The following is a 143,631-nucleotide window of genomic DNA, read 5'->3' as shown; positions in this document are numbered from 1 at the left end:
CGGCTGAAAAAGGTTGCTGACCACTGCTGTAAGAGACTTGGTTCGCCTCCACCCGATGCATTTAAAATGCACAGCTTGCCCCAATGAATCCCGGGAACTGTAGTTCACCTCTCATAAAACTGCAATTCCCAGCACCTTCCCCCTACCTGATCCAGTGCCACAGCAGCTGCTTTGTCTCCGCCATAAAGAAGAGGTGGCCGAGGAGGCCTTGCCAGCACCATCCCTCCGCCTGGAAGAGACGCGAGATGAAGGGGATTTCACAAAATATGAATATGCATGGTATATATATATTTATGTTGTATGAAAACAGATCTCTCGGCGCTTGGGCTCTAGACTGCCAATTGCAGCACTTGCTTCCAGTGTGGAAAACTACCGGTAGCACATTTTTGGATTGTTGAGAAGGAACACAGGTACTGGGGGCCCTCACCCCCCCCAAAAGACACTGGGGTTATGTAAAGTTGGCTGGTTGGCATACACCTCTCTCAGGAGACAATGGAAGAGCATGCATTTGCAGGTGAAGTCAAACTGAGCAACAATTAGAGAGCAATTTAAAGAATCCCACGAATTGTCTGCCATGCTCTAGAGTTTGAGACCAAGTTGTGATTCTCATATCACAGGGGGTTGGACTGGATGACCCTTGGGGGCACCATCCAGTTCTGCAATCCCACGCACACACACACACACACACACACACACACACACACTTGTCTTTACCCTGCAAGGTAAATTGTGCAAATTCACAGAATATAAGGCTCAGTCTATATTCTGACCCTTCCTTTTTTTGAGCCCTGCTCCCACATGCATCTGTGCCATTGGTGGTGTCAGACGGGAGGGGGCAGTGGGGCAAGCACCCCCCCCCCCAAGAAAAACAAGCACACACACACACCAATTTGCTGGAGTCCTGTCCTCAACATATATTGCTGTTTTCCTTTCAGGGATCTGGGAGACAGGACTAGAAATCTACTCTGCTCCAAACCCCCCTTTTTCTGGTGTGTCCCCCCTCTGTTCCTCTTTGCTCAGAGTGTGTGGGGGGGCATCTCTCCAGATTCCAGAAAGGGGGAGACCCCATGCACCTACCTGGAAGGACCAATGGCACTTTACCCATAAAGGGGGCAGAGCCAAAAATGACTTTGCAAGGTGGTGCATCTTTTGCAAACGTTCCCCCCCCCAACACACACACCAAAAAAGAATGATAATCCCCTTTGCCTCTAGAAATGTAGTTCAGTTCTTCCCAATGCGTGGCTTATATTTGATGCAGCTTGGCCTCGTAAGGGTTAAAAAGAGCTGAGCTCAATTCATAGAGGAGAAGGGAATTTGTGGGGGGGGGGGATGTCCTCCAGAGTAAACTGATACCTGCTGCAGCCTGAGATCCTCAGTCTGGGGGGGGGGGAGGGCCTTAGCCAGGTCTTGCATTGTGCTTGGAGAGAAGGGTTGGGTGGATTTGCAGGTGAGGAGAGGGAGGAAGAGAACCCTTTTGAACCAGTCCAGTTTAGGTTCATAGAATCGTACAGTTGGGAGGGGCCCTGAGGGTCATTTAGTCCAACCCCCTGAAATGCAGGAATCTTTTGCCCAATGTGCAGCTCGAACCCGCCACCCTGAGATTAAGAGTCTCATGCTCTACCAACTGAGTTATCCCAGAACACACACGAAAGCTCATACCAAGAACAAACTTAGTTGGTCTCTAAGAAGCTACTGGAAGGAATTTTTTTGTTTGTTTGTTTCGACTACAGCAGACCAACAAGGCTACCTACCTGTGAAGAAAACTTATCCTCGCTCATACGTTTCCACCGCAGTAAGACAGGATCTGGCAAAAGAGGAGACAGATCTTCTAGCCAAGGCTAAAGGTAGAAGCAGAAAACTTCCAAGATGGCTTGGAAAGGGCAAAATTCCCCGAGACCCTCTGGCCTGGGAGGAGGGAAGGATTCTGGGAAAGAACCAAGCATCTTTGGGGACCCCATGCTGCTGCCTTAGAAGACCCAAAAAGCAGAAATTCTTCTAGTTGCATTCCTCACTTCAGGCAGAAGGGCCTTCTCTGTAGTGGTGCCTGCCCTGTGGAACACTCTCCCATCAGATGTCAAAGAAAGAAACAACTATCTTGACTTTTAGAAGACATCTGAAGGCAGCCCTGTTTAGGGAAGTTTTTAATGTTTGATGTTTTATTGTGTTTTTAATATTCTGTTGGGAGCCGCCCAGAGTAAGTAATAAGTTGTTGTTGTTGTTGTTGTTGTTGTTGTTGTTGTTGTTGTTGTTGTTGTTGTTGTTGTTGTGTTTGTTGTTGTTGTTGTTAAGAATCACAGCTTTGCAGAGTTGGAAGGGATGCCAAGGGTCATCTAGCCCAGTGTTTTTCAACCACTGTTCCGCGGCACACTAGTGTGCCGCGAGATGTTGCCTGGTGTGCCGTGGGAAAAATTGAAAAATTACTTTATATATAGTCAATATAGGCACAGAGTTAAAAAAATTTAACATTTTCTAATGGTGGTGTGCCTCGTGATTTTTTTCATGAAACAAGTGTGCCTTTGCCCAAAAAAGGTTGAAAAACACTGATCTAGCCCAACCCCCTTTGATGCAGGAAGAAGATGAGATGAAACTGTTTCTTCCTCCTTTTTTAAAGGTTTGCATTGTATGGATGGCTTTGTTTATTGAAACACTTATAAATAATAATAATAATAATAATAATAATAATAATAATAATAATAATAATAATAATAATAATAATAATAATTGCCACCCATCTGACTACGTTGCCCCGGCCACTCTTGGCAGCTCACAACAAAAAATAAAAGCACAATACAACATTCTTGTGTTTGTCTGTTTTATTGATCTGTCCCGTCCCCCCCACCCCGCCCATGCTGGCTGTTTGCTATAATAAACATGGTTGGTTGATATTGTGTACGCTAGCACTTCATTGCTGGGAAATGACCTATGTATGTATTTTTAATTAAAGTACACAAATAGGAAAGGAGAAAGGAGAAATCGAATCGGGTGGAAGAGGATGACAGTTCTGCGTGTCCCTCTTTTGATGCTGCTTTGAGAGATGCGGGGGGGGGGGGAGAGAGATGGGGAGATGACGCGCCTCTGTCTGGCCTCCCAGGGGTTAAAACGAAGTGAATCTGAATCCTAGACAGGACAGGGATTTGAAGCGGGAGGACCGGAAGTGGAGGAGGCGGGGGTCCTCCCTCAGTTGTCCTCCAGCCTTGGTCGAAGCGAGAGGTTAAGTGGACTACAGCTCCCGTCATCCTCAGCCCGCTGAGCCAGTTGCAGGGCATGATGGGAGTTGTAGTCTACCAGCCTCTCCGGAGCCGATGCGCCCCCCTTCCTCCTCCCTAAAGTCTTTATTCCCCTGCCTGGCGGAGGAGAAAAGCGACCTTCTGCCTCTCCCCGGAGCGCTGCATCGGCGCCCCCCCCCCTTGGAGCTGGTGAGCCCCCGAACCTCTTGCTTGCCTCTGCAGGAAGGGGATCCCCGGGGTGCAAAGCTGAGGGGCCAGGACTCCTCTGGCTGGGGAAGATGTCCAGATTCCTCCACCGGCCGCAGGCTGGAGGGGAAAAGCCACCACAACGGGTGCAGGATCCTATATCTGCCCCTTCCCTCATTGCACCCCATGGGGAAATGGAAGGCAGCCCCCCTGTATCAGAAAGCTTTTAACGATCTGTGTGTCTTTCTTTCTTTCTTTCTTTCTTTCCCTCTATATTTTCGTTGGAAGCCGCCCAGATCAGCTGGGGTCAACTCAGTCAGTTGGGCGGGGTATAAGAAATAAGAAGAAGAAGAGGAAGAAGACTGAGCTCAACCAGGACACACACAGCCAGGTAAATTGGTACGGGGGGGGGGATTTTGTCACCCCACCCCCAGAGGCGTAGGAAGGTCAGGTGAAAATTTCTTGTCAACCCCCCTCATTGATTTCACACACACCCCTGCAAAAAATGGTTGTACGTTATTTCATATTTTCTTACAAAGGAATGATAACAACAACTATAATAAAAAACTTTTATTTATATCCCGCCCTCCCCGGCCGAAGTCGGGCTCCGGGTGGCTAACGTCAGATACATAACATTGGTATAAAATCAAACAGTAATTAAATTACCTCCTGAAAACATCTCAAAATCAAATTAAAGTCTAATTAGATGGCTTTCCACAGGGTTAGGGTTGGGAACAGTAAGTGCTCCACTGGACTGAAATTTCAGCCTTCCCGACATAGGAAAACAGCCAGGTAAACAGCTATTTTGGTGGAGGAGGGTCAAGATATTAACCGATATGAATGAAATTTCACATATAGCTACCATATTTTCCGGCGTATAAGACGACCCCCAACTTTTCCAGTTAAAATATAGAGTTTGATATATACTCGACCGCAGATTCTCCACCCGGCATATAAGACGACCCCCGACTTTTGAGAAGATTTTCCTGGATTAAAAAGTAGTCTTATATGCCAGAATATACAGTATATACTCCCTAGTATAGTAAGATAAGACCTTTGGAGCAGGCATTTTTTTAAAAAAAAATAGAAGTTTTTTTTTTTTAATGAACTGCCCTAGTAGGGCAGCAATTGTTCCTTGATAATTTGTCACCCCCTCCATTATGGAACCTGGGGTGGACCGCCCCCTATGCCCCTGCACACAGCATCCACACAATCACCCAAGAGGAATTTTTTAATCCTCCTTAGGCATCTCTGATAGGATGGCATCCAGCTGAGAGTAATTTTTTCCCTTTAATGTCTTCATGGGCATCCTACGCCCATGTTGTCTGTTCTGGGGTGCATAGGGAGGAATGGGAGGGGAAACACCACAAGGAATCGAAACAAGGAAGAAAAAGAGCGGCCCTGGTGCTTACTGATGCAAGGCTAGTCTAAGTCCATCTGCCAGGAGATTCGTGGAGAGGGTAAAAGCTCCCATTGCACCATTTCCTGGCACTCCGGAAGCCCATCTGCAGCATAGCAGGGTTATTTTAAGGAGGGGAAGGTTAACCTAATTACATGCTGTGACCTCCCCCCGCCCCACCTCAAAAAAAGAAGAAAAGGAAAAATCATTCCTGCACTATGCCATCAGACAGCTAGATATTCCACCTTTTCTCCAAGGAGCTACAAAGTTCTCTCCCTCCTGATTTAATCCCCACAACAGCCCTGTGAAGCAGGTTAGGCTGAGAGGCAGCGACAGGCCCAAGGTTGCACACACTTATCAGCCTATCACCCATTCCCACCACCCTTCTGAGTAATACCCCTCCCCACTCCCCCACTATATTTAAGGATCTGGTGACTTCTGTTTCAGTGTATCTGAAGAAGTGTGCATGCACACGAAAGCTCATACCAGGAACAAACTCAGTTGGTCTCTAAGGTGCTACTAGAAAGAATTTTCGATTTTGTTTTGACCCAGTGAGTGAGTGAGTGAGTGGCAAAGGAATTGTATGGGAGAAATAGGATGTGGGAGGCGGGGCCTGTTCTTGCCCCGCCCACATTGGGCTCTGGCCCCTCCCACCACGTGTTCCGGCCCCTCCCACTTCCACAAGGCGTTCCCCCAACAGATTCGCCACCCATTTGCTAACGGGAGAATGTCACACTTGGCAGGATTTGGTGGTCTGTTCCAATTGCTCCCCTCTCTGCCTCGAGACGGAAATCGGTAGGAGGTTTCCCCGATGGATGAGCAAAGCCCAGCTGGCCTTGAAGGAGGAAGAGACCCCGAGCCTGGGGGCAGTGGGGAATTCTGGAAAAGAACAGTGGAGAACATCCTGGGAGAAGGGGAGGCCCTCAGCTTGGATGTCCAGCGCTGGCATTTCAGGCAGTTCCGCTACCAGGAAGCTGAGGAGCCTCAAGAGGTTTGCAGCCGACTCCACCGCCTTTGCCGTCAGTGGCTGAAGCCGGAGAGACACACCAAGGCTCAGATCCTGGACCTGGTGGTCCTGGAGCAGTTCCTGGCTGTCCTCCCTCCGGAGATGGAGAACTGGGTGAGGGAATGTGGAGCAGAGACCAGCTCCCAGGCGGTAGCCCTGGTCAAAGGTTTCCTCCTGAGCCGGGCAGAGGACAAGAAGCAGGAGCAGGTGAGAACATTCTTATTCTTATATGCTGCCCTTCATCTATAGATCTCAGCGCGGTTCACAACATAAAATTATGATATAAGAAATACAATGTTTTGTTGGCCCAAAAATTGAAAACGGGTGAGGTCCAAGCTAAAGAAGAATGGAAACTTAAATCGATGGAATATGCACAGTTTGCAGATTTAACACAGAATAAGAGAGCAAGAAGAACGTACGTTTAGAGAAGATTGGAAAATGTTTATTGAATATGTGGGGGGGAACTGTGTACACTTGAAAACGTTGGCCGCATTAATATAAATTCAATAGTGTAAATGAATATTGATGGATGTAATAATGGAATGGTTTAGTTTGTGTGAAATAGGCAGGGATTTATGATATGAAAAATGAACCATGGAAGAGAAGAAGGGAAGTCATTGATATTTTAAGGTTGTCTAAATGAATACTGTATTCTAAAACGTAAAGCAGAAAATTTAATGAAAATTATACTGACGATATAAGAAACACAAAATACATAGAATTAGAACCAAAACAAACCAAAGGCAGTGAAGGTGAAGGAGGATTTCCTAAAACTATCTAAGAGGAGTAAAGAGATCATAGAATCCTAGAGTTGGAAGAGACCACAAGGGCCATCCAGTCCAACCCCCTGCCAAGCAGGAAACACCATCAAAGCATTCCTGACAGATGGCTGTCAAGCCTCCGCTTAAAGACCTCCAAAGAAGGAGACTCCACCACACTCCTTGGCAGCAAATTCCTCTGTCAAACAGCTCTTACTGTCAGGAAGTTCTTCCTAATGTTTAGGTGAAATCTTCTTTCTTGTAGTTTGAATCCATTGCTCCGTGTCCGCTTCTCTGGAGCAGCAGAAAACAACCTTTCTCCCTCCTCTATATGACATCCTTTTATATATTTGAACATGGTTAGATAGAAGTTTGTAAAATGAGGCATAGTTTGAGAAAGTGAATAGACAGTTTCCCCCCTCCCTCTCTCACTTAGAGATATCCAAGCTGAATTCAGAACAGAAAGTAATTCTTCGTGCAGCACATACTTTAAACTATGAAACTCCTTGCCACCAGAAGCAGTGATGGCCGCCATCTTGGATGGCGTCAAAAGAGGACTGGACAAGTTCATGGAGGAAAAGCCTATCCACAGCAACTAGCCAGGATGGCTGTCTGTGCTCTGCCTCCGTGGTAGGAGGTGGTAACGCTTCTGAATGCCAGGCGCTGGAAACCGCAGGAGCACAGAGACCTCTTGTGCTCGGATCCTGCATTCTGGTTTCCCACGGGCATCTGGTTGGCTGCTGTGAGAACAGGATGCTGGACTAGATGGGCCCTTAGCCTGATTTGGCAAGCTTATGTTCCTAGAGGCTTCTAGCTTGCCAACCTGGAGAACCCAATGCTGGAACTAGATAGGCTATTTTGGTCTGATTCTCCTGATGCATCTTTGCCTCTGCCATCTTTTTTCCTAATGCTTTCCACTCCCATCTCTGCTCCAGGAGAAAAGCCAGCTTGCAGAAGCGAGCGGCAGGTTTTCTGACTTGGAGGAAGCTCTTTCGGGGACGAGGCAGAGCCCCCCACAAAGCAGGATCACCCCAGAGCGTGACAGAGGGGCCACCTTGCTTGGTAAGGATCTCTGCATTGGTGGGAAAACTCTGGCCCCCCAAATGTCTGGACCCCACCTCCCATCAGCCTCTGCCTGCCAGGTGTCAGGGACTGGGCAGAGGAGGAATGGTGGAGACTGCCTCACCAGCCTGACCCTTCCAGAGAAGAAGGAAACAGTTCAGAATTACAACAGGGATTTGAGGGAGGTCACAGCTCAGAGGCAGATGAGGGGGAAAGTTGGGAAATAATGGGAGAGGAGGAGGAGGAGGAGGAAGAAGAAGAAGAAGAAGAAGAAGAAGAAGAAGAAGAAGAAGAAGAAGAAGAAGAAGAAGAAGAAGAAGAAGAAGAAGAAGAAGAAGAAGAAGTAGAAGACACACCGGGGGGAGGCAGCTGACGGACTCAGTGTCTTTAGAAAGCATTCCAGACCCCCCTCCCAGAACCCGGCAGGCCTTGAAAGTAGGAGAGCAAAGAGTTCAAAGGCAGAGGGCACTTTGCAGCACCCATAGCTATGACTCATAAGGAAATGGGAGAGACAGAGGGGGTGGAGATTCACTTGGGACAACACTATTATTCCGCAAGGCTCCATTCCCAAGCCTCTCTCTGTGAATGTTGAATAAAAAGCAGATGGCAAGGACTTTTCCTCCTCTTATCCATTCCTGGCAACCTGCCGTAAGGGTTGGTTCCTCTGCCACCTGACGCCAGGCCAGGCCACTGCTGAGAGATGCTGGGAGTTGGAGTCCAGCAGCAGCAGCTGAGCCAGGGATTCCCCATTCCTGGGTTGCTTCACCCTTGGGTATGCTCATGTTTTTTGCTTACTCTACATCCATTGCGCTTGGATAGCTCAGTTGGTTAGAGCGCGGTGCTGTCAACGCCAAGGTTGCAGGTTCGATCCCTGTATGAACTTCCTGCAACGACAGGATGTGGGGGCAAAACCGTTAAGTGGTTCATGGCGCAACCTGGGAGGCAAGGCAACGCTAAACAGCCTTCTTGCCCCTTTTGTCTCTTGCAGGAGATGGAATGATGCCAGCAGCATGTACCGGGTCATCTCTCCCTGGTGGTGGAAGGGAAGGAGCTGTGATGGAAAAGGACCGGGTAAGGAGAAGGATCGCTGGGGAGATGGAGAGGGGCTCACCTCTCTGGATGATAATAATAATAATAATAATAATAATAATAATAATAATAATAATAATAATAATAATTTATTTGTACCCCGCCCATCTGGCTGGGTCTCCCCAGCCACTCTGGGCGGCTTCCACCAAACATTAAAATACATTTAAAATATCACAGTTTAAAAACTTCCCTAAACAGGGCTGCCTTCAGGTGTTTTCTGAATGTCAGGTAGTTGTTTATTCCCTTGACTTCTGATGGGAGGGCGTTCCACAGGGCGGGCGCCACTACCAAGAAGGCCCTCTGCCTGGTTCCCTGTAGTTTTGCTTCTCGCAGAGAGGGAACCGACAGAAGGCCCTCGGCGCTGGATCTCAGTGTCCGGGCTGATTGATGGGGGTGGAGACGCTCCTTCAGGTATACAGGACCGAGGCCGTTTAGGGCTTTAAAGGTCAGCACCAACACTTTGAATTGTGCTCGGAAACGTACTGGGAGCCAATGTAGATCTCTCAGGACCGGTGTTATGTGGTCCCAGCGGCCACTCCCAGTCACCAGTCTAGCTGCCGCATTCTGGATTAATTGTAGTTTTCAGGTCACCTTCAAAGGTAGCCCCACATAGAGCGCATTGCAGTAGTCCAAGCGGGAGATAACCAGAGCATGTACCACTCTGGCGAGACAGTCTGCGGGCAGGTAGGGTCTCAGCCTGCGTACCAGATGGAGCTGGTAGACAGCCGCCCTGGACACAGAATTAACCTGTGCCTCCATGGACAGCTGTGAGTCCAAAATGACTCCCAGGCTGCACACCTGGTCCTTCAGGGGCACAGTTACCCCATTCAGGACCAGGGAGTCCCCCACACCCACCCGCCCCCTATCCCCCAAAAACAGTACTTCTGTCTTGTCAGGATTCAACCTCAATCCCTTAGCTGCCATCCATCCTCCAACCGCCTCCAGGCACTCACACAGGACCTTCACCGCCTTCACTGGTTCTGATTTGAAAGAGAGGTAGAGCTGGGTATCATCCGCATACTGATGAACACCCAGCCCAAACCCCCTGATGATCTCTCCCAGCGGCTTCATATAGATATTAAAAAGCATGGGGGAGAGGACGGAACCCTGAGGCACCCCACAAGTGAGAGCCCAGGGGTCTGAACACTCATCCCCCATCACCACTTTCTGAACACGGCCCAGGAGGAAGGAGCGGAACCACTGTATAACAGTGCCCCCAGCTCCCAACCCCTCTAGCCGGTCCAGAAGGATGTTATGGTCGATGGTGTCAAAGGCCGCTGAGAGATCCAGCAGAACTAGGAAACAGCTCTCACCTTTGTCCCTAGCCCGCCGGAGATCATCAACCAGTGCGACCAAGGCAGTTTCAGTCCCATGATGAGGCCTGAATCCCGATTGGAAGGGATCCAAATGGTCCGCATCCTCCAGGCGTGCCTGGAGTTGTTCCGCAACCACCCGCTCAATCACCTTGCCCAAGAATGGTAGATTTGAGACTGGGCGATAGTTGGCCATATTGGCCAGGTCTAAAGATGTTTTTTTAAGAAGCGGTTTAATGACCGCCTCTTTCAGCGAGTATGGGAAGACTCCCTCGCAGAGGGAAGCGTTCACCACCCCGCGGAGCCCATCGCCCAGTCCTTCCCGGCTCACTTTTATTAGCCAGGATGGGCAGGGATCAAGGAGACAGGTGGTCGGTTTCACTCGTCCAAGCAGCCTGTCAACATCCTCGGAGGTAACAGATTGAAATTGATCCCATGCAACATGACTAGACAGAGCTCTAGCACTCTCCCGCCCCGGCCCTGCTCCCACGGTGGAATCTACCTCCTTCCGAATCTGAGCGACTTTATCTGCAAAAAACTTTGCAAAAGCATTGCAGGAGATCTTGGGGTCCCTACCAGGCCCCGATGACGAAGGTGGTTCTGCTAGATTGCGAACCACCTGGAAGAGTCTCCTGCTGCTGTTTTCTGCAGATGCAATAGAAACAGCGAAGAAGGTCCTCTTCGCCATTGCCATTGCCACTTGGTAGGCTCGAAGTTGAGCTCTAGCCTGTGTCCGGTCTGATTCAGAATGAGTTTTCCGCCACCGGCGCTCTAGCCGTCTCAGCGACTGTTTCATCGCCCTCAGCTCCGGGGAAAACCACGGAGCTGTCCGGGCTCCATGCAATCGTTCCCCCTCTTTCTTCCCAATGTCTCAGCAAATGAAACTGATTTGTAAAAATGATACATGTAAAAATATGAGAGAGAGACATTGCACATACATTTGTAAATCAAGAAATCTTTAATAAAAATACTTCAAAACACACACACACATACACACACACACTCTGAAATGCAATTTAATAGAATGAAAATGTTTAAATGGATTTTAAACCACATGCACGGGGATTAACCCAAACCATCCTCGGCGCCGAGGGTGAAACCCACCCACTTCATCTGCGCTTGCTGCTTGGGATTTTGCTGGTAAGTAAATGTTCTGTTATCTGTGAGCAGGAAATGTTTGCTTCTCTTCCAGGATTTGGTGACCTTTGAGGAGGTGGCTGTGCATTTCTCTGAGGAAGAGTGGGCCCTGCTGGATCCGAATCAAAGGTCCCTGCACAGGGAAGTCATGGAGGAGAACTCGGAGATCCTGGCCTCTCTGGGTAAGACACAGGTTTTTTTTTCTTTGGCTGAATATATCTGCAGCACATAGATTTGTAAGAGCTCGAAGTTGACCCCAGGGATCATGTACTCCAACTCCCTGCAAGGGAAGCCTGCTAGAGGGTATTACTCATTTATCCACAACCATTTTTAGCATTGTTGATTTAAAATCCTTTTGAGTGTCTAAAATAGTTGTTTTTAACTGGTCTTTGTTGATAAGTTCATTGTTTTACAATACTTACTTATCAAACCTTTATTAGGCATTTTACAAGTAAAACCGCAAGAGAATTAATCACACACAAGAATTAAAGAAACAACAATTAAACTCGTAGACTGATTGTATGTGTATATATGTAAAATCTAGAATTTCTTCCCGTTAAAGTACTCCTTGAAGCACTGCTGCCAAAAACTCGTCTACCCCCGCAGTCACCCCTTGGTCAATGTCAGAGAGACAGAATCCAGCACTTCCACCATGCTGCGGTTTCAAATCACCCAAAAGGGGGGACAGCACGCGTTCACGCAGCGTACTGTGTAGTGGACAATAAAAGAGAATATGCTCCACAGTGTCCGGGACATTCAGGGAACATCTGCAGTATCTCTTGTTTCTGGGAATATTCTGATATCTACCCCTGACAAATGCCGAGGGAAAGATATTCAGTCCGGCCAGCATAAATGCCCTACGTTGGGCTGGTATTATTAGTTTAGGGACATAGTTGACCCTGCTATCTGAAATATTTAAATCATAGAATACAACACAACACCTTTATCGGCATAAAGTTCATTGTTTTATTCTTTTTTTTAAAAAAAAATCCTTTTTATTAATTTTCCAAATTTTTTACAAACCAAATTATAATACGATTTCTTGAAATCAGGTTTCCCGCCCCTGTTGATCATTTCTTCCCATAGCTGCATCATTTCTTATTTAATGTTCAGTTGTCACCCATCATTCTTGCTGCTGACCTCATTTCCCCATTGTTTTATTCTTTTTGTAAAATGCTTTGAGGTTTTTTCTCTCATACAGTCAAGGGGTATATAAATCTCATTAAATAAATGTACGTCTCTAGGGGACATACAGAATTATATATATATTTTTAAGAAAAAAGAACCCAGCTTAAAAAGAAAGGACAGAATAGAATCACAGATAAATTTAGAAACACACACACACAATGGAGAGACTAGGTCACCCAGCAGGGAAACCTTGTCTGGACAAAAATGAGTGCTAGTGGTTAAGAGCGGTAGACTCGTAATCTGGGGAACTGGGTTTGTGTCTCCACTCCTCCACATGCAGCTGCTGGGTGACCTTGGGCTAGTCACACTTCTTTGAAGTCTCTCAGCCCCACTCACCTCACAGAGTGTTTGTTGTGGGGGAGGAAGGGAAAGGAGAATGTTAGCCGCTTTGAGACTCCTTAAGGGGAGTGAAAAGCGGGATATCAAATCCAAACTCTTCTTCTTCTTCTTCTTCTTCTAGCAGTTGTCAGGAGAGACCCCTGTTCCCTTCACAGTGCTACAGTTCCTAGAGTGATTTAGCAGTCAATCCTTCTTCCCAGACGACTCTGGGAATTGTAGCTCTGTGAGTGGGATAGTCATTTTGGACTCACAGCCGTCCATAGGGCAGAAGGCAGGTGTCATGCAATGGTTGGGGAACCCGAAAGAGAAGAAGGCTCTATGCCCAGGGAACCGTAGTGGGACAACAATGAGCGGGCAGAGGGAGAAGAGGGGGGAGGAGGAGGCATGGGAAGGTGAAGAGGTAACAGGGCGTAGTGAGCAGGGAGAGTCTGTGTCAGAAAGAAATGCAGGAGCAGGCGAGAAGCAGGGCTGGAAGACCACATAAAGCCCCTGAGGTTCCCACGCCCTGCTCTTGAAGCTTGTCCTATACAGCAATTGGAGTATGGAGGGCGGCTAACAGATTGAGGTTGAATCCTGACAAGACAGAAGTACTGTTTTTTTGGGGGGGGACAGGAGGCGGGCAGGTGTGGAGGACTCCCTGGTCCTGAATGGGGTAACTGCCCCTGAAGGACCAGGAGCGCAGCCTGGGAGTCATTTGGGACTCACAGCTGTCCATAGAGGTGCAGGTCAATTTTGTGTCCAGGGCAGCTGTCTACCAACTCCATCTGGTATGCAGGCTGAGACCCTACCTGCGTGCGCACTCTCTCGCCGGAGTGGTGCATGCTCTGGTTCTCTCCCGCTTGGACTACTGCAATGCGCTGTACGTGGGGCTACCTTTGAAGGTGACCCGGAAACTGCAACTAATCCAGAATGCGGCAGCTAGACTGGTGACTGGGAGCCGCCACCAAGACCATATTGCACCAGTCCTGAAAGGCTCCCAGTATGTTTCCATGCACAATTCAAAGTGTTGGTGCTGCCCTTTAAAGCCCTAAATGGCCTCGGTCCAGTATACCTGCAGGAACATCTCCACCCCCATGGTTCAGCCCGAACACTGAGGTCCAGCTCCGAGGACCTTTTGGTGGTTCCCTCCCTGTGAGAAGAGAGGTTACAGGGAACCAGGCACAGGCCCTTCTCGGTAGTGGCACCCGCCCTGTGGAACGCCCTCCCATCAGGTGTCAAGGAAATAAACAACTATCTGACTTTTAGAAGACATCTGAAGGCATCCCTGTATCGGGAAGTTTTTCATGTTTGATGTTTTATCGTGTTTCTAATATTATGTTGGGTGCTGCCCAGCCAGATGGGTGGGGTATAAATATTACAATTATTATCATCATCATCGTTATTATCATCATCATCATTATTATTAAATTGGGGGGGTCACCTAACCACTCAGAGCCCTTAAGAAACTACAGCTCCCAGGATGCTTTGAGGAAAGGTGTAGGCAACCTGCTGTGGTCTACTAAACGTTCCTAGATTACAACTCCCTCCTCCCTTCACGTTTGGCCATGGTGCTGCCCAGTCCACAGTTATTTCTGTCAGGAGCTTCTCGGTGCTGGCTCCCCCTCTGTGGAATGCCCTCCTGAGTAAGGCACAGCTGTCTCCATTACTGATCTTCAGGAGAAAGTTAACAGCATACCTGTTTACCCAGGAGTTCGATGGCTGAGAGATACTTTGCTATTTGCTTTTCTGGGCTCCTTCGGTAGGAAAGGCAGGAAACAAATCTAACAAACTGTTTGTTAATAATAGTATTAATAATTCTGGTTACATTGGGGTCAGTCCAGTGACGTTTGGAGCAAGCTCCCTCTCCCTGTGCTAAAATGTTGATGATGATACTAATAATAGTAATAATTTTATTACGGTCTTACCTTGGTTCTCGAATGGAATCCCTTCCAGTAGTCTGTTTGACTTCCGAAGACGTTCGGAAACCAAGACGCGGCTTCCGATTGGCTGCAGGAGCTTCCTGCACTCAATCAGAAGTCACGGAAGCCATGTTGGACTTTTGGCTTCCGAAAAACGTTAGCAAACCAGAATACTCACTTCCGGGTTTGTGATGTTCAGGAGCCAAAGCAGACGAGTACCAAGGTGTTCAACAACCAAGATATGACTGTATTTGTACCCCGCCCATCTGTTTGGGTTGCCTCAGCCACTCTGGGCTGCTTCCAGCATATACAAAAACATAACGGCATATACAAAAACATTCCCTCTTAAGTCTTTTTGGCCCTTATCACAACTGTTGAGTTGTTCTATGATTTGAGGCTCCATTTCTGACCGATTTTCCACCTCCCTTCCAGCAGGTGATGAATGGGACAGCGAGGAAAAGGCAGACTCTCCCAGGATGTCCCTGGAAAGAGACACATGTAAGAAGAGGGAACTGCAGAGAAGGGAAACCGAAGCAAATCAGAAGATGAGGGGGGAAGCCTCTGCCTCTCAGGACACTGACTACCACGAAATCACAGCTCAGGAAGAAATGGATGAGAGGCAGGAAAAGAACTACCCTTCCATGCAGAGGGAAACAGAGGAGAAACCATATCAGTGCTTGGAGTGTGGAAATAGCTTCCATTTGAGTTCCAACCTGACTTGCCATTTCAGAACCCATACAGAGGAGAAGCCATATGTAAGCCTAGAGTATGGAAAGGGCTTCAGCATGACAACAGGCCTCATGGCCCATCAGAGTATTGACACAGAAGAGAAACCATATAAATGCCTGGACTGTGGAGAGAGTTTCTGTTTGATCCACTCAGTGGAGGAACCATATCAGTGCTTGGAGTATGGAAAGAGCTTCATGGAGAATTCAAATCTCACTTCCCACCAAAGAACCCATGTGGAGGACAGATCGCATAAATGCCTGGAGGGTGGAAATACTTTCGGTTCAAATGCAGAACTGTCTTCCCATCGAACAACCCACAAAGGGGAGAAACCATATAAATGCTTGGAATGTGGAAGGAGCTTCAGCGGCAGAACAGCCCTCGTCTCCCATCAGACGACTCACACAGGGGAGAAACCATTTAAGTGCATGGAGTGTGGAAAGAGCTTCAGTCAGAAGGTAAACCTCACTTCTCATCAGAGAACCCACACAGGGGACAGGCCGTACAAATGCTTGGAGTGTGGAAAGAGCTTCCATTTCAGTTCCAACCTTACTTGCCACCAGAGGGTTCATACAGGGGAGAAGCCGTATGGATGCCTGGAATGTGGAAAGCGCTTCAGCGGGAGAACAGGCCTCATTGCTCATCGAAGTATTCACACAGGTGTGAGACCATATAAATGCCTGGAGTGTGGAAAGAGCTTCAGTCAGAAGGTGAATCTCAATACTCATCAGAGAACCCACACAGGGGACAGACCATATAAATGTTTTGAGTGTGGAAAGAGCTTCCGTTCGAGTCCGGAACTTTCTTCCCATCAAACAACTCACACAGGGGAGAAACCCTACCAGTGCTTGCAATGTGGAAAGTGCTTCAGCGTAAGAACAGGCCTCATTGCCCATCAAACTACTCACACAGGGGAGAAACCGTATCAGTGCTACGAGTGTGGAAAGAGCTTCAGCCAAAAGGTAAATCTTGCTTCTCACCAGAGAACCCACACAGGGGACAGGCCATATCAGTGCTTGGAGTGTGGGAAGAGCTTCCATTTCAGTTCTAACCTTACTTGTCATCAAAGAGTTCACACAGGGGAGAAGCCATATGGATGCTTGGAGTGTGGAAAGAGTTTCAGTGGGAAAACAGGTCTCATTGCTCATCAAAGAATTCACACAGGAGAGAAACCGTACCAGTGCTTGGAGTGTGGAAAGAGTTTCAGTCAGAAGGTGAATCTCACTTCTCATCAAAGAATTCACACAGGAGAGAAGCCATATAAATGCTTGGAGTGTGGAAAGAGTTTCCGTTCAAGTCCGGAACTTTCTTCCCATCAAACAACTCACACAGGGGAGAAACCATACAATTGTTTGGAGTGTGGAAAGAGTTTCAGTCGAAGCCCAAACCTTGCTTCTCATCAAAGAATTCACACAGGGGAGAAACCCTATCAATGCCTGGAGTGCGGAAAGAGCTTCAGTAGGAGCACATACCTCTCTTCTCATCAAAAAAATCATGCGGGGGAGAAACCCTATAAATGTTCAGACTGTGGCATGACATTTTCTGTTAAATCAAGTCTTGCTTCTCATCAACGAATTCACACAGGGGAGAAACCCTACCAGTGCTTGGAGTGTGGAAAGAGCTTCATTCAGCGTGGAATCCTGACTACCCATCAAAGAACTCATACAGGGGAGAAACCCTACCAGTGCTTGGAGTGTGGAAAGAGCTTCATTCAACGTGGAATCCTGACCAAACATCAAATGACTCACTCTCGTGACGAAATATTAATGCACGGCATGTGGAAAGGGTTTCAGTAGAAGCATGCGTCTCACTTACCATTAAAGAATTCACACTGGGGAGAAGCTATATAAATGTTTGGGGTGCGGGAAGAGCTTCTGCGTATGTACGCACACCTGTGGACATTGAAGAATCCACAAAACAGAGAACCCTATCAAGTGAAGGGTGGAAAAAGCTTAACCACGCAGGAAATCCTTTCTGGGCCTCCAATAATTCGTACTAGGAAGAATTCATTAGAAACGTTTATGGAGTGTTGAAAGGTTCTTGGTGGGAAGACTTAATATGATCCCTGTTGGGTCAGAACAGTAGGAAGCATAATTAAGCAGGGTGTGAGGTTGATACCCTCTCCCACTTCAGTTCCCGAGTGATGAGAATTCTGATTCTGAAGGCAATATATATCCATCATGAATGGTAGCCATTAGCAGTCTTATCCTCGACACATTTGTCTAATTGTACTACATATTGTGGCAGTGAATTCTGTAGTTTAGCTGTGTGCTGTGTGAAGAAGGTATTCCTTACCCGTCCCAGATTTTCTACCGTTCACCTTCATTAGATGATAATAGAACTGTAGTGTTGGAAGGTTCATATAGACCAGCCTCTTGCAATATAGGAATAACTGCGAAGGAATCATTCACAGTTGGCTACCCAACCTAGTTTTAAAATATTGACAATTGCAACTGACTACTCGCTCCTGCCAACCTAGCAGTTCAAAAGCATGAAATGCAAGTAGATAAATAGGTACCGCTCCAGCGGGAAGGTAAATGGCATTTCCAGGCGCTGCTCTGGTTCGCCAGAAGCAGCTTTGTCATGCTGGCCTCATGACCCGGAAGCTGTACGCCGACTCCCTCAGCCAGTAAAGCGAGATGAGCACTGCAACCCCAGAGTCGGCTGCAACTGGACCTAATGGTCAGGGGTCCCTTTACCTTTACTCTCCCTTTACCCTCAGGTCCCAGGGCGGGTAACAACAATTAAAACACAAAATTAAAAGCAGTTTAAAACGACTTAGGGTGGGTCCTAAAAATATGCATCTCGAGCGTCAGAAGTGGTAAGAAGTGCATCTTCAGCATTTGCCAAAACGAAGGTGCCAGTTATGTCTCTGGGGAGGGAGTTTCACAATTTAAGAGCTGCCACAGCAAGGCCCTCTTATGGCTACAAGATGGTATAGTGTAATGGAAATAAATTTGGGTTGGCATACATCCAGAATTTGGCCACTGGCAACGGTGTCCGGGCCGAAATCACTGAAATGTCACGGGAAATCTGGATTGTCACTTTTTGAAATATGGCAACCCAAAATAAATGCAGGGGTGGGTAAGCCTGTTCCTTTCCTCCGAGGAGGCTGAAGAAAAGGGTTAAATGAAATTTACCAAAGGTGTCTTGAAGCCGGCCAGAACCTGCATGCTTTGAGGAAATCAGCCTTGAGAAACAACAAAATGTTAAATGTAAGGAAATTGCCCAAAGCAGGGCTGGTGAGGGGTGTGGCTGAAGTGGTTTGGACCAGGGAGAGTTCTGGGGGCCTGAAGGGCTGGATTTGGCTCCCGGGGCTAAGGACCCCCGTGCCTGCTCTGCTGGGTTGAGGTTGAGATGAGTTTATCTGAGAGATTGTCTTACCCCATATATCACCATTGACCACTTTGATCTGCGGAGCTGGTGCTGTTGCAGGTACCCCATAATATTCATTCCACATTTGTAAAAATAAATCATATGTATTTTACCATGGCAGCACCCACACTTTGGAACTCCCTGCCGATTGACACCAAGCAGCTGCCGTCCCTGTACCCTTTTCGGCAGCTGCCGAAAACATTTTTTGTTTAGCCAAGCCTATCCAGGTAATGTGTTTAAATCTGTGTTTTAGCATATCGTTGAATTTAATTGTTTTTTGAATGTTTAAATGGTTGTTTTTAACAGATAATTTCGTTGTTTGATTCTTTTTTTAAATCGCTTTGAGTGTTGTTGTTTTTTTAAAAAACAAAACAAAACAAAACACCAAGGGGTCAGTTGGTATTCCATCTGTCCTGGGAGTTACGACACCTGCTGTGGCTATAGAGACCCATATAGGTGAGATGTTTTGTTGCAGCTTGGGAAGATGGAGGCGTCCGGTTGTCCCAGCAGTCCTCCATCCTTTGGTTACTGCTGTGGATGCAGAATCAAATGGTATATAAATAAGATCCATAAAAAGGATTAGCTTCCTTTAAAAAAAAAGTTGTGAGAAGAGTTTGGATTTGATATCCCGCTTTATCACTACCCTAAGGAGTCAAAGCGGCTGACATTCTCCTTTCCCTTCTTCCCCCACAACAAACACTCTGTGAGTTGTGTGAGGCTGAGAGACTTCAGATAAGTGTGACTAGCCCAAGGTCACCCAGCAGCTGCATGTGGAGTGGAGACACGAACCCGGTTCACCAGATTACGAGTCTACCACTCTTAACCATTACACCACACTGGCTCTTTCGGTTCTTAATACAAACAGAAGAGTGGGGTGCATGTACAGTCATACCTTGGATCTCAAGTGCCTTGGCTCCTGAACAAATTGACACTCGAATAATCAAAACCAGGAAGTGAGGTTTTCGGTGTTTGAACAATTTTCAGAAACTGAACATCCGGCACGGCTTCTGATTGTCTGCAGGACGCTCCCGCAGCCAATCAGAAGCTGAACTTTGGTTTTCGAACATTTCTGGGAGTCAAATGGACTCCCATAATGCATTTTGTTCGAAAACCAAGTTACCACTGTATTTGAAATGCGAAAGATTTGCTCTATCAATAAAATTACCCTGTTCTTTGAAAAGGCACATTTCTGGGGGGGGGGGGCTTCACTCCAGACCTTGACCAAAGCTCCTAATATTACGCAGCCTGTTCTGTTGTGTTTTGTGATAGGTTAGTATTGGGGTCAGTTTTACATGCCAGTCATCCGGCAGAATAGAGCCAGGGACCCCAAAGGGAAGAGATTTCCCCAGGATCAGAATGAAATATCAGTCATCAGTAGAGAAAAGGCTTCCCAGATTGGTGATTGGGAGTGGCTGCCGGGACCATATGACACCAGTACTGAAATACCTGAAGATTGGCTCCCAGTATGTTTCCGAGCACAATTCAAAGTGTTGGTGCTAACCTTTAAAGCCCTAAACGGCCTTGGCCCTGTATACCTGATGGAGCCTCACCACCTCCAGCCCAGATGCTGAGATCCAGCTCCAATACTGAGAAGTGAATTTATAGGGAACCAGGCAGAGGGCCTTCTCTTTTTTTATAATAAATTTTTATTATTTTCCAAATATACCAAATTACAGCCAATTCAACATCAAAATACAATACATTTTTAAACAATGCTCTGCCGAGCTATTACTCCCCTCCCCCACGTCAGCAGGTTTTCTTGTCCATTCTTGTCGCGCAGTTCACAATAAAACCATGTTAAACTATGTCAAAGGTTTATTCCAATCCTACAAGTGTCTTTAAACTTCCTCTGTTCAATCTTAAGTACTCCAAAAATTTACTCCAGTCTCTTTGAAACCTCGAATCCTCCTGGTTTCTGACCCTGCCGGTCAGTTTTGCCATTTCCGCATATTCCACCATCTTCGTCTGCCACTCACCAACTGTTGGTAATTCCTGTAATTTCCACTTTTGGGCAAGCAATATTCTCACTACCGTTGTCGCATACATGAACAGTCTTTTGTCATTTTTATCTATTTCTTCTCCCATCAATCCTAACAAAAAGGCTTCAGGTTTTTTGGGGAAAGTATATTTAAACATCTTCTTAAGTTCATTGTAAATAGACTCCCAAAACCCCTTAACCTTGTTACAAGTCCACCACATGTGGTAAAAGTCTCCTTCTTCTTGTCTACATTTCCAGCGTAGCTTATCATGCATTCTATACATTTTTGACAATTTTACTGGAGTCAAATACCATCTATACATCATTTTATAAATATTCTGTTTCAGTGATACACATGCTGTGAATTTCAAAGTCTCATTCCATAATTTTGTCCATGCATCATATTCAGTGTTGTGCCCAAAATCCATTGCCCATTTTATCATCACTTCTTTCGTCAACTCATCCTTAGTGTACCATTCTAACAACAAATCATACATTTTTGTTAAAAATTTACCTTTACCTTCTAATAGCTCAGTATGAAATCTCGATTTTTTATCCTCAAAACCAAACTTTTTATCTTCTAACAACAAATTATTCACCTGATGATACTGTATCCATCCTGTAAAAGTATCCTCAATCTGGTGATATGGTTTTAACTTCCAACCTCTCTCCGATCCCATCAATAAATCCTCATATGTGGACCTTTTGCCTTCCATATTAACTTTCTTTAAAGTAAGTACTTCAATCGGCGAGATCCACCATGGGGTTTTACTCTCTAGAAGTCTCTTATTCCTTTCCCACACTTCAAAGATGGCTCTCCTTATCACGTGATTCAAAAAACCTCTATGAGCCTTTATTTTGTCATACCAGAGATATGAGTGCCATCCAAATCTATTATCATATCCTTCTAAATCTAGCAAGTCAGTGTTTTTCAGTGTTATCCACTCTTTTAACCAACACAGGCAGGACGCTTCATAGTATAATCTCAAGTCTGGTAAGGCGAAGCCCCCTCTTTCTTTCTTATCGATCAAGAGCTTAAATTTTATTCTTGGCTTCTGTCCTTGCCAGATAAATCTTGTCAATATTTTTTGCCATTCCTTGAATTGTCCTATCCCTTTAATTATTGGAATTGTCTGAAATAAGAATAACATCCTCGGTAAAATATTCATCTTAATTGCAGCTATTCTTCCACTAAAAGACAGCTTAAATCTAGTCCACACTTCTAGATCTTTCTTAATTTCTTTCCAGACAGGTTGGTAATTATCTTCAAACAAATTTATGTTCTTAGGAGTCATCCAGATTCCCAGATACTTATCTTTCTTTGATACTACTATACCAGTTTTTTGTTCTATTTCTTCAATTCGCTCTTTTTCCATATTCTTGGTCATCATCTTAGTCTTGGTTTTGTTCAGTTTAAATCCTGCAAGTTGTCCAAAATTCTCCATTTCTTCTAACACTTTCGGGACACAGGCAGAGGGCCTTCTCGATAGTGGCGTCCGCCCTGTGAAATGCCCTCCCTTCAGATATCAAGGAAATAAACAACTTTCTGACACTTGAACCCTTGGAAGGTGGTGGTCTGTCCTTTGGTGGAGGCTTTTAAACGGAGGTTGGATGGGCATCCATCAGGGATTTTTTAGCTGTGATTCCTAAATTACAGGGGGCTGAGCTAGATGGCCCTTGGGGTCCCTTCCAACTCTTAGGATTCTGAGAAGAAGCACACACAAAAACCCATAAAAGAAACTAGGCCATTTCTGCTAGGAAGGGCCCGATCAGGATATCTGATGTGGGGAGAACATTCGTTGCATGTGCTGAGACAGTACGGTGCAGTGGTTAGAATACTTGCTGATACTTGCTGATCAGAAGGTTGGCGGTTCGAATCCCTGCTACGGGGTGAGCTCCCGTTGCTCGGTCCCAGCTCCTGCCCACCTAGCAGTTCGAAAGCATGTCAAAGTGCAAGTAGATAAATAGGGACCGCTCCGGCGGGAAGGTAAACGGCGTTTCCGTGCGCTGCTCTGGTTCGCCAGAAGTGGCTTTGTCATGCTGGCCACATGACCCGGAAGCTGTCTGCAGACAAACGCCGGCTCCCTTGGCCTATAGAGCGAGATGAGCGCCGCAACCCCAGAGTCGGACACGACTGGACCTGATGGTCAGGGGTCCCTTTACCTTTACCTTTACATTGAAGATCAGGCACCAAGATGAGAAAAAATTCAATCAAGAATGGGAAAACATTATACAGAAGAAGAAGAAGAAGAAGAAGAAGAAGAAGAAGAAGAAGAAGAAGAGGAGGAGGAGGAGTTTGGATTTGATATCCCGCTTTTCAGTACCCGAAGGAGTCTCAAACCGGCTAACATTCTCCTTTCCCTTCCTCCCCCACAACAAACACTCTGTGAGGTGAGTGGGGCTGAGAGACTTCAGAGAAGTGGGACTAGCCCAAGGTCACCCAGCAGCTGCATGTGGAGGAGCGGAGACGCGAACCCGGTTCACCAGATTACGAGTCTACCACTCTTAACCACTACACCGCACTGTAAAAACGTCAAAACATTAGAAGGTTTGATGTAACATTTATGAACTAAGAATAGAATTAGGAGGAAAAAAGAAGTTGAAATTAATTGCAGAAATATAATTATATGCAAGGAGAATAAGGGGGGGGGGTCAAATGGAAACCAGGGGGGCTGGGGGAAAGACATTTATTGCAAATTTGGACTGGATATGTATGTACCAAAAGGAAAAATCTCATTTGAAAACTGAGGGAATTATATATTGAGGGAAAATTGAGGGAATATGTTTATATGTAGGCGAGGCGAGCGACTCTTCTCGCTCTCTGCCCGAAGCAGCGGAGAGTGCTCCTGCCGCTCGGCTCCGAAACGGTTAAGAGGAGTGGCGACAGAGCGGAGATTCCTAGAGCGGAGGTGGAAAAAAGGCTGTCGGGAGAATAGGAGCTTCCGCTTCCTGTCCTGCTTCCCCAAGGGAGATGCTGGTCATGGCGGCGGCTGTACTTCCTCGTGGAGGCGCGACATATTATTATGTATTATAACGAGGGGGGGGGGAGTGGGTTGCTGCTGGAAGGAGTATGGGGAGGGATTAAAAGAAACCCTATTAGGCAAACCGTTTCAATGTAAATTGAAGTGTGCATGCACACGAAAGCTCATGCCAAGAACAAACTTAGTTGGTCTCTAAGGTGCTAGTGGAAGGAATTTTTTTATTTTGTTTGGACTACGGCAGACCAACACGGCTACCTACCTACCTGTAACCGTTTCAATGTAAGTTTTTTCTGTGTCTCCTTTTTCTAGTTGTGAGTTTACCCAGATTTTCACGTTATTATTTTTAAATACCGGTACCTCTTGAAAATTGGTGAGCATTTTGGTGCAGATTTCTCCTAATGCACACGCTTTTGCAAAATGTGTTTCCTATAATATTTACATTTCCCATTGTTAATGTATTCTGTATATAATAAATGCTAAAATAATGCATTTATAGGTCTTTCCCTCTTTCTATGGGGGTAGGACATCTTTTCCCAATGGAAGGGCAGATCTTTCTCCTCCTCCTCTCCTCCCTGCAGGCCAACTTGGGCAGGTGGGTGACCTTCCTTGGTCTCTCCATAGGGCTTGGGGTCAAGGCAACCCCTTAAGCATTGATAACAATCAATCAATTTATTTATTTTATTTTATTTTATTTATGTTCCGCCCTCCCCGGCCCGGGACCGGGCTCAGGGCAGCTAACACAAAATATAAATTACAATAAAACGTAATAGAAAAAAACAAAAACAAAAAAACCATTTAATTAAAATATGGCTTAAAATACAGTGGATGAAAGATCCGAATCAATTCATCAAATACTGGTAAGGGCTCATTATCAAGCCTACCTAGTGGCAGTGAAGGCAGTAAAGAAATATTAGTTTTCTGCCTCCATTACATCCTCATTATGTCGTCCAGCAGAGCTTTTCCGGATTGTAAGGGGCCTTTTACAGGCTGGCCCAAAGGAGGTGGAAGAAGCAGCGGTAGCTCGCTAGGACTTCTTTGCAAAGCATTTTTGAAGATAAAATTGCTTGCATCCACCAAGACCTTGACTCTGCTATTAGAGCAGATGAATCTCATGGGGTATCCAGAGCACAATCTAGTCCTGTTGTATTGGACGAGTTTTTCAGTTGGTAAGGCTTGAGGATATGGACAAGGTGCTCAGATCAGTCAGGGCAACCGTTTGCACTCTAGACCAGGGGTCCCCAAACTAAGGCCCGGGGGCCGGATGCGGCCCAATCTCCTTCTAAATGCGGCCTGTGGACAGTCCAGGAATCAGCGTGTTTTTACATGAATAGAATGTGTCCTTTTATTTAAAATGCATCTCTGGGTTATTGGGGGGGGCTGCCTGGTGTTTTTACATGAGTAGAATGTGTGCTTTTATTTAAAATGCATCTCTGGGTTATTTGGGGGGCATAGGAATTCGTTCACCCCCCCAAAAAAAATATAGTCCAGCCCCCCACAAGGTCTGAGGGGCAGTGGACCGGCCCCCTGCTGAAAAACTTTGCTGACCCCTGCTCTAGACCCATACCCCTCTTGGCTGATAAAATCCAGGAAGGAGGGAACATTTGGAAGGACCAGGGAGATGATCAATGCCTCTTTACGAGAGGGGGTGGTCCCTGCGTGTTTGAAGGAGGCAGAGGTAAAACCACTCCTTAACAAACCTTCCCTGGATTCATAAAACTTAACTAGCTACCGGCCACTTGCTAATCTCCCTTTCCTGGGCAAGGTTCTGGAGCAAGTGGTCATAAACCAGATCCAGGTGCTTTTGGAAGAAACTGATTTTCTGGATCCATTTCAGTCACAGTTCAGGCCTGGTTTTGGCACAGCAACTGCATCGGTTGCCCTGTATGATGATTTCTGTCATGAGAGAGACATGGGAAATGTGTGTCTGTTAATTGTTTTTGACCTCTCAGCAGCTTTCAATACCATCGACCATGGTATCCTTCTGGAGCGACTCTTTGAACTGGGGGTGGGTGTGTGGGCCGGCGCCCCCCTTTTTGCCTGGGGATCAGGGACTTAGCCCGTAGTAGCAGAGTACAGGAGAAGGAGACTGTGGTTGAATTGCAGCATCAAGGTTTATTTACAAATAAAATATTAAAAACTCAACATGGCGACGAGCTGACTCATGTACCCATCTTCTTCCTGAGTCTCAGCCAGAGGAAGAACAATCAGCCAGGGGCCAGGGCCAAAAAGGAAGAGGGAGGAGATATATAAATAGCTCCCATTCTCATACAACAATACATTAGGTAAACAGGCAATTAAAGGCACCATTCCACAATATGGAATGAGAGATTGAAACACTGCAATACTGACATCGTGGCCTTGCTTTGCAGTGGTTTCAGTCCTACTTGGATGGTAGTTCCGAGAGGGTGTTACTAGGGGAATGGGTTTCAGTCAGAAGGGTGGTGGGAATGGATGATGAGTAAAGAGCTGCGATGAGTGCAAAAGGCTTTAAGGGCTGCAGGGGCGCCCCAGGAGGAGAGCAAGGCAAGAAGGCAAGGCGGGGGGGGGGAGAGGGAGTTTTAGGGTGGGGCACGAAACCCCACAAAGGAAAGGAGGCAGGAGGGCTCTGGGAAGAGGAGGAGGGAGGCGTTGATGTTTTGGAGAAAGGGGTCAATGCTGGGTAGAGACAGCAGGATCAGCTGTAAACTCATTTCAACACTACAAGGCATGGACTCTTTTTTTCTTCTTCGATGCCTTTGGGGTTCAGGAGGAAGGCACCCAAGGAGAGCGCAGTCTCTCTGTATAGCAGACCAGACCTAGGAAGGAACCAAGGTGTTGGGAGAGATGAAGGAGGGAAGACTTCAAGGATGGGAAGAGGAGAACCATTAGCTGTAAAATGAACTGCTGCAGCAGAGCTGGGGGCTCCAAGCCCAGTGAGCTGCCTCCAAATAGCCCTGCTCCCCCTGAGCAAGGGGATTTCAGGCGCTGAGTCTCAGTCCTGCCTGGGGACGGAATCTGGGGCTTTCTGCCTGCTGAGGAGATGCTCTGTCCTTGAACTACAGCCCCTTCCCCTAAAGTGGGGTTGCAGGACGAGGAGGAACAGAGGGAGGCAGCCGTGTCACAGCTCCAGGCTGGCAAAAAAGGAAAGGGGTGTTTTCAATGGTGGTGGGAAGAAGATCCTCTTTCAGGCATGACTCCACTTTCCTTGCATGGTGGGATCCAGGAGGAAGGTGCCCCTCTTTTACCAAGGAAACTGCAAGTCGGAGTTCCACACCTTGGCTTGGTTCTCATTCACCAGCAAAGGGTATTGAGCAGGAAAATGCCTGCAGGGTCTCTGAGGCTCCCTTTGTTTCTTCCTCCCTCCCAGGAACCTGCAGCTTCTGAGCTTCTCAGGAAGGAAGGAAGAGGCTGATCCTGCAAACCTAGCGAGGATGGAAGGAGGAAGATGGACAGTTGACCTAGTCAGGCTGCCTCCTGCATCCCTCCCCACAACCTCTGGCTGTTCTCTCCCAGGACCCTCAGAGAGATCTGGTGAGTTCCAGGGGATGGAGAGGGGGACATGGAGGGATGCTGGCAGTGGGAAAGCACTAAGGGCCAGAGCTCTGGGCTGTGAGAGATAAAAGATACCACCCGGCTGAGAGCCTGTTTTTTATATGCTTTTAAATTGGGCTTGTTTGTTTTTTAGTGTTTAAACTGTTTCTAACAGTTATAAGGGCATTTTGTGGGATGTCCCTGGGAGGGAAGGAGCAGGGAGAGGCCCAGTTTCAGTGATTCTGGGTAGGTGGAGGGATGGTGTGGGAGGAGGGGCAGGCTGGGTAAGAGAGACACGGCACAGGCCCCCCCCCCCCATGCTGGGGAATTGTGGTTGTCATATCAGGCAGCCCTGATGTTGAACACCAAGTCAGCCCAGAATAAAATCTCCCTCATCCATGATCTGATTATGGATGAGGAAGCTGATCTGGCATGTATCACTGAAACCTGGGTGGGTGAACAGGGTGGAGTTGGTCTCACCCAGCTGTGCCCACTCAGTGCAGCATCAGGCCAGACTCAATGGTGGGGGAGGGGGAGTTACTGTGGTCTATAGAGATTCTCTATCTCCAGGCTCTCTGTCCAGTTCAGGGTGTGTGAATCTAGAGTGTGTGTTCCTGGCTTTGGGCAATCGGGACAGGATAGGGATTCTGCTGGTTTACCATCTGCCTCGCTGCCCAGCAGTCTCCCTGCCTGACGGAGCTGATGGACAAAAAAGAAAGGGAAGGTTTCGCACTCCCCCATTTAAGATCATATTTCAAAGCCTCGTGCCTATATTGGATTAAGGATTGGATCTTGTTAGAGAAAACAGATATACTTGATTTGGAGAGTTGCAACAACAGGTATGGGTGGCATGCATACCTTGGATACAATAAGGTCAAAGTCCACAGAGTGTTCTGTGGGGTTTCACATTTGTTTGCATGAGTGCAAGTGAGAAAGGAATTTGAGAAAGAAAGACACAGAGCTAGCCCTTGAACCAGCAATCCCCTTGGCAAGAGTCAGAAGGAGAGAAGAATGCTCCCCCCTGAACTCCCACCAGGGTATATTATTAACCAAAGGAAAACACATCACAGAGTTCAAACCATCCAGTCAGATTAAACCAGCACACCTCAAGAAGTCTCCACGTGGTTGAGATCATGTTAACAAAGACCCATACAAGAACCCAAGAAACTTTCTTGCATTCCCACACATCAAAGGGACAGGATAGATGGCCAGGAACAGGAAGTCATGAAACAGAAGATAGCAGGGAGGTAGGATTTAGCATCCTAACCCCAGAACCAAGTTGTTTACCAACTCCTGGGTCGGATCAAAGATGCTGTCTAAGTACAAAGAAATGCCTGGCAATTGGGGGTGCAGCATTTGGTTTGCCCTTGTGGCAAGATTCTTTCTTCATGGTAAAACGTGACTGCAAATTAGAAAACCAGTGTTCACTAATCATATAGTCAGAAATGCTCTTTATAAAGTGTGGACAAAATACCAACCGTTATTAGAACCCCAAACGCCATGGTGGCTGTCCCCAGTAGAGGATTCTGCAGTCAAACAAGTAAATATGGAGGGAAATTGAGCAACCTATAGTCAACTATTAAAAGAAGACCAAGGACCTCTGAAATTGAAAACATTCAGAGAGATAAGGCACTCTTAGTTCTCTCACCGATTGGCTTCAATATCACCAATTGAACAACGTTTTTAATTCAGATTTAAAAAAAAATGGCTTTGGGAAAGATGAATCCAAACTACAAAAAGTATTATTACGAAGTGACAAAAAATTATTATCTAAAACTTGTGACCTGTTATTGAAATGGGATCTAAAAGATGAGGAAGTAAAGGATGTAATGGTTACCGTATTTTTCGCTCCATAGGACGCACTGGACCATAGGGCGCACCTCATTTTTAGAGGAGGAAACCCAGGAAAAAAACATTTTTCTGGTTTTCCTCCTCTAAAAGCCCTGTTTGTTTGTTGTTGGTTTTTTGAGGATCAGCTAAAAGTTTTGCAGCTTTTTTGCAAAGGGAAAAGCCCTGGCTTTTTTGAGGATCAGCTGAAAGTTTTGCAGCTGTTTTTGCAAAGGCAAAAGGCCTTTTTTAGGATCAGTTAAAGGCTTTGCAGCTTTTTTGCAAAGGGAAAAGCCCTGGTTTGTTTGTTTTTTGGGTGTTTTTTTTTTTTTGAGGATCAGCTAAAGGTTTTGCAGCTTTTTTTGCAAAGCTCCTTTTGCAAAGGGGGAAAAACAAAGAGGAAAAGCCCCATTTTTATGGGGTTTAACTCACATTTCTGAAAAATCTTAAGGAAAAGGAGCCATTTCTACTGTTTCCAGACAGATAATCTAATCAGCCAGTCACATGTCCTGGGGAAACAAACAACCTTCCTCTGCAGCACATTCAACAAAGGAGGGCGGGGCTGAAAGGGAGCCGGGACTCTTATCTCTCTCCCGATCTATTTCTGATCAGCTGCTCAGCGGGGTCCTTTCAACACTCCCTTTTCTCTTTGTAAAATAAAAAGCACAATCTGCTTTTGGCTCCTGGGCAATTCAGCTCCAGGGACCACCATTCGCTCCATAAGACGCACAGGTATTTCCCCTTACTTTTTAGGAGGAAAAAAGTGCGTCTTATGGAGCAAAAAATACGGTAAATGGGCCCAGCACCTCCATTCCACAATAGAAATGGAACAGTGGCAGAGACTTTGGAGGTTAGATATCAGATTTACTGCCTGTTTTACTCTCAAGGAAAACTTAATGGAAATGTTATACAGGTGGTATAAGACACCTTCCAAACTAGCCAAGATACATAAACTCAAATCCAACCAATGTTGGAAATGCAAGAATTCAGAGGAAACAATGATACATGTATGGTGGCACTGTGAGAAAATTATTAAATTTTGGGGGTGTATCCTGTTGAAATTTATGGGCCAAGTATGTAAAGTTGAATCGGTTTATGACAAAATAATACCTGTAGGTGAATTTTGCATCAGAAGCACAATGTAAATAAGAGTATAGAATATTGAAAGATGTCGAGCTGAGGCAGAGGAAAGTCACAGTGTTGGGATTTTTATTTTATGTATCTTTATTTTATGTTGGAATCTTAATTTTATGAATGGTATATTGATTGCATTGATTGTATATATACTTTCTATAATAAAAGCGGGGAAAGAAGAAGATAAAATTGCTTGCATTCACCAAGACTTTGACTCCGCTGTTATAGTAGATGAATCTCATGGGGTGTCCAGAGCACATTCTAGTCCTGTTGTATTGGATGAGGTTTTTTCAGTTGGTAAGGCCTGAGGATATGGACACAGTGCTTGGATCAGTCAGGGCGACCGTTTGCACTCTAGACCCTTGCCACTCTTGGCTGATAAAAACCAGCAGGGAGGGAACAGCTGGCTGGGCCAGGGAGATGATCAGTGCCTCTTTACGAGAGGGGGTGGTCCCTGCGTGTTTGAAGGAGGCAGTGGTAAAACCACTCCTTAACAAACCTTCCCTGAATTCAGAAAGCCTAACTAACTACCAGCCATTTGCTAATCTCCCTTTCCAGAGGAAGGTTCTGGAGTGAGTAGTCGCAGACCAGATCCAGGTGCTTTTGGAAGAAACTGATTTTCCGTATCCATTTTAATGAGGGTTTAGGCCTGGTTTTGGCAAAGAAACTGCTTTGGTCGCTGTCAGGGATCAAAGCATTGCTCGGGAAGAGAGGGGGGAGAGCATAGATGAAAGGGCAGAGAGAGAAAATTTGGATTCAGCCAGTCAGGGGGAGGAGCGTAAATATCGAGAGCAATTACTGATAATAAGTACAGATACTTCCTCCTCCCCCAGCCCTCATCAGCAGACGTCTCAGGAAGAGGGAGAAAGCCCTCACACTGTCAGTAGCAGACAGGGGGAGGAACAAAGGGGGAGACGTAAGCTCAGACGTCATTTTAGGGCGACTAGAGGCTTCCTCTGTTGGAAAAGGCGCGAAGACTCTAGTCCGGAAATCTGTTAGATAGGGAGTAGTCATGTTTCATCACTCTGTAATTCTTAATGTCTAACAAACAGCTTTTAAGCTCAACGCGTGAGCCTGCCGTTCCTCACAGCAACATCAAAGGCAAGAGCTGCCGATGACAGTCGCCATGTATGATGACCTCTGTCAAGAGAGTGACAAGGGAAACGTATGTTTGTTAATTGTTCTTGACCTCTCAGTGGCTTTCAATACCATCGACCATGGTATCCTTCTGGGGCGACTCTCTGAACTGGGGGTGGGTGGCCCTGCTTTGTGGTGGTCCCAGTCCTACTTGGATGGTCGTTCCCAGAGGGTGTTACTTGGGGAATGCGTTTCAGCCCCATGGAACCTTCAATGTGGGGTTCCGCAGGGCCCAATCCCATCCCCCATGTTGTTTAACATCTACATGAAATCGCTGGGAGGGGTTATCCAGAGGTTTGGAGTATGTTGTCAGCAGTATGCTGATGACACTCTGCTCTGTTTCGCCTTTCTGTCTGCAGGTGAGGCAGTGGAAGTGCTGGATCAGTGTCTTGCCTTGGTAATGGACTGAATGAGAGCCAACAAATTGAAGCTCAATCCAGATAAGAGTGAGGCTCAGTTAGTGGGTGGTTCCCTAGAGCAGATGGCTGGTGGTCGCCCGCTCTTGATGGGGTTACACTTCTTCTGAAGGAGCAGTTTGTAGCTTGGGGGTAATCCTGGATCCTTTGCTGTTGCTGGAGGCTCGATGTTAGTATTTCACCCCCTCCCTTTGTGAGAATCGTGTGACTTATGGTCTGAGAGAAGGGGGAGGGAACTGAGTCTTTGATCTCCTAATTAGCTTCTCTGTGTCAGACAGACTGTGACCTTCACTGTGTGTGGTAGAGACAGGGTTTGTTCTGTAGATAAGATGTGTGGAAGAAACTTAGCCACACGAGCTGTGTAGTTATGTATATAATGTAGCTTGTAGAAAATAAAGAAGAACTGTTTCAAGTTAATATAGCCAGCGCTTTATTCGACCTCTGAGGAAGTGAGGGTGCTCATGACAGACAGTCCTGAGTCCAGATATCCTGATTAAGCTGTAGGTGTTCCAGTCTTATCGCCTGGCCCAGTCGGGGCACAAAGAGGGGCACAAGACCTGGATAGATCCTGGCTTAAATCAACATATTGCAGGCGGATGGTTGGCGCGGATGGTTTCGTTCCTCATATGGTAGCAGGCGGATGGTTGGCGCGGATGGTTTCGTTCCTCATATGGTGGCAGGCGGATGGTTGGCGTTCCTCCTGTGATGCAGAGCGGCTGGTTGGCGTTCCTCCTGTGATGCAGAGCGGCTGGTTTTCGTTCCTCTGCAGATGAAGGCGGACGGTTTGCTGTTTGGCGGCTGAGACGTGCTGCTGCTGTGTTTGGTGAGACAGTTCGGCTGCTTCATTTCGGAGCTGTTTTCAAGCTACAGAGTTGATTTACAGTGGTATGCTGTTTAGCTGCCAGAACAGATAGCAGAGACGCCTTTCCAGATTCCTGCTAATTGCGCTGAGTTTGGGGGAGTGAAGTTGAAGGGAGTTAAGGCTTGTTTTGTTGCATGAAGAAGTGGTGTTTGCTACAGTTAAAAACGCAAGCATGTCTTCTGCACAGTTTGGCCAGATGTCTCTTTCTTTTCCTCCTCTTACGCCAGAGACTTACCCTACCTGGCAAGTTAAAATGAAAGCGCTTTTACAAAGGGAAAGGCTTTTTCATACTATTGAGGATGATCCCCCACAGGAAGATTATGATGAATGGCCTGCCTGGCACGAAGCTGATCAAAGAGCCAGGGGGACTATTGTTCTGAGTGTTTGTGATACTCTGTTGGTTAGTTTAGAAGATGCTGAAACAGCAAGAGCTGTTTGGGACAAACTTCGTAATTTGCATCTTAGGCAGGGAGCAGGATCCAGTATTCTTTTTTAAAAGAAATTGTGTAGACTGGAGTTGCAGAAAGATGGCGATTTGCCCAGCCATCTGTCCCAATTACAACGCCTTAGACAAGACCTCATCCAAAGAGACTTGACTTTTTCTGATGCTGTTTTCTCCATGCTAATGATTAATAGCCTGGATGAGTCGTATGATGCTATTGCTTCTCAGTTATCAGCATTGCCTAATGATCGTTTAACACCGGATCATGTATCTAGTGTGCTCTTAAATGAGTTTGACCGCAGACAGACTGTTAAAGAAACCCGGGGCAAAGCTGTTGAAAATGTTTCTAAGCCTTCAGCAGGAGAAAGTGAAACTACTGCAAAGGCACTGAAGTCAGTACGTTGCTATGGCTGCGGAGAGCTAGGTCATTATCGGAGTAATTGCAAGAAAGCTTCAAAGAAGAAGGGCAACTTCAAAGGCGGTGGAGGACGACGCAGACCTCAAAGGCCAGCTGCACAAAAGGCTTTGATCTCTCGTTGTACTGATAAGGGCGCATACTCTGTCTTTGTTGTCGATTCTGGGGCGACTCGGCACGTTGCCAACGACAGGAGTATTTTCATTAATTTGGAGAAACAACTAGGCCTGATTCAACAGGCCGATGGGTCAGAGATAAAATCTTCTGGCCAGGGAACGATTTCTCTGCAGAATCTTAATGCAACAGTTAAGAATGTTATGTATGCACCTCATTTGCAGGACAATTTGTTGAGTGTTTCTCAGCTTACTTCTCAAGGTCTCAAGCTGGTGTTCACAAAGTCCCGATGTGACATTATTAGAGACAACAAACTCATTCTTTATGCCAAATGTGTTGATGGTTTATATGTATTGCCTTTTGTTACAGGTGCAACAGCTGGTACAGCTAAGAAAACTAAACAGGCCCACTGCAACATATCAATTGATAAGAATGAGAAGTTGCATAACCATTGTATTCATGATTATCACCGCTTGTTTGGTCACCTTCATTTTCAGGCTTTAGCAAAAATGCAAAATTTGGTTGATGGTATGAAGGTTAACAAGTGTCCTTACCACATGAAATGTATCTCTTGTGCAGAGAACAAAATCAAACAGGCTTCCAAAGGTGTAGAATCAGGAAGGGAGGTTACAAAACCTTATGAAGTAATTCATGCTGATTTGGTAGGACCTCTAGCGCCCTCTAGAGGAAACTCACATTATTTTCTAGTCCTGATTGATTCATTTTCCAGATATGTCTGGGTTTATGTGCTACAAAAGAAATCAGAGGCTTTTCAGAGATTTCAGCAATTCTGTGCATGGCTTAAGAATGTGCACAATGAACATGTACGCTGTTTTTTTACTGACAGGGGTGGTGAGTTTTGTTCAGAAGAGTTTGAAAGTTTTCTTTCTGAACAGGGAATTGAACACTTAACTGCCACACCCAGGTCACCATGGCAGAATGGCCTGTGTGAGAGAATGAACCAAATGTTGCAACAAGGGATTAGAACTCTGTTGCATGATTCAGGTCTCTCTAACTCCTTTTGGGGGGAAGCTCTGTCTTGTTTCACTTATGTTTATAACAGGAGATTCCACTCAAGTATTAAGAGTACTCCGTATGAGATGCTGTTTCAGAAGAAACCATTTGTAAAGCATTTGAAAATTTTTGGTTCAGAAGTCTGGGTACACACTGTGAAAAATGACAAATTGAGTAAGTGTGGTCAACATGGTATCTTTCTAGGATATGAGAAAGGTTCTTATCGTGTTCTGATGACAGACACAAAAGCAATAAGGTTGACCAGGAGCATAGACTGCAATCCTAAATGGGACACAGTTGGTATTTTCCAATGTTACCCACTGTCTGATGATGGAAATGTAAAACCAAAACCAGAAAAGAAAAAGGTTGAGTCTGATGATGCTGATTCTAGTGATGGTGGAGAGTCTGATCCAGATACAGACTTTCACAGTGCCCAAACCTCAGTTAAAGATGAGCCAGAGGCTGGTGCAGATGAATAACCTTTGTTCACAATAGATCCTCATTCTCCCAAGGAGAAAATGGATCCAGATGATCAAGAGACTGTAAGAAGGTCCGAAAGAACCACCAAGGAAAAACCACCAAAGCGTTTTTCCGTTGAGTTTGCCAAAACTGCTGTTACTACCAAAAATTCAGATTCTGTGTTTGAACCAACACAAGTGCTGGTTTTGAACAACCAAGTGCTGGTTTTGACGTATGAAGCTTTAAATGGCTCAGGACCACAATACTTCAAGGACTGCTTCTTTCCATATGAACTTCCCCGGACCCTGAGATCCCCTTCTGAGGCCCTCCTCAAGTGGGCCTCCTCAAGTGGTCCGGAGGGTAGCAACATGAGAACAGGGCCTTCTCTGCATTGGCTCCCCATCTGTAGAATGCTCTCCCCAGGGAAGTTCGCCTGGCGCCTATCTTGTACACCTTTGTTGTTGTTTAGTTGTCTTAGTCGTGTCCAACTGTCCGTGACTGCATGAACCAGAGCATGCCTTGGAAACTCTCACTTTCCTCTCAAAGCTTTTCCTTTTTTATGTCCATGGAACTTTCATGGCAAAATACTGGAGTGGGTTGCCAGTTCCTTCTCCAGGTGGATCACATTTAGTCTAAATTCTCAGCTGAAATGTCCATCTTGCGTGGCCCTGCATGGCATAGATCATAGCTTCTATTAGTTATTAAAGCCCCTTCGCCATGACAAGGCAGTTATCCATGAAGGGGTATACACCTTTAGGTGCCATGCAAAGGTGTTCCTTTTTAACCAGGTTTTTGCTTGATATGTTTGACATCCTATAGCCTTTTTCAAATGTGGCTCTTTTTTGTGGGGGGTGTTGTTGGGATGTTGTTTTTATTCTGATTATATCTGGTGTGATCTTTTCTGTGAACCACGCTGAGACCTCCAGGTACAGGGCGGTATATAAACACAATAAATAATAATACTAATATTAATACTTTCATTATTTTTACCCCTCGGATCTGAGTGAGTTACCCCAGCCACTCTAGCTGCCTTCTAACAAATATAAAAGCATAATAAAACATAAAACTTTAAAAACTTCCCTATACATGGCTGCCTTCAGATGTCTTCTAAAAGTCTGATAGTTGTTTATTTCCTTGACATCTGATGGGATAGCGTTCCACAGGGTGGGCACCACTACCAAGAAGGCCCTCTGCCTCGTTCCCTGTAACTTCCCTTTGTGCAGTGAGGGAACCACCAGAAGGCCCTGGGACCTGGATCTCAGTGTCCTGACTGAATGATTTGGGTGAAGACGCTCCTTTCGCATTTCATCAGTTTTCCTTTTTATTCCATCAGGAGATGCTGAAGAGATGCTGGCAGAAGGGGAACAAACAGAAGTGTCACTAAAAGGCTCCAAAGAGGAGGTGGAGCAAAGGAAGCTGAGGGTTCAAGATGGAGGCAGCAGACAAGAGGGGGGACAAAAGCAGAAGCCGGAAGGTGATTCTGGTACGTCTCAGGGTGGTGAAAATCAAATTCGCAGACAGGAGAAAAAGTATGAAAGCACCATGTGTGGTAAGAGATTTGGTCATCGCTCAGCTCTTACTATACATCAAAGTGTACACACAGGAGAGAAACCGTATACATGTTCAGCGTGTGGAAAGAGCTTCAGTGACAGTAGCTCCCTTACCTCGCATCAACAAACTCATGCCTTGGAGAAACCGTATAAATGTTCCAAGTGTGGAAAGAGGTTTATTCATATCCAGAGCCTTACGTTACATCACCGAACTCATACATGGGAGAAACCGTATAAATGTTTGGAATGTGGAAAGAGCTTCTGGCACGGTAGCCACCTTAAGTCACATCACCGAACCCATACAGGGGAGAAACCGTATACATGTTCAGAGTGTGGAAAGTGCTTCAGTCGAAGTAGTGGCCTTACCTCGCATCAAAGAAGTCATACCGGGGAGAAACCTTATAAATGTTTTGAATGTCAAAAGAGCTTCAGTCAGAGTAGTAGCCTTACCTTGCATCAAAGATCTCATACAGGAGAGAAACCGTATACATGTTCCGAGTGTGGAAAGAGCTTCAGTCACACTGGTACCCTTACCTTGCATCAAAGATCTCATACAGGAGAGAAACCGTATACATGTTCCGAGTGTGGAAAGAGCTTCAGTCACACTGGTGCCCTTACCTCGCATAAAAGATCTCATACAGGGGAGAAACCGTATACATGTTCAGAGTGTGGAAGGAGCTTCAGTCAGAGTAGCACCCTTAAGTCACATCAACGAATTCATACAGGGGAGAAACCGCATACGTGTTTGGAGTGTGGAAAGAGCTTCACTCGCAGCAATGCGCTTACTACACATCAACAGACTCATCAAGGCAGCAAACCTTATAAATGCTGGGAATGTGACAAGAGCTTCAGTCGCAGCTACTCCCTTTTCTCTCATCAAAGAATTCATATAGGGGAGAAACGATATACATGTTTGGAGTGTGGAAAAAGTTTCAGCCAGAGTTGCACCCTTACCTTGCATCAAAGATTGCACACAGGAGAGAAACCTTATAAATGTTTGGAGTGTGGCAAGAGCTTCTGTCGTGGTAGCCTTCTCACGTTGCATCAAAGAACTCATACAGGAGAGAAACCGTATACATGTTCGGAGTGTGGAAGGAGCTTCAGGAGCCGTAGCAACCTTACGTTGCATCAAAGAACTCATACAGGAGAGAAACCGTATACATGTTCGGAGTGTGGAAGGAGCTTCAGGTGCAGTAGCTCATTTAAGTATCATAAAAAAACTCATACAAGAGAGAAACCGTATACATGTTTGGAGTGTGGAATGAGCTTCATGTGTAGTAGCTCCCTTAAGTCACATCAAAGAACTCATACAGGGGAGAAACCGTATACATGTTCAAAGTGTGGGAAATGCTTCAGTTGCGGTAGCTCCCTTAAGTCGCATCAAAGAACTCATACAGGGGAGAAACCGTATACATGTTCGGAGTGTGGAAAAAGCTTCAGTGTCAGTGGTGGCCTTACTAGACACCAAAGAACTCATACAGGGAGGAAATCTTAGAAATGTTTGGCGTATGGAAAGAACTTCAGTGACAGGTGCTCCCTTCCTACACAGTAAAGAACTCGTCCAGGGAGCCAGTGTGGTGCGGTGGTTAAGAACGGTAGACTCGTAATCTGGTGGACCAGGTTCACATCTCCGCTCCTTCACATTCAGCTGCTGCGTGACCTTGGGCTAGTCACACTTCTTTGAAGTCTCTCAGCCCCACTCACCTCACAGAGTGTTTGTTGTGGGGGAGGAAGGAAAGAAGAAGGTTAGCCGCCTTGAGACTCCTTTGGGTAGTGATAAAGCGGGATATCAGATCCAACCTCTTCTTCCTCTTACACTCTTGGAGTGTGGAAAGAGCTTCAGTTGCAGAAACTCCCTTATGTTACATCTAAGAACTCATACAGGGGAGAACCCGTATACATGTTTGGAGAGTGGAAAGAGTTTCAGTCGCAGTAGACACCAAATAACTCATAGAGGGAGAAAATCTTAGAAATGTTTCGCTTATGGAAAGAACTTCAATGATGGGCTCCCTTCCTAAACAGTAAAGAACTTGTACAAAGGAAACATCTTAGAAAGGGTTGGAGTGTGGGAAGATCTTTAATCATAGCGAACAACTCCTACAGAGAGTAAGCCAATGATTGTGTTCAGACTTAGAATTTGCTTCCGTTAGAATTTTTATTCCTTTTAGTGGGCTGTGTTGCAGATTGTTCTCATAATCAGAGTTAAATTATTTCTCATGTATTCATCACTTTTATATGGTGTTGCTTGAATATTTCTCCCATCCGCAAGATTTGTTAATCTGGTGTGAATTGATCTGATTTTTTCATAGACACAAATGTATTCGCTGGTGTCAGGAACCCCCCCTCGTCGCTGCTGGAGAAAGCTAAAGAGCATTATAATTACCGAGATCCTCCTAAATTGTTTTCCAGCGAAGAGAGCTCTGAAAGCGAAAATGCCTCCTCCTCCTCCCCCTCGCATTCCTCAAGTGGCGAGAGGCCAGCAGAAACAGGAAGGAGGGGTAGAGGCAAGGGGACGAAGCAGCCTCATGGCCGGGGGGAGAGCTGGGGGGAAGGTCAGATTCCCACGCTAAGAAGCAGAAGGGGGGAAGGTCTCAGAGAAGGGAGGCGTGCACATCGGATCCCATGCTGGTTTTGCTGGGCAAGGAAAGGAAGTAGTTATTCCTGGGACCTGTGCAGTCAGGGATGGACGTGTTTTTTTTTGCTCTCACTGTACATATTTTGAGCACAATAAAGAACTTAGTTTAGAAGTTCCTGTGTTTTGGCTTTACTCATGAACAGCCACTGAACGTCCTAACAGCTGGAATTCTGTTGACATATGTAAAGTGGATCTTGGCAATGAGGGTACAGACCCTCAGATAACACCTCTAATGAACAAATGCTGTTGAAAAACATATCCTGTATAATAAGCCTCAATACGCAGTCAAGAGAGAAATTCTTCTTCTTTGGCGATCTCTCATAAACCAAGTAAGATTGTCTTCTATAAACACGGTTTTAACAATGAATCCGTAAGTGACTGTGGAGGCCACTTCTGGACCCACACATCCTTCCACAGTGGGGACATTGGTTCCCTGGCGGGAGTTGATAACAGTGTGGATTTGGCAAGCATGCCTTCCTCTTAGCACGCCTCTCCCTTGTGTTCTGAGTTCGAGTGTCTTCAAAGTCCATGACACCTTTGGTCAAGAGAGAAATTAGAACAGTATAGAAGATGCATTGATTTTCCAGCCTGTGTCTAGGGTGCGTTTCTTCACCTTCATCTGCCTAGGAGGGCTTTCAATTTTATGTCTCCGAAATATCCAGGCAGTGGCCGGTTCCTGATGGGATGTATTTGTGCTGTGTATTCTCCCCCCAGCTTCTCCATTAGAATTTTCCATACCCCACCCCACCCCCGGCAATGCATTCTGGAAATGTGAAATCCACTATGCAGCTATGTGAAAGTATTTGTTTATCTGATAATCTTGCAAAGGAAGGAGATACAACCTCGGCCAGCACACATTAAAAAACCGAATTATGTTTTAAATACAGTTTTTAGATACATCAGTTTTGCACAGAAGAGCGGTCAAACATTTAAAAATACACGTGTGTTAGTGAGACAGTTTCCTGGCTGTCCTCAAGTAGAGATGGGAAGGCCGGGTAAAGAACTAGGAAAATTGGGGGGGGATTGGTCCCCCCATCCCCCCTCGTTTTCCCCCAAAGCTGTTTTTTAGACGTCCATGAGAAAAATGACAAAGAGGAAGAAGAAATGGAAAATGATAGCAGTAGTTCAGAAAGTGAGATAGAATAAACCGCATGTATGTGTTTTGTCTTCTGTTGTTGCTTTAAATATAGAGGTGGACCTTAACTTTATTTGCTGTTGATGCTAAGAGGCAATTTTGATTATTATTTATGTTCATGGTTTCTTGCTTTATTTGTTGCTTTTGAGGGAAAGGGGGGTGGTTACCTGTTTTATTGCAAGCCTAATACTTTTATATACACGGCGTTTCACGCAGTTTCAAAACCTACTCCACACTGAATCCCCCCCCCATTTTTTCGGGAGAAACATGTGTCCCCCTCCCCATGGCTTTAAAATTTCCGGAAATTTTTCATCTCTACTCATGCCCCTTTCATTCCTGCCTTGTTAGAAAATGTTCTCTGGTCCCCCCCATATGTCTGTCGTTCACTAAAATGCTTGCGCTTTGGACATGAACTTTGCTGATTAAATTGTAGCTTGCAACTTTCATAGCTCCGATAAGAGAGGAGTTTAGGGAGCAAACGGCCATCTTACTCTGATGACGTTGCTCCCCTGCCTTGCTGAGCTTGTGTGTGTCTGCTTCCTTGCACCCAAGGGATCTGCTGCTGTTCAGGCTCATGCCGCTATCTTTGCTGCCTTGTTAGAAGCTGCCCACTGGTGTCCCCCACCCACCCATGTATGTGTGTCATTCACTATAAGGCTTGCAGGAGCTGTTTCTCGACACTGGCGAAGAGCCTGCGCAGACCCCAGTATGTCTTGTTGCTGCTCTGAGTGCCAAAGGTGGCCCATTTTCCCACTAGGCACATGGGCAAGAGGGGAAGCGGGCACCCAAATCCTTATGGCTGGGTTTGCTGCTGAAGTCCAGAGGAAAGACAGGATCTAAGCCAGGAAACCTTGGTTCATTGTCGGGATCTGTTTCTCTGTGCACCTTTTTAGGAAATTAATTTTGGAAATGCAATTTGCGATGTTCCTGATTTGCCCAAAAATTTGCACCCAACTTTGGAACTCCCTGCCTAATGAAACAAGGCAGTCGCTTTCCACTTCCTGTTTGGTGCCGGTCGATGGCGGACGGGAGCTGAAGAGCTCCGGTTCTCCGAGGGGCTTTAGGGGTTTCCTTGCCTGCGCCAAGGGCCCCTTAAAGCCACGGGAAGAGCGTCCCGTGGACTGTGGTCTCGTGGGTCCCAGACGTGCCGTCTCCGCTCTCGATTGACCCTCGTAAGGGGGGGAAACCGAGCGAGCGGAGCTCCGACACGGGACTGGAGAGACGGCTGCCCCCGAAGAACAAAGCAGCGATTTCGCCAGACTCGAGCGCCAAGCATTTCCTGTCAATCTAAGGAGAAAAAAAAAGAAAAAATCCTGGCTGCAGTAAGTACGGAATTAATTGGATTACAATTTAACAATTGGCAACCGGGAGGGATGTCAAAAGGAAGCCCGTCCCTTTCCTTTGTTGTGCAGAGAAGATAACTAAGTCTTAAGAAGCTGCAGCTGCACTGCTAATTACAATGTTGCTTTGAAGTACTGTGACAGTTGAGATGGATTAAGCCCCTGCGAGGGGATTGATGACTATGGAAATATCTCTTTTGTGACTTCTGGGTCTTTCTTGGCACTCTGCCTAAGGGGAAAATGGCGCTGAGAAACTAACAGCCGAGGATGGAAAATTACTGACACTTGATACCCTTTGTCTTCTTCAACCATGCTTACTTTCGTTTTCAAACTGGTCTTAGACCCAGGCACCACCCAGGAACAAAAGACAACTCTTTTAAATATTGAATTGATGAATCAGAAAATGGCTCTGATAGGATTGAATTTCAAAGAAATGTTTTATGGATCAAGAGAAAGCAGTCAGATTTGGGAGGACTTTGATAAACTGGAAGAAAACTTTGCCAGGGAACTGGAGGGAATACTGGAGTTTTGCAACAAAGACGGGCAACCCCAAGGAGACGGAAAGCCCGGGTGGAGTGAGAGATACAGGGCTGATACTTTGGGGGAAAGAGTGGCACCCTGGAGTGAGGCACAAGCGGAAGATAATATGGATTGTGAAGTGGAGTTGCCGGGAGATGAGAGTTGGTGTTCCCCGAAGCTCCCAGGGGGGAAGTTCATGAACTGTGAGCAGACATCAAGCAAAGATGACGGAGGGAGATGTAAAGACGACTGGTGGGTGAGCCTGGGAGGGTTTAGGAAAATGGTTAGAAGGGGGATAGGGTGAAAATGTTAGAAGTATAATTAGGATGGATCTATGGTACCCTGAAGACAGCGTGTTAAGACTTTATGATTTTGAACTAGTGGAGAGATATGTATTTGTTTATCAGCAGCAGTTTAAACAAGAAAAATTTAAGATTTGATTTAAGAATTAATATGTTATATTATAAGATGTTAAGTTTCAATGATTTTGAACTAAAGAAATGATACCTGAATGATTATTAAGGTAAAGAAATTTACTGGAATATTTTAACAATAGTGGAGGTGGACAATGGATTTTAAAGTTAAAAAACGGATGTTATCAAAGGATATTAGTATTGAAGGCAAAGGAGAGAAAACGGGGGAAGTCTTTTATAGAAGATCTGGAATAAGAATTCCTTTTATTTGCAAAAGTAAAGGGAGGTTGATGTTTTGATATAGATGTTGTATGTTTAGGTTTGTAAAAAAAAAAAAAGTTGTATGTTGTATTTGTGTATTGTTTTTCTGTTTGTTTATATGGAAAATCAATAAAATTCTATTAAAAAAAAAAAGAAACAAGGCAGTCGCTTTCACTGTACTCTTCAGCACCCGCTATAGACATTTTTGTTCATGCAAGCCTGTCCAGAGGTTTCAAATGTTGACGTGCGTTTTAATCTGGGTTTTATCATTTATTTTAATTCTTTTTAAATAATTAGTCATTTTACTGATAATTTCATTGTTTTATTTTTCCTGAACTGCGGACTTTTCAAAAATTTATATAGAAAGATGTATAGTATAATAAAGTTGCATGTAAATTTTTGCAGAACAAAATAAGGGCAACAAAAGATGTCATAGCAAAACAAGCATGCATTTCCTAAGAAGCCATTTCCACACACTCCCATGTAGGTTTTCTTAGGAGTTAGTCCCACTGTTGCCAACAGGTGCTTAATCTCAGGGAGAAATTTAGTTTTGGGATTCCCTGTGGAAATGTTCAGGAACGCAGGAGAGGGTATATTGTTTGATTATATCCTTTCCAACTTGTGGTAACAAGTTCCACAGTTTAGCAGAGTAACATTCCCCTTTTAAAACTTCCACAGCGGATGCGTTTGCTCAGGCTCACTAAAGCCTCTAAAATAAGTTTCGTTGATAATTCCGAATTTAGTCCCTCATAAAAAGATGAGACACAACACAGTCTTCTATAAAAGTATAGTTTACTAACACATTCTGTTCACAATAGGATCCCAGAAGGCAGAGTTAGCTTACAAAAGTAATATACCTGGAAACTATCCCATAAGGAGATAGCCCCTTTGTCCTCTCTTGGCTGGAAGCCAGGAGAACATAGGCTAAGTAGATGTTGCTTCTTCGAGGAATGTAGTCAGAGAGAGAGAGAGGTGGTGGCCTATGCTTTTGTTACCTGCACAGGTGAGGCCACGCCCACCTCTAGCCACATGCAGAGAAGAAACAGGAAGTTCCGACTGGCAGGTCCAGACATCCCCTTTTATGTCCACTCCAGGGATGTTGTACTTGACTGCTCTTGTGTTTCACATCCCACATTCCCCAAGCAGAAGAGATTTTGGTCCCTTGAGGGTTAAATGCAGTGAAAGAAGAAACTTTGCTCTTCCTTCCGATCTGCTTGCCTGAACTCTACAGGCTTTGCCAAAAGGTCTTGGGTGTTACAGATCCTTTCCTCACTAGGAGTGCCACCTGGCTCAGATACAGTTCCATCACAATGTCATTGCTTGTAAGAATCTGTGTTTGATAGTGGAAAGGTCTGCCCTTCCTTGGAGGTTTTTAAGCGTAGGTTGGATGGCCATTTGGCAGGGATGCTTTAGGTGAAATTCTTGTATTGCAGGCGGTTGGACTAGAGGACCCTCGGGGTCCCTTGCAACTCAAGGATTCTATGAAAGCTGCCCATAGAAACACATCTCCCCTTGCCTAGCCCATTCACAAGGTGGGAACATAAATAACGCAGGAAAGTTGAAATGCAATCTTCAACCCCCCTTTTCTGACTCCCACCTTCTTGGTTCCATAAAATCGTCCCAATGTCCTGTTGTTGTTGTAATTATAAACCATCCTGTACCTGGGGGTCTCAGTATAAAATCAAGATATAAAACCACAAAATACATAATAAAAATGAAAACAACCCCCAGAAATATATATGTGTCTCTGTTTGTGTGTAAGGGGTTGGACTAGATGACCATTGGGCCCATTCCAACTTTAAAATTCTTAGATTCGATATCCTGCCTTTTCCTCCAAGAAACTGGAGGTAGCATATTAATACATGGTTCCTCCTCTCCTCTAATCCCTTACAACAACCCTGTGAGGTAGGCTAGGCTTGGAGGCATTGATTGGTCGATCCCTGGTCTCTCAAGGCCATAGTCCAGCACTCTAACCACTACACCACACTGGCTCTCACCACTGCCTAAGAAGTCCCAACATTGTGAAAATGGAAATCAGAGTTCCCAGAAGGGAGAGATTGCTTTCCACCCCAGCTGCCTGGTCTTCAATGGGTTAAAGATGAAGTGTAGAATTCTAGAGAGGCAGGAAAGGAGCATCTTGGTCCTCCAGGGCAAGCGTCCCTCCTGCCTTGTGCAGGGTCCTTTTGCAGAACTGAGGCTGCAGAGGTTGGATGTATGGAAGGAAGCTGGCAGGGAGGTTGGGGCCAGATCCTGCTCCAACCCAGAACAGCTTGGAGCAGGACCTGAGGTTCCCCCACCTCTGGCTCAGCCCCCTTGAGGTCCACGCTCCCTTGGCCAGCCTTTGCCTTAAAGCAGAACCTGGAAAGAACAGAAGGAGAGTCTGCAGGGGACAATCCTTCAGCCATATTGGAGGCTGCTGTTCAAATCTCCAAACTGCCCCACTTGGGAGATCTTGGAAAAGCTATGAAGACCCTCCTGGATGGGGACGCCCCCAGCTCAGATACCCAGCACCAGAGATTCAGGCATTCCCTCTCCCAGGAGGCCAAGGGACCCCGGAGGTTTGCAGCCGACTCCACTGCCTTTGCAGGGAGTGGTTGGGGCCAGAGTGACACACTGAGGCTCAGATCCTAGACTTGGTGGTCCTGGAGCAATTCAGGTTCTGGGCTCAATCCTCAACATATCCAGGCGGGGCTAGGAAATCATCCCTGCCTGCGGACAGCACTGAACTAGATGGGTCAATGGTCTGCTTCTGGGCAAGACAGTTTCCTTGGTTCCTATTTAAACAGCTCTTCATTCCGAAGTAAGAGGACTAGAAACTTGCTTTGCATTTCACCTGTGCTCTACATATTATTCAAGCACAATTTCAGCACCCCTTCATATTTTTCTGTTTATTTCCTTCTATGTATTATTTCCCTACACTGTGCCCACACCCTCCAGGAATGTTCTCTCTCCCCCCCCCCCCACGCTGAGTTGCTTCCCCCCTCCCCCATATTTGAGTGAAAGGGATTCATAGGTCATAGAACAAAAAATGTCCCCCATATCAATCTCTACAGCCAGAGAAGGCGCTGCAACTCTCCCAACAACTTTACCTCACCCCCAAAGGCACACTCCTCCATGGTCTCATGAGACACACGGATGCCAACAACATGGATTCCTGCATTGCAGGGGGTTGGACTAGATGACCCACAGACCCCTTCCAACTCTATTATTCTATTAACTATTTTCTTCACTCACAGTCATAAGGGCAGCAATGCTTTTGAATACCAGCTGCAGGCGAGGAGAGGGCTCTTCTGCTCGGATCCTGACCTAGGGTTTCCCTCTGGTTGGCCACTGTGAGAACAGGATGCTGCCCTAGAAGGGCCATCGACCTGATCAAGCAGCTCTTTTTCAAAAATAGTATCCAGATACAGTCAAACCTCGGCTCCTGTACACCTCCCTTTTAGAACATTTCAGCTCCCAAATGCCGAAAACGCGGAAGTACGTGTTCCAGTTTCCAAACGTTTTTCGAAAGCCGAAAGTCCGCTGTGGCGTCTGCTTGAGTGCAGGAGGTTCTTGCAGCCAATCGGAAGCCACACCTTGTTTGTTGTACATTTTGGAAACCAAATGGGATTACAGAATGGATTACTGTATGTTCGGCAACCGAGGTTTGACTGTATAAAAAGTTGCTACTTACTGTTTTGAACACAATGGAATGTTAGCTTAAGACACCGTTCAAGGATCCAATGGCATGTATAACTCACAGCTGTCCATGGAAGCGCAGGTTAATTCTGTATCCAGGGCAGCTGTCTACCAGCTCCACCTGGTACGCAGGCTGAGACCCTACCTGCCCGCGGACTGTCTCACCAAAGTGGTGCATGCTCTGGTTATCTCCCGCTTGGACTACTGCAATGCGCTCTATGTGGGGCTGCCTTTGAAGGTGACCCGGAAACTGCAATTAATCCAAAATGCGGCAGCTAGACTGGTGACTGGGAGTGGCCGCCGAGACCACATAACACCGGTCCTGAGAGATCTGCATTGGCTCCCAGTACGTTTCCGAGCACAATTCAAAGTGTTGGTGCTGACCTTTAAAGCCCTAAACGGCCTCGGTCCTGTATACCTGAAGGAGCGTCTCCACCCCCATCATTCAGCCCGGACACTGAGATCCAGCGCCGAGGGCCTTCTGTCTGTTCCCTCACTGCGAGAAGCAAAACTACAGGGAACCAGGCAGAGGGCCTTCTCGGTAGTGGCGCCCGCCCTGTGGAACGCCCTCCCATCACAGGTCAGGGAAATAAACAACTACCTGACATTCAGAAAAAACCTGAAGGCAGCCCTGTTTAGGGAAGTTTTTAATGTTTGATATTGTTGTATTTGGTTTCTGTTGGAAGCCGCCCAGAGTGGCTGGGGAAATCCAGCCAGATGGGCGGGGTACAAATAATAAATATTATTATTATTATTATTATTATTAGAAATGTTCTTCTTTTCTAGAAACCATTTATGCAATATTTATTTTATTCTTAGGTGGGGCGTGGAATTGCATTTGCACACGTGGCAAAAGATTGTATGGTAAATTTAAAGCCTCTACTATTAGAAAATTCTTCTACTTGTAATGCAGTGCAATGTCAGCATTTGAAAAAACCTCGTGGAGCTGTGGTCAAGGTCTGCTGTGTAGATGTGTGTTGTAAGTCAGTATGTATTAGCATATCTCTAGGTGCGTCGTTTAGCAAAGCAGGGAAAGACCTCACAGCCTGGAATATTCAATCTCACTGGGCAAAAGACATATACCACTTGAATCATGTGAAAAGCTGTGGAAAGAGATTTTAACATTCACGGCATGTAGCTGATTAAAAGAAAATTCTGTGAAGATGATGTACCGATGGTATTTAACTCCAGTAAAGCTTGCTAAAATGTATAAAGATACCTCTAATTTATGCTGGAAATGTAAGGATAAAGAAGGAACATTTTTTCATATGTGGAGGACATGTAAGAAAGTAAAGGGCTTCAGGGAAATTATATGCAACGAAACGAAAAAAACAACCACCACCAGAGGCTTTTTTTACTGGGTATAATGGGATGCAGGTGGCGCTGTGGGTTAAACCACAGAGCCTACGGCTTGCCGATCATAAGGTCTGCAGTTCGAATCCCCGCAATGGGGTGAGCTCCCATTGCTCAGTCCCTGCTCCTGCCCACCTAGCAGTTCGAAAGCACATCAAAGTGCAAGTAGATAAATAGGTACCACTCTGGCGGAAAGGTAAACGGCATTTCAGTGCAATGCGCTGCTTCGCCAGAAGCAGGTTAGTCATTCTGGCCACATGACCCGGAAGCTGTACACTGGCAACCCCAGAGTCATCCATGACTGGACCTAATGGTCAGGGATCCCTTTACCTGTACCTTTAATAGGAGAAGAATTGCCAAGGAAGCAAAAGAGACTCTTTATGTATGCAACTGCAGCGGCCAGATGATACTAGCTCAGATGTGGAAAGAAGAAAAGGTCCTAACGAAAGAAGAATGGATAACTAACCTGACTGACTATGCCGAAATGGCTAAACTTACAGTGAAGATCAGGCACCAACATGAGAAAAAATTCAATCAAGAATGGATTTTAAACAAGACTGTAAAAACGTCAAAACATTGTCAGGTTTGATGTAACATTTATGAACTTAAGAACAGAAGTAGGAGGGGGGAAAGAAGTAGAAATTAATTGGAGAAATATAATTATACGCAAGGAGAATAAAGGGGGAGCAAATGGAAGCGGGGGGGGAGCCGGGGGAAAGCCACTTATTGCAAATTTGGATTGGATATGCATGTACCAAAAAGGAAAAATGTTATTTTGAAAATTGGAAATAATTGTTTTTAAAAAAATAAAAGACAGTTTAGAAAACTTTTTGAGGCGCCCGTACTGCTGATCCATCGGGGCTTTCCAGAGGCGTGGCGATCGCATCTCCTCAGAGCTGCCCAGAGGCTCCTGCCGCTCGGCTCCGAAACGGTTAAGAGCAGCAGTGACAGAGCTGAGATTCCTAGAGCGAGGGGGAAAAGGCTGCCGGGAGAATAGGAGCTTCCACTTCCTGTCCCGCTTCCATGAGGGAGATGCTGGTCATGGCGGCGGTTGTACTTCCTCGTGGAGGCGCTGGAGGTGGGTCATATTATGTATTATAACGGGGGGCGGCGGGAGTGTGGGTACAGCTGGAGGGAGTATGGGGAGGGATTTCAAGAAACCCTACAAGGCATCAGGTGGTTTGTGCTGGTTGTTCATCACTATGCAGATGATACCCAGCTCTACCTCTCTTCTTTGGCCCCCTGGTATACTCCAGAGCTTAGCCTTAGGGTTTGGTGACTTCCTGCTCGGACTCCCTCTTCGAGGTGACTCTCCCCTCTTTGTCATTATCTTTAGCATTATTCGTCTCCTCCGTGGTCGTCTCCTCCACTTCTATGTCAGGTACGAGGTTAATTAATGGAATGAAACGATTATAAGTTTCCACCGTGTAGCAAACATCCTCGTTATTTCTGCTACAGTTAGAAAAGAACAAGTAAATCTTTGACTGTTTAGGGTTCGGGGGATGCATTGCCTCGTCAGAGTCTCTTGGCTGCTTGCCATGGCCCATAGCAGAGATTGAGAATAAAGGTAAGTGAAGATAGAAAAAGTAAGGTAAAGTTTGTAGCTTGCATACAGCAAAAAGAAAAGTTTCTTATCTTAGAACTGCAAGGATTCAGCGTTTTCTCTGCCTTCTGCCATCTTGGATTTTTAGAAAGCCTAACTAACTACCGGCCAGTTGCTAATCTCCCTTTCCTGAGCAAGGTTCTGGAGTGAGTAGTCGCAGACCAGATCCAGGTGCTTTTGGAAGAAACTGATTTTCTGGATCTATTTCAATGAGGGTTTAGGCCTGGTTTTGGCACAGAAACTGCTTTGGTCGCCCTGTATGGCGACCTCCGTCGAGAGAGAGGCAAGGGAAATGTGTCCCTGTTAATAGTTCTTGACCTCTCAGTGGCTTTCAATACCATCGACCATGGTATCCTTCTGGGGCAACTCTGAACTGGGGGTGGGTGGCCCTGCTTTGTGGTGGTGCCTCCTCCTTGAAAGGTTCAGAGGGTGACAACACGAGAACAGGACTGTTTCTCCAGTAGCTCCCCATCTGTGGAATTATCTCCCCAGAGACACTCGCCTGGTGCCTTCATTATACACCTTTAGGCACCAGGCAAAAACGTTCCTTTTTAACCAGGCCTTTGGTTGATTTGTTTGACATCCTATGCCCTTTTTTAAACGTGGCTCTTTTCTGGAGGGCTGTTATCGGGTTGTTTTTATTCTGATTATATATGTTGTGATATTTCCTGTGAAGCGCCCTGAGACCTCCTGGTATAGGGCAGTATACAAACACTAATAATAATAATAATAATAATAATAATAATTTTATTATATATACCCTATTCATCTCACTGGTTTGCCCCAGCCACTCAAGCTGGCTTCCAACAAATATAAAAGCATAATAAAACATAAAACATGAAAAAGTTATCTCTCGCTTGGATACTGCAATGCGCTCAATGTGGGGCTACCTTTGAAGGTGACCCGGAAATTACAACTAATCCAGAATGCAGCAGCTAGACTGGTGACTGGGAGCCGGACCTACATTGCCTCCCAGTACATTTCCGAGCACAAATCAAAATGTTGGTTCTGACCTTTAAAGCTCTAAACGGCCTTGGTCCAGTATACCTGAAGGAGCGCCTCTACCCCCAACGTTCTGCCCGGACACTGAGGTCCAGTGCCGAGGGCCTTCTGGCGGTTCCCTCGCTGCAAGATGCCAAGTTACAGGGAACCAGGCAGAGGGCCTTCTCGGTAGTGGAACCCGCCCTGTGGAACACCCTCCCACCAGATGTCAAAGAGAAAACCAACTACCACACTTTTAGGAGACATCTGAAAGCAGCCCTGTTTAGGGAAGCTTTTAATGTTTAATAGATTGTTGTATTTTAACATTCTTTTGGAAACTCAACCAGATGGGTGAGGTAAAAATAATAAATTATTATTATCATTATTATCATCATCATCACCCTCATCATCATTATTATTATACAGGGCTGCCTTCAGATGTCTACTAAATTTGTATAGTTGTTTCCTCGACATTTGATGGGATAGTGTTCCACAGTGTGGACACCACTACCCAGAAGGCCCTCTGCCTTGTTCCCTATAACTTCACTTCTCACAGTGAGGGAACCATCAGATGCGCCTGGGACCTGGGTCTTGGTTTCCTGACTGAATGATTGGGGTGAAGACACTACTTTAGCATTTCAACAGTTTTCCTTTTTATTCCATCAGGAGATGCTGAAGGGATGCTGGCAGAAGGGGAACAATCAGAAATGTCACCACAAAGAGCAAAAGAGGAGGAGGAGCAAAGGAATCTGGGGGTTCAAGATGGAGGCAGCAGGCGAGAGGAGAAACGAAAGCAGAAGCCAGAGGTTGATTCTGGTACGTTTCAGGGTGCTGAAAATGAAATTCGCAGAGAGGACAAAAAGTATGAATGCACCGTGTGTGGAAAGAGATTGGGTAGTCACTCAGCTCTTACTTTACATCAAAGAGTACACACAGGAGAGAAACCGTATACATGTTCAGAGTGTGGAAAGAGTTTCAGTCGGTGTGACCAGCTTACCTCGCATCAGATAACTCATACAGGGGGGAAACCGTATACATGTTCAGAGTGTGGAAAGAACTTCCCTCAGATTAGTGCTCTTACCTCCCATCAACGAACTCATACAGGAGAGAAACCATATAAATGTTTGGAGTGTGGAAAGAGCTTCAGTTGGAGTGGTACCCTTACCGCACATCAAAGAACTCATACAGGAGACAAACTTTATACATGTTCAGAGTGTGGAAGGAGCTTCAGTAGGAAAAATAGCCTTAAGTCGCATAAAATATCTCATACAGGGGAAAAACCATATACATGTTCCGTGTGTGGAAGGAGCTTCAGTCACAGTAGCCAACTTAAGTCACATCAACGAATTCATACAGGGGAGAAACCGTATACATGTTCTGAGTGTGGAAATAGCTTCACTCGCAGCAGTGCGCTTACTAGACATCAACAAACTCATCGAGGCAGCAAACCTTATAAATGTTGGGAATGTGGCAACAGCTTCAGTCGGATCGACTACCTTTCCTCGCATCAACATCAAAGAATTCATAAAGGGGAGAAACGATATACATGTTTGGAGTGTGGAAAGAATTTTAGCCACAGTTGCAGCCTTACCTTGCATCAAAGACTGCACACAGGAGAGAAACCTTATAAATGTTTGGAGTGTGGCAAGAGCTTCTGTCGCGGTAGCCAGCTCACGTTGCATCAAAGAACTCATACGGGAGAAAAACCGTATACATGTTCGGAGTGTGGAAAAAACTTCAGGTGCAGTAGCTCCCTTACATTGCATCAAAGAACTCATACAGGAGAGAAACCCTATACATGTTCGGAGTGTGGAAAAAGCTTCAGTTGCAGTAGCTCCCTTAAGTCGCATCAAAGAACTCATACAGGAGAGAAACCCTATACGTGTTCGGAGTGTGGAAGGAGCTTTTGTCGTGGTACCCAGCTCACGTTGCATCAAAGAACTCATACGGGAGAGAAACCCTATACATGTTCAGAGTGTGGAAAAAACTTCAGGTGCAGTGGCTCCCTTACGTTGCATCAAAGAACTCATACAGGAGAGAAACCCTATACATGTTCAGAGTGTGGAAAAAGCTTCAGTAGCAGTAGCTCCCTTAAGTCGCATGAAAGAACTCATACAGGAGAGAAACCCTATAAGTGTTTGGAGTGTGGAAGGAGCTTCTGTCGTGGTAGCCATCTCACATTGCATCAAAGAACTCATACAGGGAGGAAATCTTAGAAATGTTTGGCGTATGAAAAGAACTTCAGTGACAGGGGGACCCTTACTAAACAGTAAATAACTCATACAAGGGAAACAGAAAGGTTAGAGTGTAGGAAGATCTTTAATCATAGCAAATAACTCCTATAGAGAGTAAGCCTATTACAGAGAGTAAGCCTAATAGAAGTCTTATTGCTTTTAATGGCTGTGTTGCAGATTATTCTCCTGATCAGAGTTAGATTTACATAGCTGTATTCTGATTTATTTCCCATGTATTTTCCATGTATTTATCATTTGCACATACCGTTGCTTGACAATTTCTCCCTTCCCAAAGATTTGTTAATCTGATGTTAATTCCTCCTTGATATTATTACCAGGCTGGTATACTGTTGACATATGTAAAGTAGATCTTTGCAGTGAGAGTATAGCCTCTCAGATCACGCTGTCCACTGGTTACAAGTCTCTCACCAACCCTTGTTGGCGTGGCCAGAAATATTCTACCTGAAGGAGCGCCTCCACCCCCACCATCCAGCCTGGAACACTGAGGTCCAGCTCCGATGGCCTTCTGGTGGTTCTCTCACTGCAAGAAGTGAGATTACAGGGAACCAGGCAGAGGGCCTTCTCGGTAGTGGCACCCGCCCTGTCGAACACCCTCCCATCGGATGTCAAGGAAATAAACAAATATCTGACTTTTAGAAGACATCTGAAGGCAACTCTGTATAGGAAAGTTTTTTATGTCTAATGTTTTAACAATGTTTTATGTGCTGTAAGCCTCCCAGAGTGGCTGGGGAAACACCCAGATAGGTGGGATATAAATATTAAATGATGATGATGATGATTTGATAACTCGGCTAATGAATCATAGAATCATAGAGTTGGAAGAGACCACAAGGGCCATCCATTGTGCAACATTGTGATATTTGTGTAAATGGTTAGTTGTAATGTCTTTGGCCAAACTGCGAGAGGCAGTGAAGGATAGGCGTGCATGGCGTGCTCTGGTCCATGGGGTCACAAAGAGTCGGACACGACTGAACGACTGAACAACAACAATGTGGTCTTGGGTTGATTTTACTTTAACTGCTTTTAACCTCTTATGAATAAATGTTGTTGAAAAACATGTATATTGTGTTCTCCTCCAGCTCGTCCCTCCACTAATATTCTCCCCCCGCCATCCCGTATTCTGAAAATGTGAAATCCCCAATGTAGCTATGTGCAGGATTCTGTATATCTGGTAATCTGGCAAAGGAAGAAGATGCAACCTCATCCAGAACACAACACTAAAATACCAAATTATGTTTTAATTATAATTTTTAGATACATCAGATTTGCACAGAAGAGCAATCAAAGATTTAAAAATTTGTGTGTGTTGGTGGGACACTTTCCCTGATGCATACTCTAGTGGAAAGTGATATTTTGATGAAATACCTGATAGTGCAGGTAATAGTCCAGCGAACTTAACCCATCTTCTCCAATGGATGCCTGTTGCTCATGCCTCTTTCATTGCTGCCTTGTTAGAAACTGTCCTCTGGTTCCTCCATATGTCTGTCGTTCACTAAAATGCTTGCACTTCCCACTGCAAGTTACAAGCCATTCGTGGGCATTCAGTGGCAGAGAGCTGCTGAACCCCAGACCCCAAAAGGTAATCCAACCTCATCCAGCAGGCAAAGCTAAAGATTGAATTCTTTTTTAATGCATTTTAATGCCTGTGTTAGGAAAACAATTGCCCTAAATACCCTAGTGCAGGCTTTCCCAAACTTTGGTCTCTAGCTGTTTTTAAAATACAATTCCCATCATCCCTTAGTACTGCTAGCTGGGGGTGATGGGAGTTGTAGTCCAGAAGGAACCAGAGACCCAAGTGTGGGAATCCTGCTCTAGTGAAAGGTGAGGATTGGGACACGAACTGTGCTGATTAAATTGTAGATTGAATCTTTCATAGCTCTGATAAGTGAGGAGTTCAGGGAGCAAACGGCCCTCTTGCTGTGATGACTTCGCTCCCCCCGCCTTGCTGAGCTTTTGTGTGTCTGCTTCCTTGCACCCAAGGGATCTGCTATTCTTCATGCTCATGCCGGTATCTTTGCTGCCTTCTTAGAAGCTGCCCACTGGTGTCCCCCCCCACACCCCTGTATGTGTGTCACTCACTATAAGGCTTGCACAAGCCATTTCTCACCACTGGCGGAGAGCCTGCGCAGACCCCAATGTGTCTTGTTGGTGCTCAGCCACCTCTTGTGCCAAAGGTTGTCCCATTTTCCCACCAGGCACATGGGCAAGAGGGGACGAAGGCAAGCAGATCCTTAAGGCCAGGTTTGCTGCTGAAGTGCAGAGGAAAGACAGGATCTGAGCCAGGAAACTTTGATTCTGTTTCTCTGTGCATCTTTTTAGGAAATTAATTATGGAAATGCGATGTACAAGATTTGCCCAACAGGGCTGTCAAAAAATTGAAAAATATTTGCACCTGACTTTGGAACTCCCTGCCTATTGATAAGAGGCAGTTGCTTTCACTACTCTTTGCGGCACCCGCTAAAAACATTTTTGTTGATGCAAGCCTGTGCAGATGTGTCAAATGTTGGTGTGCATTTAACTCTTGAGTTTTATCTTTTATATTAAAACAAAATAAAAAATTTAAAAAATTCCTTCCAGTAGCACTTTATTTTTATTTTTTATTGCGCAGGGGCCATGCTAATCTTCTCTGTACCGTTCCAATTCTTGTATATGTGCTGCCAAAGTGAGCACTTCCAGTAGCACCTTGGAGACCAACTAAGTTTGTTCTTGGTATGAGCTTTCGTGTCCTTGCACACTTCCTCGGATACACACTTTTCTATTAATTATTACATAACAAATACTAATTTCAATTTTTTTTTATTACTGAGAATGTAATTGTTATATTTTTCCTGAACCGTAGATTTAAAAAAAACAAACCAAACATATATGTATAGTAAAGCTGCATTTAAATTTCAGGGAACAAAATAATAAATGCCTACAAAAGTATGCAATTCCTAAGAAGCCATTTAAAACTCGCTTCAGTGCAGGTTTTCTCAGGAGTCAGCCCATTCACAAGGTGGGAATATACGGTAAATAACACAGGAAAGTTGAAATGCATTCTGACTCCCATCTTCTTGGTTTCATAAAATCATCCCAATGCCTTATAATCATTTTTATCATTATCATTATTATTTGAATTTACATACTATCCTATTCCATGGGGTCTCAGAATAAAATCAAGATATAAAACCACAAAATACATAATGAAAATCAAAACAACCCCCACAAAAAACCCACATGCCTTACCTTAACTTATAAAAAGCCGTTATTCAGTGTAATTATTCCACTAATGAATATAATAAATATAAATAAATAAATAAAGCAAAAATAGATATCAGGGTTTGTAGCCACTGACAGCCTAGTCCACAAATTTATACAATTCGCTTTTTTAAGCCTTCAAAGTGGGTGGCTCACTATTACCTCTGTACATCTCAGTGGGGAGGAGGAAACTTCCAGCCCCATATATCTGTCATATATTTTTATTCTTCTTTGGCGATCACTCATAGCCGAGTAAGATTGTCTTCCATAAACACGGTTTTAACAATGAGTCCGTAAGTGACTGTGGAGGCCAATTCTGGATTCACATGTCCTTCCACAGTGGGGAAATTGGTTCCCGGGCTGGAGTTGATCACGGTGTGGATTTGCCAAGCCTGCCTTCCTCTTAGCACGTTTCTCCTTTGCAGTTTCAAAGCCCATTACACCTTTGGTAAAGGCTGTTCTCCAATTGGAGCACTCGCAGGCCAGTGTTTCCCAATTGTTGGTTTTAGATTTGCCTTGAGACCATCTTTAAACCTCTTTCTTTCTTTTTTACCACCAGCATTACGCTTTCCATTTTTTAGTTCCGAATAGAGTAGTTGTTTTGGAAGACGATAATCAGACATCCGCACAACATGACCAGTCTAACGAAGTTGATGTTGAAGAATCATTGCTTCAACACTGGTGATCTTTGCTTCTTCCAAAACACTGGTATTAGTTCGCCTGTCTCCCCAAGTGATGCGTGATTTTTTTTGGAGACACCGTTGATGGAATCTTTCAAGGAGTTGGAGTGGTCCATGTATCACAAGCATACAGTAAGGTTGGTACTACAATAGCTTTGTAAACAAGCATTTTGGTTTCCTTGTGAATGTCCTCAAACACTCTGCACTTCAATCGCGAGAAAGCCGCACTCGCAGAGCTCCGGCAATGCTGGATTTCGGCATCAATGTCAGCCCTTGTGGAAAGGTAACTGCCCAGGTAGGAGAAGTGATCAACATTTTCCAACGTTACAACATTGATCTGGATTTGACGCTGGAGGTAGGTCATGTTATTATTATGTTTTATAACGGGGGGGAGGCACAGTGGTGGTCCTGCTGGAGGGAGTATGGGGAGGGATTAAAAAAATCTTATTAGGCAAACCGTTTCAATGTTAAGTTTTCTTCTGTGTCTCCCTTTTTCTAGTCAATTTATCCAGATTTTCACATTATTTTTCAAGGGTCCAGGGTAAAAGGCGGATCTAGACGGATCCTCATGAATTCATATGATTTTTTCATTCAAATGAAAAAAAACCACCATGATACTGTAGACCACATCTCAGTCTATATGTAGCATCAAAAAAATCATGCATCCACTGTATTGTGGGGCCACAATGGTGCAAAAACTTGTTTAAAAAACACGGATCCTCATGGATCCTCATGATTTCTGCATTGGGACAACCCAAACTCACCGTCAAATCACATATCATGTCCAGGGGCACAGCCTCCACCACAAAAATCTGGGATCCATGGCTTCCTCGCGACAATATGGCGCAAAAACTTGGTTTTGAAGCACGGATCCTCACGGATCCGCACCCTTTTTGCATTGGGCCACCCCTAACTCACCGTCAAATCACACATAATGTCCAGGGGCACAGGCTGCATCACAAAAAACACGGATCCACGGCATCCTGGCAACACCGTGGATCAAAAACGTGGTTCTGAAGCGTGGATCCTCACGGATCCTCACCCTTTTTGCACTGGGCCACACCAAATTCACCGGCAAATCACACATCATAGCAAGGGGCACAGCCTGCACCACAAAAAACACGGGTCCACCGCTTCCTGGCGACACCACGGCCAAAAAACGGGGTTCTGCACCACAAAAAACATAGATCCGAGGCATGGATCCACATGAATTCATATGATTTTTATATTGAAACAAAACAAAACCACCATGATACTCTAGACCAAATATTAATCTATTGTTGTTGTTGTTCAGTCGTTCAGTCGTGTCCGACTCTTCGTGACCCCATGGACCAGAGTACGCCAGGCACGCCTATCCTTCACTGCCTCTCGCAGTTTGGCCAAACTCATGTTAGTAGCTTCAAGAACACTGTCCAACCATCTCATCCTCTGTCGTCCCCTTCTCCTTGTGCCCTCCATCTTTCCCAACATCAGGGTCTTTTCTAGGGAGTCTTCTCTTCTCATGAGGTGGCCAAAGTACTGGAGCCTCAACTTCAGGATCTGTCCTTCTAGTGAGTACTCAGGGCTGATTTCTTTGAGAATGGATAGGTTTGATCTTCTTGCAGTCCACGGGACTCTCAAGAGTCTCCTCCAGCACCATAATTCAAAAGCATCAATTCTACGGCGATCAGCCTTCTTTATGGTCCAGCTTCACTCAAAGTAGTGGCCTTACCTTGCACCAAAGATCTCATACAGGGGAGAAACCATATACATGTTCAGAGTGTGGAAAGAGCTTCACTCAAAGTAGTGACCTTTCTTTGCATCAACACATTCATACAGGGGAGAAACCGTATACATGTTCTGAGTGTGGAAAGAGCTTCAGTCACAGCAGTGCGCTTACTAGACATCAACAAACTCATCGAGGCAGCAAACCTTATAAATGTTGGGAATGTGGCAACAGCTTCAGTCGCATCGACTCCCTTTCCTTGCATCAAAAAATTCATATAGGGGAGAAACGATATACATGTTTGGAGTGTGGAAAGAGCTTCACTCAGAATGGCACCCTTACGTTGCATCAAAGAGTGCACACAGGAGAGAAACCTTATAAATGCTTGGTGTGCGGGAAGAGCTTCAGTCGTGGTAGCTCCCTTATGTTGCACCAGCGAACGCATACAGGAGAGAAAACGTATACATGTCCAGAGTGTGGAAAAAGCTTCATTTGCAGTAGCTCCCTTATGTTGCATCAAAGAACTCACACCGGGGACAAACCATATAAATGTTCCGAGTGTGGAAAGAGCTTCAGGAACAGGAGTCACCTTACTAGACACCAGAGAACTCATACAGGGAGCAAATCTTAAAAATGTTTGGTGTATGGAAAGAACTTCAGTGACAAGGGCTCCCTTACTAAACAGTAAAGAACTCATACAAGGAAAATATCTTGGAAAGGGTTGGGTGTGGGAAGATCTTTATTCATATCAAATACAGGTAACTCCTACAGAGAGTAAACCAATGATTGTGCTCTGGTCCCCCCCATAAGTCTGTCATTCACTAAAATGCTTGCACTTCCCATGATAAGGCAGAAGCCTTGTCTGGGAATTCTTGGGCAGAGAGCTGCTGAACCCGACCTCAAAAGGAAATCCAACCTCATCCAGCAGACAGTGCTAAAAACTGAACTCTTTAATGCAGTTTTTAAGATATATTTGCACAGAAATGTAACAAATTCCTGTGTTAGGAAAACAATTGCCCTAGATACCCTAGTGCAGGCTTTCCCAAGCTTGGGTCTCTACCTGTGTTTGGACTACAATTCCCATCATCCCTTACCACTGCTAGCTGGGGGAGATGGGAGTTGTAGTCAAGAAGAACCGGAGACCCAAGTTTGGGAATCCTGCTCTAGTGAAAGGTGAGGATACGGACATGAACTGTGCTGATTAAATTGTAGATTGGATCTTTCGTAGCTCTGATAAGAGAGGAGTTCAGGGAGCAAACGGCCATCTTGCTCTCATGATGTCTCTCCCCCTGCCTTGCTGAGCTTCTGTGTCTCTGCTCATGCCGCTATCTTTGCTGCCTTGTCAGAAGCTGCCCACTGGTGTCCCCCAGCCTCCCCTGTATGTGTGTCATTCACTATAAGGCTTGCACAAGCTGTTCCTCACCACTGTCAGAGAGCCTGCGCAGAATCCAAAGTGTCTGTTTGGTGCTCTGCTACTTCCTGTGCCAAAGGTTGCCCATTTTCCCACCAGGCACATGGGCAAGAGGGCAAGCAGGCAAGCAAATCCTTAAGGCCGGGTTTGCTGCTGAATACCACAGGAATGCCAGGATCTGAGCCAGGAATCCTAGGTTCGTTGTAGGGATCTTGTTTCTCTGTGCACATGCAACTCGTTAGGAAATTAATTTTGGAAATGCGATGTACCGGATTTGCACAACAGGGCAGTCAAAAAATTGAAGAATATCTGCACCCAACTTCGGAACTCACTGCCAATTGATATGTGGCAGTCGCTTTCACTGTGTTTTAATCCGGGTTTTATCGTTTATTTTAATTATTTTTTAAAAATAAAATAGTCATTTTAACTTTTTTTTACTGATAATGTCATTGTTTTATTTTTCCTGAACTGTGGATTTAAAAAATCCCAAACATATATGTATAGTAAAGCTGCATGTGAATTTTAGGGAACAAAATAATAAATGCGTACAAAAGCTGTAATAGCAAAACAAGTATGCAATTCCTAAGGAGCCGTTTACAACTCGCTTGGGTGCAGGTTTTCTCAGGAGTCAGTCCTACTGTTCCCAACAGGTGCTTAATCTCAGGGAAAAGCATATCAATTCAGTTTGGGGATTCCTCAGGCAGAAGCGATTTTGGTCCCCTGAGTGTTAAATGCAGTGAAAGAGGAAAGTATGCTCTTCCTTCCGATCTGCTTGCCTGAAGTCTGCAGGCTTTCCCAAAAGGTCTTGGGTGTTACAGATCCTTTCCTCACTAGGAGTGCCACCTGGCTCAGATACAGTTCCATCACAATGTGATTGCTTGTAAGAATCTATTGGTTTATTTAAGCTGCTGCATTTGGATCCTCAATCTTATTGGTTCCCACCAAAAGGCAGCTTTGTGATTGCTTGAGATTGTTCCCTCCAAAATGTATCCTTTCTAGCCAGTTTTCTGTCCCTATAAATGTAGCTTCCCTCTCCTCAGTCTTTAGTCTTGTTTGCCTGAATAGTGTTACATGAAGAAGCTGTCTCCTGCCTGCTATGTCAGAAAGCTGAAATCACTTACTGAAATCACTAACCCCACGCTACAACATCAATATCCTGCCTTTTCCTCCAAGGAGCTGAAGGTGGCATATTAATACATGGTTCTTCTCTCTTAATCATGTCCCTCTATACCTATCCTCCCTCTCCACTGCTGGGCACCGATTCGCTTTCACCAAAGCGAGGTTTAATGTCTTTCCTTCTAATGTCCTGAGACATAGATTTTCCAAGGGCCTAGTTTCTGCCTTCTGTGATTGTGATAAACAGTCGACGGAATCTCTCCATCATATAATCTTTATCTGTTCCCTGCATAGTGAGGCTCGGGCAAAATTACTAAGACCAATAACTCAGAAACTTACAGGTGCACCAGCTGAGTCACACCTTGCCTTACTCCTGCAAGACAATGACTCCTATAAAACCTTGCAGGTGGAAAGGTTTCTAAACTCTGTCATATCTCAAAAAAGGTGCTGTGGCCAACTACACAACCACTAATACTTTTGTTTTCTGCTCCCTGGTTGCAATTTTAAAACTTGTATTTGTGCTGTTTTTTGTTTCCCTATGACTCCAGGGTCTATGGTTTGCTGTAATTTTATGTCATATATTCCATATTTTATGTTTTTATGGGCTTATAGCCGCAATAAATTTGAATTTGAATCTTCCTTTAATCCCCTACAAAAACCCTGCGGGGTAGGCTGGGCTGAGAGGCATTGAGTGGCCCCATGGCCACCTGGTGGGGAATTTGATCCCTGGTCTCCGAAGACCATAGAGCAGCACTCTAACCACTATACCACACTGCCTCTCACCACTGCCTAAGAAGTCCCAACATTGTGAAGGTAGAGATCAGAGTCCCCAGAAGGGAGAGATTTCTTTCCACCCCAGCTGCCTGGTCTTCAAAGGGTTAAAGATGAATTGCAGGAATCCTAGAGAGGCAGGAAACTGGAGGAGCAGCTTGGTCCTCCAGAGCAAGTGCCCCTCCTCCCTCCTGCCTTGTGCTTGGTCCTTTTGCAGAAGAGAGGCTGCAGAGATTGGATGCATGGAAGGAAGCAGGCAGGGAGGCTGGGGCCAGATCCTGCTCCAACCCAGAGCTGTTTGGAGCAGGACCTGAGGTGTCCCCCCCCACCTCTGGCTCAGCCCCCTTGAGGTCCACGCTCCCTTGGCCAGCCTTTGCTTTAAGGCAGAACTTGGAAAGAATGGAAAAAGAGGCTGTGCATGGGAGGGGGGTTGGACAACCCTTCAGGCATATTGGAAGCTGCTGTCCAAATCCCCCAACTGCCCCACTTGGGAGATATTGGAAAGGGCTATGAAGACCCTCCTGGATGGGGACGCCCTCAGCTCAGATACTCGGTGCCAGAGATTCAAGCATTCTCACTACCACGAAGCCAATATACCACTTGAATTATGGGGAAAGCTGTGAAAGAGATTTTAAAATTCACGGCATGTAGTTCACTAAAAGAAAATTGTATGAAGAAGATGTACCGATGGTATTTGACTCCAGTAAAGCTTGCTAAAATGTATAAAGATACCTCTAATTTATGCTGGAAATGTATGGATAAGGAATCTACATTTTTAACACCATACATGGTGGACGTGTAAAAAAGTAAAATGCTATACAATGAACTTAAAAAAATGTTTAACGTTATAATAAAATTTTCAAAAATCCTTCCAGTACCACCAATAAGTTTGTTATTGGTATGAGCTTTCATGTACATGCACACTTCTTCAGATATACTGAAACAGAAGTCAGCAGACCCTTATATAGAGAGAGAGCGTGGGGAGGGGTATTACTCAGAAGAGTGGTGGGAATGGGTGATATAGGTGTGGTAAACCTGTTGAGACTGTTAACGACTGCAATTGGTCTTACAGGAAAAAGCAAGGGGGTGAGATGGCTAAAAATAGCTTTATCACGTATAATGAGGTAAGAATCCAATGTCTCTATTCACACTAGATCAGTGTTTTTCAACCTTTTTTGGGCAAAGGCACACTTGTTTCATGAAAAAAATCACGAGGCACACCACCATTAGAAAATGTTAAAAAATTTAACTCTGTGCCTATATTGACTATATATAAAGTAATTCTCTTGAATTTTTCAATTTTTCCCACGGCACACCAGGCAACATCTCGCGGCACACTAGTGTGCCACGGAACAGTGGTTGAAAAACACTGCACTAGATCTCTCCATGGTTTTAAATTTGGTAAAAAGTTGCAATTCAGTAGCTTCTCTTTCCAGTCCATTTCTGAAATTATTTTGTAATAAGACAGTTACTTTGAGATCTTGTATACAGTGTCCTATCCATTCTCAAAGAAATCAGCCCTGAGTGCTGACTAGAAGGACAGATCCTGAAGTTGAGGCTCCAGTACTTTGGCCACCTCATGAGAAGAGAAGACTCCCTATAAAAGACCCTTATGTTGGGAAAGATGGAGGGCACAAGGAGAAGGGGACGACAGAGGATGAGATGGTTGGACAGTGTTCTCGAAGCTACTAACATGAGTTTGGCCAAACTGCGAGAGGCAGTGAAGGATGGGCGTGCCTGGCGTGCTCTGGTCCATGGGGTCACGAAGAGTCGGACACGACTGAACGACTGAACAACATAGAGTGTCCTGGGAGATTAAATTGTTCTCCTATGATGGTATGTTTGATGTTGTTGGGGCCAGTAATGGTGTTGTCTAGGTGTATGTGGCAGCAAAGTTGGCATCTGGGTTTATTGCAGACTATGGTAACCAGTGTCCATGTTAAGTCCACTTGCTGTATTATTGTGTTGTTTGAGATTGGGTGGCTGTCTGTAAGGAATGAAAGGTCTTTTGAATTGCCAAGGAAGCAAGAGAGACTATTTATGCGACTACAGCGCCCAGAATGCTACTAGCCCACATGGGGAAAGAAGTCAAGGTCCCAATGAAAGAAGAATAGATAACTAAGAAGACTGACTATGCCGAAATGGCTAAACTACCGTGAAGATCAGGCACCAAGATGAGAAAGAAATCAATCAAGAATGGGAAAACTTTATAGACTCTTCTAAGGAACACTGTGAAAAGGTCAAAACATTAGCAGGTTTGATGTAACATTTATGAACTAATTATAGAATTAGGAGGGAAAAATAAGAAATTAATTGGAGAAATATAATTATATGCAAGGAGAATAAAACTAGTCATCTATTGCAAATTTGGATTGGATATCTATATACCAAAACGGGAACTGCTGTTAATTTGAAAATTGGAAATAAAATGTTTCTATAAAATAAAAATTTAAAAATAAAGAAAACATTTTTGGGACGCCTTGCAGCTGATCCAGCAGAGCTTTCCGGAGGCGAGGCGCCCGCCTCCCCTCGCTCTCTGCCCGGAGCAGCCCAGAGGCTCCTGCCGCTCGGCTCCGAAACGGTTAAGAGCAGCGGCGACAGAGCGGAGATTCCTAGAGCGGAGAGGGAAGAAAGGCTGTCGGGAGAATAGGAGCTTCCGCTTCCTGTCCCGCTTTCCCGAGGGAGATGCTGCTCATGGCGACGGCTGTCCTTCCTCGCGGAGGCGCTGGAGGTGCGTCATAATATCATCATATGTGATAACTTGGGGAGGGGAGAGTGGGGGTCCTGCGGGAGGGATTAAAAAAAAAACCCTATGCTTATTTCAATGTAAGTTTTTTTCTGTGTCTCCTTTTTCTAGTCGTCACTTTATCCAGATTTTCACCTCTTATTATTTTTAAATGGAGCTCTTGAAAATTGGCCAGCATTTCTCCTAATGCACACGCTTTTGCAAAGGTTATTTCCACGAATATTTACATTTCGCATAATGCATTCTGTGTGTAATTCCGCTAAAATAATACATAGGTCATTCCCCCTTTGTATGGGGGCAGGACATATTTTCCCAATGGAAGGGCATAATCGAAACACAAACAAAAACAACCCAATAACACCCCCCCCCAACAAACACATTTTAAACAGCAGTTTCTGCAAGAGCAGTTCTGGCCAGAAGAGGCTTTAAACAAAAAGGAGAAACAAGCAACTTCCAAGTCTACATTCAAAGTCCAAGTGTTGCTGAGGCCTCATACAGACAGGCTAATAATGATAATACTACTAGTAATGCTACTACTACTAATAATAATACTCCTGAGCGCCCTCTCCCACTTTGTGGAGCCCGACTGGCCCCCTGGTATACTCCAAGCTGGGAGACTGGACGCAAGTGGATGAAAGATCCAAATTATGCAACCAAACACTGGTAAAGGCTCATTATCCAACCTACCTAGTGGCAGGGAAGGCAGCAAAGAAAGCAGAGTTTTCTGCCTCCATTGCATCCTCATTATGTCGTCTGGCAGAGTTTTTTCCGGGTTGTAAGGGGCCATTTACAGGCTGGCCCAAAGGAGGTGGTAGAACCAGCCATAGCTCGCTATGAGGGGGTCGCTTTGTGGGGTCCCATAGGCAGAATCCGCAATGTCCCCAGCACCATGCAGTTCGGGTGGGGGGTGGGAGAGACACTGGCCCTTCCATGGTTAAAGGCAGCGATTATATTATGACAGAGGACTTCCGGGGGGGGGGGGAGGCGGAAAGTGTCACTTCCTCCTCAGTTTGTTACATCCTCCTGCATTTGAAAAGCTGAGAGGAGGAAATTTTGCAGCTCGGAAGACTGTGCCTTTTGCAAGGTTGGTTTTTTTGGGGGAGGGGGGCTTTGCAGGAGAGAAGGCCTCTTGAAGAAGGTGGTTTTGCAAAAAGGCAGCGATGGGAGGGAAAATGCATGGGGCTACACCCCCAATTCAGCCCCCAAAGAGCTACAATGAGTGCAAAAGGCTTTAAGGGGTGCAGGGGCGCCCCAGGAGGAGAGCAAGGCAAGAAGGCAAGGCGGGGGGGGGGGGAAGAGAGGGAGTTTTAGGGTGGGGCCGGAAACCCCACAAAGGAAAGGAGGCAGGAGGGCTCTGGGAAGAGGAGGAGGGAGGCGTTGATGTTTTGGAGAAAGAGGGGTCAATGCTGGGTAGAGACGGCAGAATCAGCTGTAAACTCATTTCAACATTATGAGGCATGGACTCCTCTTCTTCAATGCCTTTGGGGTTCAGGAGGAAGGCACCCAAGGAGGGCGCAGTCTCTCTGTATAGCAGACCAGCCCTAGGAAGGAACAAGGTGTTGGGAGAGACGAAGGAGGGAAGACTTTAAGGATGGGAAGAAGAGAACCATTAGCTGTAAAATGAACTGCTGCAGCAGAGCTGGGGGCTCCAAGCCCAGTGAGCTGCACCCAAATAGCCCTGCTCCCCCTGAGCAAGGGGTTTTCAGGAGCTGAGTCTCAGCCCTGCCTGGGGACGGAATGTGGGGCTTTCTGTCTGCTGAGGAGATGCTCTGCCCTCGAACTACAGCCCCTTCCCCTAAAGTGGGGTTGCAGGAGGAGGAGGAACTGGCGGAGGCAGCCGTGTCACAGCTCCAGGCTGGCAAAAAAGGAAAGGGGTGTTTTTAATGGTGGTGGGAAGAAGATCCTCTTTCAGGCATGACTCCACTTTCCTCAGCTGTTTGGATCCAGGAGGAAGGTTCTCCTCTTTTACCAAGGAAACTGCATGTGGGAGCTCCACACCTTGGCTGGGTTCTCATTCACCAGCAAATGGTATTGAGCAGGAAAATGCCTGCAGGGTCTCTGAGGCTCCCTTTGCTTCTTCCTCCCCCCCAGGAACCTGCAGCTTCTGAGCTTCTCAGGAAGGAAGGAAAAGGCTGATCCTGCAAACCTAGCGAGGATGGAAGGAGGAAGATGGACGGTTGACCTAGTCAGGCTGCCTCCTGCATCCCTCCCCACAACCTCTGGCTGTTCTCTCCCAGGACCCTCAGAGAGATCTGGTGAGTTCCAGGGAATGGAGATGGGGACATGGAGGGATGTTGGCAGTGGGAAAGCCCTAAGGGCCAGAGCTCTGGGCTGTTAGAGGTAAAAGATACCACCCTGCTTAGAGCCTTTTTTTTATATGCTTTTAAATTGGGCTTGTTTGTTTTTTAGTGTTTAAACTGTTTTTAAAAGTTATAAGGGCATTTGGTGGGATGTCCCTGGGAGGGAAGGAGCACAGGGAGGCCCAGTTTCAGTGGTGCTGGGTAGGTGGAGGGATGGTGTGGGAGGAGGGGCAGGCTGGGTAAGAGACACACGGCACAGGCCCCCCCCCATCCTAGGGAATTGTGGTTGTCATATCAGGCAGCCCTTGGGTGTGCGACTGCTGCTGTTGAACAGCAAGTCGGTCCAGAATAAAATCTCCCTCATCCATGATCTGATTATGGATGAGGAGGCTGATGTGGCATGTATCACTGAAACCTGGGTGGGTGAACAGGGTGGAGTTGGTCTCACCCAGCTGTGCCCACTCAGTGCAGCATCAGGCCAGACTCAAGGGTGGGGGAGGGGGAGTTGCTGTGGTCTGTAGAGATTCTCTATCTCCAGGCGCTCTGTCCAGTTCAGGGTGTGTGAATCTAGAGTGTGTGTTCCTGGCTTTGGGCAATCGGGACAGGTTAGGGATTCTGCTGGTTTACCATCTGCCTCGCTGCCCAACAGTCTCCCTGCCTGAGCTGACGGAGCTGGTCTCAGAGGCAGTGTTAGGGTCTCCCAGACTGCTAGTTCTGGGAAACTTCAACGTCCATGCCGAAACAGATGGCTCTGGGGTGACTCAAGACTTTATGGCTGCCATGAAAACCATGGGGCTGTCCCAGCATGTCACCAGCCCAACGCACATGGCAGGCCAGACTCTAGACCTTGTTTTCTCGATTGGGCAGGAAGAGGGTGATTTGAAGGTGGGGGACATTGACATCAGTCCCTCGTCATGCTCAGATCACTTCCTGTTGAGATTTAGGATTTCAGCACCTTTTTCCCTCCGCAGAGACGGGGGACCTGTAAGGAAGGTCTGCCCTCAGAAGCTGATGAATCCAGTGGGATTCCAAAGAGCTCTGAGGGGTTGACATGGGCTATTGGCACGATCGGCCCTGAATTGTGGTGTTTATGATTTAAAACCACAAATGCGTGAGTTCAAATAATAGACAGACAAGGAAACTGACCAGCAGAAACCTGTCTGAGAGAGAGGAAGGGGAGAAAAAAGACCCCCTCTCTCCCTCATCCAGCAACTTTTATTCACCCCAAAACCCACCTACAGAAATTCAAATCAGCCAATCAACAGTGCCCAGAGCAAACTCCCCTCACAGGCCATGTGGCCATGAGGAGAACAAAGAATCTTTGAACTTAGCAGAACTGGTTTGATCTAACCCTACTTCCTAGGCTACAATCCTAATCAGCATTCCAAAGATCAGGTAAAAGAATCTTTGAACTTAGCAGAACTGGTTTGATCTAACCCTACTTCCTAGGCTACAATCCTAATCAGCATTCCAAAGATCAGGTAAAAGAAGATTGATAGGAGGAAGTGAGGAACAAGCATCCTGGCCACAGGGGGAGGGGAGCAAGAGAGGGAAAAAGAGATTTACACGTCATTTCCAAGCCACCCGGAAATTCTTATGCTGGAAAGGGCGCGAAGCGGAAGACAGCAGTTAGGATGTTTGCAGTGAAAGGGAGCAGACGTGATTTATGACTCTGTAATTAGCAAGGACGAAATAAATGCTTTTGAAGCCAGAAATCCGAGCCGGCTATTACTTACGGCAACAAAAAAGGCAAGGTTGCCATGACAACACCCATCCTGGTCTGACTGCAATGGCTACCAATTAGTTTCTGGGCCCAATTCAAAGTGCTGGTTTTGACGTATGAAGCCTTAAATGGCTCAGGACCACAATACTTCAAGGACTGCTTCTTTCCATATGAATTTCCCCGGACCCTGAGATCCCCTTCTGAGGCCCTCCTTCATGGGCCTCCTCAAGTGGTCCGGAGGGTAGCAACATGAGAACAGGGCCTTCTCTGCATTGGCTCCCCATCTGTAGAATGCTCTCCCCAGGGAAGTTCGCCTGGCGCCTATCTTGTACACCTTTGTTGTTGTTTAGTTGTCTGAGTCATGTCCAACTGTCCGTGACTGCATGAACCAGAGCATGCCTTGGAAACTCTCACTTTCCTCTCAAAGCTTTTCATTTTTTATGTCCATGGAACTTTCATGGCAAAATACTGGAGTGGGTTGCCAGTTCCTTCTCCAGGTGGATCACATTTAGTGTAAATTCTCGGCTGAAATGTCCATCTTGCGTGGCCCTGCACGGCATAGGTCATAGCTTCTCTTAGTTATTCAAGCCCCTTTGCCACGACAAGGCAGTGATCCATGAAGGGGTATACACCTTTAGGTGCCACGCAAAGATGTTCCTTATTAACCAGGTTTTTGCTTGATATGTTTGACATCCTATAGCCTTTTTCAAATGTGGCTCTTTTTTGTGGGGGGTGTTGTTGGGATGTTGTTTTTATTCTGATTATATATGGTGTGATCTTTTCTGTGAACCACGCTGAGACCTCCAGGTACAGGGCGGTATATAAACACAATAAATAATAATACTAATATTAATACTTTCATTATTTGTACCCCTCGGATCTGAGTGAGTTACCCCAGCCACTCTAGCTGCCTTCTAACAAATATAAAAGCATAATAAAACATAAAACTTTAAAAACTTCCCTATACATGGCTGCCTTCAGGTGTCTTCTAAAAGTCCGATAGTTGTTTATTTCCTTGACATCTGATGGGATAGCGTTCCACAGGGTGGGCACCACTACCAAGAAGGCCCTCTGCCTCGTTCCCTGTAACTTCCCTTTTTGCAGTGAGGGAACCACCAGAAGGCCTGGGACCTGGATCTCAGTGTCCTGACTGAATGATTTGGGTGAAGACGCTCCTTTCGCATTTCATCAGTTTTCCTTTTTATTCCATCAGGAGATGCTGAAGAGATGCTGGCAGAAGGGGAACAATCAGAAGTGTCACCAAAAGGATCCAAAGAGGAGGTGGAGCAAAGGAAGCTGAGGGTTCAAGATGGAGGCAGCAGACAAGAGGGGGGACAAAAGCAGAAGCCGGAAGGTGATTCTGGTACGTCTCAGGGTGGTGAAAATCAAATTCGCAGACAGGAGAAAAAGTATGAAAGCACCATGTGTGATAAGAGATTTGGTCATCGCTCAACTCTTACTATACATCAAAGAGTACACACAGGAGAGAAACCGTATACATGTTCAGCATGTGGCAAGAGCTTCAGTGACAGTAGCTCCCTTACCTCGCATCAACAAACTCATGCATTGGAGAAACCGTATAAATGTTCCAAGTGTGGAAAGAGGTTCATTCATATCCAGAGCCTTACGTCACATCACCGAACTCATACATGGGAGAAACCGTATAAATGTTTGGAATGTGGAAAGAGCTTCTGGCACGGTAGCCACCTTAAGTCACATCACCGAACTCATACAGGGGAGAAACCGTATACATGTTCAGAGTGTGGAAAGTGCTTCAGTCGAAGTAGTGGCCTTACCTCGCATCAAAGAACTCATACCGGGGAGAAACCTTATAAATGTTTTGAATGTCAAAAGAGCTTCAGTCAGAGTAGTAGCCTTACCTTGCATCAAAGATGTCATACAGGAGAGAAACCTTATAAATGTTCAGAGTGTGGAAAGAGCTTCAGTCGAAGTAGTTCCCTTATCTTGCATCTACGAACTCATACAGGAGAGAAACCTTATACATGTTCCGAATGTGGAAAGACCTTCAGTCACACTGGTGCCCTTACCTCGCATAAAAGATCTCATACAGGGGAGAAACCATATACATGTTCAGAGTGTGGAAAGAGCTTCAGTCAAAGTAGTGACCTTTCTTTGCATCAACGAATTCATACAGGGGAGAAACCGCATACGTGTTTGGAGTGTGGAAAGAGCTTCACTCGCAGAAATGCGCTTACTACACATCAACAAACTCATCAAGGCAGCAAACCTTATAAATGCTGGGAATGTGACAAGAGCTTCAGTCGCCGTTACTCCCTTTTCTTGCATCAAAAAATTCATATAGGGGAGAAACAATATACATGTTTGGAGTGTGGAAAGAGTTTCAGACATAGTTACACCCTTACCTTGCATCAAAAATTGCACACAGGAGAGAAACCTTATAAATGTTTGGAGTGTGGAAAGAGCTTCTCTCGTGGTAGCCTTCTCACGTTGCATCAAAGAACACATACAGGAGAGAAACCGTATACCTGTTCGGAGTGTGGAAAAAGCTTCAGGTGCAGCAGCTCCCTTACGTTGCATCAAAGAACTCATACAGGGGAGAAACCATATACATGTTCGGAGTGTGGGAAAAGCTTCAGGTGCAGCAGTTCCCTTAAGTCGCATCAAAGAACTCATACAGGGGAGAAACCGTATACATGTTCGGAGTGTGGGAAAAGCTTCAGTCTCAGTGGTAGCCTTACTAGACACCAAAGAACTCATACAGGGAGGAAATCTTAGAAATGTTTGGCGTATGGAAATAACTTCAGTGACAGGTGCTCCCTTCCTACACAGTAAAGAACTCGTCCAGGGAGCCAGTGTGCTGCGGTGGTTAAGAACGGTAGACTCGTAATCTGGTGAACCAGGTTCACATCTCCGCTCCTTCACATTCAGCTGCTGCATGACCTTGGGCTAGTCACACTTCTTTGAAGTCTCTCCGCCCCACTCACCTCACAGAGTGTTGTGGGGGAGGAAGGGAAAGAAGAATGTTAGCCGCCTTGAGACTCCTTCGGGTAGTGATAAAGCGGGATATCAGATCCAACCTCTTCTTCTTACACTCTTGGAGTGTTGACAGAGCTTCAGTTGCAGAAACTCCCTTATGTTACATCTAAGAACTCATACAGGGAGAAACCGTATACATGTTTGGAGTGTGGAAAGAGTTTCAGTCACAGTAGACACCAAATAACTCATAGAGGGAGAAAATCTTAGAAATGTTTCGCTTATGGAAAGAACTTCAATGATGGGCTCCCTTCCTAAACAGTAAAGAACTTGTACAAAGGAAACATCTTAGAAAGGGTTGGAGTGTGGGAAGATCTTTAATCATAGCGAACAACTCCTTCAGAGAGTAAGCCAATGATTGTGTTCAGACTTAGAATTTGCTTCCGTTAGAATTTTTATTCCTTTTAATGGGCTGTGTTGCAGATTGTTCTCATAATCTGAGTTAAATTTACATAACTATGCTCTATTTTCTTTCCCATGCATTATTTTTCATGTATTCCATCAGTTGTATATGGTGTTCCTTGAATATTTCTCCCATCCCCAAGATTTGTTAATCTGCCCGGAATTGATCTGATATTTTTCATAGACACAAATGTATTCGCTGGAATTCTGTTGACATATGTAAAGTGGATCTTGGCAATGAGAGTACAGCCCCTCAGATAACACCTCTAATGAACAAATGCTGAACAAATGCTGTTGAAAAACATATCCTGTATAATAAGCCTCAATACGCAGTCAAGAGAGAAATTCTTCTTTGGCGATCTCTCATAGCCAAGTAAGATTGTCTTCTATAAACACGGTTTTAACAATGAATCTGTAAGTGACTGTGGAGGCCACTTCTGGACCCACACATCCTTCCACAGTGGGGACATTGGTTCCCTGGCGGGAGTTGATAACGGTGTGGATTTGCCAAGCCTGCCTTCCTCTTAGCACGCTTCTCCCTTGTGTTCTGAGTTCGAGTGTCTTCAAAGTCCATGACACCTTTGGTCAACAGAAAAGTTTGAACAGTATAGAAGATGCATTGATTTTCCAGCCTGTGTCTAGAGTGTTAATAGGTCACTGTTTCAGGATGTGCGTTTCTTCACCTTCATCTGCCTAGGAGGGCTTTCAATTTTATGTCTCCGAAATATCCAGGCAGTGGCCGGTTCCTGATGGGATGTATTTGTGCTGTGTATTCTCCCCCCAGCTTCTCCATTAGAATTTTCCATACCCCACCCCACCCCCAGCAATGCATTCTGGAAATGTGAAATCCACTGTGCAGCTATGTGAAAGTATTTGTTTATCTGATAATCTTGCAAAGGAAGGAGATATAACCTCAGCCAGAACACATTAAAAAACCGAATTATGTTTTAAATACAGTTTTTAGATACATCAGTTTTGCACAGAAGAGCGGTCAAACATTTAAAAATACATGTGTGTTAGTGAGACAGTTTCCTGGCTGTCCTCAAGTAGAGATGGGAAGGCCGGGTAAAAAACTAGGAAATTTTTTTGGGGGGGGAATAGTCCCCCCATCCCCCCTCGTTTTCCCCCAAAGCTGTTTTTTAGACGTCCATGAGAAAAATGACAAAGAGGAAGAAGAAATGGAAAATGATAGCAGTAGTTCAGAAAGTGAGATAGAATAAACTGCATGTATATGTTGTGTCTTCTGTTGTTGCTTTAAATATAGAGGTGGACCTTAACTTTATTTGCTGTTAATGCTAAGGGGCAATTTTGATTATTATTTATGTTCATGGTTTCTTGCTTTATTTGTTGCTTTTGAGGGAAAGGGGGGTGGTTACCTGTTTTATTGCAAGCCTAATACTTTCATATACACTGTGTTTCATGCAGTTTCAAAACCTACTCCACACTCAATTCCCCCCCCCCCGTTTTTTCCGGAAAAAAACGGGAGAAACGTGTGTCCCCCTCCCCATGGCTTTAAAATTTCCGGAAATTTTTCATCTCTACTCATGCCCCTTTCATTCCTGCCTTGTTAGAAAATGTCCTCTGGTCCCCCCCCCCCATATGTCTGTCGTTCACTAAAATGCTTGCACTTTGGACATGAACTTTGCTGATTAAATTGTAGCTTGCAACTTTCATATCTCCGATAAGAGAGGAGTTTAGGGAGCAAACGGCCATCTTACTCCGATGACGTTGCTCCCCTGCCTTGCTGAGCTTGTGTGTGTCTGCTTCCTTGCACCCAAGGGATCTGCTGCTGTTCAGGCTCATGCCGCTATCTTTGCTGCCTTGTTAGAAGCTGCCCACTGGTGTCCCCCACCCACCCACGTATGTGTGTCATTCACGATAAGGCTTGCAGGAGCTGTTTCTTGACACTGGCGAAGAGCCTGCGCAGACCCCAGTATGTCTTGTTGCTGCTCTGAGTGCCAAAGGTGGCCCATTTTCCCACTAGGCACATGGGCAAGAGGGGAAGCGGGCACCCAAATCCTTATGGCTGGGTCTGCTGCTGAAGTCCAGAGGAAAGACAGGATCTAAGCCAGGAAACCTTGGTTCATTGTCGGGATCTGTTTCTCTGTGCACCTTTTTAGGAAATTAATTTTGGAAATGCAATTTGCGATGTTCCTGATTTGCCCAAAAATTTGCACCCAACTTTGGAACTCCCTGCCTAATGAAACAAGGCAGTTGCTTTCACTGAGATGGGAGTTGTAGTCAAGAAGAACCGGAGACCCAAGTTTGGGAATCCTGCTCTAGTGAAAGGTGAGGATACGGACATGAACTGTGCTGATTAAATTGTAGATTGGATCTTTCGTAGCTCTGATAAGAGAGGAGTTCAGGGAGCAAACGGCCATCTTGCTCTGATGATGTCTCTCCCCCTGCCTTGCTGAGCTTCTGTGTCTCTGCTCATGCCGCTATCTTTGTTGCCTTGTTAGAAGCTGCCCACTGGTGTCCCCCACTGGCAGCCTCCGCTGTATGTGTCATTCACGATAAGGCTTGCACGAACTGTTCCTCGCCACTGGCGGAGAGCCTGCGCAGACCCCAATGTGTCTTGTTGGTGCTCTGCCACATCTTGTGCCAAAGGTTGCCCATTTTTCCACCAGGCACATGGGCAAGAGGGGAAGAAGGCAAGCAAATCCTTAAGGCCGGGATCTGAGCCAGGAAACTGATTCGTTGTGGGGATCTGTTTCTCTGTGCATCTTTTTAGGAAATTAATTATGGAAATGCGATGTACAAGATTTGCCCAACAGGGCTGTCAAAAAATTGAAAAATATTTGCACCTGACTTTGGAACTCCCTGCCTATTGATAAGAGGCAGTTGCTTTCACTACTCTTTGCGGCACCCGCTAAAAACATTTTTGTTGATGCAAGCCTGTGCAGATGTGTCAAATGTTGGTGTGCATTTAACTCTTGAGTTTTATCTTTTATATTAAAACAAAATAAAAAATTTAAAAAATTCCTTCCAGTAGCACTTTATTTTTATTTTTTTATTGCGCAGGGGCCATGCTAATCTTCTCTGTACCGTTCCAATTCTTGCATATGTGCTGCCGAAGCGAGCACTTCCAGTAGCACCTTGGAGACCAACTAAGTTTGTTCTTGGTATGAGCTTTCGTGTCCTTGCACACTTCCTCGGATACACCCTTTTCTATTAATTATTTCATAACAAATACTAATTTTAATTTTTTTATTACTGAGAATGTAATTGTTATATTTTTCCTGAACCGTAGATTAAAAAAAACCCAAACATATATGTATAGTAAAGCTGCATTTAAATTTCAGGGAACAAAATAATAAATGCCTACAAAAGTATGCAATTCCTAAGAAGCCATTTAAAACTCGCTTCAGTGCAGGTTTTCTCAGGAGTCAGCCCATTCACAAGGTGGGAATATACGGTAAATAACACAGGAAAGTTGAAATGCATTCTGACTCCCATCTTCTTGGTTTCATAAAATCATCCCAATGCCTTATAATCATTGCCATCATTTTTATCATTATCATTATTATTTGAATTTACATACTATCCTATTCCATGGGGTCTCAGAATAAAATCAAGATATAAAACCACAAAATACATAATGAAAATCAAAACAACAACCCCCACAAAAAACCCACATGCCTTACCTTAACTTATAAAAAGCCGTTATTCAGTGTAATTATTCCACTAACGAATATAATAAATATAAATAAATAAATAAAGCAAAAATAGATATCAGGGTTTGTAGCCACTGACAGCCTAGTCCACAAATTTATACAATTCGCTTTTTTAAGCCTTCAAAGTGGGTGGCTCACTATTACCTCTGTACATCTCAGTGGGGAGGAGGAAACTTCCAGCCCCATATATCTGTCATATATTTTTATTCTTCTTTGGCGATCACTCATAGCCGAGTAAGATTGTCTTCCATAAACAACGGTTTTAACAATGAGTCCGTAAGTGACTGTGGAGGCCAATTCTGGATTCACATGTCCTTCCACAGTGGGGACATTGGTTCCCGGGCGGGAGTTGATCACGGTGTGGATTTGCCAAGCCTGCCTTCCTCTTAGCACGTTTCTCCTTTGCAGTTTCAAAGCCCATTACACCTTTGGTAAAGGCTGTTCTCCAATTGGAGCACTCGCAGGCCAGTGTTTCCCAATTGTTGGTTTTAGATTTGCCTTGAGACCATCTTTAAACCTCTTTTTTTTTACCACCAGCATTACGCTTTCCATTTTTTAGTTCCGAATAGAGTAGTTGTTTTGGAAGACGATAATCAGACATCCGCACAACATGACCAGTCTAACGAAGTTGATGTTGAAGAATCATTGCTTCAACACTGGTGATCTTTGCTTCTTCCAATACACTGGTATTAGTTCGCCTGTCTCCCCAAGTGATGTGTGATTTTTTTTGGAGACACCGTTGATGGAATCTTTCAAGGAGTTGGAGTGGTCCATGTATCACAAGCATACAGTAAGGTTGGTACTACAATAGCTTTGTAAACAAGCATTTTGGTTTCCTTGTGAATGTCCTCAAACACTCTGCACTTCAATCGAGAAAGCCGCACTCGCAGAGCTCCGGCAATGCTGGATTTCGGCATCAATGTCAGCCCTTGTGGAAAGGTAACTGCCAAGGTAGGAGAAGTGATCAACATTTTCCAACGTTACAACATTGATCTGGATTTGTGGCGCTGCAGAAGGGTTATTTTATACTTTTTGGTGCCGCACTTTGGTTTTTTGGATGTTGAGCCAAGCTTTTCGGAAGATACTTAGGATGGTTTGTAGCAGTGAGAGATACAGTGAAGATAACAGGTAGCCTGACATCTCGCTGGTTGATAGGGCATCAAATACTTATTTCACTCATTATAATGCACATCAATCTCTGACTTTTGTCTTCTGGGTTTCTGGGGGTTTTCCTGTTGTTATTCTGTTTCTCATAGCTACAATAAGCCTACCATTAAAATTATGGACTGGTCATTTCTTTGTCAGAGGGCAAACGGGCAAATTTGCAGGGGATCAAATACCCCCCCCCCCACACTATATATGGGGTTGTACTAGGTGACCTGGCGTGCTCTGGTCCATGGGGTCACGAAGAGTCGGACACGACTGAACGACTGAACAACAACAACAACAACTAGGTGACCATCTGGGCCCATTTAACTTTACAATTCTCCGATTCGATATCCTAGGACTAGAGTCTTGCCTTGCCTTTCACCTTTGCCCTAGATATTATTCAAGTGCATTTTCAGCACCCCTTTTAATTTTTCTTTATTTTTCTTCTGTCTATGCATTATTTCCCTACACTGTGCCCACCCCCTCCAGGAATGTTCTCTCTCTCTCTCTCTCTCTCTCCCCCCCCCCCGCTGAGTTGCTTCCCCCTCCCCCATATTTGAGTGAAAGGGATCCATAGGTCATAGAATAAACATGTCCCCCATATCAGTCTCAACAGCCAGAGAAGGCGCTGCAACTCTCCCAACATCTTTACCTCACCCCGAAAGCCACACTCCTCCATCATGGTCTCCTGAAACAGACGGATGCCAACATCATCATAGATTCCCACAGGATCCTGCCGCTCGGCTCCGAAACGGTTAAGAGCAGTGGCGACGGAGCTGAGATTCCTAGAGCGGAGGAAAAAAAAGACTGTCGGGAGGATAGGAGCTTCCGCTTCCCGTCCCGCTTCCCGTGGTGGTGGGGGGGGGGAGAGATGCTGGTCATGGCGGCGTCTGTCCTTCCTCGCGGAGGCGCTGGAGGTAGGTCATGTTATTATTATGTTTTATAACGGGGGGGGGGCACAGTGGTGGTCCTGCTGGAGGGAGTATGGGGAGGGATTAAAAAAATCTTATTAGGCAAACCGTTTCAATGTTAAGTTTTCTTCTGTGTCTCCCTTTTTCTAGTCAATTTATCCAGATTTTCACATTATTTTTCAAGACCTCTCCTAATGCACACGCTTTTGCAAAGGATATTATTATTATTATTATATTTACATTTCCCATAACTGTTGCATTCTGTATATAATTCCTCTAAAATAATGCATTTATAGGTCTTTCCCCCTTTCAATGGGGGGTAGGACATCTTTTCCCAATGGAAGGGCAGATCTTTCTCCTGCTCTCCTCCCTGCAGGCCAACTTGGGCAGGTGGGTGACCTTCCTTGGTCTCCCCTTAGGGCTTGGGGTCAAGGCAAACCGTTAAGCATTGGAAAACCTTCTGCAGGGGCACCCCCTGGAACGTGTAATAATTTTTATCTGGCCTGTTTTTACTATCATTTATTAAATTCATATACCTTCCTGTACCCACAGACCTCAGGGTGGTTCACAGAATAAAATTACAATATAATCAAAACAGAAACAAAAATAACCCAATAACACCCCCCACCCCCACACATTTTATAACATTTGTGTTTCAATTAAAAACAGCAGTTTCTGCAAGAGCAGTTTGGGGCAGAAGAGGTTAAAAAAAAGAAGACAAACAAGCAACTTCAAGTCCATATTAAAATTCCAGGTGTGGCTGAGATCTTATACACACAGGATAATAATGATACTACTACTACTACTACTACTAATAATAATAACTGGCCCCCTGGTATACTCCAAGCTGGGAGACTGAATGCAAGTGGATGAAAAATCCAAATTAATGCAACCAAACACTGGTAAGGGCTCAATATCCAACGTAGCTGGTGGCAGTGAAGGCAGCAAAGAAAACATAGTTTTCTGCCTCCATTGCATCCTCAATATGTCATCTGGCAGAGCTTTTCTGGGTTGTACAGGGCCTTTTACAGGCTGGCCCAAGGGAGGTGGTAGAACCAGCAGTAGCTTGCTGTGAATTGTTTGCAAAACATTTAGAAGATAAAATTGCTTGCATCCACCAAGACCTTGAATCTGCTGTTATAGCAGATGAATCTCATGGGGTGTTCAGAGCACAGTCTAATCCTGTTGTGCTGGATTAATCTTTTCAGTTGGTAAGGCTCGAGGATGTGGACAAGGTGCTTGGATCAGTCAGGGTGACCATTTGCACTCTAGACCCTTGCCTCTCTTGGCTGATAAAATCCAGCAGGGAGGGAACAGCTGGCTGGGCCAGGGAGATGATCAGTGCCTCTTTACGAGAGGGGGTGGTCCCTGCGTGTTTGAAGGAGGCAGTGGTAAAACCGCTCCTTAACAAACCTTCCCTGGATTCAGAACACTTAACCAACTACTGGCCTCTTGCTAAGCTCCCTTTCCTGGGCAGGGTTATGGAGCGAGTGGTCGCAGATCAGATCCAGGTGCTTTTGGAAGAAAGTGATTTTCTGGATCCATTTCAATCAGGGTTTAGGCCTGGTTTTGGCACAGAAACTGCTTTGGTCACCCTCTATGATGACCTCTGTCGAGAGAGAGAAAAAGGAAATGTGTCCCTGTTAATTCTTCTCAACCTCTCAGCGGCTTTCAATAATATTGACTGTGGTATCCTTCTGGAGCAACTCTGTGGACTGGGGGTGGGTGGCCCTGCTTTTCAGTGGTTCCAGTCCTTGGTAATGGATTGGATGAGAGCCAAAAATTGAAGCTCAATCCAGATAAGACTGAGGCTAAGTTAGTGGGTGGTTCCCTAGAGCAGATGGCTGGAAGGTTGCCTGCTCTTGATGGGGTTACACTTCCTCTGAAGGAGCAGGTTTGTAGCTTGGGGTTAGTCCTGGATCCTTTGCTGTCACTCGAGGCTCCGATGGCCTGGACTGCCTTCCATCAGCTTGGGCTGGTGGCCAAGCTACACCCCTATCTGGACAGGGATAGCCTATCTACCATTTACAGGTGGGTAGCCGTGTTGGTCTGCCATAGTCGAAACAAAATAGGAAATTCTTTCCAGTAGCACCTTAGAGACCAACTATCTACCATTGTCTGTGCTCTGGGAACTTCAAGGTTTGATATACATATGCGTTATACGTAGGGTTGCCTCTGAAGCCAGTTTGGAGACTTCAGCTAGTGCAGAATTCAGCAGATAGGTTGCTCACCGGAGCAAGACGGTTTGAGCATATTGCACCAATCCTGGTCTGATTATCCTTGCTACCAATTAGTTTCCGGGCCCAATTCAAAGTGCTGGTTTTGACCTATAAAGCCTTAAATGGCTCAGAACCACAATACCTCAAGGACTGCTTCTTTCCATATGAATTTACCTGGACCCTGAGATCCCCTTCTGAGGGCCTCCTTCGTGGGCCTCCTCAAGCGGTCCGGCAGGTAGCAACACGAGAACAGGGCCTTCTCTGCATTTTCTCCCCATCTGTGGAATGCTCTCCCCAGGGAAGTTCGTCTGGCGCCTATCTTGTACACCTTTGTTGTTGTTTAGTTGTCTTAGTCGTGTCCAACTGTCCGTGACTGCATGAATTCAAAGTACTGGTTTTGACCTATAAAGCGTTAAATGGCTCAGAACCACAATACCTCAAGGACCGCCTCTTCGCATATGAACCTACCTGGACCCTGAGGCCCCTTCTAAGGCCCTTATTTATGTGCCTTCTCCTCTAGAGGCCTTCTATGCAGTGGCTCCCCGTCTCTAGAATGATCTCCCCAGCGACACTCGCCTGGTGCCTTCATTGTACACCTTTAGGCACCAGGCAAAAACATTCCTTTTTAACCAGGCCTTTGGTTGATCTGTTTGACATCCAATGCCCTTTTTTAAACGTGGCTCTTTTCTGGAGGGCTGTTATCGGGTTTTTATTCTGATTATATCTATTGTGATATTTCCTGTGAAGTGCCCTGAGACCTCTGGGTATAGTGGAGTATACAAACAATAATAATAATAATAATAATAATAATAATTTATTTATACCCTATTAATCTGACTAGTTTGCCCCAGCCACTCTAGCTGGCTTCCAACAAATCTAAAAGCATAATTAAACATTAAACATTAAAAAGTTCCCTTCAGATGTCTTCTAAATGTTGTATAGTTATTTGTTTCCTTGACATCTGGCGGGATAGCGTTCCACAGGGTGGCCACCACTACTGAGAAGGCTTCCTGCCTCGTTCCCTGTAACTTCACTTCTCACAGTGAGGAAACTGCTAGATGCTCCTGGGACCTGGGGTGATGACACTCCTTTGGCATTTCTTCAGTTTGCCTTTTATTTCCATCAGGAGATGTTAAAGGGATGCTGGCAGAAGGGGAACAATCAGAAATGTCACCACAAAGAGCCAAAGAGGAGGAGGAGCAAAGGAAGTTGGGGGCACAAGATGAAGGTAGCAGGCGAGAGGGGAGACGAAACCAGAAATCAGATGGTGACTCTGGTACGTCTCAGGGTGGTGAAAATCAAATTCACAGAGAGCAGAAAAAGCATGAATGCACAGTGTGTGGAAAGAGATTGGGTAGTCACTCAGCTCTTACTATACATCAAAGAGTGCACACAGGGGAGAAACCGTATACCTGTTCAGAGTGTGGAAAGAGCTTCAGTCGGAGTGGTACCCTTACCTTGCATCAAAGAACTCATACGGGAGACAAACCTTATACATGTTCAGAGTGTGGAAAGAGCTTCGCTCAGAGTGGTACCCTAATCTTGCATCAAAGAACTCATACAGGGGAGAAGATGTATAAATGTTTGGACTGTGGAAAGAGCTTCAGTCACAGTAGTGCCTTTATCTTGCATCAAAGAACTCATATAGGGGAGAAACCTTATACATGTTCAGTGTGTGGAAAGAGCTTCAGTCACAGTGGTAACCTTACTTCACATCAAAGAATTCATACAGGAGACAAACCTTATACATGTTCAGAGTGTGGAAAGAGCTTCAGTCGCATCGACACCCTTACCTTGCATCAACGAATTCATACAGGGGAGAAACCGCATACATGTTCGGAGTGTGGAAAGAGCTTCAGTCAGAGTGGTAACCTTACTTCGCATCAAAGAACTCATACAGGGGACAAACCTTATACATGTTCAAAGTGTGGAAAGAGCTTCAGTCGCATCGACACCCTTACCTTGCATCAACAAATTCATACTGGGGAGAAACCGCATACATGTTTGGTGTGTGAAAAGAGCTTCACTCACAATAGTGCACTTACTAGACATCAACAAAGTCATCAAGGCAGGAAACCTTATGAATGCTGGGAATGTGGCAAGAGCCTCAGTTGCATCAATTCCCTTTCCTCGCATCAAAGACTGCACACAGGAGATAAACCTTATAAGTGTTTGGAGTGTGGCAAGAGCTTCTGTCGTGGTAGCCAACTCATGTTGCATCAAGGGACTCATATAGGAGAGAAACCGTATGCATGTTCAGAGTGTGGAAAAAGCTTCAGGTGCAGTAGCTCCCTTACGTTGCATCAAAGAACTCATACAGGCGAGAAACCTTATAAATGTTTGGAGTGTGGCAAGAGCTTCAGTTTCAGCAACTCCCTTACATTACATCAAAGAAATCATACAGGAGAGAAACCGTATATATGTTCGGAGTGTGGAAAAAGCTTCAGGTGCAGTAGCTCCCTTTGTTGTTGTTGTTGTTCAGTCGTTCAGTCGTGTCCGACTCTTCGTGACCCCATGGACCAGAGCACGCCAGGCACGCCTATCCTTCACTGCCTCCCGCAGTTTGGCCAAACTCATGTTAGTAGCTTCGAGAATACTGTCCAACCATCTCATCCTCTGTCGTCCCCTTCTCCTTGTGCCCTCAGTCTTTCCCAACATCAGGGTCTTTTCCAGGGAGTCTTCTCTTCTCATGAGGTGGCCAAAGTACTGGAGCCTCAACTTCAGGATCTGTCCTTCTAGTGAGCACTCAGGGCCGATTTCCTTGAGAATGGATAGGTTTGATCTTCTTGCAGTCCATGGGACTCTCAAGAGTCTCCTCCAGCACCATAATTCAAAAGCATCAATTCTTCGGCGATCAGCCTTCTTGATGGTCCAGCTCTCACTTCCGTACATTACTACTGGAAAAACCATAGCTTTAACTATACGGACCTTTGTCGGCAAGGTGATGTCTTTGCTTTTTAAGATGCTGTCTAGGTTTGTCATTGCTTTTCTCCCAAGAAGCAGGCGTCTTCTAATTTCGTGACTGCTGTCACCATCTGCAGTGATCATGGAACCCAAGAAAGTGAAATCTCTCACTGCCTCCATTTCTTCCCCTTCTATTTGCCAGGAGGTGATGGGACCAGTGGCCATGATCTTAGTTTTTTTGATGTTGAGCTTCAGACCATATTTTGCGCTTTCCTCTTTCACCCTCATTAAAAGGTTCTTCAATTCCTCCTCACTTTCTGCCATCAAGGTTGTATCATCAGCATATCTGAGGTTGTTGATATTTTTTCCGGCAATCTTAATTCCGGTTTGGGATTCATCCAGCCCAGCCTTTCGCATGATGAATTCTGCATATAAGTTAAATAAGCAGGGGGACAATATACAGCCTTGTCGTACTCCTTTCCCAATTTTGAACCAATCAGTTATTCCATATCCAGTTCTAACTGTAGCTTCTTGTCCTACATACAGATTTCTCAGGAGACGGATGAGGTGATCAGGCACTCCCATTTCTTTAAGAACTTTCCATAGTTTGCTGTGGTCGACACAGTCAAATGCTTTTGCGTAGTCAATGAAGCAGAAGTAGATGTTTTTCTGGAACTCTCTAGCTTTCTCCATAATCCAGCGCATGTTTGCAATTTGGTCTCTGGTTCCTCTGCCCCTTCGAAATCCAGCTTGCACTTCTGGGAGTTCTCGGTCCACGTACTGCTTAAGCCTGCCTTGTAGAATTTTAAGCATAACCTTGCTAGCGTGTGAAATGAGTGCAATTGTGCGGTAGTTAGAGCATTCTTTGGCACTGCCCTTCTTTGGGATTGGGATGTAAACTGATCTTCTCCAATCCTCTGGCCACTGCTGAGTTTTCCAAACTTGTTGGCATATTGAGTGTAGCACCTTAACAGCATCATCTTTTAGGATTTTAAATAGTTCAGCTGGAATATCATCACTTCCACTGGCCTTGTTGTTAGCAAGGCTTTCTAAGGCCCATTTGACTTCACTCTCCAGGATGTCTGGCTCAAGGTCAGCAACCACACTACCTGGGGTGTATGAGACCTCTATATCTTTCTGGTATAGTTCCTCTGTGTATTCTTGCCACCTCTTCTTGATGTCTTCTGCTTCTGTTAGGTCCTTTCCACTTTTGTCCTTAATTGTGGTAATCTTTGTACGAAATGTTCCTTTCATATCTCCAATTTTCTTGAACAGATCTCTGGTTTTTCCCATTCTGTTATTTTCCTCTATTTCTTTGCATTGTTCGTTTAGAAAGGCCCTCTTGTCTCTCCTTGCTATTCTTTGGAAATCTGCATTCAATTTCCTGTATCTTTCACTATCTCCCTCGCATTTTGCTTGCCTTCTCTCCACCGCTATTTTTAAGGCCTCATTGGACAGCCACTTTGCTTTCTTGCATTTCTTTTTCGTTGGGATGGTTTTCGTTGCTGCCTCCTGTATAATGTTACGAGCCTCCATCCACAGTTCTTCAGGCACTCTATCCACCAAATCTAAGTCCTTAAACCTGTTTTTCACTTCAACTGTGTATTCATAAGGAATTTGATTTAGATTGTATCTTACTGGCCCAGTGGTTTTTCCTACTTTCTTCAGTTTAAGCTGGAATTTTGCTATAAGAAGCTGATGATCAGAGCCACAGTCAGCTCCAGGTCTTGTTTTTGCTGAGTGTATAGAGCTTCTCCATCTTTGGCTGCAGAGAATATAATCAATCTGATTTCGATGTTGCCCATCTGGTGATGTCCATGTGTAGAGTCGTCTCTTGTGTTGTTGGAAAAGAGTGTTTGTGATGACCAGCTTGTTCTCTTGACAGAACTCTATTAGCCTTTGCCCTGCTTCATTTTGAACTCCAAGGCCAAACTTGCCGGTTGTTCCTTTTATCTCTTGACTCCCTACTTTAGCATTCCAATCCCCTATAATGAGAAGAACATCCTTCTTTGGTGTCATTTCTATAAGGTGTTGTAAGTCTTCATAGAATTGGTCAATTTCAGTTTCTTCAGCACTGGAAGTTGGTGCATAAACTTGGATTACTGTGATGTTAAAAGGACTGCCTTGGATTCGTATCGAGATCAATCTATCATTTTTGAAATTGCATCCCAGTACAGCTTTCGCCACTCTTTTGTTGACTATGAGAGCCACTCCATTTCTTTTACGGGATTCCTGCCCGCAGTAGTAGATATGATAGTCATCTGAACTGAATTCGCCCATTCCCGTCCATTTTAGTTCACTGATGCCTAGGATGTCAATGTTTATTCTTGCCATCTCATTTTTGACCACATCCAGCTTACCAAGGTTCATGGTTCTTACATTCCAGGTTCCTATGCAATACTTTTCTTTACAGCATTGGACTTTCCTTTCGCTTCCAGGCATATCCGCAACCGAGCGTCCTTTCGGCTTTGGCCCAGCCGCTTCATCAGCTCTGGATCTACTTGTACTTGTCCTCCACTCTTCCCCAGTAGCATGTTGGACGCCTTCCGACCTGAGGGGCTCATCTTCCAGCGTCATAACTTTTATATGCCTGTTGTCTTTGTCCATGGAGTTTTCTTGGCAGGGATACTGGAGTGGGTTGCCAGTTCCTCCTCCAGGTGGATCAGTTCCTCCCTTAAGTCGCATCAAAGAACTCATACAGGGGAGAAACCGTATACATGTTTGGAGTGTGGAAAAAGCTTCAGTTGTGGTAACTCCCTTAAGTTGCATCAAAGAACTCATACAGGAGAGAAACCGTATACATGTTCAGAGTGTGGAAAGAGCTTCAGTCACAGTTGCAGCCTTACCTTGCATCAAAGACTGCACACAGGAGAGAAACCTTATAAATGTTTCGAGTGCGGCAAGAGCTTCTGTCATGGTCGCAAACTCACATTGCATCAAAGAACTCATACAGGAGAGAAACCTTATAAATGTTTGGAGTGTGGCAAGAGCTTCAGTTTCAGCAGCTCCCTTACATTACATCAAAGAATTCATAGAGGAGAGAAACCGTATATATGTTCGGAGTGTGGGAAAAGCTTCATTTGCAGTAGTAGCCTATACTAGACACCAAAGAACTCATACATGGAGGAAATCTTAGAAATGTTTGGCGTATGGAAAGAACTTCAGTGACAAGGGCACCCTTACTAAACAGTAAAGAACTCATACAAGGAAAACATCTTAGAAAGGTTGGAGTGTAGGAAGATCTTTAATCATATCAAATAACTCCTACTGAGAGTAAGCCAATGATCGTGTTCAGCATTAGAATTTGCTTCCATTAGAATTCTTATTCCTTTTAATGGCTGTGTTGCAGATTATTCTCCTGATCAGAGATAGATTTACATAGCTGTATTCTGTTTTATTTCGCATTTTCCATTTATTCATCATTTCCATATACCGTTGCTTGAATATTTCTCCCTTCCCAAAGATTTGTTAATCTGTTGTGAATTTCTCCTTGATATTACCAGGCTTGTATTCTGTTGACATATATAAAGTAGATCTTTGCAATGAGAGTATAGCCTCTCAGATCACGCTGTCCACTGGTTACAAGTCTCTCACCAACCCTTGTATGCGTGGCCAGAAATATTCTACCTGAAGGAGCGCCTCCACTCCCATCGTCCAGCCTGGACACTGAGGTCCAGCTCCGAGGGCCTTCTGGTGGTTCCCTCACTGTGAGAAGTGAGGTTACAGGGAACCACAATAAACCCTAGGCTACGTGCAAGATAGAACTCTAACCACAATGAATGCAACTGGCTGATTCTCACTAATCTAATGTCTTATTTATTCTATCATCACCATCAAATGAAGTATAAAGTGGAATAGACCTTCATGTATGTTTGTGTTTCTGTATTGCAACACTTATTAAGTGGTTGATCGAGTGGTTCCTCTGATCTTTTAGTTGAACTTTATACTTCATTTGATGATGATGAATAAATAAGATACTAGCGTTGTGATAATCAGCCGGTTATGTTCATTGTGGTTTGGGTTACAGGGAACCAGGCAGAGGGCCTTCTCAGTAGTGGCACCCGCCCTGTGGGATGCCCTCCCATTGGACACCAATGAAATAAACAACTTTCTGAATTTAGAAGACATCTGAACGCAACTCTGTATAGGAAAAATTTTAATGTCTAAGTTTTTAACAATTTTTTTATGTGCTGTAAGCCGCCGAGAGTGGCTGGGGAAACCCAGCCAGATAGGTGGGATATAAATATTAAAGGATGGTGATGATTTGATAACACTGGTAATGGATTCATTGTGCAACATTTTGATATTCGTGTCAATGTTTAGTTGTAATGTGGTCTTGGGTTGATTTTATTTTAACTGCTTTTAGCATCTTATGAATAAATGTTGTTGAAAAACATGTATACTGTGTTCTCCCCCAGCTCTCCCTTCCACTACTATTTTTCCCGCCCCACATACTCTAGTGAAAGGTGATATTTTGGACCTGAACTCTGCTGATCAAATACCTGAGAGTGCAGGTAATAGACCAGCAAACTTAACCCATCTTCTCCAATGGATGCCTGTTGCTCTTTCCCCTTTCATTGCTGCCTTGTTTCGCATTTCATCAGTTTGCCTTTTTATTCCACCAGGAGATGTTGAAGGGATGCTAGCAGAAGGGGAAGAATCAGAAGTGTCACCACAAAGAGCCAAAGAGGAGGAGGAGCAAAGGAAGTTGGGGGCACAAGATGGAGGCAGCAGGCGAGAGGGGAGACGAAAGCAGAAGGCGGAGGGTGACTCTGGTACATCTCAGGGTGTTGAAAATCAAATTTGCAGAGAGGAGAAAAAGCATGAATGTACTGTGTGTGGAAAGGGATTTGGTAGTCTCTCAACTCTGACCACACATCAAAGAGTACACACTGGAGAGAAACCGTATAAATGTTTGGAGTGTGGAAAGAGCTTTAGTCACAGTGGTCACCTTACATTGCATCAAAGATCTCATACAGGGGAGAAACCTTATACATGTTCAGAGTGTGGAAAGAGCTTCACTCAAAGTAGTGGCCTTACCTTGCACCAAAGATCTCATACAGGGGAGAAACCATATACATGTTCAGAGTGTGGAAAGAGCTTCACTCAAAGTAGTGACCTTTCTTTGCATCAACACATTCATACAGGGGAGAAACCGTATACATGTTCTGAGTGTGGAAAGAGCTTCAGTCACAGCAGTGCGCTTACTAGACATCAACAAACTCATCGAGGCAGCAAACCTTATAAATGTTGGGAATGTGGCAACAGCTTCAGTCGCATCGACTCCCTTTCCTTGCATCAAAAAATTCATATAGGGGAGAAACGATATACATGTTTGGAGTGTGGAAAGAGCTTCACTCAGAATGGCACCCTTACGTTGCATCAAAGAGTGCACACAGGAGAGAAACCTTATAAATGCTTGGTGTGCGGGAAGAGCTTCAGTCGTGGTAGCTCCCTTATGTTGCACCAGCGAACGCATACAGGAGAGAAAACGTATACATGTCCAGAGTGTGGAAAAAGCTTCATTTGCAGTAGCTCCCTTATGTTGCATCAAAGAACTCACACCGGGGACAAACCATATAAATGTTCCGAGTGTGGAAAGAGCTTCAGGAACAGGAGTCACCTTACTAGACACCAGAGAACTCATACAGGGAGCAAATCTTAAAAATGTTTGGTGTATGGAAAGAACTTCAGTGACAAGGGCTCCCTTACTAAACAGTAAAGAACTCATACAAGGAAAATATCTTGGAAAGGGTTGGGTGTGGGAAGATCTTTATTCATATCAAATACAGGTAACTCCTACAGAGAGTAAACCAATGATTGTGCTCTGGTCCCCCCCATAAGTCTGTCATTCACTAAAATGCTTGCTCTTCCCATGATAAGGCAGAAGCCTTATCTGGGAATTCTTGGGCAGAGAGCTGCTGAACCCAACCTCAAAAGGAAATCCAACCTCATCCAGCAGACAGTGCTAAAAACTGAACACTTTAATGCAGTTTTTAAGATATATTTGCACAGAAATGTAACAAATTCCTGTGTTAGGAAAACAATTGCCCTAGATACCCTAGTGCAGGCTTTCCCAAGCTTGGGTCTCTACCTGTGTTTGGACTACAATTCCCATCATCCCTTACCACTGCTAGCTGGGGGAGATGGGAGTTGTAGTCAAGAAGAACCGGAGACCCAAGTTTGGGAATCCTGCTCTAGTGAAAGGTGAGGATACGGACATGAACTGTGCTGATTAAATTGTAGATTGGATCTTTCGTAGCTCTGATAAGAGAGGAGTTCAGGGAGCAAACGGCCATCTTGCTCTCATGATGTCTCTCCCCCTGCCTTGCTGAGCTTCTGTGTCTCTGCTCATGCCGCTATCTTTGCTGCCTTGTCAGAAGCTGCCCACTGGTGTCCCCCAGCCTCCCCTGTATGTGTGTCATTCACTATAAGGCTTGCACAAGCTGTTCCTCACCACTGTCAGAGAGCCTGCGCAGAATCCAAAGTGTCTGTTTGGTGCTCTGCTACTTCCTGTGCCAAAGGTTGCCCATTTTCCCACCAGGCACATGGGCAAGAGGGCAAGCAGGCAAGCAAATCCTTAAGGCCGGGTTTGCTGCTGAATACCACAGGAATGCCAGGATCTGAGCCAGGAATCCTAGGTTCGTTGTAGGGATCTTGTTTCTCTGTGCACATGCAACTCGTTAGGAAATTAATTTTGGAAATGCGATGTACCGGATTTGCACAACAGGGCAGTCAAAAAATTGAAGAATATCTGCACCCAACTTCGGAACTCACTGCCAATTGATATGTGGCAGTCGCTTTCACTGTGTTTTAATCCGGGTTTTATCGTTTATTTTAATTATTTTTTAAAAATAAAATAGTCATTTTAACTTTTTTTTACTGATAATGTCATTGTTTTATTTTTCCTGAACTGTGGATTTAAAAAATCCCAAACATATATGTATAGTAAAGCTGCATGTGAATTTTAGGGAACAAAATAATAAATGCGTACAAAAGCTGTAATAGCAAAACAAGTATGCAATTCCTAAGGAGCCGTTTACAACTCGCTTGGGTGCAGGTTTTCTCAGGAGTCAGTCCTACTGTTCCCAACAGGTGCTTAATCTCAGGGAAAAGCATATCAATTCAGTTTGGGGATTCCTCAGGCAGAAGCGATTTTGGTCCCCTGAGTGTTAAATGCAGTGAAAGAGGAAAGTATGCTCTTCCTTCCGATCTGCTTGCCTGAAGTCTGCAGGCTTTCCCAAAAGGTCTTGGGTGTTACAGATCCTTTCCTCACTAGGAGTGCCACCTGGCTCAGATACAGTTCCATCACAATGTGATTGCTTGTAAGAATCTATTGGTTTATTTAAGCTGCTGCATTTGGATCCTCAATCTTATTGGTTCCCACCAAAAGGCAGCTTTGTGATTGCTTGAGATTGTTCCCTCCAAAATGTATCCTTTCTAGCCAGTTTTCTGTCCCTATAAATGTAGCTTCCCTCTCCTCAGTCTTTAGTCTTGTTTGCCTGAATAGTGTTACATGAAGAAGCTGTCTCCTGCCTGCTATGTCAGAAAGCTGAAATCACTTACTGAAATCACTAACCCCACGCTACAACATCAATATCCTGCCTTTTCCTCCAAGGAGCTGAAGGTGGCATATTAATACATGGTTCTTCTCTCTTCATCATGTCCCTCTATACCTATCCTCCCTCTCCACTGCTGGGCACCGATTCGCTTTCACCAAAGCGAGGTTTAATGTCTTTCCTTCTAATGTCCTGAGACATAGATTTTCCAAGGGCCTAGTTTCTGCCTTCTGTGATTGTGATAAACAGTCGACGAAATCTCTCCATCATATAATCTTTATCTGTTCCCTGCATAGTGAGGCTTGGGCAAAATTACTAAGACCAATAACTCAGAAACTTACAGGTGCACCAGCTGAGTCACACCTTGCCTTACTCCTGCAAGACAATGACTCCTATAAAACCTTGCAGGTGGAAAGGTTTCTAAACTCTGTCATATCTCAAAAAAGGCGCTGTGGCCAACTACACAACCACTAATACTTTTGTTTTCTGCTCCCTGGTTGCAATTTTAAAACTTGTATTTGTGCTGTGGTTTGTTTCCCTATGACTCCAGGGTCTATAGTTTGCTGTAATTTTATGTCATATATTCCATATTTTATGTTTTTATGGGCTTATAGCTGCAATAAATTTGAATTTGAATCTTCCTTTAATCCCCTACAAAAACCCTGCGGGGTAGGCTGGGCTGAGAGGCATTGAGTGACCCCATGGCCACCCAGTGGGGAATTTGATCCCTGGTCTCCCAAGGCCATACTCCAGCACTCTAAGCACTATACCACACTGCCTCTCACCACTGCCTAAGAAGTCCCAACATAGTGAAAGTAGAGATCAGAGTTCCCAGAAGGGAGAGATTTCTTTCCACCCCAGCTGCCTGGTCTTCAAAGGGTTAAAGATGAATTGCAGGAATCCTAGAGAGGCAGGAAACTGGGGGACCAGCTTGGTCCTCCAGGGCAAGTGCCCCTCCTCCCTCCTGCCTTGTGCTTGGTCCTTTTGCAGAAGAGAGGCTGCAGAGGTTGGATGCATGGAAGGAAGCTGGCAGGGAGGCTGGGGCCGGATCCTGCTCCAACCCAGAGCTGTTTGGAGCAGGACCTGAGGTTCCCCCACCTCTGCCTCAGCCCCCTTGTGGTCCACACTCACTTGGCCAGTATTTGCCTTAAAGCAGAACCTGGAAAGAATAGAAAAAGAGGCTGTGCATGGAGGGGGGGTGCACAACCCTTGAGGCATATTGGAAGCTGCTGTCCAAATCCCCCAACTGCCCCACTTGGGAGATATTGGAAAGGGCTATGAAGACCCTCCTGGATGGGGACGTCCTCAGCTCAGATACTCGGTGTCAGAGATTCAGGCATTCCCACTACCACGAAGCCAATATACCACTTGAATTATGGGGAAAGCTGTGGAAAGAGATTTTAAAATTCACGGCATGTAGTTCACTAAAAGAAAATTATATGAAGAAGATGTACCGATGGTATTTGACTCCAGTAAAGCTTGCTAAAATGTATAAAGATACCTCTAATTTATGCTGGAAATGTATGGATAAGGAATCTACATTTTTAACACCATACATGGTGGACGTGTAAAAAAGTAAAATGCTATACAATGAACTTAAAAAAATGTTTAACGTTATAATAAAATTTTCAAAAATCCTTCCAGTACCACCAATAAGTTTGTTATTGGTATGAGCTTTCATGTACATGCACACTTCTTCAGATATACTGAAACAGAAGTCAGCAGACCCTTATATAGAGAGAGAGCGTGGGGAGGGGTATTACTCAGAAGAGTGGTGGGAATGGGTGATATAGGTGTGGTAAACCTGTTGAGACTGTTAACGACTGCAATTGGTCTTACAGGAAAAAGCAAGGGGGTGAGATGGCTAAAAATAGCTTTATCACGTATAATGAGGTAAGAATCCAATGTCTCTATTCACACTACATCTCTCCTTGGTTTTAAATTTGGTAAAAAGTTGCAATTCAGTAGCTTCTCTTTCCAGTCCATTTCTGAAATTATTTTGTAATAAGACAGTTACTTTGAGATCTTGTATACAGTGTCCTATCCATTCTCAAAGAAATCAGCCCTGAGTGCTGACTAGAAGGACAAATCCTGAAGTTGAGGCTCCAGTACTTTGGCCACCTCATGAGAAGAGAAGACTCCCTAGAAAAGACCCTTATGTTGGGAAAGATGGAGGGCACAAGGAGAAGGGGATGACAGAGGATGAGATGGTTGGACAGTGTTCTCGAAGCTACTAACATGAGTTTGGCCAAACTGCGAGAGGCAGTGAAGGATGGGCGTGCCTGGCGTGCTCTGGTCCATGGTTGGGGTCACGAAGAGTCGGACACGACTGAACGACTGAACAACATAGAGTGTCCTGGGAGATTAAATTGTTCTCCTATGATGGTATGTTTGATGTTGTTGGGGCCACTAATGGTGTTGTCCAGGTGTATGTGGCAGCAAAGTTGGCATCTGGGTTTATTGCAGACTATGGTAACCAGTGTCCATGTTAAGTCCACTTGCTGTATTATTGTGTTGTTTGAGTTTGGGTGGCTGTCTGTAGGGAATGAAAGGTCTTTTGAATTGCCAAGGAAGCAAGAGAGACTATTTATGCGACTACAGCGCCCAGAATGCTACTAGCCCACATGGGGAAAGAAGTCAAGGTCCCAATGAAAGAAGAATAGATAACTAAGAAGACTGACTATACCGAAATGGCTAAACTACCGTGAAGATCAGACACCAAGATGAGAAAGAAATCAATCAAGAATGGGAAAACTTTATAGACTCTTCTAAGGAACACTGTGAAAAGGTCAAAACATTAGCAGGTTTGATGTAACATTTATGAACTAATTATAGAATTAGGAGGGAAAAATAAGAAATTAATTGGAGATATATAATTATATGTAAGGAGAATAAAACTAGTCATCTATTGCAAATTTGGATTGGATATCTATATACCAAAACGGGAACTGCTGTTAATTTGAAAATTGGAAATAAAATGTTTCTATAAAATAAAAATATAAAAATAAAGAAAACCTTTTTGGGACGCCGTGCAGCTGATCCAGCAGAGCTTTCCGGAGGCGAGGCGCCCGCCTCCGCTCGCTCTCTGCCCGGAGCAGCCCAGAGGCTCCTGCCGCTCGGCTCCGAAACGGTTAAGAGCAGCGGCGACAGAGCGGAGATTCCTAGAGCGGGGGGGGGAGACTGTCGGGAGAATAGGAGCTTCCGCTTCCTGTCCCGCTTTCCCGAGGGAGATGCTGCTGATGGCGACGGCTGTCCTTCCTCGTGGAGGCGCTGGAGGTGCGTCATAATATCATCATATATGATAACTTGGGGAGGGGAAAGTGGGGGTCCTGCGGGAGGGATAAAAAAAAAACAACCTATGCTTATTTCAATGTAAGTTTTTTTCTGTGTCTCCTTTTTCTAGTCGTCAGTTTATCCAGATTTTCACCTCTTATTATTTTTAAATGGAGCTCTTGAAAATTGGCCAGCATTTCTCCTAATGCACACGCTTTTGCAAAGGTTATTTCCACGAATATTTACATTTCCCATAATGCATTCTGTGTGTAATTCCGCTAAAATAATACATAGGTCTTTCCCCCTTTGTATGGGGGCAGGACATATTTTCCCAATGGAAGGGCATAATCGAAACACAAACAAAAACAACCCAATAACACCCCCCCAACAAACACATTTTAAACAGCAGTTTCTGCAAGAGCAGTTCTGGGCAGAAGAGGTTTTAAACAAAAAGGAGAAACAAGCAACTTCCAAGTCCACATTCAAAGTCCAAGTGTGGCTGAGGCCTTATACCGACAGGCTAATAATGATAATACTACTAGTAATGCTACTACTACTAATAATAATACTCCTGAGCGCCCTCTCCCACTTTGTGGAGCCCGACTGGCCCCCTGGTGTACTCCAAGCTGGGAGACTGGACGCAAGTGGATGAAAGATCCAAATTATGCAACCAAACACTAGTAAAGGCTCATTATCCAACCTACCTAGTGGCAGGGAAGGCAGCAAAGAAAGCAGAGTTTTCTGCCTCCATTGCATCCTCATTATGTCGTCTGGCAGAGTTTTTTTCTGGGTTGTAAGGGGCCATTTACAGGCTGGCCCAAAGGAGGTGGTAGAACCAGCCATAGCTCGCTATGAGGGGGTCGCTTTGTGGGGTCCCATAGGCAGAATCCGCAATGTCCCCAGCACCATACAGTTCGGGTGGGGGGTGGGAGAGACAATGGCCCTTCAAGGGTTAAAGGCAGCGATTATATTATGACAGAGGACTTTCAGGGGGAGGCGGAAAGTGTCACTTCTTCCTCAGTTTGTTACATCCTCCTGCATTTGAAAAGCTGAGAGGAGGAAATTTTGCAGCTCGGAAGACTGTGCCTTTTGCAAGGTTGGTTTTTTGGGGGGAGGGGGGCTTTGCAGGAGAGAAGGCCTCTTGAAGAAGGTGGTTTTGCAAAGAGGCAGCGAGGGGGGAGGGAAAATGCGTGGGGCTACACCCCCAATTCAGCCCCCAAAGAGCTGCGATGAGTGCAAAAGGCTTTAAGGGGTGCAGGGGCGCCCCAGGAGGAGAGCAAGGCAAGAAGGCAAGGCGGGGGGAGGGAGAGGGAGTTTTAGGGTGGGGCAGGAAACCCCACAAAGGAAAGGAGGCAGGAGGGCTCTGGGAAGAGGAGGAGGGAGGCGTTGATGTTTTGGAGAAAGAGGGGTCAATGCTGGGTAGAGACGGCAGGATCAGCTGTAAACTCATTTCAACATTACGAGGCATGGACTCTTTTTTCGTCTTCGATGCCTTTGGGGTTCAGGAGGAAGGCACCCAAGGAGGGCGCAGTCTCTCTGTATAGCAGACCAGCCCTAGGAAGGAACCAAGGTGTTGGGAGAGATGAAGGAGGGAAGACTTTAAGGATGGGAAGAGTTGAACCATTAGCTGTAAAATGAACTGCTGCAGCAGATCTGGGGGCTCCAAGCCCAGTGAGCTGCCTCCAAATAGCCCTGCTCCCCCTGAGCAAGGGGTTTTCAGGAGCTGAGTCTCAGCCCTGCCTTGGGACGGAATCTGGGGCTTTCTGCCTGCTGAGGAGATGCTCTGCCCTCGAACTACAGCCCCTTCCCTAAAGTGGGGTTGCAGGAGGAGGAGGAACAGAGGGAGGCAGCCGTGTCACAGCTCCAGGCTGGCAAAAAGGAAAGGGGTGTTTTTAATAGTGGTGGGAAGAAGATCCTCTTTCAGGCATGACTCCACTTGCCTCAGCTGTTTGGATCCAGGAGGAAGGTGCCCCTCTTTTACCAAGGAAACTGCATGTGGGAGCTACACACCTTGGCTGGGTTATTATTCATCAGCAAATGGTCTTGAGCAGGAAAATGCCTGCTGGGACTCTGAGGCTCCCTTTGCTTCTTCCTCCCCCCCAGGAACCTGCAGCTTCTGAGCTTCTCAGGAAGGAAGGAAGAGGCTGATCCTGCAAACCTAGCGAGGATGGAAGGAGGAAGATGGACGGTTGACCTAGTCAGGCTGCCTCCTGCATCCCTCCCCACAACCTCTGGCTGTTCTCTCCCAGGACCCTCAGAGAGATCTGGTGAGTTCCAGGGAATGGATATGGGGACATGGAGGGATGTTGGCAGAGGGAAAGCACTAAGGGCCAGAGCTCTGGGCTGTGAGAGATAAAAGATACCATCCTGCTGAGAGCCTGTTTTTTATATGCTTTTAAATTGGGCTTGTTTGTTTTTTAGTGTTTAAACTGTTTCTAACAGTTATAAGGGCATTTTGTGGGATATGCCTGGGAGGGAAGGAGCAGGGAGAGGCCCAGTTTCAGTGGTTCTGGGTAGGTGGGGGGGTGGTGTGGGAGGAGGGGCAGGCTGGGTAAGAGACACACGGCACAGCCCCCCCCATCCTGGGGAATTGTGGTTGTCATATCAGGCAGCCCTGATGTTGAACACCAAGTCAGCCAAGAATAAAATCTCCCTCATCCATCATCTGATTATGGATGAGGAGGCTGATCTGGCTTGTATCACTGAAACCTGGGTGGGTGAACAGGGTGGAGTTGGTCTCACCCAGCTGTGCCCACTCAGTGCAGCATCAGGCCAGACTCAAGGGTGGGGGAGGGGGAGTTGCTGTGGTCTGTAGAGATTCTCTATCTCCAGGCTCTCTGTCCAGTTCGGGATGTGTGAATCTAGAGTGTGTGTTCCTGGCTTTGGGCAATCGGGACAGATTAGGGATTCTGCTGGTTTACCATCTGCCTCGCTGCCCAGCAGTCTCCCTGCCTGAGCTGACGGAGCTGGTCTCAGAGGCAGTGTTAGGGATTCCCAGACTGCTAATTCTGGGAAACTTCAACATCGATGCCGAAGCAGCTGGCTCTGGGGCGGCTCAGGACTTTATGGCTGCCATGAAAACCATGAGGCTGTCCCAACATGTCACCAGCCCAACGCACATGGCAGGCCGGACTCTAGGCCTTGTTTTCTCGATTGGGCAGGAAGAGGGTGATTTGAAGGTGGGGGACATTGACATCAGTCCCTCGTCATGCTCCGATCACTTCCTGTTGAGATTTAGGGTGTCAGCACCTTTTCCCCTCCGCAGAGACGGGGGTCCTGTAAGGAAGGTCTGCCCTCAGAGACTGATGAATCCAGTGGGATTCCAAACAGCTCTGAGGGGTTGACACAGGCTATTGGCACGATCGCCCCTGAGTGCCCTCTCCCACTTTATGGAACCCCTTTGGCCCCCTGGTATACTCCAGAGCTTAGCCTTAGGGTGAGGAAACTAGCTAGGAGATGGCTTGAACACAAGTGGATGAAAGATCCGAATTATGCAACCAGACACTGGTAAGGGCTCACTATTGAGTCTACCTAGTGGCAGGGAAGGCAGCTGCCTCCATTGCATCCTCATTATGTCATCTTGCAGAGCTTTTCCGAGTTGTACTGGGCCTTTTACAGGCTGGCCCAAAGGAGGTGGTAGAACCAATGGTAGCTCACTGTGACTTGTTTGCAAAGCATTTTGTTGTTAAAATTGCTTTCCAGAATGCTTTGACGATTGCCGGAGAGATCTGAAAAGCTTCATATGGCAGGGTAAGAAACCCCGCATAAAATACAAATTACTGGTGGACAAAAAAGAAAGGGGAGGTTTCGCACTCCCCGATTTAGGAACCTATTTCGAAGCCTCGTGCCTGTGTTGGATTAAGGATTGGATCTTGTTAGAGAAAACAGGTATACTTGATTTGGAGAGTTGCAACAACAGGTATGGATGGCATGCATACCTTGGCTACAATAAGGTCAAAGTCCACAGAGTGTTCTGTGGGGTTTCACATTTGTTTGCATGAGTGCAAGTGAGAAAGGAATTTGAGAAAAAAAGACACAGAGCCAGCGCTTGAACCAGGAAGCCTCTTGGCAAGAGTCAGAAGGAGAGAAGAATGCTCCCCCCTGAACTCCCACCAGGGTGTTTTATTAACCAAAGGAAAACACGTCACAGAGTTCAAACCATCCAGTCAGATTAAACCAGCACACCTCCAGAAGTCTCCACATGGTTGAGATCATGTTAACAAAGACCCATAAAAGAACCCAAGAAAGTTTCTTGCATTCCCACACATCAAAGGGACAGGATAGATGGCCAGGAACAGGAAGTCATGAAACAGAAGATAGCAGGGAGGTAGGATTTAGCATCCTAACCCCAGAACCAAGTTGTTTACCAACTCCTGGGTTGGATCAAAGATGCTATCTAAGTACAAAGAAATGCCTGGCAATTGGGGCTGCAGCATTTGGTTTGCCCTTGTGGCAAGATTCTTGCTTCATGGTAAAACGTGACTGCAAAGTTAGAAAACCAGTTTTCACTAATCATATAGTCAGAAATGCTCTTTATAAAGTGTGGACAAAATACCAATCGTTATTACAACCCCAAACGCCATGGTGGCTGTCCCCAGTAGAGGCTTCTGCAGTCAAATAAATAAATATGGAGGGAAATTGGGCAACCTATAGTCAACTATTAAAAGAAGACCAAGGATCTCTGAAATTGAAAACATTCGGAGAGATAAGGCACTCCCTCACTAATTGGCTTCAATATCACCAATCGAGCGACGTTTTTAATTCAGATAAAAGAAAATTGGCTTTGGGAAAGAGGAATCCAAATTACAAAAAGTATTAGTACGACATGACAAAAAATTATTATCTAAAACTTGTGACATGTTACTGGAATGGGATCTAAAAGACGAGGAAGTAAAGGATGTAATGGTTAAATGGGCCCAGCACTTCCATTCCACAATAGAGATGGAACAGTGGCAGAGACTCCGGAGGTTAGATATCAGATTTACTGCCTGTTTTACTCTCAAGGAAAACTTAATGAAAATGTTATACAGGTGGTATAAGGCACCTTCCAAACTAGCCAAGATACATAAACTCAAATCCAAGCAATGTTGGAAATGCAATAATTCAGAGGAAACAACGATACATGTATGGTGACACTGTGAGAAAAATTAATAAATTTTGGGGGGTGTATCCATAAAGAGCTAAAAAAGATGCTCCTATTTAAAAAAAAATCCCGAGGCATACATAATGTGCATTATAGGAAAGGACACACCACAGGATAACAAAAGGTTATTCTTATATGCCATAGCTGCAGCCGGATTATTACTTGCTAAAAATTGGAAGGGGGACATTATCCCCACAAAAGAAGACTGGATTGTGTGAATTTATAGAACTGGCCAAACTAACGGAAGCCATAAGACACCAGTCAAAGAAGAAATTAAAGAAGGAATGGCAATGCTTTGAGGACTCTGAAAAAACACTTTTGAAAATTGGAAATAAAATGTTTTTATAAAATAAAAATATAAAAATAAAACTTTTTTTGATCCAGCAGAGCTTTCCGGAGGCGCAGCGACTGCCTCCCCTCGCTCTCTGCCCGGAGCAGTCCAGAGGCTCCTGCCGCTCGGCCCCAAAACGGTTAAGAGCAGCGGCGACAGAGCGGAGATTCCTAGAGCGGAGGGGGGGGGAAGTAAGGCTGTTGGGAGAATAGGAGCTTCCGCTTCCCGTCCCACTTTCCTGAGGGAGATGCTGCTCATGGCATCTTGGGTGAAGAATCTTCTTTAGCATTTCATCAGTTTGCCTTTTTATTCCTTCAGGAGATGTTGAAGGGATGCTGGCAGAAGGAGAACAATCAGAAGTGTCACCACAAAGAGCCAAAGAGGAGGAGGAGGAAAGGAAGCTAAGGGTTCAAGATGGAAGCAGCATGCAAGAGGGGAGACGAAAGCAGAAGGCGGAGAGTGACTCTGGTACATCTCAGGGTGGTGAAAATCAAATTTGCAGAGAGGAGAAAAAGCATGAATGTACAGTGTGTGGAAAGAGATTGGGCAGTTGCTCAAATCTTACTTCTCATCAAAGAGTGCACACAGGGGAGAAACCGTATACATGCACAGTGTGTGGAAAGAGCTTCAGTGACAGGAGTTCCCATAAGAGACACCGAAGAACTCATACAGGGGAGAAACCGTATACGTGTTCCGAGTGTGGAAAGACCTTCAGTCATAGTCACAGCCTTACGTCGCATCAACGAACTCATACAGGGGAGAAACCGTATACATGTTCCGAGTGTGGAAAAAGCTTCAGTCGGAGTGGCCAGCTTACCGCGCATCAAAGAACTCATACAGGGGAGAAGCCTTATACATGTTCAGAGTGTGGAAAGAGCTTCACTCAAAGTGGTGGCCTTACCTCGCATCAAAGAACTCATACAGGGGAAAAACCGCATACATGTTCCGAGTGTGGAAAGAGCTTCAGTCGAAGTAGTGGCCTTATCTCACATCAAAGAACTCATACAGGAGAGAAACGTTATAAATGTTTTGAATGTCAAAAGAGCTTCAGTCACAGTTGTTCCCTTATCTTGCATCTACGAACTCATACAGGGGAGAGACCTTATACATGTTCAGTGTGTGGAAGGAGTTTCAGTCACAGTGGTACCCTTACTAAGCACCAAAGAACTCATACAGGGGAGAAACTGTATACATGTTCAGAGTGTGGAAGGAGCTTCAGTAACAATTGTAGTCTTACATCACATAAAAGATCTCATACAGGAGAGAAACCCTATACATGTTTGGAGTGTGGAAAGAGCTTCAGCTACAGTTTCAACCTTACCATGCATCAACGAATTCATACAGGGGAGAAACCGCATACATGTTCTGAGTGTGGAAAGAGCTTCACTCAGATCAGTGGACTTACTCAACATCAACAGACTCATCGAGGCAGCAAACCTTATAAATGCTGGGAATGTGGCAAGAGTTTTGGTGAACTCGGCTCCCTTTCCCGACATCAAAGAATTCATACAGGGGAGAAACGATATATATGTTTGGAGTGTGGAAAGAGCTTCAGCCACAGTTGGGACCTTACCGTGCATCAAAGAGTGCACACAGGAGAGAAACCTTATAAATGCTTGGAGTGTGGAAAGAGCTTCAGTTGCAGCGGCTCCCTTACGTTACATCAAAGAACTCACACAGGAGAAAAACCGTATACATGTTCGGAGTGTGGTAAAAGCTTCAGTGTCAGTAGTAGCCGTACTAGACACCAAAGAACTCATACAGGGAGGAAATCTTAGAAATCTTGGGCCAATGCAAAGAACTTTCGTGGCAAGGACTCCCTTACTAAACTGAAAAGTTAAAGGGTTAATTAGCTAACCTGTATATATTTACCTGAATGTATTGTTAGTCCAGAAGTATAAAAGAACTTTTTAAGTTTTTCTTTAGGAAACCTCTCTGTAAAGCTGTGAACTTTGATCTGCATTGCACTTCTTTCTGGCCAGCAATGACTAAGAGTCTGGAGATAACAGTAGAACATCGACCTTGCACAGAGAGTAACTGTTCTTGCACAGAGAGGAATTGTTGTCTTGGTCAGAGATAGGATGGCCTTGCTGGAGTGCGCATGAACCAACTCAGGGCTAAATGTCCTTTTGCCTTATATGTACAACAGGAAATGTTCCTTAAATGGACAAGGATGTACAAGAGGCAGAGTCAGGGAACTGTCTATAAGAACTGTCTGAAAATTGACTTTTTTGTACTTGCTTGGCTTTCTGAACACCGCAGTAACTCTGCATGCAGAAAACAAATCTTTCTCTCTCTGAAGCCAGCAGCCACAGGTGTCTTTTCTGCTTCCATGTTTTCTCACCGGGCGCAACTGTGAGAACCCGTAGGGGCAAATACGGCTCCACTTATACTCGTACAAGGAAAACAGAAAAGTTGGAGTGTGGGAAGATCTTTAATCATATCAAATAACTCCTACAGAGAGTAAGCCAATGATTGTGTTCAGAATTAGAACTTGCTTCCATTAAAATTTTTATTCCTTTTAGTGGCTGTGTTACATGTTGTTCTCCTTATCAGAGTTAATTTTACATAGCTATAAGACTGAGAGCACAAGGAGAAGGGGACGACAGAGGACGAGATGGTTGGACTCAGGAAGCTACTAATATGAGTTTGACCAAACTGCGGGAGGCAGTGATGGATAGGCATGCCTGGCCTGCTCTGGTCCATGGGGTCACGAAGAGTCGGACCCAACTAAACAACAACATAATTCTATTTTCTTTTCATGGTGTGAATTGATCTGATATTTTTCATAGAAACAAATGCATTCACTGGTATTCGGTTGACATATGTAAAGTAGATGCAATGAGAGTACAGCCCCTCAGATAATACCTCTAATAAACAAATACTGTTGAAAAACATACTGGATACTAAACCACAATGTGCAGTCAAGAGAGAAATGAGAACAGTACTGAAGGCTTGATTTTCAAGCCTGTGTCTAGAGTGTTAATAGGTTAAAGGGTTTCAGGGTTTGTGTTTCTTCACCTTCATCTGCATATTGTCATTGTTTTATTTTTCCTGAACCGTGGATTTAAAAAATCCCAAACATATATGTATAGTAAAGCTGCATGTGAATTTTAGGGAACAAAATAATAAACCCGTACAAAAGATGTAATAGCAAAACAAGTATGCAATTCCTAAGGAGCTGTTTACAACTTGCTTGGGTGCAGGTTTTCTCATGAGTCAGTCCTACTGTTCCCAACAGGTGCTTAATTTCAGGGAAAAGCGGATAAATTCAGTTTGTGGATTCCCCAGGCAAAAGAGATTTTGGTCCCCTGAGGGTTAAATGCAGTGAAAGAGGAAATGATGCTTTTCCTTCCTATCTGCTTGCCTGAACTCTGCAGGATTTCCCAAAAGGTCTTGGATGTTACAGATCCTTTCCTCACTAAGAGTGCCATCTGGCTCAGATACAGTTCCATCACAGTGAACGGTCTCTTCTTCCTTGGAGGTTTTTGAGCAGAGGTTGGATGGCAATCTGCCAGGGATGCTTTAGCTGAAATTCCTGCATTGCAGGGGTTTGGACTATAGGACCTTTGTGGTCCCTTCCAACTACACTGTTATATGGCAGCTGCCCAGACACAAACATGCAATCTTAAAAAAAACAAAATAAAATCGTCCCAATGCCCTATTGTTGTTGTTGTTGCTGTTGTTGTATGAATTTATAAACCATCCTATATGCAGGGCTCTCAGAATAAAATCAAGATATAAAACCAAAAAATACATAATAAAAATGAAAACAACCCCCACAAATATATGGGGGGTTGGACTAGATGAGCATCGGAATCCATTCCAATTTTACAATTCTTCAATTCAATATCCTGCCTTTTCCTCCAAGGAGCTGGAGGTAGCATATTAATAAATGGTCCTTCCTCTCCTCCTTTAATCCCCTACAACAACCCTGTGAGGCAGGCTAGGCTGAGAGGCATTGAGTGGCCCCATGGCCACCTGGTGGGGAATTTGATCCCTGGTCTCCCAAGACCATAGAGCAGCACTCTAACCACTACACTACACTGCCTCTCACTGCTGCCTAAGAAGTCCCAACATTGTGAAGGTAGAGATCAGAGTCCCCAGAAGGGAGAGATTTCTTTCCACCCCAGCTGCCTGGTCTTCAAAGGGTTAAATATGAATTGCAGGAATCCTAGAGAGGCAGGAAACTGGAGGAGCAGCTTGGTCCTCCAGAGCAAGTGCCCCTCCTCCCTCTTGCCTTGTGCTTGGTCCTTTTGCAGAAGAGAGGCTGCAGAGATTGGATGCATGGAAGGAAGCAGGCAGGGAGGCTGGGGCCAGATCCTGCTCCAACCCAGAGCTGTTTGGAGCAGGACCTGAGGTCCCCCCCCCCCCACCTCTGGCTCAGCCCCCTTGAGGTCCACGCTCCCTTGGCCAGCCTTTGCCTTAAAGCAGAACCTGGAAAGAATGGAAAAAGAGGCTGTGCATGGGAGGGGGGTTGGACAACCCTTCAGGCATATTGGAAGCTGCTGTCCAAATCCCCCAACTGCCCCACTTGGGAGATATTGGAAAGGGCTATGAAGACCCTCCTGGATGGGGACGCCCTCAGCTCAGATACTCGGTGCCAGAGATTCAGGCATTCTCACTACCACAAAGCCAATATACCACTTGAATTATGGGGAAAGCTGTGAAAGAGATTTTAAAATTCACGGCATGTAGTTCATTAAAAGAAAATTATATGAAGATGATGTACCGATAGTATTTGACTCCAGGAAAGCTTGCTAAAATGTATAAAGATACCTCTAATTTATGCTGGAAATAAATTTTTAACACCATACGTGGTGGACATGTAAAAAAGTAAAACGATATACAATGAACTTAAAAAAATGTTTAATGTTATAACAAAATTTTTAAAAATCCTTCCAGTAGCACCAACTAAGTTTGTTATTGGTATGAGCTTTCATGTACATGCACACTTCTTCAGATAAACTGAAACAGAAGTCAGCAGACCCTTATATATATAGAGAGAGAGAGGGTGGGGAGGGGTATTACTCAGAAGGGTGGTGGGAATGGGTGATAGGCTGATAGGTGTGGTAAACCTGTTGAGACTGTTAACGACTGCAATTGGTCTTACAGGAAAAAGCAAGGGGGTGAGATGGCTAAAAATAGCTTTATCGTGTATAATGAGATAAGAATCCAATGTCTCTATTCACACCAGGTCTCTCCATGGTTCTAAGTTTGGTGATTAGTTGCAATTCAGCCACTTCTTTCCAGTCCATTTCTGAAATTATTTTATAATAAGACAGTTACTTTGAGATCTTGTATAGAATGTCCTGGGAGATTAAATTGTTCTCCTATGATGGTATGTTTGATGTTGTTGGGGCCAGTAATGGTGTTGTCTAGGTGTATGTGGCAGCAAAGTTGGCATCTGGGTTTATTGCAGACTATGGTAACCAGTGTCCATGTTAAGTCCACTTGCTGTATTATTGTGTTGTTTGAGATTGGGTGGCTGTCTGTAGGCAATGAAAGGTCTTTTGAATTGCCAAGGAAGCAAAAGAGACTGTTTATGCGACTACAGCGCCCAGAATGCTACTAGCCCACATGGGGAAAGAAGTCAAGGTCCCAATGAAAGAAGAATGGATAACTAAGATGACTATGCGGAAATGGCTAAACTACTGTGAAGATCAGACACCAAGATGAGAAAGAAATCAATCATAGAATCATAGAATCATAGAGTTGGAAGAGACCACAAGGGCCATCCAGTCCAACCCCCTGCCAAGCAGGAAACACCATCAAAGCATTCCTGACAGATGGCTGTCAAGCCTCTGCTTAAAGACCTCCAAAGAAGGAGACTCCACCACACTCCTTGGCAGCAAATTCCACTGTCAAACAGCTCTTACTGTCCAGAATGGGAAAACTTTATAGACTCTTGTAAGCAACACTGTGAAAAGGTCAAAACATTAGCAGGTTTGATGTAACATTTATGAACTAATTATAGAATTAGGAGGGAAAAATAAGAAGAAATGGAGCTTTCATGGCAAAATATTGGAGTGGATTGCCAGTTTATGGCTGTCCCAACATTTCACCAGCCAAACACACATGGCAGGCCGGACTCTAGACCTTGTTTTCTTGATTGGGCAAGAAGAGGGTGATTTGAAGGTTGGGGACATTGACATCAGTCCCTCATCATGCTCAGATCACTTCCTGTTGAGATTTAGGGTGTCAGCACCTTTTTCCCTCCACAGAACCGGGGGACCTGTAAGGAAGGTCTGCCCTCAGAAGCTGATGAATCCAGTGGGATTCCAAACAGCTTTGGGGGGTTGTCACAGGCTATTGGCACGATCACCCCTGAGTGCCCTCTCCCAGTTTAAGGAACCCCTTTGCCCCCCTGGTATACTCCAGAGCTTAGCCTTAGGGGGAGGAAAGTAGCTAGGAGATGGCTTGAACACAAGTGGATGAAAGATCCGAATTATGCAACCAGACACTGGTAAGGGCTCACTATTGAGTCTACCTAGTGGCAGTGAAGGCAGCTGCCTCCATTGCATCCTTTTCCGAGTTGTACTGGGCCTTTTACAGGCTGGCCCGAAGGAGGTGGTAGAACCAATGGTAGCTCACTGTGACTTGTTTGCAAAGCATTTTGTTGTTAAAATTGCTTTCCAGAATACTTTGACGATTGCCGGAGAGATCTGAAAAGGTTCATATGGCAGGGTAAGAAACCCCGCATAAAATACAAATTACTGATGGACAAAAAAGAAAGGGGAGGTTTCGCACTCCCCGATTTAGGAACATATTTCGAAGCCTCGTGCCTATGTTGGATTAAGGATTGGATCTTGTTAGAGAAAACAGGTATACTTGATTTGGAGAGTTGCAACAACAGGTATAGATGGCATGCATACCTTGGCTACAATAAGGTCAAAGTCCACAGAGTGTTCTGTGGGGTTTCACATTTGTTTGCATGAGTGCAAGTGAGAAAGGAATTTGAGAAAGAAAGACACAGAGCCAGCGCTTGAACCAGGAAGCCTCTTGGCAAGAGTCAGAAGGAGAGAAGAATGCTCCCCCCTGAACTCCCACCAGGGTGTTTTATTAACCAAAGGAAAACACGTCACAGAGTTCAAACCATCCAGTCAGATTAAACCAGCACACCTCCAGAAGTCTCCACATGGTTGAGATCATGTTAACAAAGACCCATAAAAGAACCCAAGAAAGTTTCTTGCATTCCCACACATCAAAGGGACAGGATAGATGGCCAGGAACAGGAAGTCATGAAACAGAAGATAGCAGGGAGGTAGGATTTAGCATCCTAACCCCAGAACCAAGTTGTTTACCAACTCCTGGGTTGGATCAAAGATGCTATCTAAGTACAAAGAAATGCCTGGCAATTGGGGCTGCAGCATTTGGTTTGCCCTTGTGGCAAGATTCTTGCTTCATGGTAAAACGTGACTGCAAAGTTAGAAAACCAGTGTTCACTAATCATATAGTCAGAAATGCTCTTTATAAACTGTGGACAAAATACCAACCGTTATTAGAACCCCAAACGCCATGGTGGCTGTCCCCAGTATAGGCTTCTGCAGTCAAACAAGTAAATATGGAGGGAAATTGGGCAACCTATAGTCAACTATTAAAAGATGACCAAGGATCTCTGAAATTGAAAACATTCGGAGAGATAAGTCACTCCCTCACCGATTGGCTTCAATATCACCAATCGAGCAACGTTTTTAATTCAGATAAAAGAAAATTGGCTTTGGGAAAGAGGAATCCAAATTACAAAAAGTATTAGTACGAAATGACAAAAAATTATTATCTAAAACTTGTGACCTGTTATTGGAATGGGATCTAAAAGACGAGGAAGTAAAGGATGTAATTGTTAAATGGGCCCAGCACATCCATTCCACAAAAGAGATGGAACAGTGGCAGAGACTCTGGAGGTTAGATATCAGATTTACTGCCTGCTTTACTCTCAAGGAAAACTTAATGAAAATGTTATACAGGTGGTATAAGACACCTTCCAAACTAGCCAAGATACATAAACTCAAATCCAAGCAATGTTGGAAATGCAATAATTCAGAGGAAACAATGATACATGTATGGTGGCACTGTGAGAAAATTAATAAATTTTGGGGGGTGTATCCATAAAGAGCTAAAAAAGATTCTCCTATTTAAAAAAAATCCAGAGGCATACATAATGTGCATTATAGGAAAGGACACACCACAGGATAACAAAAGGTTATTCTTATATGTCATAGCTGCAGCCAGATTATTACTTGCTAAAAATTGGAAAGGGGACATTATCCCCACAAAAGAAGACTGGATTGTGTGAATTTATAGACTTGGACAAACTAACGGAAGCCATAAGACACCACTCAAAGCAGAAATTAAGGAAGGAATGGCAATGCTTTGAGGACTCTGAAAAAACACTTTTGAAAATTGGAAATAAAATGTTTTTATAAAATAAAAATATAAAAATAAAACTTTTTTGATCCAGCAGAGCTTTCCGGAGGCGCGGCGACCGCCTCCCCTCGCTCTCTGCCCGGAGCAGCCCAGAGGCTCCTGCCGCTCGGCCCCGAAACGGTTAAGAGCAGCAGCGACAGAGCGGAGATTCCTAGAGTGGAGGGGGGGGGAAAGACTGTCGGGAGAATAGGAGCTTCCGCTTCCTGTCCCGCTTTCCCGAGGGAGATGCTGCTCCTGGCAACGGCTGTCCTTCCTCGCGGAGGCGCTGGAGGTGCGTCATAATATCATCATATATGATAACTTGGGGAGCGGAGAGTGGGGGTCCTGCGGGAGGGATTAAAAAAAAAAACCCTATTAGGGAAACCGTTTCAATGTAAGCTTTTTTCTGTGTCTCCTTTTTCTAGTCGTCACTTTATTCAGATTTTCACCTCTTATTATTTTTAAATGGAGCTCTTGAAAATTGGCCAGCATTTTGGTGCTGATTTCTCCTAATGCACACGCTTTTGCAAAGGTTATTTCCCCGAATATTTACATTTCCCATAATGCATTCTGTGTGTAATTCCGCTAAAATAATACATACATAGGTCTTTTACCCTTTGTATGGGGGCAAGACATATTATCCCAATGGAAGGGCATAATCGAAACACAAACAAAAACAACCCAATAACACCACCACCCCCAACACACACATTTTAAATTATTTGTGTTTCAATTAAACAGCAGTTTCTGCAAGAGCAGTTCTGGGCAGAAGAGGTTTTAAACAAAAAGGAGAAACAAGCAACTTCCAAGTCCACCTTCAAAGTCCAAGTGTGGCTGAGGCCTTATACAGACAGGCTAACAATGATAATACTACTAGCAATGCTACTAATAATCATATTAATATTCCTGAGTGCCCTCTTCCACTTTGTGGACCCCGACTGGCCCCCTGGTATACTCCAAGCTGGGAGACTGGACGCAAGTGGATGAAAGGTCCAAATTAATGCAACCAAACACTGGTAAGGGCTCATTATCAAGCTCGCTATGAGGGGGCGCTTTGTGGGGTCCCATAGGCAGAATCCGCAATGTCCCCAGCACCATACAGTTCGGGTGGGGGGTGGGAGAGACACTGGCCGTTCCATGGTTAAAGGCAGCGATTATATTGTGACAGAGGACTTCCAGGGGGAGGCGGAAAGTGTCACTTCTTCCTCAGTTTGTTACATCCTCCTGTATTTGAAAAGCTGAGAGGAGAAAATTTTGCAGCTCGGAAGACTGTGCTTTTTGCAAGGTTGGTTTTTTGGGGGTAGGGGGGCTTTGCAGGAGAGAAGGCCTCTTGAAGAAGGCGGTTTTGCAAAGAGGCAGCGATGGGAGGGAAAATGCATGGGGCTACACCCCCAATTCAGCCCCCAAAGAGCTGCGATGAGTGCAAAAGGCTTTAAGGGGTGCAGGGGCGCCCCAGGAGGAGAGCAAGGCAAGAAGGCAAGGCGGGGGGGGGGAGAGGGAGTTTTAGGGTGGGGCAGGAAACCCCACAAAGGAAAGGAGGCAGGAGAGCTCTGGGAAGAGGAGGAGGGAGGCGTTGATGTTTTGCAGAAAGAGGGGTCAATGTTGGGTAGAGACGGCAGGATCAGCTGTAAACTCATTTCAACACTACGAGGCATGGACTCTTTTTTTCCTTCTTAAGATGCCTTTGGGGTTCAGGAGGAAGGCACCCAAGGAGGGCGCAGTCTCTCTGTATAGCAGACCAGCCCTAGGAAGGAACCAAGGTGTTGGGGGAGATGAAGGAAGGAAGACTTTAAGGATGGGAAAAGGAGAACCATTAGCTGTAAAATGAACTGCTGCAGCAGATCTGGGGGCTCCAAGCCCAGTGAGCTGCCCCCAAATAGCCCTGCTCCCCCTGAGCAAGGGGTTTTCAGGAGCTGAGTCTCAGTCCTGTCTGGGGACGGAATGTGGGGCTTTCTGCCTGCTAAGGAGATGCTCTGAGGAAAGGGGTGTTTTTAATGGTGGTTGGGAGAAGATCCTGTTTCAGACATAAATCCACTTTCCTCAGCTGTTGGGGCCCAGGAGGAAGGTGCTCCTCTTTTACCAAAGAAACTGCAAGTTGGAGCTCCACAGCTTGGCTGGGTTATTATTCACCAGCAAATCGTATTGAGCAGGAAAATGCCTGCCGGGACTCTGAGGCTCCCTTTGCTTCTTCCTCCCTCCCAGGAACCTGCAGCTTCTGAGCTTCTCAGGAAGGATGGAAGAGGCTGATCCTGCAAACGTAGCGGGGATGGAAGGAGGAAGGTGGACGGTTGACCTGGTCAGGCTGCCTCCTGCATCCCTCCCCACAACCTCTGGCTGTTCTCTCCCAGGACCCTCAGAAAGATCTGGTGAGTTCCAGGAAATGGAGATGGAGACATGGAGGGATGTTGGCCGTGGAAAAGCATTAAACCTAGGCAATGGCTCCCCTTCTTTGGAATGCTCTCCCCAGGGAAGTTCGCCTGGCGCCTTCCTTATCCACCTTTGTTGTTGTTTACTCGTCTTAGTCGTGTCTGACTGCCCATGACCGCATGAACCAGAGGATGCCTTGGAAACGCTCACTTCTTACAGCTTTTCATTTTTTTATGTCCATGGAGCTTTCATGGCAAAATATTGGAGTGGGTTGCCAGTTCCTTCTCCAGGTGGATCACATTTAGTCTAAACTCTTGGCTGACCTGTCTGTCTCGGGTGGCCCTGCACGGCATAGGTCATAGCTTCTCTTAGTTATTCAAGCCCCTTCGCCATGACAAGGCAGTGATCCGTGAAGGGGTATACACCTTTGGTGCCATGCAAAGTTGTTCCTTATTAACCAGGTTTTTGCTTGATATGTTTGACATCCTATAGCCTTTTTCAAATGTGGCTCTTTTGGGGGGGTGTTGTTGGGATGTTGTTTTTATTCTGGTTATATATGGTGTGATCATTTCTGTGAACCACACTGAGACCTCCGGGTATAGGGCGGTATATAAACTCAATAAATAATAATACTAATATTAATACTTTCATTATTTGTACCCCACGGATCTGACTGGGTTGCCCCAGCCACTCTAGCTGGCTTCCAACAAATATAAAAGCACAATAAAACATTAGACATTAAAAACTTCCCTATATATGGCTGCCTTCTGATGTCTTCTAAAAGTTGTATAGTTGTTTATTTGACATCTGATGAGAGGGCGTTCCACAGGGTGGGCACCACTACCCATAAGGCCCTCTGCCTTGTTCCCTGTAACTTCACTTCTCTCAGTGAGGGAACCACCAGAAGGCCCTGGGACCTGGATCTCAGTGTCCAGACTGAATGATTGGGGTGAAGAATCTCCTTTAGCATTTCATCAGTTTGCCTTTTTACTCCTTCAGGAGATGTTGAAGGGATTCTGGCAGAAGGAGAACAATCAGAAGTGTCACCACAAAGAGCCAAAGAGGAGGAGGAGCAAAGGAAGCTGAGGGTTCAAGATGGAGGCAGCATGCAAGAGGGGAGACGAAAGCAGAAGGCGGAGGGTAACTCTGGTACATCCCAGGGTGCTGAAAATCAAATTCGCAGAGAGGAGAAAAAGCATGAATGTACAGTGTGTGGAAAGAGATTGGGTAGTCGCTCAACTCTTACTTCACATCAAAGAGTGCACACAGGGGAGAAAGCGTATACATGTACAGTGTGTGGAAAGAGCTTCAGTGCCAGTAGTTCCCATAGGAGACACCGAAGAACTCATACAGGGGAGAAACCGTATACGTGTTCCGAGTGTGGAAAGCCCTTCAGTCATAGTCACAGCCTTACATCGCATCAACGAACTCATACAGGGGAGAAACCGTATACATGTTCCGAGTGTGGAAAGAGCTTCAGTCGGAATGGCCAGCTTACCACACATCAAAGAACTCATACAGGGGAGAAACCGTATACATGTTCCGAGTGTGGAAAGAGCTTTCGTCAGTGTAGCAACTTTAAGTCACATCAAAGAATTCATACAGGGGAGAAACCGTATACATGTTCAGAGTGTGGAAAGAGCTTCGCTCAAAGTGGTGGCCTCACCTTACATCAAAGAACTCATACAGGAGAGAAACGTTATAAATGTTTTGAATGTCAAAAGAGCTTCTGTTCGAGCAGTACCCTTATCTTGCATCTACGAACTCATACAGGGGAGAGACCTTATACATGTTCAGAGTGTGGAAGGGGCTTCAGTCACAGTGGTACCCTTACTAACCACCTAAGAACTCATACAGGGGAGAAACCGTATACATGTTCAGAGTGTGGAAGGAGCTTCAGGAAGAATTGTGGCCTTACGTCGCATAAAAGATCTCATACAGGAGAGAAACCCTATACATGTCCAGAGTGTGGAAAGAGCTTCAGCTACAGTTACAACCTTACCACGCATCAACAAATTCATACAGGGGAGAAACCGCATACATGTTCTGAGTGTGGAAAGAGCTTCACTCAGGTCAGTGGACTTACTAAACATCAACAGACTCATCGAGGCAGCAAACCTTATAAATGCTGGGAATGTGGCAAGAGTTTTGGTCAACTCTACTCCCTTTCCCGGCATCAAATAATTCATACAGGGGAGAAACGATATACATGTTTGGAGTGTGGAAAGAGCTTCAGCCACAGTTGGCAGCTTACTGTGCATCAAAGACTGCACACAGGAGAGAAACCTTATAAATGCTTGGAGTGTGGCAAGAGCTTCACTCAGAATGGCACTTTTACGTTACATCAAAGAACTCACACAGGAGAAAAAACCATATACATGTTCGGAGTGTGGGAGAAGCTTCAGTGACAGTAGTAGCCTTACTAGACACCAAAGAATTCATACAAGGAGGAAATTTTAGAAATCTTGGGTCAATGTAAAGAACTTCTGTGAGAAGGACTCCCTTACTAAACTGAAAAGAACTCGTACAAGGGAAACAGAAAAGTTGGAGTGTGGGAAGATCTTTAATCATATCAAATAACTCCTACAGAGAGTAAGCCAATGATTGTGTTCAGAATTAGAACTTGCTTCCATTAGAATTTTTATTCCTTTTAGTGGCTGTGTTACATATTGTTCTCCTTATCAGAGTTAGTTTTACATAGCTATAAGATTGAGGGCACAAGGAGAAGGGGACGACAGAGGGCGAGATGGTTGGACTCATGAAGCTACTAACATGAGTTTGACCAAACTGCGGGAGAAAGTGATGGATAGTCATGCCTGGCGTGCTCTGGTCCATGGGGTCACGAAGAGTCGGACCCAACTAAACAACAACAAAATTCTATTTTCTTTCCATGGTGTGAATTGAACTGATATTTTTCATAGAAGCAAATGCATTCACTGGTATTCGGTTGACGTATGTAAAGTATGTAAAGTAGATGTAATGAGAATACAGCCCCTCAGATAATGCCTCTAATGAACAAATACTGTTGAAAAACATACTGTATACTAAACCGCAATGTGCAGTCAAGAGAGAAATGAGAACAGTACTGAAGGCTTGATTTTCAAGCCTGTGTCTAGAGTGTTAATAGGTTAAAAGGTTTCAGGGTTTGTGTTTCTTCACCTTCATCTGCATATGAGGAAATTTCAGTTTTATGTATTTGTGCTGTGTGTTCTCCCCTCCACTAGTATTTCCCGTAAACACCCCCCCCCTCCCATTCTGGACATGTGAAATCCACTATGCAGCTATGTGCAGGTATCTGTTTATTTGATAATGTGGCAAAGGAAGAAGATGCAATCTCATCCAGAACACAACACTAAAAAACCAAATTACAGTGGTACCTCGTGTTACGGACGGGATCCGTTCCGGAGGCCCGTCCGTAACACGAAATTTAGGGAACCTGAAACGCCCCGTCTGAGCATGCGTGGGCATGGTTTTGCGCTTCTGTGCATGCGCAAGTGCAGAGACCTGGAAGTAACCCATTCCGGTACTTACGGGTTGCCGTGGTCCGCCAGCCGAAGGTTTCATAACCCAGAGGCAAATTAACCTGAGGCACCACTGTGTGTTTTAAATACAATTTTTAGATACATCAGATTTACACGGGACAGTCAGAAATTTAGAAATTCATGTGTGTTAACAAGACAGTTTCCCTGTTGCATAGTCTAGTGAAAGGCAATATTTCGGAACTGAACTCTGCTGATCAAATAACTGAAAGTGCAGGTAATAGACCAACAAACTTAACCCATCTTCTCCAATGGATGCCTGTTGCTCTTTCCCCTTTCATTGCTGCCTTGTTAGAAGCTGTCCTCTGGTCCCCCCGTATTTCTGTCATTCACCAAAATGCTCGCACTTCCCATGACAATGCACAAGCCCTTCCTGGGAATTCCTGGGCAGAGAGCTGCTGAACCCCACACCCCAAAAGGAAATCCAACCTCATCCAGCAGGCAATGCTAACCACTGAATTCTGTTTTAAATGCTTTTTTTAAAGATAGATTTGCACAGATACTCGAGTGCAGGCTTTCTCAAACTTGGGTCTCTTGCTATTTCTGGACTAAAATTCCCATCATCCCTTACTACTGCTAGCTGGGGGTGATGGGAGTTGTAGTCAAGAAAGAACCGGAGACCCAAGTGTGGGAATCCTAGTTTGGTGAAATGTCAGAATACGGACATGAATTGTGCTGATTAAATTGTAGACTGGATCTTTCATTGGTCTGATAAGAGAGGAGTTCAGGGAGCAAACGGCCATCTTACTCTGATGACGTTGCTCCCCTGCCTTGCTGAGCTTGTGTGTGTGTGTCTGCTTCCTTGCAGCCAAGGGATCTGCTGTTGTTCAGGCTCATGCCGCTATCTTTGCTGCCTTGTTAGAAGCTGCCCACTGGTGTCCCCCACTGGCAGCCTCCGCCGTATGTGTGTCATTCACGATAAGGTTTGCATGAACTGTTTCTCGCCAGTGGCGGAGAGCCTTCACAGACCTCAATGTGTCTGTTTGGTGCTCTGCCACTTCTATTGCCAAAGGTTGCCCATTTTTCCACCAGGCACATGGGCAAGAGGGCAAGCAGGCAAGCAAATCCTTAAGGCCGAGTTTGCTGCTGAAGGCCACAGGAAAGCCAGGATCTGAGCCAGCAATCCTAGGTTCGTTGTAGGGATCTGTTTCTCTGTGCACATGCAACTCATTAGGAAATTAATTTTAGAAATGCATGGAAATGCAATGTACCGGATTTGCCCAAAAGAGCAGTCAACAAATTGAAGAATATTTGCACCCAACTTCGGAACTCACTGGCAGTTGTTTCACTGTGTTTTAATCCGGGTTTTATTGTTTATTTTAATAATTTTTTAATAATAAAATAATCATTTTAACTTTTTTTACTGATAATGTCATTGTTTTATTTTTCCTGAACCGTGCATTTAAAAAATCTCAAACATATATGTATAGTAAAGCTGCATGTAAATTTTAGGGAACAAAATAATAAACCCATACAAAAGATGTAATAGCAAAACAAGTATGCAATTCCTAAGGAGCCGTTTACAACTTGCTTGGGTGCAGGTTTTCTCAGGAGTCAGTCTACGGTTCCCAAGAGGTGCTTAATCTCAGGGGAAAGCGGATAAATTCAGTTTGTGTATTCCCCAGGCAAAAGAGATTTTGGTCCCCTGAGGGTTAAATGCAGTGAAAGAGGAAAGGATGCTTTTCCTTCCTATCTGCTTGCCTGAACTCTGCAGGATTTCCCAAAAGGTCTTGGGTGTTACAGATCCTTTCCTCACTAGGAGTGCCATCTGGCTCAGATACAATTCCATCACAGTGAACAGTCTCTTCTTCCTTGGAGGTTTTTGAGCAGAGGTTGGATGGCAATCTGCCAGGGATGCTTTAGCTGAAATTCCTGCATTGCAGGGGTTTGGACTAGAGGACCTTTGTGGTCCCTTCCAACTACACTATTATATGGCAGCTGCCCAGACACAAACATGCAATCTTAAAAAAAGAGAACCAATTTAACACAGTGGTTCCCAGACTTTTTCTGGCTACCACCTTCTTGGTGCCCTATTATTGTTGTTGCTGCTGCTGTTGTTGTTTGAATTTATAAACCATCCTATATGCGGGGGTCTCAGAATAAAATCAAGATATAAAACCAAAAAATACATAATAAAAATGAAAACAACCCCCACAAATATATGGGTGGTTGGACTAGGTGACCATCGGAACCCAGTCCAATTTTACAATTCTTCAATTCAATATCCTGCCTTTTCCTCCAAGGAGCTGGAGGTAGCATATTAATAAATGGTCCTTCCTCTCCTCCTTTAATCCCCTACAACAACCCTGTGAGGCAGGCTAGGCTGAGAGGCATTGAGTGGCCCCATGGCCACCCGGTGGGGAATTTGATCCCTGGTCTCCCAAGACCATAGTGCAGCACTCTAACCACTACACCACACTGCCTCTCACTGCTGCCTAAGAAGTCCCAACATTGTGAAAGTAGAGATCAGAGTCCCCCAGAAGGGAGAGATTTCTTTCCACCCCAGCTGCCTGGTCTTCAAAGGGTTAAAGATGAATTGCAGGAATCCTAGAGAGGCAGGAAACTGGAGGAGCAGCTTGGTCCTCCAGGGCAAGTGCACCTCCTCCCTCCTGCCTTGTGCTTGGTCCTTTTGCAGAAGAGAGGCTGCAGAGATTGGATGCATGGAAGGAAGCAGGCAGGGAGGCTGGGGCCGGATCCTGCTCCAACCCAGAGCTGTTTGGAGCAGGACCTGAGGTTCCCCCACCTCTGCCTCAGCCCCCTTGTGGTCCACACTCACTTGGCCAGTATTTGCCTTAAAGCAGAACCTGGAAAGAATGGAAAAAGAGGCTGTGCATGGGAGGGGGGTTGGACAACCCTTCAGGCATATTGGAAGCTGCTGTCCAAATCCCCCACTGCCCCACTTGGGAGATATTGGAAAGGGCTATGAGACCCTCCTGGATGGGGACGCCCTCAGCTCAGATACTCGGTGCCAGAGATTCAGGCATTCTCAATACCACGAAGCCAATATACCACTTGAATTATGGGTAAAGCTGTGGAAAAAGATTGTAAAATTCACGGCATGTAGTTCATTAAAGAAAAATTATATGAAGATGATGTACCGATAGTATTTGACTCCAGTAAAGCTTGCTAAAATGTATAAAGATACCTCTAATTTATGCTGGAAATGTATGGATAAGGACATCTACATTTTAACACCATACGTGGTGGACATGTAAAAAAGTTAAAACGATATACAATGAACTGACTATGCCCGAAATGGCTAAATTACCGTGAAGATCAGGCACCAAATGAGAAAAAATTCAATTAGTAGCAGGTTTGATGTAACATTTATGAACTAATTATAGAATTAGGAGGGAAAAATAAGAAGAAATAATTGGAGAAATATAATTCTATGCAAGGAGAATAAAACTAGTCATCTATTGCAATTTGGATTGGATATCTATATACCAAAACGGGAACTGCTGGTTAATTTGAAAATTGGAAATAAAATGTTTCTATAAAATAAAATATAAAAATAAAGATACTTTTTTGGGACGCCGTGCAGCTGATCCAGCAGAGCTTTCCGGAGGCGAGGCGCCCGCCTCCCTCGCTCTTTGCCCGTAGCAGCCCAGAGGCTCCTGCCGCTCGGCTCCGAAACGGTTTAAGAGCAAGCGGCGACAGAGCGGAGATTCCTAGAGCGGAGGGGGGGAAGACTGTTGGGAGAATAGGAGCTTCCGCTTCCTGTCCCGCTTTCCCGAGGGAGATGCTGCTGATGGCGACGGCTGTCCTTCCTCGTGTAGGCGCTGGAGGTGCGTCATAATATCATCATATATGATAACTTGGGGAGGGGAAAGGGGGGTCCTGCGGGAGGGATTAAAAAAAACCCTAAGCTTATTTCAATGTAAGCTTTTTCTGTGTCTCCTTTTTCTAGTCGTCACTTATTCAGATTTTCACCTGTTTATTATTTTAAATGGAGCTCTTGAAAATTGGCCAGCATTTCTCCTAATGCCACACGCTTTTGCAAAGGTTATTTCCCGAATATTTACATTTCCCATATGCATTCCGTGTGTAATTCCGCTAAAATAATACATACATAGGTCTTTCCCCCTTGTATGGGGGCAGGACATATTATCCCAAAGGAAGGGCAGAATCGAAACACAAACAAAAAACAACCCAACACATCCCCCCCCCAACACACACATTTTAACTATTTGTGTTTCAATTAAACAGCAGTTCTTGCAAGAGCAGTTCTGGGCAGAAGAGTTTTAAACAAAAGGAGAAACAAGCAACTTCCAAGTCCACATTCAAAGTCCAAGTGTGGCTGAGGCCTTATACAGACAGGCTAATAATGATAATACTACTAGTAATGCTACTCACTACTAATAATAATAATACTCCTGAGCGCCTCTCCCACTTTGTGGGGCCCGACTGGCCCCCTGGTATACTCCAAGCTGGGAGACTGGACGCAAGTGGATGAAAGATCCAAATTAATGCAACCAAACACTGGTAAGGGCTCATTATCAAGCTCGCTATGAGGGGGCGCTTTGTGGGGTCCCATAGGCAGAATCCGCAATGTCCCCAGCACCATACTGTTCGGGTGGGGGGTGGGAGAGACACTGGCCCTTCCGTGGTTAAAGGCAGCGATTATATTATGACTGAGGACTTCCAGGGGGAGGTGGAAAGTGTCACTTCTTCCTCAGTTTGTTACATCCTCCTGTATTTGAAAAGCTGAGAGGAGGAAATTTTGCAGCTCAGAAGAGTGTGCCTTTTGCAAGGTAGGAAAAGGGGTAGGTTTTTTTTGGGGGGGTTGCTCCCATGTCAGAGCAGCTGCTTTGCAGGAGAGAAGGCCTCCTGAAGAGGGCGGTTTTGCAAATAGGCAGCGATGGGAGGGAAAATGCATGGGGCTACACCCCCAATTCAGCCCCCAAAGAGCTGCGATGAGTGCAAAAGGCTTTAAGGGGTGCAGGGGTGCCCCAGGAGGAGAGCAAGGCAAGAAGGCAAGGCGGGGGGGAGAGGGAGTTTTAGGGTGGGGCAGCAAACCCCACAAAGGAAAGGAGGCAGGAGGGCTCTGGGAAGAGGAGGCAGGAGGTGTTGATGTTTTGGAGAAAGGGGGGTCAATGCTGGGTAGAGATGGCAGGATCAGCTGTAAACTCATTTCAACACTACGAGGCATGGACTCCTTTTTTCCTTCTTCGATGCCTTTGGGATTCAGGAGCAAGGCACCCAAGGAGGGCGCAGTCTCTCTGTATACCAGACCTATGAAGGAACCAAGGTGTTGGGGGAGATGAAGGAGGGAAGACGTTAAGGATGGGAAAGAGGAGAACCATTAGCTGTAAAATGAACTGCTGCAGCAGATCTGGGGGCTCCAAGCCCAGTGAGCTGCCCCCAAATAGCTCTGCTCCCCCTGAGTAAGGGGTTTTCAGGAGCTGAGTCTCAGTCCTGCCTGGTGACAGAATCTGGGGCTTTCTGCCTGCTGAGGAGATGCTCTGCCTCGAACTACAGCCCCTTCCCCTAAAGTGGGGTTGCAGGACGAGGAGGAACAGAGGGAGGCAGCCGTGTCACAGCTCCAGGCTGGCAAAAAAGGAAAGGGGTGTTTTGAATGGTGGTGGGAAGAAGATCCTGTTTCAGACATGAATCCACTTTGCTCAGCTGTTGGGGTCCAGGAGGAAGGTGCTCCTCTTTTACCAAAGAAACTGCACGTTGGAGCTCCATAGCTTGGCTGGGTTATTATTCACCAGCAAATGGTATTGAGCAGGAAAATGCCTGCAGGGTCCCTGAGGCTCTCTTTGCTTCTTCCTCCCTCCCAGGAACCTGCATCTTCTGAGCTTCTCAGGATGGAAGAGGCTGATCCTGCAAACGTGGCGAGGATGGAAGGAGGAAGGTGGACGGTTGACCTAGTCAGGCTGCCTCCTGCATCCCTCCCCACAACCTCTGGCTGTTCTCTCCCGGGACCCTCAGAGAGATCTGGTGAGTTCCAGGGAATGGAGAGGAGGACATGGAGGGATGTTGGCCCTCCCCAGGGAAGTTCGCCTGGCGCCTTCCTTATCCACCTTTGTTGTTGTTTACTCATCTTAGTCGTGTCTGACTGTCCATGACCGCATGCCTTGGAAACTCTCACTTCTTACAGCTTTTCCTTTTTTCATGTCCATGGAGCTTTCATGGCAAAATATTGGTGGGTTGCCAGTTCCTTCTCTAGGTGGATCACATTTAGTCTAAACTTTTGGCTGACCTATCTGTCTTGGGTGGCCCTGCACGCATAGGTCATAGCTTCTCTTAGTTACTCCAGCACCTTTGCCACGACATGGCAGTGATCCATGAAGGGGTATACACCTTTAGGTGCCATGCAAAGATGTTCCTTTTTAACCAGGTTTTTGCTTGATATGTTTGATTTGCTATAGCCTTTTTCAAACGTGGCTCTTTTTTGTGGGGGGTGTTGTTGGGATGTTGTTTTTATTCTGATTATATATGGTGTGATCTTTTCTGTGAACTACGCTGAGACCTCCAGGTACAGGGCAGTATATAAACACAATATATAATAATACTAATATTAATACTTTCATTATTTGTACCCCACGGATCTGACTGGGTTGCCCCAGCCACTCTACCTAGCTTCCAACAAATATAAAGGCACAATAAAACATTAGACATTAAAAACTTCCCTATATATGGGTGCCTTCAGATGTCTTCTTAAAGTTGTATAGTTGTTTATTTGACATCTGACGGGAGGGCGTTCCACAGGGTGGGCACCACTACCAAGAAGGCCCTCTGCCTTGTTCCCTGTAATTTCACTTCTCTCAGTGAGGGAACTGCCACAAGACCCTGGGACTTGGGTGAAGAATCTTTTTTAGCATTTCATCAGTTTGCCTTTTTATTCCTTCAGGAGATGTTGAAGGGATTCTGGCAGAAGGAGAACAATCAGAAGTGTCACCACAAAGAGCCAAAGAGGAGGAGGAGCAAAGGAAGCTGCGAGTTCAAGATGGAGGCAGCATGCAAGAGGGAAGACGAAAGCAGAAGGCGGAGGGTGACTCTGGTACATCCCAGGGTGCTGAAAATGAAATTCGCAGAGAGGAGAAAAAGCATGAATGTACAGTGTGTGGAAAGAGATTTGGTAAATGCTCAACTCTTACTTCACATCAAAGAGTGCACACAGGAGAGAAATCGTATACATGTACAGTGTGTGGAAAGAGCTTCAGTGACAGGAGTTCCCATACTAGACACCAAAGAACTCATACAGGAGAGAAATCGTATACATGTACAGTGTGCGGAAGGAGCTTCAGTGACAGTAGTTCCCATAGGAGACACAGAAGAACTCATACAGGGGAGAAACCGTATACATGTTCCGAGTGTGGAAAGACCTTCAGTCACAGTCACAGCCTTACGTCGCATCAACGAACTCATACAGGGGAGAAACCGTATACATGTTCCGTGTGTGGAAAGAGCTTCAGTGACAGTAGTTCCCATACTAATCACCGAAGAACTCATACAGGGGAGAAGCCTTATACATGTTCAGAGTGTGGAAAGAGCTTCACTCAAAGTGGTGGCCTTACCTCGCATCAAAGAACTCATACAGGGGAGAAACCGTATACATGTTCCGAGTGTGGAAAGTGCTTCAGTCGAAGTAGTGGCCTTATCTCACATCAAAGAACTCATACAGGAGAGAAACGTTATAAATGTTTTGAATGTCAAAAGAGCTTCAGTCACAGTTGTTCCCTTATCTTGCATCTACGAACTCATACAGGGAGAGACCGTATACATGTTCAGAGTGTGGAAGGGGCTTCAGTCACAGTGGTCACCTTACTAGCCACCTAAGAACTCATACAGGGGAGAAACCGTATACATGTTCAGAGTGTGGAAGGAGCTTCAGTAAGAATTGTAGCCTTACATCACATAAAAGATCTCATACAGGGGAGAAACGTTATAAATGTTTTGAATGTCAAAAGAGCTTCAGTCACAGTTGTTCCCTTATCTTGCATCTACGCACTCATACAGGGGAGAGACCTTATACATGTTCAGTGTGTGGAAGGAGTTTCAGTCACAGTGGTACCCTTACTAAGCACCAAAGAACTCATACAGGGGAGAAACCGTATACATGTTCAGAGTGTGGAAGGAGCTTCAGTAACAATAGTAGTCTTACATCGCATAAAAGATCTCATACAAGAGAGAAACCCTATACATGTTTGGAGTGTGGAAAGAGCTTCAGCTACAGTTTCAACCTTACCATGCATCAACGAATTCATACAGGGGAGAAACCGCATACATGTTCTGAGTGTGGAAAGAGCTTCACTCAGATCAGTGGGCTTATTAAACATCAACAGACTCATCGAGGCAGCAAACCTTATAAATGCTGGGAATGTGGCAAGAGTTTTGGTGAACTCGGCTCCCTTTCTCGGCATCAAAGAATTCATACAGGGGAGAAACTATATATGTGTTTGGAGTGTGGAAAGAGCTTCAGCCACAGTTGGGATCTTACCGTGCATCAAAGAGTGCACACAGGAGAGAAACCTTATAAATGCTTGGAGTGTGGCAAGAGCTTCAATTGCAGCAGCTCCCTTACGTTACATCAAAGAACTCATACAGGAGAAAAACCGTATACATGTTCCGAGTGTGGTAAAAGCTTCAGTCTCAGTGGTAGCCTTACTAGACACCAAAGAACTCATACAGGGAGGAAATTTTAGAAATCTTGGGTCAATGCAAAGAACTTCTGTGACAAGGGCTCCCTTACTAAACTGAAAAGAACTCGTACAGGGAAACAGAAAAGTTGGAGTGTGGGAAGATCTTAAATCATATCAAATAACTCCTACAGAGAGTAAGCCAATGATTGTGTTCAGAATTAGAACTTACTTCCATTAGAATTTTTATTCCTTTTACTGGCTGTGTTACATAGTGTTCTCCTTATCAGAGTTAGTTTTACATAGCTACAAGATTGAGGGCACATGGAGAAGGGGACGACAGAGGACGAGATGGTTCTACTCATGAAGCTACTAATATGAATTTGACCAAACTGCGGGAGAAAGTGATGGATAGGCATGCCTGGCGTGCTCTGGTCCATGGGGTCACGAAGAGTCGGACCCAACTAAACAACAACAAAATTCTATTTTCTTTCCATGGTGTGAATTGAACTGATATTTTTCATAGAAGCAAATGCATTCACTGGTATTCGGTTGACGTATGTAAAGTATGTAAAGTAGATGTAATGAGAATACAGCCCCTCAGATAATGCCTCTAATGAACAAATACTGTTGAAAAACATACTGTATACTAAACCGCAATGTGCAGTCAAGAGAGAATGAGAACAGTACTGAAGGCTTTATTTTCAAGCCTGTGTCTAGAGTGTTAATAGGTTAAAAGGTTTCAGGGTTTGTGTTTCTTCACCTTCATCTGCATATGAGGAAATTTCAGTTTTATGTATTTGTGCTGTGTGTTCTCCCCTCCACTAGTATTTCCCGTAAACACCCCCCCTCCCATTCTGGACATGTGAAATCCACTATGCAGCTATGTGCAGGTATCTGTTTATTTGATAATGTGGCAAAGGAAGAAGATGCAATCTCATCCAGAACACAACACTAAAAAACCAAATTACAGTGGTACCTCGTGTTACGGACGGGATCCGTTCCGGAGGCCCATCCGTAACACGAAACTTAGGGAACCTCAAACGCCCCGTCTGAGCATGCGTGGGCATGGTTTTGCGCTTCTGTGCATGCGCAAGTGGAGAGACCTGGAAGTAACCCATTCCGGTATTTACGGGTTGCCGTGGTCCGCCAGCCGAAGGTTTTGTAACCCAGAGGCAAATTAACCTGAGGCACCACTGTGTGTTTTAAATACAATTTTTAGATACATCAGATTTACACGGGACAGTCAGAAATTTAGAAATTCATGTGTGTTAACAAGACAGTTTCCCTGTTGCATAGTCTAGTGAAAGGCAATATTTCGGAACTGAACTCTGCTGATCAAATAACTGAAAGTGCAGGTAATAGACCAGCAAACTTAACCCATCTTCTCCAATGGATGCCTGTTGCTCTTTCCCCTTTCATTGCTGCCTTGTTAGAAGCTGTCCTCTGGTCCCCCCGTATTTCTGTCATTCACCAAAATGCTCGCACTTCCCATGACAATGCACAAGCCCTTCCTGGGAATTCCTGGGCAGAGAGCTGCTGAACCCCACACCCCAAAAGGAAATCCAACATCATCCAGCAGGCAATGCTAATCACTGAATTCTGTTTTAAATGCTTTTTTTAAAGATAGATTTGCACAGATACTCGAGTGCAGGCTTTCTCAAACTTGGGTCTCTTGCTATTTCTGGACTAAAATTCCCATCATCCCTTACTACTGCTAGCTGGGGGTGATGGGAGTTGTAGTCAAGAAAGAACCGGAGACCCAAGTGTGGGAATCCTAGTTTGGTGAAATGTCAGAATACGGACATGAATTGTGCTGATTAAATTGTAGACTGGATCTTTCATTGGTCTGATAAGAGAGGAATTCAGGGAGCAAACGGCCATCTTACTCTGATGACGTTGCTCCCCTGCCTTGCTGAGCTTGTGTGTGTCTGCTTCCTTGCAGCCAAGGGATCTGCTGTTGTTCAGGCTCATGCCGCTATCTTTGCTGCCTTGTTAGAAGCTGCCCACTGGTGTCCCCCACTGGCAGCCTCCGCCGTATGTGTGTCATTCACGATAAGGTTTGCACGAACTGTTCCTCGCCACTGGCGGAGAGCCATCACAGACCTCAATGTGTCTGTTTGGTACTCTGCCACTTCTAGTGCCAGAGGTTGCCCATTTTTCCACCAGGAACATGGGCAAGAGGGGAGGAAGGCACCCAAATCCTTAAGGTCCGAGTTTGCTGCTGAATACCACAGGAATGCCAGGATCAGAGCCAGGAATACTGGGTCCATTTTGGGGATCTGTTTCTCTGTGCACATGCAACTTATTAGGAAATTGATTTTAGAAATGCATGGAAATGTGATGTACCGGATTTGCCCAAAAGGGCAGTCAACAAATTGAAGAATATTTGCACCCAACTTCGGAACTCACTGGCAGTTGCTTTCACTGTGTTTTAATCCGGGTTTTATTGTTTATTTTAATGATTTTTTAAATAATAAATAGTCATTTTAACTTTTTTTACTGATATTGTCATTGTTTTATTTACCTGAACCGTGCATTTTAAAAATCCCAAACATATATGTATAGTAAAGCTGCATGTAAATTTTAGGGAACAAAATAATAACCCGTACAAAAGGTGTAATAGCAAAACAAGTATGCAATTCCTAAGGAGCCGTTTACAACTTGCTTGGGTGCAGGTTTTCTCAGGAGTCAGTTCTACTGTTCCCAACAGGTGCTTAATCTCAGGGAAAAGCGGATAAATTCAGTTTGTGAATTCCCCAGGCAAAAGAGATTTTGGTCCCCTGAGGGTTAAATGCAGTGAAAGAGGAAAGGATGCTTTTTGTTCCTATATGCTTGCTGAACTCTGCAGGACTTCCCAAAATGTCATCGATATTACAGATCCTTTCCTCACTAAGAGTGCCATCTGGCTCAGATACAGTTCCATCACAGTGAACGGTCTCTTCTTCCTTGGAGGTTTTTGAGCAGAGGTTGGATGGCAATCTGCTAGGGATGCTTTAGCTGAAATTCCTGCATTGCAGGGGGTTGGACTAGAGGACCTTTGTGGTCCCTTCCAACTACACTATTATATGGCAGCTGCCCAGACACAAACATGCAATCTTAAAAAAAGAGAACCAATTTAACACAGTGGTTCCCAGACTTTTTCTGGCTACCACCTTCTTGGTGCCCTATTATTGTTGTTGCTGCTGCTGTTGTTGTTTGAATTTATAAACCATCCTATATGCGGGGGTCTCAGAATAAAATCAAGATATAAAACCAAAAAACATAATAAAAATGAAAACAACCCACAAATATATGGGTGGTTGGACTAGGTGACCATCGGAACCCAGTCCAATTTTACAATTCTTCAATTCAATATCCTCCCTTTTCCTCCAAGGAGCTGGAGGTAGCATATTAATAAATGGTCCTTCCTCTCCTCCTTTAATCCCCTACAACAACCCTGTGAGGCAGGCTAGGATGAGAGGCATTGAGTGGCCCCATGGCCACCCGGTGGGGAATTCGATCCCTGGTCTCCCAAGACCATAGTGCAGCACTCTAACCACTACACCACACTGCCTCTCACTGCTGCCTAAGAAGTCCCAACATTGTGAAAGTAGAGATCAGAGTCCCCAGAAGGGAGAGATTTTACCCTACCCCAGCTGCCTGGTCTTCAAAGGGTTAAAGATGAATTGCAGGAATCCTAGAGAGGCAGGAAACTGGAGGAGCGGTTTGTTCCTCCAGGGCAAGTGCCCCTCCTCCCTCCTGCCTTGTGCTTGGTCCTTTTGCAGAAGAGAGGCTGCAGAGGTTGGATGCATGGAAGGAAGCAGGCAGGGAGGCTGGGGCCGGATCCTGCTCCAACCCAGAGCTGTTTGGAGCAGGACCTGAGGTCCCCTCCCCACCTCTGGCTCAGCCCCCTTGTGGTCCACGCTCCCTTGGCCAGCCTTTGCTTTAAGGCAGAACCTGGAAAGAATGGAAAAAGAGGCTGTGCATGGGAGGGGGGGGTCGGACAACCCTTCAGGCATATTGGAAGCTGCTGTCCAAATCCCCCACTGCCCCACTTGGGAGATATTGGAAAGGGCTATGAAGACCCTCCTGGATGGGGACGCCCTCAGCTCAGATACTCGGTGCCAGAGATTCAGGCATTCTCAATACCACAAAGCCAATATACCACTTGAATTATGGGTAAAGCTGTGGAAAAAGATTGTAAAATTCACGGCATGTAGTTCATGTAAAGAAAATTATATGAAGATGATGTACCGATGGTATTTGATTCCAGTAAAGCTTGCTAAAATGTATAAAGATACCTCTAATTTATGCTGGAAATGTATGGATAAGGAATCTACATTTTTAACACCATACGTAGTGGACATGTAAAAAAGTAAAATGATACAATGAACTGACTACGTCGAAATGGCTAAATTACCGTGAAGATCAGGCACCAAGATGAGAAAAAATTCAATCAAGAATGGGAAAACTTTATAGACTATTCTAAAAAGGTCAAAACATTAGCAGGTTTGATGTAACATTTATGAACTAATTATAGAATTAGGAGGGAAAAATAAGAAGAATTAGGAGGGAAAAATAAGAAGAAATTAATTGGAGAAATATAATTCTATGCAAGGAGAATAAACTAGTCATCTATTGCAAATTTGGATTGGATATCTATATACCAAAACGGGAACTGCTGTTAATTTGAAAATTGGAAATAAAATGTTTCTATAAAATAAAAATATAAAAATAAAGAATACTTTTTTGGGACGCCGTGCAGCTGATCCAGCAGAGCTTTCGGGAGGCGAGGCGCCCGCCTCCCCTCGCTCTTTGCCCGGAGCAGCCCAGAGGCTCCTGCCGCTCGGCTCCGAAACGGTTAAGAGCAGCGGCGACAGAGCGGAGATTCCTAGAGCGGAGGGGGGGGAAGACTGTCGGGAGAATAGGAGCTTCCGCTTCCTGTCCCGCTTTCCCGAGGAGATGCTGCTGATGGCGACGGCTGTCCTTCCTCGTGTAGGCGCTGGAGGTGCGTCATAATATCATCATATATGATAACTTGGGGAGGGGAAAGTGGGGGTCCTGCGGGAGGGATTAAAAAAAAACCCTAAGCTTATTTCAATGTAAGTTTTTTTTCTGTGTCTCCTTTTTCTAGTCGTCAGTTTATTCAGATTTTCACCTGTTATTATTTTTAAATGGAGCTCTTGAAAATTGGCCAGCATTTCTCCTAATGCACACGCTTTTGCAAAGGTTATTTCCCCGAATATTTACATTTCCCATAATGCATTCTGTGTGTAATTCCGCTAAAATAATACATAGGTCTTTCCCCCTTTGTATGGGGGCAGGACATATTATCCCAATGGAAGGGCAGAATCGAAACACAAACAAAAACAACCCAATAACACACACATCCCAACACACACATTTTCAATCATTTGTGTTTCATTAAACTCAGTTTTCTGCAAGAGCAGTTCTGGGCAGAAGAGGTTTTAAACAAAAAGGAGAAACAAGCAACTTCCAAGTCCACATTCAAAGTCCAAGTGTGGCTGAGGCCTTATACAGACGGGCTAATAATGATAATACTACTAGTAATGCTACTATAATAATACTAATACTCCTGAGCGCCCTCTCCACTTTGTGGAGCCCGACTGGCCCCCTGGTATACTCCAAGCTGGGAGACTGAACGCAAGTGGATGAAAGATCCAAATTATGCAACCAAACACTGGAAAGGGCTCATTATCCAACCTACCTAGTGGCAGTGAAGGCAGCAAAGAAAGCAGACTTTTCTGCCTCCATTGCATCCTCATTATGTCGTCTGGCAGAGTTTTTTTTCCGTGTTGTAAGGGGCCATTTACAGGCTGGCCCAAAGGAGGTGGTAGAACCAGCCATAGCTCACTATGAGGGGGCACTTTGTGGGGTCCCAAGGGCAGAATCCGCAATGTCCCCAGCACCATACTGTTCAGGTGGGGGGTGGGAGAGACACTGGCCCTTCAAAGCGTTAAAGGCAGCGATTATATTATGATAGAGGACTTCCAGGGGGAGGCGGAAAGTGTCACTTCCTCCTCAGTTTGTTACATCCTCCTGCATTTGAAAAGCTGAGAGGAGGAAATTTTGCAGCTCCTAAGACTGTGCCTTTTGCAAGGTAGGAAAATGGGATGGTATTTTGGAGGGGTGGTGCTCCCGTGTCAGAGCAGCTGCTTTGCAGAAGAGAAGCCCTCCTGGAGGGGGCAGTTTTGCAAAGGGGCCGAGGTGGGAGGGAGCATGCGTGGGGCTACACCCCCAATTCAGCCCCCAAAGAGCTGCGATGAGTTCAAAAGGCTTTAAGGGGTGCAGGGGTGCCCCAGGAGGAGAGCAAGGCCAGAAGACAAGGTGGGGGTGGGAGGGAGTTTTAGGGTGGGGCCGGAAACCCCACAAAGGAAAGGAGGCAGGAGAGCTCTGGGAAGAGGAGGAGGGAGGTGTTGATGTTTTGGAGAAAGGGGGGTCAATGCTGGGTAGAGACGGCAGGATCAGCTGTAAACTCATTTCAAAACTACAAGGCATGGACTCTATTTTTCCTTCTTCGATGCCTTTGTGGTTCAGGAGGAAGGCACCCAAGGAGGTGCAGACCAGCCCTAGGAAGGAACCAAGGTGTTGGGAGAGATGAAGGAGGGAAGACTTTAAGGATGGGAAGAGGAGAACCATTAGCTGTAAAATGAACTGCTGCAGTAGAGCTGGGGGCTCCAAGGCCTGTGAGCTGCCCCCAAATAGCCCTGCTCCCCCTGAGCAAGGGGTTTTCAGGAGTTGAGTCTCAATCCTGCCTGGGGACGGAATGTGGGGCTTTCTGCCTGCTGTGGAGATGCTATGCCCTCAAACTACAGCCCCTTCCCGTAAAGTGGGGTTGCAGGAGGATGAGGAGGAACTGACGGAGGCATCCGTGTCACAGCTCCAGGCTGGCAAAAAAGGAAAGGGGTGTTTTTAATGCTGGTGGGAAGAAGATCCTCTTTCAGGCATGAATCCACTTTCCTTGCATGGTGGGGTCCAGGAGGAAGGTCCTCCTCTTTTACCAAAGAAACTGCACGTCGGAGCTCCACACATTGGCTTGGTTCTCATTCACCAGCAAATGGTCTTGAGCAGGAAAATGCCTGCAGGGTCTCTGAGGCTCCCTTTGCTTCTTCCTCCCTCCCAGGAACCTGCAGCTTCTGAGCTCCTCCGGAAGGATGGAAGAGGCTGATCCTGCAAATGTAGCGAGGATGGAAGGAGGATGGACGGTTGACCTAGTCAGGCTGCCTCCTGCATCCCTCCCCACAACCTCTGGCTGTTCTCTCCCAGGACCCTCAGAGAGATCTGGTGAGTTCCAGGGAATGGAGATGGGGACATGGAGGGATGCTGGCAGTGGGAAAGCATTAAACCTAGGCAGTGGGTCCCCTTCTTTGGAATGCTCTCCCCAGGGAAGTTCGCCTGGCGCCTTCCTTATCCACCTTTGTTGTTGTTTACTCATCTTAGTCGTGTCTGACTGTCCATGACCGCATGAACCAGAGCATGCCTTGGAAACTCTCACTTCTTACAGCTTTTCCTTTTTTATGTCCATGGAGCTTTCATGGCAAAATACTGGAGTGGGTTGCCAGTTTCTTCTCCAGGTGGATCACATTTAGTCTAAACTCTTGGCTGACCTATCTGTCTTGGGTGGCCCTGCACGGCATAGGTCATAGCTTCTCTTAGTTATTCAATCCCCTTCGCCATGACAAGGCAGTGATCCATGGAGGAGTATACACCTTTAGGTGCCATGCAAAGGTGTTCCTTATTAACCAGGTTTTTGCTTGATATGTTTGACTTGCTACAGCCTTTTTCAAACTTGGTTCTTTTTTGTGGGGGGTGTTGTTGGGATGTTTTTTATTCTGATTATATATGGTGTGATCTTTTCAGTGAACCACGCTGAGACCTCCGGGTATAGGGCACTATATAAACTCAATAAATAATAATACTAATATTAATACTTTCATTATTTGTACCCCACGGATCTGACTGGGTTGCCCCAGCCACTCTAGCTAGCTTCCAACAAATATAAAAGCACAATAAAACATTGGACATTAAAAACTTCCCTATATAGGGTGCCTTCAGATGTCTTCTTAAAGTTGTATAGTTGTTTATTTGACATCTGATGAGAGGGCGTTCCACAGAGTGGGCACCACTACCAAGAAGGCCCTCTGCCTTGTTCCCTGTAACTTCACTTCTCTCAGTGAGGGAACTGCCACAAGACCCTGGGACCTGGGTGAAGAATCTTCTTTCGCATTTCATCAGTTTGCCTTTTTATTCCATCAGGAGATGTTGAAGGGATGCTAGCAGAAGGGGAAGAATCAGAAGTGTCACCACAAAGAGCCAAAGAGGAGGAGGAGCAAAGGAAGCTGAGGGTTCAAGATGGAGGCAGCAGGCAGGGGAGACGAAAGCAGAAGCCGGAGGGTGACTCTGGTACGTGTCAGGGTGGTGAAAATCAAATTCGCAGAGAGGAGAAAAAGCATGAATGTACAGTGTGTGGAAAGAGATTGGGTAGTCGCTCAACTCTTACTTCACATCAAAGAGTGCACACAGGGGAGAAACCGTATACATGTACAGTGTGTGGAAAGAGCTTCAGTGACAGGAGTTCCAATAAGAGACACCGAAGAACTCATACAGGGGAGAAACCGTTTACGTGTTCCGAGTGTGGAAAGACCTTCAGTCATAGTCACAGCCTTACGTCGCATCAACGAACTCATACAGGGGAGAAACGGTATACGTGTTCCGAGTGTGGAAAGACCTTCAGTCATAGTCACAGCCTTAGGTCGCATCAACGAACTCATACAGGGGAGAAACCGTATACATGTTCTGAGTGTGGAAAGAGCTTCAGTCGGAGTGGCCAGCTTACCACGCATCAAAGAACTCATACAGGGGAGAAACCATATAAATGTTCAGAGTGTGGAAAGAGCTTCGCTCAAAGTGGTGGCCTTACCTCACATCAAAGAACTCATACAGGAGAGAAACGTTATAAATGTTTTGAATGTCAAAAGAGCTTCTGTTCGAGCAGTACCCTTATCTTGCATGTACGAACTCATACAGGGGAGAGACCTTATACATGTTCAGAGTGTGGAAGGGGCTTCAGTCACAGTGGTACCCTTACTAGCCACCGAAGAACTCATACAGGGGAGAAACCGTACACATGTTCAGAGTGTGGAAGGAGCTTCAGGAAGAATTGTGGTCTTACGTCGCATAAAAGATCCCATACAGGAGAGAAACCCTATGCATGTTTGGAGTGTGGAAAGAGCTTCACTAAAAGTGGGGGCCTTAAGTCACATCAACAAATTCATACAGGGGAGAAACCGCATACATGTTCTGAGTGTGGAAAGAGCTTCACTCAGATCAGTGGGCTTATTCAACATCAACGGACTCATCGAGGCAGCAAACCTTATAAATGCTGGGAATGTGGCAAGAGTTTCTCTCAACTCGGCTCCCTTTCCCGGCATCAAATAATTCATACAGGGGAGAAACGATATACATGTTTGGAGTGTGGAAAGAGCTTCAGCCACAGTTGGGAGCTTACCGTGCATCAAAGAGTGCACACAGGAGAGAAACCTTATAAATGCTTGGAGTGTGGAAAGAGCTTCAGTTGCAGCGGCTCCCTTACGTTACATCAAAGAACTCACACAGGAGAAAAACCGTATACATGTTCGGAGTGTGGTAAAAGCTTCAGTGTCAGTAGTAGCCGTACTAGACACCAAAGAACTCATACAGGGAGGAAATCTTAGAAATCTTGGGCCAATGCAAAGAACTTTCGTGGCAAGGACTCCCTTACTAAACTGAAAAGTGAAAGGGTTAATTAGCTAACCTGTATATATTTACCTGAATGTATTGTTAGTCCAGAAGTATAAAAGAACTTTTTAAGTTTTTCTTTAGGAAACCTCTCTGTAAAGCTGTGAACTTTGATCTGCATTGCACTTCTTTCTGGCCAGCAATGACTAAGAGTCTGGAGATAACAGTAGAAGATCGACCTTGCACAGAGAGTAACTGTTCTTGCACAGAGAGGAATTGTTGTCTTGGTCAGAGATAGGATGGCCTTGCTGGAGTGCGCATGAACCAACTCAGGGCTAAATGTCCTTTTGCCTTATATGTACAACAGGAAATGTTCCTTAAATGGACAAGGATGTACAAGAGGCAGAGTCAGGGAACTGTCTATAAGAACTGTCTGAAAATTGACTTTTTTGTACTTGCTTGGCTTTCTGAACACCGCAGTAACTCTGCATGCAGAAAACAAATCTTTCTCTCTCTGAAGCCAGCAGCCACAGGTGTCTTTTCTGCTTCCATGTTTTCTCACCGGGCGCAACTGTGAGAACCCGTAGGGGCAAATACGGCTCCACTTATACTCGTACAAGGAAAACAGAAAAGTTGGAGTGTGGGAAGATCTTTAATCATATCAAATAACTCCTACAGAGAGTAAGCCAATGATTGTGTTCAGAATTAGAACTTGCTTCCATTAAAATTTTTATTCCTTTTAGTGGCTGTGTTACATGTTGTTCTCCTTATCAGAGTTAATTTTACATAGCTATAAGACTGAGGGCACAAGGAGAAGGGGACGACAGAGGACAAGATGGTTGGACTCAGGAAGCTACTAATATGAGTTTGACCAAACTGCGGGAGGCAGTGATGGATAGGCATGCCTGGCGTGCTCTGGTCCATGGGGTCACGAAGAGTCGGACACGACTAAACAACAACATAATTCTATTTTCTTTTCATGGTGTGAATTGATCTGATATTTTTCATAGAAACAAATGCATTCACTGGTATTCGGTTGACATATGTAAAGTAGATGCAATGAGAGTACAGCCCCTCAGATAATACCTCTAATAAACAAATACTGTTGAAAAACATACTGGATACTAAACCACAATGTGCAGTCAAGAGAGAAATGAGAACAGTACTGAAGGCTTGATTTTCAAGCCTGTGTCTAGAGTGTTAATAGGTTAAAGGGTTTCAGGGTTTGTGTTTCTTCACCTTTATCTGCATATTGTCATTGTTTTATTTTTCCTGAACCGTGGATTTAAAAAATCCCAAACATATATGTATAGTAAAGCTGCATGTGAATTTTAGGGAACAAAATAATAAACGCGTACAAAAGATGTAATAGCAAAACAAGTATGCAATTCCTAAGGAGCCGTTTACAACTTGCTTGGGTGCAGGTTTTCTCATGAGTCAGTCCTACTGTTCCCAACAGGTGCTTAATTTCAGGGAAAAGCGGATAAATTCAGTTTGTGCATTCCCCAGGCAAAAGAGATTTTGGTCCCCTGAGGGTTAAATGCAGTGAAAGAGGAATCTGCCAGGGATGCTTTAGCTGAAATTCCTGCATTGCAGGGGTTTGGACTACAGGACCTTTGTGGTCCCTTCCAACTACACTATTATATGGCAGCTGCCCAGACACAAACATGCAATCTTAAAAAAAAACAAAATAAAATCGTCCCAATGCCCTATTGTTGTTGTTGTTCTTGTTGTTGCTGTTGTTGTATGAATTTATAAACCATCCTATATGCAGGGCTCTCAGAATAAAATCAAGATAAAACCAAAAAATACATAATAAAAATGAAAACAACCCCCACAAATATATGGGGGGTTGGACTAGATGAGCATCGGAATCCATTCCAATTTTACAATTCTTCAATTCAATATCCTGCCTTTTCCTCCAAGGAGCTGGAGGTAGCATATTAATAAATGGTCCTTCCTCTCCTCCTTTAATCCCCTACAACAACCCTGTGAGGCAGGCTAGGCTGAGAGGCATTGAGTGGCCCCATGGCCACCTGGTGGGGAATTTGATCCCTGGTCTCCCAAGACCATAGAGCAGCACTCTAACCACTACACCACACTGCCTCTCACTGCTGCCTAAGAAGTCCCAACATTGTGAAGGTAGAGATCAGAGTCCCCAGAAGGGAGAGATTTCTTTCCACCCCAGCTGCCTGGTCTTCAAAGGGTTAAATATGAATTGCAGGAATCCTAGAGAGGCAGGAAACTGGAGGAGCAGCTTGGTCCTCCAGAGCAAGTGCCCCTCCTCCCTCTTGCCTTGTGCTTGGTCCTTTTGCAGAAGAGAGGCTGCAGAGATTGGATGCATGGAAGGAAGCAGACAGGGAGGCTGGGGCCAGATCCTGCTCCAACCCAGAGCTGTTTGGAGCAGGACCTGAGGTCCCCCCCCCCACCTCTGGCTCAGCCCCCTTGAGGTCCACGCTCCCTTGGCCAGCCTTTGCTTTAAGGCAGAACTTGGAAAGAATGGAAAAAGAGGCTGTGCATGGGAGGGGGGTTGGACAACCCTTCAGGCATATTGGAAGCTGCTGTCCAAATCCCCCAACTGCCCCACTTGGGAGATATTGGAAAGGGCTATGAAGACCCTCCTGGATGGGGACGCCCTCAGCTCAGATACTCGGTGCCAGAGATTCAGGCATTCTCACTACCACAAAGCCAATATACCACTTGAATTATGGGGAAAGCTGTGAAAGAGATTTTAAAATTCACGGCATGTAGTTCATTAAAAGAAAATTATATGAAGATGATGTACCGATAGTATTTGACTCCAGGAAAGCTTGCTAAAATGTATAAAGATACCTCTAATTTATGCTGGAAATAAATTTTTAACACCATACGTGGTGGACATGTAAAAAAGTAAAACGATATACAATGAACTTAAAAAAATGTTTAATGTTATAACAAAATTTTTAAAAATCCTTCCAGTAGCACCAACTAAGTTTGTTATTGGTATGAGCTTTCATGTACATGCACACTTCTTCAGATAAACTGAAACAGAAGCCAGCAGACCCTTATATATGTATAGAGAGAGAGAGAGGGTGGGGAGGGGTATTACTCAGAAGGGTGGTGGGAATGGGCGATAGGCTGATAGGTGTGGTAAACCTGTTGAGACTGTTAACGACTGCAATTGGTCTTACAGGAAAAAGCAAGGGGGTGAGATGGCTAAAAATAGCTTTATCGTGTATAATGAGATAAGAATCCAATGTCTCTATTCACACCAGGTCTCTCCATGGTTCTAAGTTTGGTGATTAGTTGCAATTCAGCCACTTCTTTCCAGTCCATTTCTGAAATTATTTTTAATAAGACAGTTACTTTGAGATCTTGTATAGAATGTCCTGGGAGATTAAATTGTTCTCCTATGATGGTATGTTTGATGTTGTTGGGGCCAGTAATGGTGTTGTCCAGGTGTATGTGGCAGCAAAGTTGGCATCTGGGTTTATTGCAGGCTATGGTAACCTGTGTCCATGTTAAGTCCACTTGCTGTATTATTGTGTTGTTTGAGATTGGGTGGCTGTCTGTAGGCAATGAAAGGTCTTTTGAATTGCCAAGGAAGCAAAAGAGACTGTTTATGCGACTACAGCGCCCAGAATGCTACTAGCCCACATGGGGAAAGAAGTCAAGGTCCCAATGAAAGAAGAATGGATAACTAAGATGACTATGCGGAAATGGCTAAACTACTGTAAAGAACAGACACCAAGATGAGAAAGAAATCAATCATAGAATCATAGAGTTGGAAGAGACCACAAGGGCCATCCAGTCCAACCCCCTGCCAAGCAGGAAACACCATCAAAGCATTCCTGACAGATGGCTGTCAAGCCTCTGCTTAAAGACCTCCAAAGAAGGAGACTCCACCACACTCCTTGGCAGCAAATTCCACTGTCAAACAGCTCTTACTGTCCAGAATGGGAAAACTTTATAGACTCTTGTAAGGAACACTGTGAAAAGGTCAAAACATTAGCAGGTTTGATGTAACATTTATGAACTAATTATAGAATTAGGAGGGAAAAATAAGAAGAAATGGAGCTTTCATGGCAAAATATTGGAGTGGGTTGCCAGTTTATGGCTGTCCCAACATTTCACCAGCCCAACACACATGGCAGGCCGGACTCTAGACCTTGTTTTCTTGATTGGGCAAGAAGAGGGTGATTTGAAGGTTGGGGACATTGACATCAGTCCCTCATCATGCTCAGATCACTTCCTGTTGAGATTTAGGGTGTCAGCACCTTTTTCCCTCCACAGAGCCGGGGGACCTGTAAGGAAGGTCTGCCCTCAGAATCTGATGAATCCAGTGGGATTCCAAACAGCTTTGGGGGGTTGTCACAGGCTATTGGCACGATCACCCCTGAGTGCCCTCTCCCAGTTTAAGGAACCCCTTTGCCCCCCTGGTATACTCCAGAGCTTAGCCTTAGGGGGAGGAAAGTAGCTAGGAGATGGCTTGAACACAAGTGGATGAAAGATCCGAATTATGCAACCAGACACTGGTAAGGGCTCACTATTGAGTCTACCTAGTGGCAGTGAAGGCAGCTGCCTCCATTGCATCCTTTTCCGAGTTGTACTGGGCCTTTTACAGGCTGGCCCGAAGGAGGTGGTAGAACCAATGGTAGCTCACTGTGACTTGTTTGCAAAGCATTTTGTTGTTAAAATTGCTTTCCAGAATACTTTGACGATTGCCGGAGAGATCTGAAAAGGTTCATATGGCAGGGTAAGAAACCCCGCATAAAATACCAATTACTGATGGACAAAAAAGAAAGGGGAGGTTTCGCACTCCCCGATTTAGGAACATATTTCGAAGCCTCGTGCCTATGTTGGATTAAGGATTGGATTTGTTAGAGAAAAGAGGTATACTTGATTTGGAGAGTTGCAACAACAGGTATAGATGGCATGCATACCTTGGCTACAATAAGGTCAAAGTCCACAGAGTGTTCTGTGGGGTTTCACATTTGTTTGCATGAGTGCAAGTGAGAAAGGAATTTCAGAAAGAAAGACAGAGCCAGCGCTTGAACCAGCAATCCTCTTGGCAAGAGTCAGAAGGAGAGAAAATGTTCCCCCCTGAACTCCCACCAGGGTATTTTATTAACCAAAGGAAAACACGTCACAGAGTTCAAACCATCCAGTCAGATTAAACCAGCACACCTCAAGATGTCTCCACGTGGTTGAGATCATGTTAACAAAGACCCATAAAAGAACCCAAGAAACTTCCTTGCATTCTCACACATCAAAGGGACAGGATAGATGGCCAGGAACAGGAAGTCATGAAACAGAAGATAGCAGGGAGGTAGGATTTAGCATCCTAACCTCAGAACCATGTTGTTTACCAACTCCTGGGTCGGGTCAAAGATGCTATCTAAGTACAAAGAAATGCCTGGCAATTGGGGCTGCAGCATTTGGTTTGCCCTTGTGGCAAGATTCTTGCTTCATGGTAAAACGTGACTGCAAAGTTAGAAAACCAGTGTTCACTAATCATATAGTCAGAAATGCTCTTTATAAACTGTGGACAAAATACCAACCGTTATTAGAACCCCAAACGCCATGGTGGCTGTCCCCAGTAGAGGCTTCTGCAGTCAAACAAGTAAATATGGAGGGAAATTGGGCAACCTATAGTCAACTATTAAAAGATGACCAAGGATCTCTGAAATTGAAAACATTCGGAGAGATAAGTCACTCCCTCACCGATTGGCTTCAATATCACCAATCGAGCAACGTTTTTAATTCAGATAAAAGAAAATTGGCTTTGGGAAAGAGGAATCCAAATTACAAAAAGTATTAGTACGAAATGACAAAAAATTATTATCTAAAACTTGTGACCTGTTATTGGAATGGGATCTAAAAGACGAGGAAGTAAAGGATGTAATTGTTAAATGGGCCCAGCACATCCATTCCACAAAAGAGATGGAACAGTGGCAGAGACTCTGGAGGTTAGATATCAGATTTACTGCCTGTTTTACTCTCAAGGAAAACTTAATGAAAATGTTATACAGGTGGTATAAGACACCTTCCAAACTAGCCAAGATACATAAACTCAAATCCAAGCAATGTTGGAAATGCAATAATTCAGAGGAAACAATGATACATGTATGGTGGCACTGTGAGAAAATTAATAAATTTTGGGGGGTGTATCCATAAAGAGCTAAAAAAGATTCTCCTATTTAAAAAAATCCAGAGGCATACATATGTGCATTATAGGAAAGGACACACCACAGGATAACAAAAGGTTATTCTTATATGCCATAGCTGCAGCCAGATTATTACTTGCTAAAAATTGGAAAGGGGACATTATCCCCACAAAAGAAGACTGGATTGTGTGAATTTATAGACTTGGACAAACTAACGGAAGCCATAAGACACCAGTCAAAGCAGAAATTAAGGAAGGAATGGCAATGCTTTGAGGACTCTGAAAAAACACTTTTGAAAATTGGAAATAAAATGTTTTTATAAAATAAAAATATAAAAATAAAACTTTTTTGATCCAGCAGAGCTTTCCGGAGGCGCGGCGACCGCCTCCCCTCGCTCTCTGCCCGGAGCAGCCCAGAGGCTCCTGCCGCTCGGCCCCGAAACGGTTAAGAGCAGCGGCGACAGAGCGGAGATTCCTAGAGTGGGGGGGGGAAAGACTGTCGGGAGAATAGGAGCTTCCGCTTCCTGTCCCGCTTTCCCGAGGGAGATGCTGCTCCTGGCGACGGCTGTCCTTCCTCGCGGAGGCGCTGGAGGTGCGTCATAATATCATCATATATGATAACTTGGGGAGCGGAGAGTGGGGGTCCTGCGGGAGGGATTTAAAAAAAACAACCTATTAGGGAAACCGTTTCAATGTAAGCTTTTTTCTGTGTCTCCTTTTTCTAGTCGTCACTTTATTCAGATTTTCACTTCTTATTATTTTTAAATGGAGCTCTTGAAAATTGGCCAGCATTTTCGTGCTGATTTCTCCTAATGCACACGCTTTTGCAAAGGTTATTTCCCTGAATATTTACATTTCCCATAATGCATTCTGTGTGTAATTCCGCTAAAAAATACATACATAGGTCTTTTACCCTTTGTATGGGGGCAAAACATATTATCCCAATGGAAGGGCATAGTCGAAACACAAACAAAAACAACCCAATAAGATCCCCCCCCCCCAACACGCACATTTTAAATTATTTGTGTTTCAATTAAACAGCAGTTTCTGCAAGAGCAGTTCTGGGCAGAAGAGGTTTTAAACAAAAAGGAGAAACAAGTAACTTCCAAGTCCACCTTCAAAGTCCAAGTGTGGCTGAGGCCTTATACAGACAGGCTAATAATGATAATACTACTAGCAATGCTACTAATAATATTAATATTCCTGAGTGCCCTCTCCCACTTTGTGGACCCCGACTGGCCCCCTGGTATACTCCAAGCTGGGAGACAGGACGCAAGTGGATGAAAGGTCCAAATTAATGCAACCAAACACTGGTAAGGGCTCATTATCAAGCTCGCTATGAGGGGGCGCTTTGTGGGGTCCCATAGGCAGAATCCGCAATGTCCCCAGCACCATACTGTTCGGGTGGGGGTGGGAGAGACACTGGCCGTTCCATGGTTAAAGGCAGCGATTATATTGTGACAGAGGACTTCCAGGGGGAGGCGGAAAGAGTCACTTCTTCCTCAGTTTGTTACATCCTCCTGCATTTGAAAAGCTGAGAGGAGGAAATTTTGCAGCTCGGAAGACTGTGCTTTTTGCAAGGTTGGTTTTTTGGGGGGAGGGGGGCTTTGCAGGAGAGAAGGCCTCTTGAAGAAGGCGGTTTTGCAAAGAGGCAGCGATGGGAGGGAAAATGCATGGGGCTACACCCCCAATTCAGCCCCCAAAGAGCTGCGATGAGTGCAAAAGGCTTTAAGGGGTGCAGGGGTGCCCCAGGAGGAGAGCAAGGCAAGAAGGCAAGGCGGGGGGGGGGGGAGAGGGAGTTTTAGGGTGGGGCAGGAAACCCCACAAAGGAAAGGAGGCAGGAGAGCTCTGGGAAGAGGGAGGAGATGTTGATGTTTTGCAGAAAGAGGGGTCAATGTTGGGTAGAGACGGCAGGATCAGCTGTAAACTCATTTCAACACTACGAGGCATGGACTCTTTTTTTCCTTCTTAGATGCCTTTGGGGTTCAGGAGGAAGGCACCCAAGGAGGGCGTAGTCTCTCTGTATAGCAGACCAGCCCTAGGAAGGAACCAAGGTGTTGGGGGAGATGAAGGAGGGAAGACTTTAAGGATGGGAAGAGGAGAACCATTAGCTGTAAAATGAACTGCTGCAGCAGATCTGGGGGCTCCAAGCCCAGTGAGCTGCCCCCAAATAGCCCTGCTCCTCCTGAGCAAGGGGTTTTCAGGAGCTGAGTCTCAGTCCTGTCTGGGGACGGAATGTGGGGCTTTCTGCCTGCTAAGGAGATGCTCTGAGGAAAGGGGTGTTTTTAATGGTGGTGGGAAGAAGATCCTGTTTCAGACATAAATCCACTTTCCTCAGCTGTTGGGGTCCAGGAGGAAGGTGCTCCTCTTTTACCAAAGAAACTGCAAGTTGGAGCTCCACAGCTTGGCTGGGTTATTATTCACCAGCAAATCGTATTGAGCAGGAAAATGCCTGCCGGGACTCTGAGGCTCCCTTTGCTTCTTCCTCCCTCCCAGGAACCTGCATCTTCTGAGCTTCTCAGGAAGGATGGAAGAGGCTGATCCTGCAAACGTAGCGGGGATGGAAGGAGGAAGGTGGACGGTTGACCTGGTCAGGCTGCCTCCTGCATCCCTCCCACAACCTCTGGCTGTTCTCTCCCAGGACCCTCAGAAAGATCTGGTGAGTTCCAGGAAATGGAGATGGAGACATGGAGGGATGTTGGCCGTGGAAAAGCATTAAACCTAGGCAATGGCTCCCCTTCTTTGGAATGCTCTCCCCAGGGAAGTTCCCCTGGTGCCTTTCTTATCCACCTTTGTTGTTGTTTACTCGTCTTAGTCGTGTCTGACTGCCCATGACCGCATGAACCAGAGGATGCCTTGGAAACGCTCACTTCTTACAGCTTTTCATTTTTTTATGTCCATGGAGCTTTCATGGCAAAATATTGGAGTGGGTTGCCAGTTCCTTCTCCAGGTGGATCACATTTAGTCTAAACTCTTGGCTGACCTGTCTGTCTCGGGTGGCACTGCACGGCATAGGTCATAGCTTCTCTTAGTTATTCAAGCCCCTTCGCCATGACAAGGCAGTGATCCGTGAAGGGGTATACACCTTTAGGTGCCATGCAAAGTTGTTCCTTATTAACCAGGTTTTTGCTTGATATGTTTGACATCCTATAGCCTTTTTCAAACGTGGCTCTTTTGGGGGGGGGTGTTGTTGGGATGTTGTTTTTATTCTGGTTATATATGGTGTGATCTTTTCTGTGAACCACACTGAGACCTCCGGGTATAGGGCGGTATATAAACTCAATAAAATAATATAATATTAATACTTTCATTATTTGTACCCCACGGATCTGACTGGGTTGCCCCAGCCACTCTAGCTGGCTTCCAACAAATATAAAAGCACAATAAAACATTAGACATTAAAAACTTCCTATATATGGCTGCCTTCTGATGTCTTCTAAAAGTTGTATAGTTGTTTATTTCACATCTGATGAGAGGGCGTTCCACAGGGTGGGCACCACTACCCATAAGGCCCTCTGCCTTGTTCCCTGTAACTTCACTTCTCTCAGTGAGGGAACCACCAGAAGGCCCTGGGACCTGGAGCTCAGTGTCCAGACTGAATGATTGGGGTGAAGAATCTCCTTTAGCATTTCATCAGTTTGCCTTTTTACTCCTTCAGGAGATGTTGAAGGGATTCTGGCAGAAGGAGAACAATCAGAAGTGTCACCACAAAGAGCCAAAGAGGAGGAGGAGCAAAGGAAGCTGAGGGTTCAAGATGGAGGCAGCATGCAAGAGGGGAGACGAAAGCAGAAGGCGGAGGGTAACTCTGGTACATCCCAGGGTGCTGAAAATCAAATTCGCAGAGAGGAGAAAAAGCATGAATGTACAGTGTGTGGAAAGAGATTGGGTAGTCGCTCAACTCTTACTTCACATCAAAGAGTGCACACAGGGGAGAAAGCGTATACATGTACAGTGTGTGGAAAGAGCTTCAGTGCCAGTAGTTCCCATAGGAGACACCGAAGAACTCATACAGGGGAGAAACCGTATACGTGTTCCGAGTGTGGAAAGACCTTCAGTCATAGTCACAGCCTTACGTCGCATCAACGAACTCATACAGGGGAGAAACCGTATACATGTTCCGAGTGTGGAAAGAGCTTCAGTCGGAATGGCCAGCTTACCACACATCAAAGAACTCATACAGGGGAGAAACCGTATACATGTTCCGAGTGTGGAAAGAGCTTTCGTCAGTGTAGCAACTTTAAGTCACATCAAAGAATTCATACAGGGGAGAAACCGTATACATGTTCAGAGTGTGGAAAGAGCTTCGCTCAAAGTGGTGGCCTTACCTACATCAAAGAACTCATACAGGAGAGAAACGTTATAAATGTTTTGAATGTCAAAAGAGCTTCTGTTCGAGCAGTACCCTTATCTTGCATCTACGAACTCATACAGGGGAGAGACCATATACATGTTCAGAGTGTGGAAGGGGCTTCAGTCACAGTGGTACCCTTACTAACCACCTAAGAACTCATACAGGGGAGAAACCGTATACATGTTCAGAGTGTGGAAGGAGCTTCAGGAAGAATTGTGGTCTTACGTCGCATAAAAGATCTCATACAGGAGAGAAACCCTATACATGTCCAGAGTGTGGAAAGAGCTTCAGCTACAGTTACAACCTTACCACGCATCAACAAATTCATACAGGGGAGAAACCGCATACATGTTCTGAGTGTGGAAAGAGCTTCACTCAGGTCAGTGGACTTACTAAACATCAACAGACTCATCGAGGCAGCAAACATTATAAATGCTGGGAATGTGGCAAGAGTTTTGGTCAACTCTACTCCCTTTCCCGGCATCAAAGAATTCATACAGGGGAGAAACGATATACATGTTTGGAGTGTGGAAAGAGCTTCAGCCACAGTTGGCAGCTTACTGTGCATCAAAGACTGCACACAGGAGAGAAACCTTATAAATGCTTGGAGTGTGGCAAGAGCTTCACTCAGAATGGCACTTTTACGTTACATCAAAGAACTCACACAGGAGAAAAACCGTATACATGTTCGGAGTGTGGGAAAGCTTCAGTGACAGTAGTAGCCTTACTAGACACCAAAGAATTCATACAAGGAGGAAATTTTAGAAATCTTGGGTCAATGTAAAGAACTTCTGTGAGAAGGACTCCCTTACTAAACTGAAAAGAACTCGTACAAGGGAAACAGAAAAGTTGGAGTGTGGGAAGATCTTTAATCATATCAAATAACTCCTACAGAGAGTAAGCCAATGATTGTGTTCAGAATTAGAACTTGCTTCCATTAGAATTTTTATTCCTTTTAGTGGCTGTGTTACATATTGTTCTCCTTATCAGAGTTAGTTTTACATAGCTATAAGATTGAGGGCACAAGGAGAAGGGGACGACAGAGGGCGAGATGGTTGGACTCATGAAGCTACTAACATGAGTTTGACCAAACTGCGGGAGAAAGTGATGGATAGGCATGCCTGGCGTGCTCTGGTCCATGGGGTCACGAAGAGTCGGACCCAACTAAACAACAACAAAATTCTATTTTCTTTCCATGGTGTGAATTGAACTGATATTTTCATAGAAGCAAATGCATTCACTGGTATTCGGTTGACGTATGTAAAGTATGTAAAGTAGATGTAATGAGAATACAGCCCCTCAGATAATGCCTCTAATGAACAAATACTGTTGAAAAACATACTGTATACTAAACCGCAATGTGCAGTCAAGAGAGAAATGAGAGCAGTACTGAAGGCTTGATTTTCAAGCCTGTGTCTAGAGTGTTAATAGGTTAAAAGGTTTCAGGGTTTGTGTTTCTTCACCTTCATCTGCATATGAGGAAATTTCAGTTTTATGTATTTGTGCTATGTGTTCTCCCCTCCACTAG

The 143,631-nt window shown here is 45.2% G+C and overlaps 3 protein-coding genes, 2 non-coding genes and 1 pseudogene across 6 annotated transcripts; 4 read left to right on the top strand and 2 right to left on the bottom strand.

Annotated features, from left to right (window-relative positions):
* The first annotated feature begins 5,553 nt into the window (after positions 1 to 5,553).
* Positions 5,554 to 17,740, top strand: LOC117042635 (zinc finger protein 420-like). Of its 2 annotated transcripts, none has more exons than XM_033142191.1 (5): positions 5,554 to 6,025; positions 7,512 to 7,638; positions 8,627 to 8,709; positions 11,233 to 11,359; positions 15,035 to 17,740. In XM_033142191.1, exons 1-5 carry the CDS (start codon positions 5,624 to 5,626, stop codon positions 17,122 to 17,124), a joined length of 2,829 nt encoding a protein of 942 aa, XP_032998082.1. In that variant the 5' UTR covers positions 5,554 to 5,623; the 3' UTR covers positions 17,125 to 17,740. The 2 variants fall into 2 exon arrangements, with proteins under 2 accessions (XP_032998082.1, XP_032998084.1); XM_033142193.1 differs by having other exon boundaries at positions 5,556 to 6,025; positions 15,038 to 17,739.
* An 18,599-nt stretch (positions 17,741 to 36,339) lies between these two features.
* Positions 36,340 to 112,474, top strand: LOC117042511 (zinc finger protein 208-like). The gene is made up of 8 exons (XM_033142057.1): positions 36,340 to 37,730; positions 40,835 to 40,837; positions 51,359 to 51,916; positions 52,007 to 52,666; positions 58,320 to 58,912; positions 69,846 to 71,172; positions 72,810 to 72,811; positions 112,257 to 112,474. The coding sequence occupies exons 1-6, from the start codon at positions 36,340 to 36,342 to the stop codon at positions 71,159 to 71,161; spliced, it is 4,521 nt and encodes a 1,506-aa protein (XP_032997948.1). The 3' UTR covers positions 71,162 to 71,172; positions 72,810 to 72,811; positions 112,257 to 112,474.
* LOC117043050 lies at positions 55,277 to 55,385 on the bottom strand. Its single transcript, XR_004426137.1, has one exon. It is a non-coding gene; the product is annotated as a U6 spliceosomal RNA (small nuclear RNA).
* LOC117043049 lies at positions 74,798 to 74,907 on the bottom strand. Its single transcript, XR_004426136.1, has one exon. It is a non-coding gene; the product is annotated as a U6 spliceosomal RNA (small nuclear RNA).
* On the top strand, positions 77,507 to 131,693 carry LOC117042510. Its single transcript, XM_033142056.1, is given in 10 exon segments — positions 77,507 to 77,564; positions 80,904 to 82,224; positions 85,339 to 85,743; positions 87,491 to 88,350; positions 99,492 to 100,718; positions 104,437 to 104,446; positions 111,091 to 112,088; positions 120,159 to 121,016; positions 121,019 to 121,935; positions 130,413 to 131,693. Coding segments are annotated over 10 exon segments (7,833 nt in total). The 5' UTR covers positions 77,507 to 77,518; the 3' UTR covers positions 131,604 to 131,693.
* Positions 131,694 to 138,298: 6,605 nt separating this feature from the next.
* LOC117042509 overlaps positions 138,299 to 143,631 on the top strand; it is a 13,581-nt pseudogene continuing 8,248 nt past the window's right edge.

The sequence above is a fragment of the Lacerta agilis genome, chromosome 2 (assembly GCF_009819535.1).
Source record: "Lacerta agilis isolate rLacAgi1 chromosome 2, rLacAgi1.pri, whole genome shotgun sequence".
Lineage (NCBI taxonomy): Eukaryota > Metazoa > Chordata > Lepidosauria > Squamata > Lacertidae > Lacerta > Lacerta agilis.
Note: the sequence above shows the minus strand (reverse complement) of the source record. Positions and strands in the feature narration are given on the sequence as shown.

Excerpts from the sequence above, each read along its gene's own strand:
- LOC117042635 (XM_033142191.1), top strand. The coding sequence starts at position 5,624 with ATGGATGAGCAAAGCCCAGCTGGCCTTGAAGGAGGAAGAGACCCCGAG. Across the intron at positions 6,026-7,511 it reads AGGACAAGAAGCAGGAGCAG|GAGAAAAGCCAGCTTGCAGA; the intron begins GTGAGAACATTC and ends TCTCTGCTCCAG. Across the intron at positions 7,639-8,626 it reads CAGAGGGGCCACCTTGCTTG|GAGATGGAATGATGCCAGCA; the intron begins GTAAGGATCTCT and ends TGTCTCTTGCAG.
- LOC117042511 (XM_033142057.1), top strand. The coding sequence starts at position 36,340 with ATGCTGGCAGAAGGGGAACAAACAGAAGTGTCACTAAAAGGCTCCAAA. Across the intron at positions 52,667-58,319 it reads CAAAGAACTCATACAGGGAG|CTTCACTCAAAGTAGTGGCC; the intron begins GAAATCTTAGAA and ends TTTATGGTCCAG. Across the intron at positions 58,913-69,845 it reads CGAGTGTGGAAAGAGCTTCA|GTCATCGCTCAACTCTTACT; the intron begins GGAACAGGAGTC and ends ATAAGAGATTTG.